Source organism: Lupinus angustifolius, chromosome LG08, assembly GCF_001865875.1.
Source record: "Lupinus angustifolius cultivar Tanjil chromosome LG08, LupAngTanjil_v1.0, whole genome shotgun sequence".
NCBI classification, from domain to species: Eukaryota; Viridiplantae; Streptophyta; class Magnoliopsida; order Fabales; family Fabaceae; genus Lupinus; species Lupinus angustifolius.
In genome coordinates, this window is record NC_032016.1 from 23,491,779 (window position 1) to 23,629,146 (window position 137,368).

The window sequence follows — 137,368 nt, forward strand, 5'->3', positions numbered from 1 at the left end:
TCACCTCCATAGGTACTTTACCTCTAGAGGAAATGATATTTCGGTTAATGCTTAAATTTATTATTATTGTTGTTAAACGATTAAAGTAGTGGGATTCCTAAGTTTTTTCAAAAATTAGAAAATATGTTGCAATATCTTCTTCAATATTCATGACAGTGATGGTTCAGTATATTGAAGATCTTATCATGGAAATTTGTGTGCCCCATCACTTTCTAACTCAGAGGTAACCAACTCAGGTTTTGGTTGCAGGTGTTGATTTAAGAGAATTGTCTTCTGATTTGGCAACTCTATCTCTAGCTTCTGGTTCATATAGATCTTTTGTAAGTACTCATTAAACACATATTTGGATGCATTCCTTATACACACATTTCATTTCAACCATATAAACTGCATTAGTTAATTTATGATTTTGTAGATGTAAAATGAAGACTTACACATCATTTTCATTTTATCTCTAACAATTTATGAATGTACCATATTATATTGAACAATATTTTTTTAGTACAATATCAAACATTAGTTTTCAGTGCTGCCATGAAGGAGATGTTACAAGCCAATTGCAGTGTCTTACTGAAGCATCACTGAGGGAAAGTAATTCCTGTTTTGAATGGTTGTTAATGCAAGGGGCTCATGGTAATAGCAATTATTCCAGGGGTGTTTTGTGCTTAAGATTGTAGCTTTTTTCCTCATATCTTTACTTTTCTAATGCATAAAAAAACTAGTATGTGATGATTGGGAAAAACATTAGTTTTCATTACACATCACATATGTTTTTTATTTATATCTGCTCGTACCTGAGGTATTTATGGCAGCAGAATAAAAGTGTAAATATTTATAAATATAATGTAGTAAAAACTATTTCTAAATTTTCAGTCACAAGTATCACACCAAGATAAGCTTCAAAATGGACATGATCACATGCCAATGCCACCATGTACTACGTACGTACGTTGCTTCCATCATCCAATGTACGGTTTTATTTTCTTTAGCAACACATAAACTCTTTCAGCATTCTAAACTATTATCAATTGTCTTAACTCTTAACTCTTAAGTAGCTAGGAATACATTAGTAGCTCACTCTTTTGTTTGACTTAAGTTCTATTTTCGTGATTCGTACAAAACATTGTGATGATATTCCCAAATCATTTCATGGAGGGATGATGAGGTACACATTTATTTCAATATTTCATAAAGCCTCATAGTCATGTTCCATCTGTAACAACTAGATTTTCAGATGAATATTGGCTATATATATATATATATAATATATATATAAGTAACTCAATTTTCAGATGAATATTAATTATATAATAAGGAATAACTCACTGATCTATCTGAATTGAGATCTTCTTTATTAATGAAGAGACGAGTGATTCAAAAAACAAAGAGAAATACAATTTTTAATGACACGTTTATTTATTTGATTACAACAAAATAATACTTTTGTCATTAAAAACAATGAGAGAAACATTGTTATGATTTAAGCATATGAGGAAAGTCTCACCCAAAAGATTAGTCTATTAGGTAGGAAAGCCTCATGACTTAAGTAACACATTGAATTTGATCTACTCAATTTGGGCTAACAAATATGCGTTTGCCTCTCTATTAATGTAGAAGACCTCTATTCATCCTATCATATTGCTTTTACTATATCCAGCTTCAATGATATGCTGTAACTCCCAGAGTCGAAGTATATATAGATATTTTGCTCCATATATATTCAAAGTTCAAATTCCTTATGAAGGGAAACTCTGAATTGATCATAGAGGCAAGAAATGAAATTTCATTTTTACCTCAATATTGGGTAGCTATCATTGAAACGGTAACCAGTGATTACAATTACAGTGTCACATTTGGATATAATATCTTATCACAGATTCTGAGTTTCTGCTCCAGTTTTTATTATAAGATTGTCTTTGGACTGGTATTATTTAACTATTTATTTAAGGAAAATGTTTCATGCACATTAAAATTTGGACATTATTAAAGCGTTCAATGTGATGCTCAATATTTTTTTAAATGTACCCTAGGAGGACATGCATGAATAAAGAAAAGATAAAAAAAATAGAGTTTATGAGAGATAGAAATAAATATATGTATGTATATGACATTAAATATGGTGTGAAAATTTTAATGTACTAATAATGGATTCAATCGTTTATATAAATTGTGTTGCAATATCTTCATATGTGATTAATTCAGGGGCTAATGTTTAAAATCATAGATTTAATTATTTTTATATTATTAAGTACATAGAGTAGGGATGGCAAAAAACCCGCCCCTGGGTACCTGTGGAAATACCCGCAACGGATACCCACAATAATAAATTATAGACGAGAGTGTGTTTTGTAATACCCACGGGGCGGGTACCCGCAAATTTATATATTTAGTTTTTAGTTAAATTTTTATATATATTTATTATTATCTTAGGATTATATATCATATACTTTGTTATTATTTCATTAAATTACACATATTTGACTATAATACTAAACTTATCATATAAATATCATATTATTCATGTAACAATTATTTTTACATATTGATTATTACAAATTATATAAATGTATAATTACAATTAAAAACTCGTTGGGTACCCGTAAATATTCACTACCCATACAGGTACTCACAAATATTGCAGGTTTGGGTATGGGAAAATACTACCCGTGCTTGTTATCATCCCTACATAGAATAAATAAGATGGGGTTATTAACCTAAGAATTGATATTTGATATGTCAGATGTCTCCATTTTTTGTATTACAGACCGGATTTTTTTAAATTGTATCAGATACAATTTAAATCTTGATAACTTTGTCAAAGAAAATTGGTTTTATTAAAAATTGAATTTACTGAAATTCATTAGGGGATATCCTTATTCTGAAAAAATGGTAATAATTCACATTAAACTCAGCCACCCAGGCCCGTGTGACATTGAATAAGCACAGGCCTGCTATTAACGTCACAAAACAAAAAATGCGTGCATTTACGTTTACGAGTTTTTTACATTATAATTGTATTATTTATCATTCATTTTTAATTATTATTAAAAATTTAAACATGTAAAATAAATAAATAATAAATTATACAGATGATATAAATAGTTACTCTTATAGTATATAGGTATTACACTCCACTCCACAATTGCATATCAATGAATATAATTTAACTAAAATAAAACTATTAAACTTTCATATTTTTACATAATTATTTTTTCTCCATAAATTTGATCTCAATTTCAATAACTGAGGAAAATAATTTAAAATAAAATTCATTAAAAGAATAATTACTAAGAGAGAACAATACGTTGAAAATAAAAAGAGGGTAGTTTCATTTTAATCCCACCTGCATATTGAGAAAATTACTAAGAAAGAATAATACATTAAAAAGTGAAGAAAAAAAATGGAAGAGAAGTTAAGAGTAATTATTAGTTAGGTGAGAAAAGGTATTTAAATAAATAATGATAGATATGAAAAAGATTCATATGATTATCCCGAATTTTATAAAACAGAGATACAAAATATGATAAAAAACAAAAACATCAACAACAAAAAACTGTAAGAATAGTAAGTAATAAATGATAGTGGAGTTATTCTACTACTTTTTTTCTAAATATCGGAACTAACTGTGTGGTTGCTATTTCCATCACTTGACCATCTCGGATATCATAACTTATCTATATGGGATAAATATCTAATAACTATACTTAATTAATATTATTATTTTGAAACATGGTATTGTTTATTTTTTATGGAAAGTATTGTTTATTTTTAGCTGTCGTTAACTCATTATGCAATCGCCTGAATTTAAGCAATAATAATAATCTCCATGATTAAAAACTGATTTATGCCTTAATTCGAAAAGTGTGATTTGCATGATTTTAAAAATTGCCATGTTATCGTAGTGTTCACTTTATTTTTATTCGTCATTATACACACGGCTAAATTTAAGCAATAATGATTATCTGAACGATTGAAAATAAATTTACAGAGCAAACTTATTTTCGTAATTAAGTAGGTTGAGTAAAATTAAAACACCATTAGGAAAAACACTTAAATAAGTACCAGCTAACCTAGCATAAGCAACTGCAATTAAGTAGGTTGTTGGTGAAGTAAAATAAAATAAAAATATTGGTGATAGTAAATGCATAATAATTATATATAGAGAGGAAAAGTTCAAATGATTGTCTTACTTCCAATCTAGTAGGATCCAATTGTTAGTACTTCCCTCTTACCTTACAGATTCAGATCATAAACATGTCTAAGATTACAAATGCATAATTTTCAATCCAACTTACAGTGGAATACTCAATTACTCATGCTCTATAAATCAATTTTCTACACAAAACTGTTGTCTAAAAATCAAACAGTAAGGCCTTGTGGCTCACCAGCCACAGGTGCCCTAGGCTTAGGCTTTTCCACCACAATGGCCTGAGTGGTCAAGACCATTCCAGCAACTGAAGCAGCATTCTGCAAAGCACACCTTGTTACCTTGGCAGGGTCAATTACTCCAGCCTCCACTAAATTCTCATACTTGTCTGTCATGGCATTGTAACCAAATTCCCATTCACCATTCCTTATTTTCTCTACAACAACTTCACCTTCAATTCCAGCATTTTGAGCAATCAATGATGCAGGTGCTACCAATGCCTACAAGTAGAAAAAATCAGCATTTGAAATATTATTCTGCAATCTCATTCAATCAAGTTATGAGAAAATTGCAGCTTTAAGGGATACTCAATATGCAGGGGTAAAATCGACAAGATCGAGATCTTATGTAAGATCAGAAGGGGTAGATGAAAACGTAAAATGTGTGATCGTAACACGGATATCCTACCAAATATTGATTTTTTTTTTATATATACATACACACAAGATAATAAAAACTTCAGCTTTCTCTATTGCTATAAATAACAAAATTAACAAGTAGCACTTGATAAACCTTAAACTTCAACATCAAAATATATTCATATTAAAGTATTGGGTCTCATATAATTGCAATACTAACATGTCAACACAATCAACTAAAGTGTTTGCTGCAAAAAATACCAACAAGTAGTATTAGAACCTAATATCTAAATCAATAAATCAAATCACTTAAGGGCATATCAAGATAATCATCTTCATTGACTTCTTCATCTTCATTAATGGTTTTTGTTCAAATAAGAGAAATAAATTATAATATTTTCACAAAGAACACAGTAAGTATGTTGCAGATGGAGAAGGAAAACTTACATGAGAGAAACTTTTGGACTTCTTTCACATGGAAATTAATTTCTGGTATGGTATATTTTTTATGTTGCTTTAGGGTTTAAAATAATTTTGGGTGGGTCAAATGATTTTGGGTCATGGGTTTTCCTTCTATTCGGGTTTAGAAGATTAGGATTTTACAATTCAGTAACTCGTAAGATCTTTCCGATTTCACGATCCTATGGTCTTCCCCGGCGATCTCACCAACAGTGGTGACATCGCATTCAAAGTGGGCACGTGACTCGCTAACTCTTGAAAACTCGTAAGATCTACCGATCCTACGAGTTAACTCGCGAGTTTAACTACTATGGGTAAAATTGCTTCCACCCCAAAAAATTTCTCATTCACACTGGTTAAATGATATTATAGTGTTGCCCTAGTTGGTGATTCTTAATATTACCTGGGCATATATTGTTAATGTAAAGTGGTATTAATATTATACCCTGGAATAGGTGATGCATACTTGGAATTGGTGTATTATTTATCTGTAGGGCATTGTATTTTAATTATGGAACATTATCTGAGAAAACAATGATTATACCATGCTAATTAAAATATGTGCAGCACACTGATCAGAATTCTCACCTTTTGCACAATGTCGGCTCCTAGCCTCTCTTCTGGATCTTCAATCGTTTCCTTGATTGCTGGGACATAAGCAGACAGATGAACCAATGCAGTACCTCCACCAGGAACAATGCCTTCCTCAATGGCAGCAAATGTTGCATTCTTAGCATCCTCAATACGGAGCTTACGATCCTCAAGTTCGGTCTCTGTAGCAGCACCCACCTTGATGACTGCAACTCCACCAGATAACTTAGCAATCCTCTCAGCCAGTTTCTCTGAATCATAAACTGAGTCTGTCTCTGACAACTCCTTCTTTAACTGTGCAACCCGGGCTTGCAATTCATCCTTTGACGCAGCATCAGCAATGATAGTGGTTGAATCCTTGGAGATGGTCAATTTCCGAGCAAAACCAAGCTGTTCAACTGAAGTGTTTTCCACAAGTAGGCCCAGATCACTAGCTTGGAACTCAGCACCTAGTAGTAACAGGTACAATGTTGTCAACCAAGGCACATCACGATGATATAGATTATGGAATGTTATTACTAAAACATATGCATGCTTAGAAAGAGGTAATCATATTCAAAACAGATATGCCATTTCATCCTATAGCCTAAACAAAATTTGGGAATTACTTGACAAATGACTCAACCCTTGCTTCAAATAGATTATATTGAAGGTTTAACCTACTTTTGACATTCCTGATACTGCAAAATATTTTCATTCAAACTTCACCCAAAATATTACCTGTCAATATAGCAATGTCTTGAAGGAGGGCCTTTCGGCGCTCACCAAATCCAGGAGCTTTGATGGCAGCAACATTAAGAATACCCCGCAGCTTATTCACAACAAGGGTAGCCAAAGCCTCACCAGTGATATCTTCAGCAATGATCAGCAAGGGGGCTCTCAATTGAGTGGTTTTCTCCAACAGAGGAATTATATCTTTTATTGCTGAAATCTTCTGATCTGTTATCAAGACTCTTGCATTCTCAAATTCAACAATTGACTTCTCGGGGTTTGTAACAAATTGAGGGGAGATATAGCCTCTGTCAATCTGCCAGTCACAAAGAAAAGAGCAAAAATGCAATGCTATATAATTAGTTAACTCATTTAATCTCGGCATTACCAATTCAACATTTCATAAATAAGAGAAATTATAGTGCCAACCAGCCTAACAGAGAAGTCATACCTCCATTCCTTCTTCTACTTCAACTGTAGTCTCAAAAGACGAGGATGATTCAATGGATAACACTCCATCCGGTCCTACCTTGTCAATTGCATCAGCAATCATTTTTCCAATCAACTCATCATTTCCAGCAGAAATAGTAGCCACAGCTGTTACAGTAACATAACAGTTTATAAGCATAATATAATAGAATTCACAATACAAGAAAAAACAAACAATCTAGATAAATAGCAGAGTGTGGTAATACCTTTGATATCATCTCCTCCTTTGACAGGCCTGGCTTTCTTCTCGAGCTCCGCCACCAAACCCTGTACAGTTTTATCAATTCCTTTCTTAATGGATACAGGATTAGCACCAGAGGTCACATTGAGAAGTCCAAGTTTAATTATTTCTCGAGCAAGAACCGAAGCAGTTGTTGTTCCATCCCCCGCAGAGTCATTAGTTTTGCTAGCAACCTAAATTTTAACATTGTTACAATCCATCATCAGTACACAAACAATAAAATTACTAAACAGTTAAGCAAGTTTCAAAAATCCAAATCGGTTGATTAAATTACCAAAAGACCAAAAAAAAGATAAGAATAAGATACCTCCCTAATGAGAGCAGCACCAGCATTTTCCATGGGATCAGGTAGCTCAATTGCTCGGGCAATAGTAACTCCATCATTAACAACTCTCGGATTTCCAAACTCATCCAACACAACATTCCTCCCTTCACATATTCAAATTACTTACATATTAGTATTACTCCGACTTCACCTAATGAGATTAAGACTCGGTCGTAGTCAATAAAGTACAACATATATAGTAAAACTTCATGTATGTTATAATCAGTCTTACCTCCTTAAAAATGTTACACTGAAATTACACTAACCCCTTTCAGTTTAAGTTTGGATTAAACAGTATAATAAAATAGAATGAAACTAGGTTTCATTGTTTGAATTAAGAATAGTAAGTTACCCCTTGGGCCAAGAGTGAGACCAACAGCATCAGCAAGTTTGTCAATTCCAGCTTGAAGAGCTGCACGAGAACGCTGGTCAAACGCAATATCTTTAGCAGAAGCTTTTACACAGAATCGATTATTTTGTTGTCTATAATTAACCCTTCCATTTCCACTTTGGTTCACTTTTCTGCTCAAACTCTGCACAAAACAAAACAAATTAATTCAAAATTCGAATTATGAATTGAGAGAAGTTAGTTAGTTAGTTAGTTAATTAGTTGTAAGTATGAATGAATGTACCTGTTGTTTGGGAGAGCGAAGAATTGAAGCAGAGGAAAGAGCGTTGGCTGAAGCCATTTTTGGTTGGGAAAGAGGATAGTGGATAAGATGAAAGAAATGAATAAGATTGTAGTATTGTAGTATTGTATTGAGTTTAGGGTTTGGGCTTTATCGAGAATAACCCGTAGTCTAGAACCTTCTACAACGTTCTACCTTTTTTCTCTCGGTTTCAGGCCTATGATACTCTATCCGATTATTACATCCTCTTCAATTTTATTTTGTTTTTTCACTACATTTTTTAATTTTTATTGTTTATAAAAGAAATTAAGATTTTTTTTGTTTTAAGATGACTCGTGTGAGTGTTGCGTACCACATTAGTTTGTCTAGGATATTATTTTGTAGTTATATTTCTATCCAATACTTCTTAAGATATATTATATGTTAATAATCAATGATGTTAACACCTAAAAGAAGAAAAATTGGTAAATATTCTTGAAAATTACCTTCTAAGTATCCTCAAGGGAAATATTAGTTCTTGTTTCAAATGTTATTTAAAATAAAGTACGAATAACGGTTGATTTTTTGGTATATAGTTGACTTTTTCTATAGGGTGGAAAAGGAAGAAAAAACAAGAAAGAAATTAATCCATGACAACACATTATGGCCATGTCATCATCTAGCAAGAACAAGCCTAAAATCTTTTGGGGTAGGGGAACAGAGTTATCAAACCTAATGGCAATCATCCTCACAAATGTACACATCCATTAGGTGAAGGTGATGTTTTATTAAGAGAGATATATCTCTAAGATTATATCTCACATGCTGTCTTATCTTATGTTAATATTAATAAAACAAAACAATAATAATAATAATATATTTTTAATTGATATGATATGTTTTTTGTAACACCCCAGTAATGTCATGCGACCTTCTTGACCCATGACGACACTGCGCATGCGCGACTCATGTGCATAATGACCATTTATCCTTGAGGTCATGGGTACGAATCGTGAGAGGCTCCCCTTTGTGAGGAATAAAATACTGCTGCAGGGAGTATTTAAGCTGGTGAGTGGCACGTGCAGTGTCGTTATGGGTCGGGGAGGTCGCATGACATTTCTGCGGTGTTACCGATGACATGCTCAGTGTTGTCATGGGCCGAGGAGGTCGCATGACATTTCTGCGGTATTACCGGTGACATGCTCAGTATCGTCATGGGCCGCGAAGGTCGCATGACATTACTGGGGTGTGTGAAATATAATATAAGAAAACAAATTTTTATTCATGTTTTATAAGACATTATATCTTTTGATATATGTGTGAGTACTTATAAGCATTCATTGTCTGTTCATACTTATATTTGACTATAATTTTTGTTTTGCAATACTAAACCTATTTTTAAAAATGTATATAAATTTTGATCCAAATAGATGTAGTTTTAAATGCCTAACTTACAATCTTTATAAGTTAATTATCACTTGTTCCCATAGATGGTAAAACGGACCGCCCAATCCGTTTAGCCCGCGCCCGCAAAAGTTTAAGCGAGTACGGGCATGTCCGCATTAGTTAACGGACAAAATTCAATGCTCTGCCCGTTTTAAAACGGGCTAACGAGCTTGCAGGCGGCGCGCGGACATTGTTAAATAATTTAAAAAAAAAACATTCATATAATTAATTAAATTAAATTAAGTAGTTGAAGATAAAAAATTAACAAATTTTTTGATATTTTATATAAAGTTTAACAAATCATATTAGATTACAATTTTATTAGGGATTAAAAATCACATTACATCATAACTTATTTAAAGTTTACTTATTTTTTTCTAAAATTATGTTTATGGGCCGCCCGCATGCCAAACGGAAATGCCCCAAACTTAGCGGGTAGGGTCGGGCAAAACAGGCAAATGGGCAAAATTTCTATGCCCTACCTGCAAAAAAATGCAAACTATGTGGGCGTGCCCGCAGACAATACTCGTTTTGTCATCTCTACTTGTTCATCTCCCTAATATATAAACATTAATAACAATTATATTATAGTCCCTTATAATTAACTTATTTGATTAAGTGGTGAGGTCAGTGATGATTCTAGGATTTAGAGGCATGGTGTGTAACATAGGTTAAAATTAAAATAATAAATATTATCAATTAAAAAATGAAATATTGATGTCATAATTACAAAATTTAAATATATTTAATCAAATAAAATATATATTTCATAACTAATCTCTATGTGATTTCACATTTTGAAATTGCTGAAATATATTTACTTCGTTGTCAATATTGTTGAACACTTCTAATAGATAGTTATTCATTCATGCATCTTCCATTCGATTATACAATCTATCTTTTACAATTTTCATAGTTGAAAAAACTCTTTTTAAAATTGTATTGTTAACTTCAAAAGAAGATAAATTGATGAGAAACTATGTGTCTTCCACCTCCAATCAACTTATCTTAAGATTATTTATTAATTTCAAAGAAGCAAATTTCATAGTATTATGCATATCAATGATATACGTCTCAAGTTGATTATCAAACATCATAAAATCAGTTGAACAAAAAATCCCGTGGATAAAACTTTACAAATTCAACTGAGTATCATGTCATTTACAAAAGAATAAATATTGGGCTTGTAAAATTTTAAGTAAGAGTGTAATATATATGCAATGCTTAAATATTTATAGTCATTAGATAATCTATCATTTATTTGAATTACTTTTATTTTAAGAGTAAATGATGATTAAATATGAATAATGCAATAACAATGTATAAAACTCTTACACTCTCAATATATATATTTTTTCTCTATAAATAATATAGATTTTTTCCCAAAAAAATTGCAGGATGAGCATTACTGTATTTGCACACCCTCATTATTACATAGCATCCTCACTGGGTGAGCTATTAGGTATAAAATGTTAGGATATAACTATTTGGAAGTGTGCTATAACCTTCCCCAAAAAAGAGAAAAAAGTTTGACAATAAAATTATAATTATATTTGTGAGTTTAATTGAGATGTGGAATTTTTTTAAGAAAAATAACAATTTTAAAAAAATATTTATAGATGACAGAAGACACATATAAATGGACAATTTAGAAGTCTCCGAATCTGAGATGTCATGTAATGTGAAAACTAAGAAGGATGGTTGAGAAACTGAAGTGTTGAATTCAAGTTCTTTTCTTAAGTATTGGCTGTCATACCTTTTTGTACTTGCATTTTCTATAATCAATTACCTTCCAAATATGGACAATACAATGTATGAAACATTGCAATATTGAAGCCTTAGTGGACAAGTTTTAAACTATTAGCGCCCAAGATGGTATTAATATAAGAAAGTAATATATGTAATTTATAATTTATAAATAGAGTTACATATGTTATAAAAAAATATATCATTTTTCATTGAATATACTAAAACCTTAATTCTGGCCCACAGTCTCATACTCTCTGACTTTGAAAAGTTGAAGACAAAAATTCATATAGTGAACTGTAACATTAAATATTAGTAATTTAATATTTCCAAAATGTGAGTTTAAATTGTTGGTGCCTAGTTCATATTGATCAGAATACAGAAAGAGCATCACAAAAAAACATAGAGTGTTCTGTTCTCAATCTCACAATGTCTTCTTTTTCAACCAAACCCATGAAAACAAAAGTACCTTATTCTAAAGGCACAAAGGACCGTCACACCAAGGTTGATGGAAGAGAAAGCCGTGTTCTATTGCCACCACTCTGTGCTGCTCGTGTCTTTCAACTCACCCGAGAGCTTGGTTACAAGACTCATGGTGAAACCATTGAGTGGCTTTTGCGCAAGGCAGAGCCATCCATTGTTGCTGCCACCACCAGAATATCATCATCTTCAGTGAATAAGTCAGGATCATTGGACTCTGTTGTTGTTGATGAGAACAAAAATAGTGGTCAACAAACGTTTCAATCATTGGAGTTTGATTGGTTTTCAAATAGGGGTGTGGAATTTTCAGCTAATGAGATAGCAGTTTTCCAATCCATGATGACCAAGTTCACTTGAAGAGGCAAAATGAGAAGAACAAAGATTTTATCACTTAGGTGTTTGTCTTCATTATATATTTTGCATTTTATCAGTAATTAGGCACAGTAAGGTATCTTATATATATATATATATACCTGGACTTATAGGAGTAGAAAACAAACCATTAGTGTCCATGGCATTAGTTAATGTATACCTTGTTAAGGAGGTACCCTTTACAATTTTTGGGTCTTATTTGTATGCCAAAAAGCAAAGGAACCATGAATGAACATGTTTTGTTTCTAGAAAATCTCTATTCTTTTTAAAATTGATACTAATTATCAGATTCATACTCACTTGATTCTTCTAAAATAATATTTCATATTTACATCTTTAAGCTAGTCTTTCAACTTGACTTAAAGTAATATATGATTATATATTTAGATACAAGGGTTAGGAATGACAAAAAAAAATAACATGTAAATATTTGTAAAAATATCCATAATTAGTATCCGTAATTATAATTTATGGGTAGGAGCGGGTTTATTCTACTCATCCTATGGGTACCCACATATTTATAAACTCATTTTTATATATATTATAACTTTTTATTTATAGATTATATATTATATAGTTTATTATTATTTTATAATAAATTACTCTAATTTGATTATAATCTTAAATTTATCACATATAATAATAGCTTATTATTTTTACATATTAACTATTATAAAGTATATACATATATAAATAAAATTTAAAACTCGTTGAATACTTGCAAATATTCATTACTCGTACAAGTACATGCAGATAATGTAAATTTGGGAATAGAAAAACACTCAAGTGACCGGCAGGCTGGTTGTAATCCCTACTAACGATATTGATAAAAAAGTATCACATATTTTTTCTCATTCATCTTCTTGTTATGATGCTGAAGTTTTTTTCCCTTCATAATAAATGCTACTAAAACTGGCAGATTAGTCTCATTGCAAGAACTATTGTTGTATTGAAACAAAAGTCATAGTAGCTTTTTGGATAACTTCAGTCGGATAAAGTCAAAATCACCCTGAAGTTGATAAATGTTTATAAATTATTTTCCTTTTGGTGATTATTTTTTCAAATAAAATTGCATAGATGGAGCTTCATCCTAATTATTGAAACCACTCATTATGAGCCACTTGAAGTGACATGCACGTACTAATAGTAAAAAAATAATACACTATTGTTGTGTACGAGGTTGCATTTTGTGAGACCATATATAAGGTGTGACACTTGTCTTAATTTCAGCATAATCTTATTAGGACATAACATTTTCTTATGTTTGATTGGATTTAACACAAGCAAATGTTGCTCCCCCATACATTGCCAAATCTTCACATGAAAATGCGAATACCCAGCTTTTGCATTCTCTCTCTTTCTGTAACCAACCCTGTCATTCTATGTTCCTTATCAACCCATATTCACCATGAATCTACCCTTTCAATTTCACCCTTTGTTTTGTGATCAATAATTAACTACTTTTCTCAGATTGTAAATACATACATAAAAGAATATAAAAAACAAATCTTTTGTGATGTGAAGATGATCAATAGAGATATAAGGAAGGTGGTTGCTTTTGTTGAAATTGTTGTTATATTGAGCTGCATTGTGGGGCTATTGCAAGTTTCATGTCAGAACAACAATGATGATGGTGGTGGTGGTGGTGGCGGTGCTGGGATTCAGATTTTGGCCCAGGAATTATACCGTGCTAGCATGGCCAACATCACCAAGGTCTTGAAAGCCACAATAAAAGAAGAGTTGGGTTTTTGCATAGTTGATGTGTGAGTCTTGATTTACCAATATCATTTTTTCTTGTCTTGATGATAACATAACATATTATTATACACACCTATCACTTTATATTTACACATCTTGTTACAATTAAACTCACATATTTAATCTATAGACAATGTGAAAGAAGATGTTTAATAAAATGAGTAATTACTATTGCTGTTTTTTTACCCTTCAGGGACGCAGATTGGGATGGGGCGTTCAATTTCACCAAAGATCTGAGTTTTTTGACCATGTGTTCCCAGAAATTAAAGGGTACTGTACTCACTTGCAAAGTCTAATTCAGTTTGCTTGCCCTGAAATTTCACCAAAGATCTGAGTTTTTTAAGCAATGAAGATTGAACTCTAAATCATTTATTTATAGAAATTCTGATAGCATGCCAAAATTTAACTCTCCTACAAACTTAAACTATAAAATATCAGTATACAAAACTATAAAATGAATGACTTTATTATTTATCTAGCATAATGTCTATTAGAGCAGCCCCTTCCAAATCACATATCAACAAGAAATTTGAGATATGTGTACTGAAAAATGATAAACATACAAAATAGAATAGACACCAAAGTATAGAAAGTACATTTTAACTAAATAGATATGATCCTGTGTATACATGTGTGTGAGTACGCATCAGGAAAAGATAAAGTTGATCGTTTAAAATCTATAGGTAGGGACTCTTAGTATCTTGGGTTTCGAGCATGAACATCGGTGTTGATTTTGATGAGTTTTTCAGGTGATATCACACAGCGTATTTGCACGGCAGCAGAAATAGAAGCCTATGCTCGAAGTTTTACAACCGAAACCAAATCCGCCTTTCTGAAGCCTAACATAAACTGTAATATGAGTTCGTGGCTGAACGGATGTGAGCCCGGGTGGGCCTGTAAAGCTAATCAGAAAGTAGAGGTAAACAATAACAAGAAGGAGATACCTGTTAGATCTATTGATTGCCAACCTTGTTGTGAAGGTTTCTTCTGCCCTCATGGTATCACCTGCATGATACGTAAGTATTTATGTATTTGCTTACACAAGAGTCACCACAACACGAAATTGGTTTCATTTTACATTTAGCCAAAGACTTATGGGAATATATACATCTTGTTATTAGATGGAATTTATGTGTGACCTACTGAATATAGTGGATCTCACATGAACTCTACCCGATAACAAAAAGTATCTTGAACACAAATGCGTTGCTGACATTTATTGTCTTGGTCATGCTCTATAAACTCTTAATATGTTCTCAATTTGGTTGAATGTTCTAACTTTATTCTTTTGTTGTCATTTTTGTGTGTACTATTGAAGCCTGCCCATTAGGCTCTTACTGTCCACGTGCCGAACTCAATAAAACTAGTGGAGTATGTGAACCGTAAGTCCTTCCCTTTTCGCTCTACTTCTTTTAAATTGTTATATATGACATACTTCAGCATTTATCAGCAGAATCAATGTGCAGATATCGGTATCAGATACCTCCTGGAAAGTTTAACCATACTTGTGGAGGAGCAGATATTTGGGCAGACATTACTAGTAGTGCAGATGTATTCTGTTCATCAGGATCATTCTGCCCATCAACTATAATAAAAAATCCTTGCAATAAAGGGTATTGATAATCACCCCTGAACTTTTAGTTTTAGCATTTGTTCTTAAATTTACAAGTAGCCTGCTTAGTTTCCCACTGCCTATGTTTTTGAACTTCTGAAAACTTTGCATATTTATTCTGGTTATTGTCTGTGCTAAAGTGTAATTGCCACCTTTTATATATTATCCTAAGCTACTTTTATGTACACATTGCAGGTTTTACTGCAGAACAGGTTCTACTGCCCAAGAGCGTAAGTACTCCGAATTTGTTATTTGATCTCTTGAGTGAATTGAACTTACCAGTAGTCATTTTCTTCTATGCCATTCTCACTCTCTTTGTTCTGAAGTCTCGGAAATTTATGTAATGTGATTAAGGGGGGAGTTGTTAAGTGTCCATCAAATATTGAGTAATATGATATGAAGGCTTTGATGTTGATAGACATGTTAATGTGTTACACTTAAAAAAAGCCTTCTTTTGACACAATTTAATAATGTATTGAACTATGTATTACTAATTTGGGAGTGTATATGTTAATGTAAATATAACACATCTTTATATCTGTTGGGAATAAACTTTTGGCATGGATGTGAATGCTGATTAATGTAGTCTGTGACCCTTTTTTCTTGATATTTTGTCTTGCCCAGGATGTTTCAGATTGGCTAGCTGTGAGCCTAAATCAGCAAATCAGAATATTACTGCATATGGTGTCCTGGTTTTTGTGAGTAATCTTCAGAATTTTCATTGTATATGAAGTATTACTTATATATAAATTCCATGACTATTACATATATACAGGAAAAAACTAATGTCAAATATGTGAATCATGTTTTTGTTTTCAATTTTCTTTTAAGATGACCTCTAAGTTGGAATCTTTCATTTTGGGTTGTATGCTATACCCTTTTTCTAAGGTTACCTCTTTTTTTTAGCACCTGTCAGTTGCAAAGATGGTAGACTTTTCTTTTCTTTTTAAACTTTTATGTGTTCATGTCATTTTTCAACAGTTGATGAATAATATAATTGTAGAACTCAGCTTGTTTTAGATAAATTTGTTCACTGTGGTCTTGTAGTACTAACCCTTCCTTCAATTGTCAATGCAGGCTGGCTTGTGTTTCATGCTTATTATCATATATAACTGTTCGGATCAAGTACTTGCAACTCGAGAAAGAAGACAAGCAAAATCAAGAGAAAGGGCTGCTCAAAGTGTTCGAGAAACACAAGCACGTGAAAAATGGAAATCTGCAAAAGATATTGCTAAGAAACATGCTACTGAACTTCAGTCACAATTGTCGCGTACTTTTTCTCGCAAAAAATCTACAAAGACCCCAGAATTCAAAGGTGTCTTACCACCAATGGTTGGTACGTCAAAAGCAAAGAAAAAGGATAAAAACGACCTCTCAAAAATAATAAATGAAATCGAGGAAAACCCTGATAGTCAAGAAGGGTTTAATGTTCAGATAGGAGATAAAAATATGAAAAAAGCACCAAGGGGTAAACAATTGCATACTCAAAGCCAAATGTTCAGGTATGCATATGGTCAGATTGAAAAAGAAAAGGCCTTACAGGAACAAAATAAGAACTTGACCTTCTCTGGAGTTATTTCTATGGCTAGTGATATTGAGATAAGGAAGAGGCCTACAATTGAGGTTGCTTTTAAGGACTTAACTCTCACTTTGAAAGGTAAAAACAAACATCTATTAAGAAGTGTGACAGGGAAATTATATCCTGGAAGAGTTTCGGCAGTCATGGGTCCTTCCGGGGCTGGTAAGACAACATTTCTTTCTGCCTTAACCGGAAAAGCAACTGGATGTCACACAACTGGCCAAGTTCTTGTAAATGGCCAGGAATCATCTATTACATCATACAAGAAGATCATTGGTTTTGTTCCACAAGATGATATTGTGCATGGAAATTTGACTGTGGAGGAGAATCTGTGGTTCAGTGCTAGATGCAGGTGTGTTGCATTATTATGCAGATAAGAGGTTTATGCCTATTTCGCGCACTTTCTTGCAACTGAGTATTCTCCTCTAACTTTTATTACATTTTCATGTCATTGTAGACTCTCTGCTGATTTACCAAAAGAAGAGAAGGTTTTGGTGGTTGAAAGAGTCATTGAGGCCTTGGGTTTGCAGGCAATAAGGGATTCTCTGGTTGGGACAGTGGAGAGGCGAGGAATATCGGGAGGTCAAAGGAAGAGAGTAAATGTTGGACTTGAAATGGTTATGGAACCTTCACTTTTAATTTTAGATGAACCTACATCTGGTTTGGATAGCTCATCTTCTCAGTTACTTCTTAGAGCACTTAGACGTGAAGCTCTTGAAGGAGTAAACATATGTATGGTCCTTCATCAACCAAGGTAAATATGTGCATTCTTATTTATACAACTCAATCGAACAACAATTCACGACAACTCCTAAAGTACAAGGAAAGCATCTATACTTTGCGAAAGAAAATAGCTTTTGTACGATCGGGATTGTTGTTCAAAATAGTTGTTCAATGAAACTTTTTCTATTTTAAAATAGTTAACAGGATTTGCATAGTGAATACCAAATTTCTTACACACCAGTTAATGGTGCTTTAAAGATTGTGGTTAATGAGTTTATAGCAACTAGCCAACTCTTTAAGAACATGCTACTATTTCATTAATCAATAATCAGATAACAAAGGTGATTTTTTTGATGTCAATGATCTATTTCGTTATTAGAATATGAAGAGTTTTGCTAGAGACTAGAATGCATCCTACTACACAATAGTGTGTCCATCATTATGATTGTATGAGATGCATAACCAAATGGATTAAACTAACATTTTTTTATTCTATTCTTAATTTTGGTCCTTCCTTCAATTGTCAATGCAGGCTGGCTTGTGTTTCATGCTTATTATCATATATAACTGTTCGGATCAAGTACTTGCAACTCGAGAAAGAAGACAAGCAAAATCAAGAGAAAGGGCTGCTCAAAGTGTTCGAGAAACACAAGCACGTGAAAAATGGAAATCTGCAAAAGATATTGCTAAGAAACATGCTACTGAACTTCAGTCACAATTGTCGCGTACTTTTTCTCGCAAAAAATCTACAAAGACCCCAGAATTCAAAGGTGTCTTACCACCAATGGTTGGTACGTCAAAAGCAAAGAAAAAGGATAAAAACGACCTCTCAAAAATAATAAATGAAATCGAGGAAAACCCTGATAGTCAAGAAGGGTTTAATGTTCAGATAGGAGATAAAAATATGAAAAAAGCACCAAGGGGTAAACAATTGCATACTCAAAGCCAAATGTTCAGGTATGCATATGGTCAGATTGAAAAAGAAAAGGCCTTACAGGAACAAAATAAGAACTTGACCTTCTCTGGAGTTATTTCTATGGCTAGTGATATTGAGATAAGGAAGAGGCCTACAATTGAGGTTGCTTTTAAGGACTTAACTCTCACTTTGAAAGGTAAAAACAAACATCTATTAAGAAGTGTGACAGGGAAATTATATCCTGGAAGAGTTTCGGCAGTCATGGGTCCTTCCGGGGCTGGTAAGACAACATTTCTTTCTGCCTTAACCGGAAAAGCAACTGGATGTCACACAACTGGCCAAGTTCTTGTAAATGGCCAGGAATCATCTATTACATCATACAAGAAGATCATTGGTTTTGTTCCACAAGATGATATTGTGCATGGAAATTTGACTGTGGAGGAGAATCTGTGGTTCAGTGCTAGATGCAGGTGTGTTGCATTATTATGCAGATAAGAGGTTTATGCCTATTTCGCGCACTTTCTTGCAACTGAGTATTCTCCTCTAACTTTTATTACATTTTCATGTCATTGTAGACTCTCTGCTGATTTACCAAAAGAAGAGAAGGTTTTGGTGGTTGAAAGAGTCATTGAGGCCTTGGGTTTGCAGGCAATAAGGGATTCTCTGGTTGGGACAGTGGAGAGGCGAGGAATATCGGGAGGTCAAAGGAAGAGAGTAAATGTTGGACTTGAAATGGTTATGGAACCTTCACTTTTAATTTTAGATGAACCTACATCTGGTTTGGATAGCTCATCTTCTCAGTTACTTCTTAGAGCACTTAGACGTGAAGCTCTTGAAGGAGTAAACATATGTATGGTCCTTCATCAACCAAGGTAAATATGTGCATTCTTATTTATACAACTCAATCGAACAACAATTCACGACAACTCCTAAAGTACAAGGAAAGCATCTATACTTTGCGAAAGAAAATAGCTTTTGTACGATCGGGATTGTTGTTCAAAATAGTTGTTCAATGAAACTTTTTCTATTTTAAAATAGTTAACAGGATTTGCATAGTGAATACCAAATTTCTTACACACCAGTTAATGGTGCTTTAAAGATTGTGGTTAATGAGTTTATAGCAACTAGCCAACTCTTTAAGAACATGCTACTATTTCATTAATCAATAATCAGATAACAAAGGTGATTTTTTTGATGTCAATGATCTATTTCGTTATTAGAATATGAAGAGTTTTGCTAGAGACTAGAATGCATCCTACTACACAATAGTGTGTCCATCATTATGATTGTATGAGATGCATAACCAAATGGATTAAACTAACATTTTTTTATTCTATTCTTAATTTTGGTGAACTCCAGTTACACCTTGTTCAGGATGTTTGATGATTTTATACTACTAGCTAAAGGAGGTCTTACAGTGTATCATGGACCAGTGAACAAAGTGGAAGAGTACTTTTCCAGTATAGGAATTGTTGTCCCTGACAGAGTGAACCCTCCAGATTACTACATTGACATTTTAGAAGGAATAGTAAAACTACCAGAAAGTTCAGGAGTGAACTATAAACAACTACCTGTTAGATGGATGCTTCATAACGGGTACCCCGTGCCGATGGATATGCTAGCAACTGTTGAAGGAATGGCAACCCCTGGTGAAGGTTCTGCACATGGAGCTGCTGCTACAACAGGGAATGCTGATGACACTTCCTTTGCTGGAGAGCTTTGGCAGGATGTGAAGTGCAATGTTGAGCTCAAGAAGGACAATCTTCAACACAACTTTTTAAATTATTCGCGTGATTTGTCTAATCGGGAAACGCCTGGAACATTCACACAGTACAAATACTTCCTTGGAAGGTAAGTAAGTAAGTAGTTTTATATAACCTGCAATTTTCAGTAGAGTTTCAAGTGCAGATGAAATAAAGTGGTAGAGACTACACACACTTCTAAATGTCAAAAAAGTAGACCATCTCATTTGGACAACTTTCTTGACAAATTTGATTTTATAATGCAATACTATTTGTACATGAAACATTAGCTGAAATAAGATAGACTAGTCAAGAATAGATAAACATGAAACATTTTCGCAAAGCAAATTATAACTATCTACTATTTTTCAAGGTTTGTTACTAGAGGGAGTATATTTCAGCTAATTTTAAGACCTTGGTTTTCTTGTGCTCCTGGTTCCCTGCAGAGTCGGAAAGCAAAGGTTAAGAGAAGCTAGAACACAAGCTGTAGATTTTCTAATTTTGCTACTAGCTGGCCTCTGCTTAGGAACACTTGCCAAAGTGAGTGATGAATCGTTCGGATCAACCGGTTATACATACACTGTAATAGCAGTATGTAAGTTTCCTATAATTTCTTGGCTATTGTTATTTGTTACCCTGTTACCTACTACCTCTTTGTCATATTTTCTTTTTGTTTCACTGATAATATATTACCCTTCAGCACTCCTTTCAAAGATTGCTGCTTTGAGATCCTTCTCATTGGATAAGTTGCACTATTGGAGGGAGAGTGCTTCAGGCATGAGTAGTTTGGCTTACTTTCTTTCGAAGGATACGGTCGATCATTTCAGTACAATTATCAAACCTCTGGTTTATCTATCTATGTTCTATTTCTTCAACAATCCAAGATCATCAGTCACAGATAATTACATGGTTCTGCTGTGTTTGGTGTATTGTGTCACCGGCGTAGCTTATGTATTAGCAATCTTCCTTCAACCTGGTCCTGCGCAATTGGTGAGCATTTATATCTTTCATGAGAAACTAATGTGTATCACACCAACTATTAGATCTATTGGTGTCTCTCTTGCAAACATTTTTAATGTTATATGTGATGATAGACATCAAATGTTACATATCTAGAACACCTTAGGTAACATTTGAAAACGGATAAGATGTTTCATTCTGTTTCTATTTGATTTCACTCGAACCGAAATATTCGACTTTTTAGTCTCTTGTTTTGTTCTATTTTATATAATACACCAAATATACAGAACATAACTCATGTTCTATTTTGACATGTCTACAAAACAATACATATGATGTGGCTATTTTTCTTAGTAACAAGGCATTTTCTGTGTTATGCAGTGGTCAGTGTTACTTCCTGTAGTTTTGACTCTAGTAGCAACCTATGATAATCAAGAAGATAGCAAATATGTGCGGTTTCTATCCGACTTGTGCTACACGAAATGGGCTCTCGAGGCATTCGTAATATCAAATGCGAAAAGGTATGAATGAGTTCTGATATGTTGATGTTGATGCTGATTTATCCCTCAGTTTTTCACTGCTACTGATTTGCATAGTAAATTTTGTGCCATGTAGATATGCTGGAGTTTGGTTAATAAGCAGATGTGGTGCACTCTATGCAAGTGGCTATGATCTGAACCATTGGTATCAATGTTTAGGCCTTCTTATATTAACAGGAATTATTAGCCGCATGCTTGCATTCTTTTGTATGATAACATTCCAAAAGAAATAGGTTCAACTCTTTATCCCTTCTGATTAATTCTTTTTGCACAAATCAAAGATGGTAAGTCCAAAACTTGTGTTGTATGAGATTGATTTTGACAAGTGTTAGGTGTGGATAAGGTAGCATTAGATTTACAGAAAAGATACCCTTGCTTAATTATCACTAACTGCAGTTTTCAACTCAGTTACTAGTTTTCAATATGTATCAAAAGCAAGTTCAGCATAAGACTAAGCTTCAACAGTTTTAAGTTTCATATAGAGTAAGTTTCGGAAGTTTTAAGTTTCATGCTATCATTCATAACTCTATGGTGGTGATAGTAGCCAGATTGTATGATATAACACTACAAACTGATTTGTAGATTTATAGATTTTTCTATTCTTTCAATAAATCTTTTGCATGAATGGTACAGTGTGTGAATACACTAATAATCTTTAACAAAATGTAATATAAATAAATAGTAAATAATTAGTAATCGTATATAAGGTATTTCACTCATAAACAAATTTCACTTAATTGAAATACAATATAATTTACGTGACTAATCCACTCTTGTCTATATAACATTAAATACTGGTATTCAATTAAATGAATGTAGGCACCTTTTAACACAATGAATGTATCAAAGTGCATAAATGGACATTTCTATTTAGCCTTTATTTAAGGATTCACCAAAATCAAACTAAAAAATAGAGCTATGTATTTCTAAGTTGTTTTTTATTTTATTTTTTATTCCATGACCCTCCCACTTGATATTTAGAAATTAACATCACATTCAGATACATATACGAGGTTCCTTAAATATTATTTTTTAAATACATGTGAATTCAGAAATCAAACTAGATAATCAAGAAGGTGTTACTTTATAATGTAAGATCTTACTGGATTACTCATATTCGATAATTTGATTCTTGAACAGTCATTTCAAATCCTAAAAGGGATTAGTTATTTGCCAAAAGATGTGAGAAAATAACATTTGTTGTCCCACAGTTTGTATTCCATGTGTCATAGACTTGTGATTCGTCTGAAAAACATTTAATAATTAAATTTTAACTTAAATATATTTTTCTGACCAATCACAAGCTCATGACACATGAAGTGACACAAACTTAGGCAGTGCATTTTGACCAGAAATTTACCATAGTAGTGTAAGTTTTGTACTTATTACAAAAGTAGTGCATTTTTTTTGTAAATCGACAACCCCATGACCATTTCCCTTCTTTTTTTCTCTTGGACCCACATAAATCGGCAACACTGATGGAATTTTTTTTTTTAATATTTGCTTATAAATCGTGACGGAAGATGGAGTTTTCCATGTCAAGTTTTTTTTATAGAAATCATCACTCCAAGATGGAGTTTTTCATTGTTTTTTTTAATATATTAGTGTAAATTGTCAATGGTGGTGGAGGTTTAGTATTTTATTTTCTTAATATATATATGTAAATCGGCAATAGACTAGGAGTTTTATTTTTTTCTTTGCACGAGTTTTACGTATTATTTTATTTTATTCCTGTATCCCTAACAAGAATAGGTTGAGTTCTATGTTTAAATTTTTATATAATTTTTGTTCATTCCAACCTATTACTATATTTTGCAACACTAATATTATTAAGAAAAAAATATTACAATATTAAAATCTTAATACATTAAATCTGAAACAACTTTAAAGACGTCTGTGTGATGAAGTGGCACATGGATATGGTTTTCTCTTTCTTAATAATACTAGTGTTGCAAAATATAGTAATAGGTTAGAATGAACAAAAATTAGACTAAAAATTTAAACATACAACTCAATGTATTCTTGTTAGGGATACATGAATAAAATAAAATAATAAATAAAACTCATACAAAGAAAAAAATAAAACTCCTACTCTATTTATATATATATATTAAGAAAATAAAATACTAAACCTCTAATTTATTCTATAAAAAAACTTAATGGAAAACTCATCTCCAGTCACAATTTATAAGCAAATATTGAGGGGGGAAAATCTATCAGTATTGCAGATTTATGTGGGTCAAAGAGAAAAAAGAAGAAAAATGGTCATGTGGTTGCCGATTTACAAAAAATGTATTACTTTTATAACAAATACAAAACTTACATTACCATGGTAAATTTCTGGTCAAAATGCACTACCTAAGTAAATTTGCCTACAAAAGAACAGTATTTATTAAATTCTATATTATACTCAGATAAATATTTTCCCGCTAAAAGATAAAAGAATATTTGGCAGACATGATTTTCCTTCCTCATGCCATATCAGTTTCATCGTTACTTTGGATTTTCATTTATTTTCTATTACTTTTCTTCCTTATTTGAATTTTCTGTTTGAATCACAAATCATTCTTATTTTACATGAACAAATGCAGAGAGGGAAGAACAAGGAATTCAAAAAAATCATTTATCCTTCCCTCTTATTTGTTTTTATTCTTCTTCAAAAGGGTGGTCAAAGATTGGTTGTAAAATTTGAAGCACCTGAAATCAAAATTTAACCTTTCGGTGAGTGAATACTCTATTATTCTATTTCTCATTTTCTTTATAAAATCAGGTTCTTTTTTTTGGAACTCATTGTATAATTTATATTGGGATGAGTTCTTAAGAACTACAAAGTATGTGGAGCTTTCAGTATGAGAATCAAGCACATAAGATAATGACCCAGTGCAATCCTTAACTTTAGGTGAATGAGATAGTAATGCTTCACTCATGAGTGATGACTATACTAATGGAGTTGATGCAATTTTGGAATTTGCCAATAATAATTGATTCTTTTATTGTCTTCGTGTGAATTTCAATCGGCTAAGGGTAAGACAATAAAGAGAGGATTATGTTGATGATCCAATTGTGGAGGATCAACTAGAGGACATACTAGTGATATTAGCCAAGAATCTTTTCATGATATATATATATATATATATATATATATATGATGGAGATTGATTTATATTATTTTTTTATCCTCTTTGATTTATATGCACTTTTTCAGATTTTTACTTTATGATAATTTATCATTCTAGGGATTATGTTATAGTTTTTCAATTTGCTACATTTCATGTTTTGATTTGGATTTTCTTTTGCAGTTGTATTGCAGGTAAAAATGTTAGCAAGGAATAAAGTCTTCAAGTTTGAGAGGCTACGTAGATCATAAGGTCCTGCTTCTAAAATAGATTTGCAGAATCTTTGCGAAGTGATATTGTGTAAGATTATCCTTCTACTTATGTCACCAAAGTTCTTAAATTTATACATCATTCATAGCTATAGAATGGAAGCAACGGAAAGGGGGTGCTGAAAGAGAAATTGAAAATTTGAAAGTCACGAAATAATATATTTTTTAGATGACTCTCATTACATATACCATTATCGGTAAAAAATAAATCGAGTTTTTGAGTACGTAAACAATATAATGAATTATCCTCATATCATTATATCCCATTTCCTTGTAGAAGAAGAACCTTGACATAAAACGGAAACCATAACACACCAGAACAAATATATGAAGGTCATAGGAAAATCAAGACCATAGAAAATACTTCATGTGACATGCATGGATTATCTGAAATGTAGATTATTTGCTGCCATAAATTATAACTTTAATATACAAAAAATATAAATCCTTTTTGTTCCCTAACTTTGATCTTCTCACTAATAAATGTTTTCTTTGGGTCCTCTAATTTGTAAAAGTTAGGGCATGCTTGTCTTCTTCATGGTATCAACTCTAGGTGGTATGATGGTGAAGAAGGTGGTCGTAAGAAATGAAGTGTAGGAGGTTGTGGATTCGAGTCCCACCATCAACAAAAAAAATAAAAGTTATAAAGTGGTTTGATGGTAAGGTGTAAAAGGTTGAGGGTTGAGTCCCACTCATAACTTTCTTAAATTGTTAGAATAAGGTGGCTGAAAATTGGGATACCCCACCCTCACTCATTTTCTTCCATGTCTCTCTCTACTCAATCATACGATCACCACACAGTATAACCCCACCATTCCTCTAACATTTTCATCACAAAAACCAAAGCCCCATACATAATAAACGCCATACCTACCTATCATCTACAAATAGAAGCTTCATCAACAATAACATACCCAAAAATCATAAAAAAGCTCCCATCAAAATTTACCAACACATATTTAATCTCATTCTACTTAAAACCCACAGATTTATTTTCCAAACCCACCAATAAAAACATACATGTTTTCCCAATTAAACCTAAAATTGAAACTTAACTCATAATGTTGGTCTAGTAGCAAGTATAAGTTTTGAGATATTTATAAGATGATCAAAATGTCAATGCTTGATTCTTGTAACGATACTTGTTGAGATGAGTAACCATACATTCAAAAAAATTAGTTTCTTACAAAAAAGGTTAAATGATAGTACCAAAAAATACTTACAATAAAAAAACTTTTTAAATCTGTTCATATATAGTTGAAAATTTTAGTCAACGCCACTCACGGTGAAATGGTTGATAACAATGGTTGAATGTTTGTTTGATTCTCTGGTTGTGGAGACGAAGGGTTTTGGAGGTGAAAGATGTTATTTTGGGTCCTACCATCTTGGTCACAAAGCTCCAAAGATTTGTTGTCCCATGGAATGATTGAAATTTGAAGGTTTTCACTTTTCAGGTCGTACCATCTTCATACACCTGAATGATTAAGGCTTTCAGGTTTCAACAAAACCCATGGAACAAATGCACCTTACTCCACCTTAGTTCAACTTCAAATGTTATTTTACTCATGGGTTTCTTGGTCATTCCAATATTCCTCCAACGCTTCAATGATTAATCCTACACCTAGAGGTAAGGAAACTGATCAGACAGCCTATAATATGTTAGATGAGGTTAGATTTTTTTCATAAACATGTTTGACTTAAAACGAGCCAAGTCTAAAAGGCCGACATATTTAGGTATGTTATATAATAATGTTGATACTATATAATTTTAATATAAGAAATATTATTCTATATGCAATTTTAATATAAAAATGTATACGCAAATATAATTTAATTATTAGGGTTATAAGAATCTAGTTAAAAGTATACTAACTATTAACCTATTTAAATATAGATATGATAACATATTCTATGATAATATAGTATAATAGTTATTTAAACAGATTAACATGTCAAACTATATTTTTAAACAAATCAACATAAGCTTTGAATTTTTTTTAAACATTTATAGTTCAGACTCCTATATACTATATCAGCTCAACTTGTTTAAGACAAAGTCTGACCTAACCTGTTTTCATCTAGATTTAGCCAGCATTGCGTAAATGTTGTGACATGAAACTATATAGAGCTAGCAAATAGGAAGCATGGTCCATATGAGAGTAGAAAAAATGTCACACCAAAGCATGGGCATTAAGGGTTCTTAACTTCTTATGTACGAATAAATGAGATCTCCCTTTGTGAACCAACAAAGGCAATAACAAAGAATATGATTTTATGTGTATACTCATGGATGACAGTAATTATATAAGTATTGACATTTTTCTTATAAAGAAAAAAATGAAGAAGTGTGTACAGATGTATAGTACATAAGTGTTTAATGTTGTTATTTCATCTTTTCTTTTCCTTAATGTCAAAGTTAAATGTCAACTTCGAATGTATAGGTAGACATTGGAAGATTTATCAAAGTTTATTTACCCATTAACAATTTGTCGCTTGTTAATTTGCTTACGAGGACAAAATCATATTTACCTAATAAAGCTAGAGTTTTATGGGATGATATTCAATTTCTTAACCATGGGAATTTTTTCTAGAATGACAAATGCATTAAATTAATATTATAAGTATATGTATACTTTTTATATTCATAATATAATATATACTTGAACATATTTTTTTATTGAATGTACTATACTACATGCATCTTGCTTATAATTTTATTGAATTTGTTTTGAATTGCAGCATAATCCAAGCAAATGAGAAAGGAAGAAGGGATGGGGCTACCTTTACTTAAGGGTCATATAATTGAAAAACAATGATGAACCAAACATATATCTATCAAACGTAACTCACTTAAAAAATACATATATACCAGGATTGCAAGCTAAGCCAAGATACCAAAACCCACCACACCACACTTCATTCTAGATTCTCATGGTGCATGATGTCCCACTCACACCAACACTCACAACCACAACATAAACTACATAAACTGTTCTCATCTGAGTCATTCCTCAACAACAATAAACTTCATGATAGCTATCTCTCATCTTCTCATAAATCTGACAAAACAACTTCAACATCAACCCTCAAAAGCCGCTCTAATTTCTTTGGCCTTAAGCTTGTGTCAGCATCACAATCATCCTCCTCTCACCAACATTACTTGAATCAAGATGAACCTCATAGCTCCCTTTGCCCAAGTTGTTTTAATGTTTCTTCTACACGTTGTGGTGGCTTCAAGCTTGGATGCTGTGAAGTTTCAACCATGGCCGGTCAAGTAGATATCTCTTCACTTCACCCTCCCTCTCACAACATTGTAAGTCTGCACTTTCATTACCATCATTCATCTTCATTTTATTCTTCCACATGATTAATTATTATCAGTATACAAGCTTATGTATAATATCAGAAAATATAATATATTTGTACAATGAGATGTGACAACTTTAGGTTTATAGAGTAGAGTTCATTACCAATACTTAGCTTTAAAAAGCCAAGTATTGTGTTGTTATTTGTTAGCTTTATAAAGCTGATTTTACTTATAAAACTGTTGTATTGTGTTGTGAGGCATGCATCAATAGCAATTGTTGTTTTACTCTCTCTATGTATTATTATCCAGTATAAGACAATCCAACTAGTATATGCATGGCACATAATGAAATATATTAAGTTTTTAGATAGGGATGGTTTGTTGTTATTTGTTTTCTTTTTTTCCCTTTCTTAGTTTTTGGTTGTTTAGTGAAGGGGAACACTTTCGATTATTATTTTATGACATGCTTTGTTTTTATTCTCAGATTAAGCAATGTACTTGTTTGTATTCAGTTCCTTGTTTTCAGACAACCTGAAAAATATGTTATTTTCTGAAACACCTTTCCCCATCTTTTTCTTTTTTTGCAGAGGAAAAAGAAAGTTTCTGGACAGAAGCAAAAGAGAGAAGAGCTTGAAAGAGAGGTATTTGGATTCACCACATGTACTACATAGTTTGATTACAGCTTCTAAATAGTTACTATATATAGAATGTTAGATTAGAAGAAAAATGAATGTTTGTAAACATGAGATAAGCTAGCTCATAAGTTGGCTTAATTTCTGTTAACACAAAATTGAAAAATATTCAAAATTGAATCATTCATGTTCATCCAACATGGGTGCATGATGACCCAATTTGAGGATCTTGACACTGAAAATAGTTGAGTTTTTTCCTCATGAAACAAAGTAGAGGTGATGTCATGTCACCACTAATTTAATGTTAAGACTTGATGAGAGTAAAAAGTGTCACTGTCCTTTTGAAAAAGCTACGATTGAATTTCTTGATCATGTGAAATTACAGCAATATAAATAGTACAAACTTTGGAACTAGAAGTTTGCTATTTTTGCCAGTGGAGAGGACGAGCAGTGAATGAGAACCATACCCCTCAACTACATAGCTTTAGATTGGAAAATTTATATGTATAGTCTTATTCTAGTGGAGATCCTGAAATTTATATATATATATTTATAATGAGGACAAATTTGAGAAATGCATAGTCATTTCATGGATATATATAAGACATGTGACATTTTCAACTGAATGACAAAATTATATGACTTTTTGATGTAATAAACAGGTATCTATGCTTCAAAGGTTGTTGGACCAAGAAAAAAAGATTCATAAAATTTTGGAGATGGTGCATAATAGACCAAACGGTTCAGCCATTTCTATTCCTAATTTTCTTCCTCCTGAGGTAATAATATAATACTCACCCCACAATTTGCTATTATTTAAAAAAATTATATTGAAAATTGATGCATTTAATACTTCAACACTTATATTAATTATGGCAATATTTGTGCAGATGAAAGAACTCTTATCGGAGCTAGTTGTAGTTGAGGATGAGATAAGTCAACTTGAGAGGAAAATAAAACAACTTCAAGTTAGCTCAAAAAATGAAGAAAAAACCACCAAGGAATCAAAGTCAAAATCATGGAATCAAGGGAATTTAAGTAATTCTAATAATCAATTATCAACTGCAACAATTCCAAGTCCTAGTCCTATCCACAGAAGTGTTCATGAAAGGATGGCATTTGAAGCCAAATCATTGCATTTCATACGCAAAGCTATAAAGGGTGATTATAATCTCAATGACTTCAGTCTGAATGACAAAACTGATTTTTTGAAAAATTCTGCTGAACATAAAGAAGATAAATTTAATTTCCAAGATGTGAAATTTCAAGAAAGAGTTACAAGAAAAAATGGGATTGTAAAGCCTCTCTCACCTATGAGGGACCCCCGCCATCCATCACCTAAGGTATATGTACCCTTATTTTCCTTAAAAATAATGTTTCTGAATATCAAAATAGTGACAAATTCACTAGATCATCCTAAACAAGCATAAGGGCCTTATATACATGTACATGCCATAACATGAAATAATAGATATTGTTGCCAACTATGTGATTAAGCTAATTTGCAATAACTCTATTATTTTCAGGTGAGGGAACGTAATCCAGAGATGTACTTAGACTTACCAACTAGGTCATTGCTGGATCCACTTCTGTCAGAAGAGAATGACCTGAAATGGCAACCCAACAAACTATCTGAGAGCATCATGAAGTGTTTGAATTTCATATATGTTAGACTACTAAGAACATCAAGAGCAATGGAATTGGAGAAGTCAGGTTCAGTTTCAAGGTCTATGCATTCTTCTTTAAGCTCAAGAAGTTTCAGGGTGGATACATTGTCAAATAATCCAAAATCAAGCCTTGTAATGCAAAGAGAATCATCAAGGCAACAAGACCCATATGGTATATTTGATACTGAAGAATCCATTCCAAGGGATATTGGTCCTTATAAGAACCTTGTTATATTCACCTCTAGCTCTATGGATCCCAAGTTTATCTCAAGTCCTTCCTCTATTCCATTACTAAGAAAGTTAAGGTATGGAATGAATGATGAGAACTAAGTAAGTTTTTACTTAACAATTAATGAAGTGGTAAAAGGATAAAATTCATGATAATTTTGATTTGTTTCTTGTGGAGTACAGGATTTTGATGAGCAATCTTCAGAAAGTTGATTTGAAAAGCCTTACTTACCCACAGAAATTAGCATTCTGGATCAACCTTTACAATGCTTGTATCATGCATGTATGTAAAAAACAATAATCTCCTTTTGTTATGTTTAATTTATATATGAACTTTAGTTCTTTACATTAAAATAAGACGAATAGTTTTTGAAGAATACAATTTATATATGACCAATCTGGTGAATGAGAATTCTAAAACATGGATCTGGACTATAATTAATTTAGTGTTTGTTTCAGGGATTTATCCAATATGGAGTGCCATCTACCACTGAGAAGCGACCAACCTTGTTGAACAAGGTACATTCAAAAAATAATATACCTATTAGCTGTCCTGTTTGGAGCATCTTAAACTCGCCGAAAAATAATAAAAAATATGGACCTCAATTTTATTTTGTTTGTGTCAGAATCTGGGACCAATACTGGAGAGGATCTCGATCTCTCTACCAAATATCGTGACAAGTGCCATGACTAAAATAAAAAAAGTTGTATCAAGTTCTAAAATTAATGTTGTAATGAATTTCTTCTGTGCAGGCAACCCTCAATGTAGGAGGCCACATGATAAATGCTCAAGCAATAGAGCATCTCATTTTAAGAAAACAAGTTACTTATAATATGAAAGAGGTAACATGATCAGCCAGTTTCTTCTTCTAGTTCTTTCATATGCATAAAACAATAAACAAATAAGCTGAATTGGTTGTAGTTAATTATGTTATTATTGTATGATATATATAAGATATGCCTCTAATACTAAAACCATGTGTCATAATTTAGGTACAGAAGAAGGGTGAGTGGGAAGAAAAAGACTCAGTTGTCCGTGAACTTTATGGACTTGAATCTATGGATCCTAATGTCACATTTGCATTATGCTGTGGAACTCGTTCTTCACCAGCTGTAATATCCCAACCTTCATATATATTATGCAAATGTTTAAGCTATATATAATGTATATATATAAATGTGTATTTTATGCAGGTGAGAATATACACAGGTGATGGTGTTACATCTGAATTGGAGAAATCAAAACTAGATTATTTGCAGGCTTCAATTTTGGCTACTAGCACCAAAAGGGTTGCATTCCCAGAACTCTTGTTGAGAAACATGTTTGATTTTGCAATGGACACAGATTCATTGGTGGAATGGGTATGCAACCAGTTACCTACATCTGGGACTCTAAGGAAATCAATGGTGGATTGCTTCAGAAACCATAGCAATGTGAAGCCTTCTACCATTGTTGAAAAGATACCCTATGATCATGATTTTCAGTACCTGTTGGCAATGTAAATAAACACGTTACCCTCACTTGTTTTAAGACTTGGAGTATTTGAAATATATAAGGATTCTTAAGAATTAGAGGCTTCTTTATAGTATTATTTCCATATTAAATCTGAGAATAGTATTTTGGTTGAAATGCATGCAGTTCTGAATATGCTTCTCTGATTAAAAGATGAATGATTACTTAACATCCAAGAAAGCTTTGACCCATTTATCTTTTCTATGTTGAAAGCATTGAATAAAAATTGAATTTTAATAGTTTAGATTAACTTTTTTTAGATCAGGATTCAAGACAGTAGCTACATAAATTGCTATCAAACCATGTTGCAAACTTCAAAATATATTCATTCAATTATCGGACATGATAATCACTACAAATATTAAGGAAATGATTGGAACACTGACAAATATTGAAGCAAACAGTCTCAGATCTTCATTATTTACTAACACAACTATCACATATGGATTAGTTGTATAATACCACACACTCGTTCTAACATGTATTACAGTATCTCACATATATATATATACCCTACAACGATAATCAATTTTAGAAGTCACATCCCAAACTGTATATCATTTCATGTAGTACTTATTTTAATTAGTCAGAAAAGTGACACATACCATAAGATAATTCATCGCATGTCTAACTTACACTCAAACTAACCATTCATTACTTATCAAACATTCTTGCAAGACTTGTATATATATAATGCATAAGCATTAATTTCCTTGGTTAGTAGGAATAGGGTGTGAACTATAATCTCTGCGAGGGATGTAATGGTGATCACTATCATCAGTCACTGTAGGTTGGCCTAAGCCTGCAGGTAATTTTCCATAGTCCTTTCTTGGTATTTCATGGTGATCATTAATATCATCACTATAATTCAGTTTTTCATCTTCCTTCACTAGCTTATTATGCTGCTCTTTATCATATTCTTCAAGCAATTTGAATTTGTTCATCATCATCATGCTCTTCTTCCTATGTGTAGCAATACAACATCTTGCCACCACCAACACTAGGAGTGCAATTACTACAACCCTCATTCTGGCTCTTCAACACAATAGTATAACTGGATTTGCTTCAGCCAGAAAAAAGAACAAAGTTCATTAGATTAGATAGATGATGAAATGATATCATAATTTCTGATGAGAATATGCAGATATAATAATATAAGCAATATATATGGCATAAGATATGTGTATGCATAATTTCAAACACTAAAAATGAAACAGAAGAAGGAACCTCATATACATGCACATAAAATTAAGACAAAAAGATATACACACTTGACAATGTAAGAGTTTTTGACATTATCACTACATTAACTTTTAACTATATGTAAAACAAGTGAGCGATAGATAATGTATTGGCTATGTATAAATCGTTACCTAATAAAAAATAACTAGCATTTGATTAAGTTAACACACTAGATAGAGCTAGGATGTTATGTGCCTATGGAGAAGAAATGAGCTTCAAGCACCTTATATAGAGCATGGGGAATGATATATAAGATATGGATCCGAATATAATGGTGGGGTTGTCACCAAAGAGGCAAGATTAAGTGCCATGCCCATTAAAATTGTTAATCAAACAACTCAAATGATGATAATGTCTTGTCAGTATTTCTATATGGACTTAATAGGAAAATCCACCACATATTGGCATTAGTTGTGTTGCATGGTGCAAGTACTTTGGGATTGTTAATAATTTCTTCCATTAGTTTTAAATTAACTACAAAAATTAAAAAAGTAATTTAGTTGGAAAACACTAATACAGAGGAAGTATCCTTTAAGCTTGTATGCTTAAAATAGATGTCAGATATGAAAAAGGAAGAGAAGATTGGAGAACAATTGATAACAAAACTTAATACATCTTAGAAATCCAACTAAAATGTTATTATAGAAAATATTATTTCTCTTCAAAGTGACTTGCTTAGGACCATCATAAGACTATGTTGTTCAAATTGTGTCTCAAACTATGTCTCAAACTAAAGATATTGAAGGAAAAATAGAAAAAGTAATCAATATTTTCTTTTATTTGACACAACATATTTTTATTGGTCCGGAATACAATTTATATATCAGAAATGATGTTTTTGAGATATATTTATCAAGTCTTGTTTATAAATGGACTAAAAATCGGAAATGTCCACCAGATTCAACCTTACTGGTTGGTATAGATTGGTTCAGCAAAGTTCCTGCACAAAAACTTGATTACTTGAGTTGACTAATGCCAAACAAAAAGGGTGAGTTAGACTTTTCTCCATTATTTGGAGAGAGCAGTTCAAGTTTATGGAAAGGAGTCTAGCTCCATTTGGTACTACAGTTTTTTTTAATCTTCTTGTGATGAGTCTGGCTTCTTTCCATTACTGAGAGGACAATAACGTTTCAATGGTTCAAATTTTTGTTTTTTTTAAATTAAATATTCTTCGAATCCATTCTCCTTATGACATTGGATAACGTATCTGCTCTTGTGTGGAGATGAGTTATACAACTTCTTAGAAGCAATTATTTGAAAGAGTTGCCGCATAATAATGGGAATTAGTCCTATCAACAACAGAAGCAGTAATGAATTAATGGAGAACAATAGATACTTCCTCATCATGATAGTAATGAAGAAAGTATACATCCATAAACAACTACTCATTTTGATGAATTATAGATGTTAAACACAGACACACACACTCTCACGGACTAAAGAACCCACTTTTAGACAGATTTGGATCTTCGCCAAAAAACCTAAACATGAACAAAGTGATCATCAAATTTAGAAACACGAACAAACTGTGTTGTTAACCATGGCTGCGTTCTGGAGATAAGGTAAGTAGGTATAACTTGGCAGATAATCTTGTTTTGTACTAACAAGAGTATCTTCAGAAAATGTAAGGAATTAATATCTTTTAAGGTATAATCTCACAATAAATATGTTATAAAAATTGAATTTTTGATTTTTTAGTCGTTTTAGAATCTAGTCATGTCTAGCACGACTAGATCACAACTTATTGGTATGAGTTTATGGGTTTCATATCTTTTCACCCAAACAATACTTTTAGGTTTAGCTTAGAGAGAAGTTCTCGTCCCTTTTATTCTTTAAGGAATGATGACTTTCTTCTCCTTATCCTTGTTTTCTCTTTTAAACATGAGTGATTTTTGGGATTATGCTATGCACTTTTCATGTTGAGCATTTTCATTTAAAAAAAGGTAATGAGCCCATTAAAAAACACAATAGAAGAATGTTTGTATTGAAAAAATAAGTCTAATCGTTTTTTTGTGTTACTATGAGTAAGGAAGTAATTTCTTTCAAAATGTGCGGTTATTCATTCCAACAAGTACTGCTCTAAACAATTAAACTCATGACCTTGCACTGCTAAACTAAGTAACTAATGTCTTGTTGGTATAAGACAAAAATAATGTCGTCATAATGAATGTGCATTTTTAAAGAAAAAAAGTATTTCTTTTACTTGTAAAGGACACTAGTTAACGTTTTCTTACAAAAAATTATATACATGAAAAAAATCATATAATTTAAGAATAGGTAAGTCTGTTAACTGTATTGATTAAAAAATCAATCACTTATATACAGCAATGAAATTCAAGACTTATGTTTTTCCTTAAAATTATTTAGGATTTTTTATTAAAGAATCAAAATATATATCAAGTATTAAATTCGGATCGGTCATTTTAATTTCAAATATAAAAAAATATGATATATTTGATTAAATCATTAAACAATCAATTCAGACGATTTTACTATAACAAAATGTCATAAGTAAATTGAAATTAGCATAATTTGTTTTATGCTTTAATTGCAATAAAAACGTGCATTAATAAGTTTTAAACTCAATTATATAACAAAACTTTTTTTCCAATTAATAAATAACAACTATAATTACATGGAAAAAAAATTAATAGAAGTTAACAGATAATAAATGGTAGACACAATTATAAATAAGTTGAAAGAACTAGATTTGAGAGAAGAAAGTGGGAAAAGAGAAATATGTGAGAAAGAGAATGAAAATAGAGAAAAGGATGAAAAATAGGGTAGATTTTTGTGTTGTTTAGTTGAATAGAAAAATGAGAGAAATAAGTGTTTTTTATTTATTACTCTTCCACTTTCTCCTCACTTGATAGGGGAGAAAAAAATATGTTGGGTCCGACTCATTTTTTATTGAAAAACGATATATTCTCATATTAAATTTTCCATTTTTTATTGAAAAAAATGATATATGTCACAATGTGGTACTTTATTTATTAGTGATTAGTTTATAAGTGACATATGTCACTTTCTTGTGAGGATGAAGATTAATATGAGGATTTAATAGGAGAATATAACAATACTCTTTTTCATTTTCTCTTTTTAAACTCTCTCCCAAACCAAATGAGAGAAAAGTGTTATTTTTCTTCAACTTCTTTCATCTTATTCTCTTTTACCTTTTTTTCCTACTCTACCAAAGGAATGCTAAATGATGTCGCTTTCATATTTTTTAAAACTAGTTGAACACACTGAGTTGATCTGGTCTAAAACGGACCGATTTACCAATTTTATGTTCAAATTCATTGAGTCGAACCAGTTCATACCGATTTAGGTGTATAACTAATCAGATGAATGATCAAATTAGTCAAGTGTCTCATTCTCAGTCGTATTGGTCAGCCCATGTCTATTACCTATATAACAAAAAAAGTCAATCATGACATGTGTCAATCTCTTAAGCCCTCATGACATGTGTCAATCTCTCATCAAAACTAAAGGTCTCTCATGACATGTGTCAATCTCTCAATCAAACCTTTCCTCCAAAACATGTCAATCTTCCATTTTTGTTCATTGTACAATTTAATTCTAATGATTAATGTGACCATTTGTTTTTATTCTATGAATAAATTACATCTCACAATAAAGGGGTTTGAATCTTTTTTCACATGTGAATTACTTATCCACCATTATCATTTCATATCTCCATATTCTTCTCCCCTTTCATTTCATATTTCTCTTTTCTTCTCTCACATGTCTACAATCCAATATTTCATTCGTCAATCTGCATTTCATTTAAACTTAATATGATGGCTTTTTTTATAAATATGTTGTTTAAAGTGTATTTTTACTGATTTTTTCATTCATTAACCTAATATGATGGTTTTTTTTATCCCGCTACTCAATCTTCATTATTCTTCTTTTGTAAATATGTTGTTTAAAGTGCATTCTTATTGATTTTTTCATTTATTTGTTTACATTTAGATATGCTATTATTTTTAGATATGTTATTATTTTCTAGATATTTTAATTGATTTTTTGTTTGTTATGTATGTGTATTCTTATTTTTTTTCTTTGATTTGTTTATATTGTATATAAGGTACGATTGAGTTCATTATTTTGTAGATTTGTTCTTCCAATAATCATACTCCTTAATGTCTGATTTATAAGGATTTCATCCTTAACAATGACCAAACTCTCAATAACTATGTTATGTACTTGATCTCCATTTATATATATACACACACATTTAGTTACAAGATACAATATTGTATTTGTTTCTTTGTTGTTATAAATTTATTTATCTTGTCATCTAGTCTCACTTTTATAATCTTATCTCTTCATTTGTAGTTTGACTCTCCCTTAAAGCATATCTACGGGTTAGTGTTATGTCCATGTGTCCCTATCTTACTAAAATCTTAAATTTTATTCTCCTTTGCACAACAAATGAATTTGATTATTTTATTTCACATGATATTTGTTAAAATATTTTTTCATGTGTGATTATTTTGCTAAAGCAGAAAATACGAATTGGCCATATTCTTTGTTTCGACATTTGTAGAAAAGAAACCTCACATCCTATGATACAACATTAGAGGTTATATTCATTATCTGAGTGTACAATAATAGTTCGTTAATTTTATTATGTGTTTTTTCTTTTTCATTCAAAGTTATTTTTTTCACCATCAGAATGTGTCAACCCTATATTAGTTTGAATAATCTTTAAATTTTTTTATTTTCATCATAAATAATTTGACATGTTTAATTGTTGAATATGTGTAATTTATTTAATTAATCATAGTAAATGTGATCATCATATCAGTCATAACCACTGAAGACAACTTAATTTCATTTATATTATACTATATAAGTAATAAATTTATGGAATATTAATATTTATTTTCATTTATATTCTGTTTTGTTTGAATTTATGGATGAGTTACAAAAATATAATATAAATTTGCATAGTTATAGCTAATAAATTTGTGGAATGTTAATTGCGTAATAATTACTCATTAATGTCTTTGAATGTATTAATTGAGTAATATTAATTGGTAGTTATACTTTAGAAACCGAAATTACTATGCATGATTATATTTGAATGTATTTTTCTCTATTATCTAAAAACTAAATAATTGTCATCTACAATTATTTTTGTTATTTGATTTTTTATTGTGTTTCTTGATTGAGTTTCTCTTTAATAGGATGTGATAATGAAAATATTAAAGAAATTTCATTTGATTATGATAATTAATTGATTTGATTTATATTTTGATTAAATTATTTATGATTCGCTAATTTTAAGCAATGCTCATTATGGATATAAATTTGCATAATTGTAAATAATAAATTTGCGAAATATATTTATATTCAATTCCATTTATATTCTATTTTGTTTGAATTTATAAATCAATTACAAAAATTGTATTAATGGATCAATTTGTGTTTATATGTAATTTGTCATGATTCATTGAACTCCATGACGAGTGTGATTAATTGAGCAATTACATGATTAGTTTAACATTGGAAATTTAATGCATATTTATAATTATTTTGATAAAGAAATAATTAAATAATAATGTCATAAAGAAACATAAAAGTTCAACATTTTCTAGTCAGTTACAAAAATGATATTGTACACAATTAATCAATTGTTAGTTACATTTTAGATGTCAAAATTATTAGGCATGATTGTCTTTGAATTTTTTTTATTCCATTATCTAAAAATTAAATAATTGTTCTCAAAATTAGTTTTGTGATTTGATTTTTTATTGCGTTTTTAGATTAATTTCTATTTAATAAGATGTGGCAATCAAAATATTAAAGCAATTTGATTTGATTGTGATAATTAATTTGTTTGATTTATATTTTGATTAAATTATTTATAATTCCCTAATTTTAAGCAATGTTTATTATTGATATAAATTTGCCGAATCGTATATAATAAATTTTTGGAATATTAATATTTAATTCAATTTGTTGTTTGAATTTATGGATCAGTTACAAAAATGAAATATAAATTTGCAGTATTATAATTAATGAATTTATGGAATATTAATTGAGTAATATCTACTCATTAATATTTTACATCATTTCCGATAATTTGATTATATTTGGATTCATTAATCTATTATTTATTCTGATTTATTGAATTGCATGATTAATTGAGCATATTACACAATTATTTAACATTAGAAACTTAATGTACAATTATAATTATATTGATAAATATATATATATATATATATATATATATATATTTTTAATGTCATAAATAAATATAAAAATTCAAATTTTATGGATCAATTACAAAAATGACATAATACATAATTAATCAATTAAGTTAAACTATCAAATATAATAAGATGATGATACAACAAATTAACTCTGTAATGTATGTGATTTATTTAAAAATAAAAGAAATATGATTACCTATGCAATATTAAAATATAATGTTACTATAACAATATTAAAATAATAATAATATGAATCATAACATATTGTTTGTAATTATTTTAGAGTCAAATAATAATATTTATTTTTATACTAATCTTATTTTAGAATCAAATAATAATGAAATAATAATTTTATTGTTGATTTTTTTATTAATAGGATACTACTAACTATATCATGTTATGTATGTGTAAAAAACAATGTTGGAATAGTCGAGCAAGATGTTAAACTATAAGAGATCTCGTATTAAGTTTATCCGATTTAAATAGTTAAACTGTATGATCTGACCATATGATTTTATATATAATTAATAATTTTTAACAATATTAATGCACTTGTAACATATATGGTTTTAACCATGTGGATGCACGAGCAACATATATATTCTTAATCATAAATGGACATGTTATGTATGTTCTTAATCATGTGGAAAAAATATCGTCCCGTGCAAATGCACGAGTAACTTGCTAATTTAATAACTATGATTGGGGCATTGAAAATTAATAAGTTGTGATTTTCAATATAAGTTTTTAATTTTTTCATATTGTAATCAGTGCTATCAACATATATTTTAATCGACACTAACTTATCCAATTCATTAATATGGCACTGAAAATTAATAAGTTGTGATTTTCAATATATCCAATTAGTCTAATCGACTAAGTCACCAATTTTATGCTCAATTTAGTGTATAATTAGTCGGAAGAGTGACTCAAACTAGTCAAGTATTTGATTCTCAATCAGATTGACTAGTCTGATTTTAATAACTTTGATCGAGACATTGAAAATTAATAAGTTATGATTTTCAATTTAAGTTTTTAATTCTACCTAACTTATTTCTTAACAGATATTGAAAATTAATAAGTTATGATTTTTAATATGTCAAATTAGTCTAATTGATTGAGTCATTGATTTTAGGCATAATTTATTGCATAACTAATCAAAGAGTGGTTCACACTAATCAAGTATTTGATTTTCGGTTAGACTGTTCGATCAAAGTTGAATAATTATGATTGAGACACTAAAAACCAATAAGATGTGATTTTCAATATAAATTTTTTAATTCTTTCATATTGTAATCAATACTATCAACATATATTTTAATCAATGCTAACTTATCCAATTGATTAACATGACATTGAAAATTGATAAGTTGTAATTTTCAATATGTCCAATTAGTCTAATCGACCAAATCATCGATTTTATGATCAATTTGGTGCATAATTTATCGGAAGAGCGACTCAAACTAGTCAAGTATCTAATCTCGTTGAGATTGACCAATCTAAGTTTAATAACTATGATCAAGAATTGAAAATTAATGAGTTATGATTTTTAAATATCGAAACAATTTAACTGAGTCACTAATTTTATGCTTAATTTATTGCATAATTAGTCAGAAGAATGACTCAGACTAATCAAGTATCTGATTCCTGATCAGACCGTCTGATCTAATTTAAATAACTATGAGCGAGACACTAAAAATTAATAAAGTGTGATTTTCAATATAAGTTTTTAGTTCTTTCATATTATAATCAACACCAACTTATTCATTAATAATACATTGAAAATTAATAAGGTGTCATTTTCAATATATGTTTTTTATATTTTTTTTCTTATTCAGCTATCAATATTGATTAACTAGACCTATTTATAACCTTTAATGATTTTATACTAGTTTTATGAAAAGTTTATTATTGATTTGAAAAATAATACTCCTCTCATACAATTTCCAAAACAATTATTTAACTTCCATAAAAGCATTGACTAACATTATCATCTTATATAAAAAATATGCTATAGGGAATTCAATTGTTTCAATTAAATTTTCTATCATTTCAAAAGCTTGAAAACAGTAAAAATGAAATAAAATAAAAACTCTACCCCAACCTAAAGTATATTAAGTAAGAATTTAATGAATAAAAAAACAAAACCAACTATACACATGCTATTCTATTTCTTTCAGCTCTTTCTTTCTTTTTTGGTTTTTGATTCAACTTTTTTTCTCTGCATTTCTTTCACAACAGTGTTTTCCGATCCTTCACCACTGTGAAGTTACCACCTGAAGTTAGTTACTATTTATGCTGAATTAGGGTTTCAAATAATCGACATTGTCGAAGACGATGGATTCAAATTGTCGCAATCGCGAATCTGAGCGAAGTTTGAAGAGAAAGGAACCAGCTTCACCTGTGACATTTACAAGTAAATCTTCACTCCCAACAACTCCAATCATTCTCAGGAGATCTGAGAGAACTAAGAACCTTTTTTCTTCTACTTCTTCGCCATCTCAGAAGCAGAAGAAGCCAAAACAACATTTGGAAGCTTCTTCTGAGGTTCAAATCAAGAGAAAATTGGATTCCCGTAACTACAGAGCTGTTTTTGTAAAACCCGAAATAGATAATGTATCAGGTTACTTTTTTCTCTTTCTTGTGAGAAATAAATGTTACTTCTTTCTTGTTATCATTGCTCCCAAAACTACTGATTTTAAGTTAGAGGGCCAATTTAGTAGTTTTCGCTATTATCATTGTTGGTTTAGTTTTGTTCCCCTTTTGCTTACCCCTTTGATGTCGTTTGCGAGTTAGTTTTTTTGGAGCGTAAGGGAGGGAAGAGAAAGGTTTCGGAACCATGAAATACACATATGAGATGCTTTACAGGCTTTTGCCTCCCCTCCATTACTCTCCATAAATCAACTCACAAACAGACCGTCGGGTTTAAAGTCGAAGCATTTTAAACTTCGGTTTATTCCAGTTACGAGCTAATCAAAATGCTGATAATTGGAAATGTGGCTAAGTGAGGTGTGGAAATTAATTGTTACTATATTGTGATTACTAGTATTCTTGATTTAATTATTTTTAATTTATTGTTTGTTAGATTGTAAAGAGGAGCAGAATAAGATGGAAAAGTTAACTTCAGAAGGTGGTAACAGTGGTGAAGGGAAGGTTGGTGAGGGTTATGAAGGGAATCCTATAGATAGTAAAGAAGTTTCCAAGGATGGTATAATGCTGTCTGAAGATGACAAGGCCAAAGAGGTGAGAGCTGAATCTAGGTTGAATGAGCCCTTGGAGGAGCAATTGGAAAATAGTGTCACTCATGAGGCTAGTGGGGAGACTGAAAGGATTCAGTCTGATTGCCATGAAGAGGATACATTAGAGATGCTAGAGTCGAGAAGTTCCATATCGAATATAAATTTGATTAAGAACTGTGTTGAGTTTGGCAAGGGTGAAAAAATGTTATCTTCCAAGAGAAAAGGAACTATGGTGGACATACATTTAGATGATTCTTCTATGTTGGTTAATGATGAAAGCGGCAACTTGATTGCTGATGCTGACCCTTCAAGGCTATGTGGCAATACTGTGGGGACCAGCGAATCATGTACCAAAAGGATAAGGTAACTATTATTGTTAGCAAATGATAGGGAATCAATCTAAGGTACACCTGAATTAATATGAAGAGTTTTTTCCACTCCTTCTTACTTAGGCCTTTTGGTATATTATATTACTTTTCCAGGTTTGTCTTTCCTGTAGTTTTTCTCTGTTATATATATTGGGTAAGATGGTTCGGCTTTTGTTGTCACCCTTCCCCAAAATGTGGGTTTTCTTGCTTATTTTGAAGTCCATGATCGTACCACATTTTTATCTGCAACTGAACTTTATCCTTCCATGTGAGGTCAGGGACATGGGTTAATCAACACCATTTGTTTCTATCAAAAACCAAAATTTCAATAAAACAATTTAGAGCAAGGTCTTTATAAAAGGTTTCTCTTGATCATTTTCATAGATCTTCAACTACTTCTTTTAATTGAATGATCTTCCATTTGACCTTTTTTTCTATATTTGTCTTCATCTCACATGGTTATGCGTCATTTGATGACTTTGATCCATGTAGCTGACCCCACATAGTGGGACAAGTCTTGGTTCTTTTTGTCGCCCCTTCTCACATGACCAAACCATCTCCAGTCATCCTTTTATTGCTGTGAACTTGTCATGCATGTTGGTTTTGGGCAACATCGTATCAATGTTTCATAAAAGCAACAGAAAGGGTGAAAGAAGGGAAAGGCAGTGAAGTTTAAGTGTGTGCTTGTAAAAGTTGGGATTTTCATTATCTAGTTAATGGTAGAGCTTAAATTTTCACTGCATTTGATGATTATTATGTCACACGGAATGTAGTTGCAACTACTACCTTGCTGTTATATTCACTTACTTATTTTGATCAGAAACAAATCAACAATCTGGATGTTATGTTATAACCATCTTAGGTTCACTTTCTCAGTGTTGACTGCTACATGACAAATTTAATACCACTAGTAAGATGATTTGCTTACAAAATTTTGAGTGGATTTATAGTAATGCTGATATCTAAAATGAAGAAAAAACCTTTCCTACATTGCTTCACATATAGGATAAGCTTATTTTTAGAGCTTCTAATGGGTTTGGGATGGTATTTTAGGCCGATTTCTGTATCGGACGTGCAGAGGAATCAGACGAAATTGATCAATAACATTGATCAGCCTTCTTCAAAACCTGAAGGTGAAAAGTTATCCACTGGAAACGAGGAAGGTTAGTGGTCTCCATTGTCATTAAGTTTCAGTTTACAATGGCCATTCACAATTCAATGAAGTTGGCGAATAGCATGAATTATTGTAGCATTTGATGTTTCCCATTGTACCTTCTGAAACCATTACATACTTTTGCAGGAAAATCTGGAGATCCAGTAGGTAATGCCACTTAATTCTTGCGTACTTCAGTATGGTTGTGTTTTTAACATTTTTCTTGGAAATCAAGAGATCCTTTGAGGCAAGAGGGGTGTTTGGGATAGCTTCTCATCACCTAAGGACTAGTTAGAGCAATTAGTTATTATAGGGAATCAATAAGATGAATAGAGAATAAGGATAGAAAGGGGGCATTCAGAGAATTAGAGTTTTTTTGTGGAGGTGAAACCTTTGGAGGAGGAGAGTTCTTCCTTCTATTCTCAGTCATTCAATATTCTTTCTCAATCTCTATCAATTTCCCAGTTCCACTTCGTCAGTTAACGGTTCCAAACTGCCACATAATGACACCTTTCTTTTTTGTACACTGGATGTGCTAGCACTTGGATAGGGGAGGGGCACAAGTGGTCAACTGGAGGTTTGAAGCTCTGGCATCACTTGATCTATGGTCTTACATACTGCGGAGAATGGCAGTTGAGCTGCAAGGTGCAAGCTCATTGGTAATTAAATAGCCCTTACTTAATCGCCCTTATTCTACTAAGCATTTAATAAGAACTAAGAAATGACAGAGTATTCAATCTGGACTATCTTGGGGAAAATGAAGGAAGATGGAAAAATAACCTCCTTCAGACAGTGCTGTGGGAATAATTGTGGGTTCTCACATCTTTGGTGAGGTTTTTCACTCATCATACCTGAGATACATTCTGCCCCCTTTTCCACCTTCAAACTGAAGAAAATCTATACCAACTTAGCCTCTTTTCGCAAACAAAACTCATACTAACACCATATTTTCATCATTTAATTCATCCTACCTTCTATGATTTTAGTTAGTTTCCCGTCACAGGCCCGTAGAATTAATTTGCTCCAGTTCAAATTTTTTAAATTTTCCGCTTCACTTTCATGAGGTATCCACCCTGCCTCACTGCTTCATAGTGAGACGGTTTGCAGGGCTGCTCCCCCAACCTTTCTTTTGCCTCATGTCGATACTGATTAGTCATTTATTCCATGTGAATTGCTTTTCTTACTCAAATTGTTTGTTTGATCAAATGTAGAGAGGTCTCAAAGTAGCAATGATGAAGTAAGGAAGCAACAGCAGAGCTTACATCTTTTACTAAAGCCGGGGATAGCAAAGCTTTGTGAAGTTCTTTGTCTCCCTGTATGCAGATCATTTTATCTTTCCTAAGTTTTATTTACTGTTAGTTTTTCTTACCCTTGTCCTTTATCATTGACATTGTGCAATTTATATACCAGATTGTTTTGTTGTTGATGAATTGAGACTTCTGAGATTGTATAAAAACCTAGCTAGTTCAGTAATATTAATGTAAAAAGTATTCAGAATTCAATTGAATTGGCATTTTCTCGATGTGCTCTGGATTTTGGGGTAGATAACTTAACCTATAATAATTGTGCAGATGTTTTAGGTTGAAATTTGTAATTTTAGGCTTATAATGGGTTGAAATAGGAAAAATAGAGTTGTTTTAAATAGGATAAGTAGTTTTTAACATTAAAAGGGTGGATATTGCTTAGAACAGTTATTGGACAGAGGATAATGGATTGGAAATGGCTGCTCCGAGCAGGGAATGAAAGAACATAATTAACGAGATTAATAAGTTCTAGAATGTAATTATTGGTGGAGACTTATATTACTTGTTTTATACTTATCTGGTCCTTTCTTTGCACAACAATCAATATAATATGAAGCATTAAATGGAAAAGAAAAATCAGAAAGTAACTAATGAGAGCATTGATCTGATACTCAGCTGTGCAGGTTTATACAAGAGGTTGTTGTTGACGTTTTCTTTTGTAGATTGTGTTTGTGTCATTGAACAATTAATTTTGTTGAAATAGACCAATGGATAATGGTGTTACCTGTTATGAATAAATTTTGGAATCAAGATCATGTATGCCCTTTAGATTATGGAAATATTGCATACCTCTTTAAGTAGTTCCATTTTTCATGAGATTTGAATCTCTTTGATTTTCCCCTTAGAAATTAATATTGCTGTCAACTCTTCTAGTCTAACACTGCACAGGGAATGGTCTTTAGAACGTCATGAATTTCATGATAGTTTGTTTGGAAAATTTGATTTAGAATGTTAATTGAGATCTATTATCGTTTTGAGCTTGATGTTATATTGACTTATCTTTTTTTAATGCAGGACGATGTCAAGAGAATGGTTGATAACTGTCTTGAGTATATTATGAACAATCGCCAGATCTGCACAGAACCAGTGTCATTACTACAGGCTTTTCAATTATCTCTGGTCAGAATATTTTCTGGCATTTTCTTCTATTTCATCCTTATATTATTTGTTCTTCAGTTTCTTACTTCCTCTCTGATTTGTGAGACAACTTCTTATTATTTGAAGAAAACAGAAAACTGGTATTGCATTTTTTCTTCTTGTTTATATATCCATCTTATTATCCGAATCAAAGCTATACCTCCTAGCCTATTCTGTCGGTGAAAAGTGCTAAACATGTGTAATGAGAGATGGCTCTATCTTTTCTACTTGTTGTAGAGCATGTCATTACTGGTCTTTCTTTGGATTTAGCTATTTAGGAAGATTCACCAGTTTATAATTTGCCATTTTACTAGATCGAGATGCTTAGGAACTCGAAATATAGGACTTTCTCTCTTCTACTTTGTCTAAACCCTGTGCTGACTGTGTTGCTACTGCAAGGGAGAAATGCTCATAATCTAGTGAGAGTATGAGAGTTTTTTACCTATAAAGTAAGGAAAGGTATGATATACAAAATTGTGCGTGGTTGTTTAATAAGATTGAGACCGTTAGACGCCCCAATAAGGAGAATAGATCAAATGAAGGTTAGTCTATTTCTAGAGGCAGACGAAGACCAAAAAAAACCATAGACGGAAAGAATAGGAAAGATTTATGATATAATATTATGGCGTCTTTCGATCCATGCAGCCGACCCCACCTACTGAGATTAAATCTTGATTGTTGTTGTTGTTGTTGTTGTTTATATACGATTGTTGTTAATCCAAGGTCAAATGCATGGTTATAGATGATGGTTTTTGCAGTCATTACTTAATTGTTTCATGTCATATTTAATTTTTCTCCAATGTTTCATCTCTTGTGATTTGTCTGTTGGTGCAACACAACGTAAAGAACAAATCTTCTTTTACTTTGCACTTGATGTTGCTGGTCAACTTAAAAGCCATTTCTTATGTTGGAATGCGTTGGAGTTTTGCATGAGAGATTCTATTTTTTTGGGTAGCTTAGTTATTCAGATCATAATGTGACTAAATTCAAGCCTCGGTGTATGTAGGGATAAGGTAGTCAAAATCACGATTTTCACCATGAAATTGTTCATTCTTACGTGTTTTGGATGTTCCTAGCGAGTTAAGATCACACCAGAGTTTCGATTCTGCCGGTACCAATGAAATTGCCGGGCAAGAGCGTAGAATCGTTGAATCACCGCGATTTTGACGATTCCAAAGATGCCATTGGGGAAAAGAAAATCTGGGTGAAGCAAGCATGCTGGCTGGGTCCAATAGAAAACTACACCCAGAAAACCCTAAAGTATAAAATGCCCCACTGGGCACCCACATTCCAAATACTCACTTTTGCCTCAATTTAAATTGATGGTGTGTTGGTGTGCGTTTCCTTGCTGCAACTTTGATCGGTGGGTGTCGGCATAATTCAGTGACACATTGAGGCACAACTGCACAAGTGGTTGTGAGTGCAATTATGCATAAATTTTACATGTATTCTGGTTAATGATGCATCAGATAATCTTGTCTACTTTACAGGATTTCCAACTCTTATAAATGCATGATATTATTTGATTGAATTTAGTACATATAACTGACAAGTTTTTCTTGTTTTTCTCATACTGTGAAAATTTCAGTGTTGGACTGCTGCTGCTTTGCTAAAGCACAAACTTGGTCGTGAAGATTCCCTAGTGCTTGCAAAACGGCATTTGAATTTCAATTGCAAGATAGAAGAAGTGAATGAAATTCGTAGAGTCATGCGGAAACTGAAGAAAGACTTCTTATACCACACAGGAAACTGTAATATCCCTGGCTCTTCAAAAGCTTCTGAATCATCAAATGGAGTTTATTCCAATACAGAAGTAACACCAAAAGTGAAATTCACCGGCACAGATATTTCCAGAAGTATTAATGTGAAGCAACTTTTGATGCAACAAGAAGAAGACAAGAAAAAGCTGACAGCAGATATTGAGAGGGAAAAGGTGGATTTTGATATTAGGTACAGAGTAGAGTGGGCTGCTTATCTAGCCTGTTCACCCAATGATGTGAGGAGAACAGAAAAGCTCAAGGTTTTCATTAGTGAACATTCTAAAAGAATTGGAGAATTGAAAAGGCAACATGAAAAACATCTCAAGGATCTTGAGGCCAAGCAATTAGAAGAAAGGTGGAAGTTTCAAGAGTCCTTGCCACCACATGCTTTGCAAAATCTACCTGCTTCAATGAAACACAGGATTGAGGTTGAATACTTGCAGACTTGTGATCAAGAACAGCCCTGTAATGATCTTGTGTCTGATCTTGGTGAAGGAAAGAGTTTGAACAACATAGTTGAAGCCATGACAAGGTCTGGAACTTGGTTTGGATTATCTGAAGGTTCTGACACTAATTCCCCTGTAGTTGTTTCGTGCAGTAGTCCAGATGAACTGCATACTCCTCTGGTCAAGCATGCTGGTTCTAATGAAATGGACATTATGTCTTCAGAAGATGAACCAGTATCTAGAAATAAGTGCCATGATATGGTGGAGGACGAACATGTCAGCCAACAAAATACTATCCCTACACATTCCGACTGCAGAGAACAATGTTCTAGTGGAGCCACAAGCATGGAATATGAAGATGAAGGGCGTGATAAATTAAGTCATGAGTCCAATCAAGATATATGTTATAGTGAAACATCAATTAATCCCAGTGGAGAGGTGGCTCGTGCAGTGCATAAATCCAGCAATTCAAATGATCAGGATGAAGTTCCTACTTCCAGGCAAGAAAAATTGGATGGGACTTTGTTGAGCAAGCCTGTTTTTGACTGCTCAGTAGAAAACAGGCTTAATCATTTCAGTGATAGTTCGAAGAATATGGCTTCCTTGAATTTACGATCACCTGAAGAGCATATCCCAAGTGCAATTGCCATTTTATTGCCAAATTGTCAGAATGCTGCACAAATCCTTGACAACGACATTGCTTCAAATACTCCAAATATTGCTGCCACTCTAAATTCACCTTCAACTGATGAGAGAACTGCTGATGTGGCCATGGTAAATTTATTAGATAAAGTGGTATCTGTGGAAATGCCTGGTATTGTTAGTTTTACTGATTCTCCAGAAAATGTTATCTGTATGAATCCTCCTTTGTCCATGGAGCAATTGTCTGGGGGCATAGTAAATGTCTCTATTTCAGATCGAGACTTGTCAAGGCCATGTGGAACTGCTTATCCAAGTAACGGTCCTGATGCTAATAATACCACTCTTTTGAATCAACTTTCTTTAGAGGAACAACATACTGATGGAGACCCATTAAGCATATCTGCTGAACAAATCACTGATGAAGTGCCAGAGATTAGTCATGAAGGGGTGACGGTTAGTGTAGTAGATAGGGAAGCACCTGTGGGAATGCTAGGCACAGTCAATTGTACTGATCATCCAGAGAATGCAACCCCTTTTAATTCTTCGTCCATGGGTCAAATATCTGATGGAATTTTATCATCAAGGCCTTCCCAGGCTTCTAGTCTGTGCGACAGTCCAGCTACAGTTTCCCTTTTCAATCCACCCTCTTTAGAGCAACAAATTCCTGATAAAGGCTCGTTTAGCATACCTGATGGGCAAATTACAGTTATTGTTCCAGAAACTAACCATGAAGTGGCTGAGTGTCATTTAACAGGCAGTGCTGTGGCGGATAAAAATACTACATTAGACCATCAGGAAGGAGCACAACCTTTATCATCTGTTGAGCCCGCACCTGAACAGGATATAGATATACAAATGCTGAACTCTTTGGTACCCAGTCCAGTTGATACTGTACCAGCTAATCAATCCAATCATGTTTCATCCGTCATAGAGTCTCCAGATGTGATGCAGCAGCAATCACCTTCGACAGAGTTCCTTTCTTCCAACCAGAGTCTATCTAACTTAACCATAGCAACTGGATTTGAACATCAGCAAACCATTGATGATGCATTCTCCAACCCCCTTCCTGAGACATCAATTGAGGCGCCAAATCAAGCTATCGAGCAACCTGCCTCAAATTTGGAGCTTAATTCACATATGCCTGGTGGAGTCAGAATACAGTCTTCAGACAGAAGGAATTTCTCAACTCCCTCAGAGATGAATAATCATCCTATACAAACTGTAACCCAAGCAGCTTCCATGATTTTTCCGTCTTTGTGTGATGATCCACTTGTAAACGAAATGGAAAGAATACGTAAACTGACAGAGCAAAATATGAAAAACCATGAACATATGGTTAGCTTCTGGTTTATACATTGCTGTGTTGTTACTTATTTTCAGTTTTATATATTTCATATTTTCTTTACTTTTATAACAATTAGCAACTATATTTTTCCTGTCGGAGCAGAAATTGCAGATGAAATATGATTTTGATAAGGAATTCGAGGATCTTCGCAGGAAGTATGAAATTAAATTTCAGGAGATGGATATTGGATTTCAGCAAACAAGGAAGAAACTTGATACAGATCATAAAACTGTAATTTTAAATAAGATCTTGGCTGATGCTTTTAGGTTTAAATGCGAGGAGGTTAGAGCATCTGGTGCACCTGGAGTGCAGCAAGGTATATGGCTTTCTTAGTCCTGACTGCATATGAATGATAAAAACCTAACCCCACTTCAGTTCCCTTCCAATTATGCTGACAGTAGTAGTGGTGGTAATTTCCATGCCATGTATTTTTTTTCTTTTTGTCTGAACAAGTTTCTTATGAAGCAGTAATCCTGCCCTTGAGTCTGTGATTATATTTGCTGCTTGTAAATATATCTAAGTGCCTGATGACATTAGGATCTTTGTTAAGATTTAACAGAATTAATACTCTGCTTCTATTGTTTATGTACTTCCATATTTTATCCCCTAAAACTGGACAAAATGAATATGCATCAAAACAAAATTGTAGACCATTTGTGGAGGGCATTAGAAATCAAGCACTGAAGTAAACATTGCATAGTAGTAACTCAGTTAGCAATGCTTTTGCTGTTGCAATTGCTTTTGTGCATGCATTCATATCACCCTTTTCATATTCTTCTCAGCCTTTTTTGTTTGTCTTGACTAATCACTATCTTTATCTTAGGTGCATGTTCTGCACAGCTATCATGTCAGCTTTCAAGACCACAAATTACTACTCGTCCCTCTCTTGTTTCATGTTCATCTTCCTGTGCGCCTCCTGCAGCTAGCTTGCTAAGCTCCTACACTACAACTAGCTCTCAGAATATGGTACGACAACCTATACATGCCACTCAAAATACATCAGGAATCTTCTCCTGCGTTTCTCCGAGACTACCAAATATCAACTCCATCTCTTCACCCTCAGGAAATCCTCAAGCCAACAGGGAGATGCGCGCCCCTGCACCACATCTGCAGCCTTATAGACCCTCAACAGCTGTGCCATCCCCCAGTCTCGGTACTATCCCACATGGGATGTCAAGTCACCATGCACCTGGTAACATACCTGTTACTTCCACATTCTCTCACCGGCCAGCAACCTATCAGTCTGATCCTTACAGTGGGCATCGGCCTGTGAATTTAGCCATGTTACCCACGACTAACTTACCTGCCATGGATTGGCGTATGTGTGCTAACAGTCAATCTGGTATAAATATGCAAAATGTTATTCAATGTATGTCGAACATGGCTTCATGGAACAAATCCAGATTTGTCACCAATAGCATGCTGGCTAACCCATCGCCACATCAAACTACATCATCAGATGTAGTCTGTTTATCAGATGATGACTAACCAGAGCTCTTAACATATTTTTTTTGGTAGTTGCTTAACACTAGGCCACACAGTAGCTTCCCTTCTCCCCTAGTTGAGGGGCATCTGACATAAATTTAGAGGGTAGATATTGCTGTGATAGTGGTGCTACGTTCACCTCTTCTTATTATTCATTTTAAAATGTACATACATACACATATATGTGTAATATATTGATTGCGGTAACAATGCTGTGATAGTGGTTCAACCAATTGCTGTAGCTTGAAATGAAGATTCATCCTTTTCATATATAATTTTTAAAATATTTTAAAACTTTAATTTTAAGACAAAAGTTTTATATTCTTTGGCGGATAAAAAGAGAATCAAGTATAATAATTACATAATATATGACTTATTAAATAACTATTATAAAAACTATTTTAATAGTAATTTATGATATTATTACAATTATTTAATTTTGAGTTCTAAATAATTAATAGCATCATATAATATTATTATACAAATTTGATATATAGAAATTTTATATTTGAGGGCACATTTTTTTACCATTAATAAATAATGTTGTATAGATTGATTACATTAAACTAGAAATTATTATATCTAATATTTTTATCATGTACTCACAATTTCAAATAATATGAATATGGGTTGATAGTTACCTTTGAGAATGTAAACAGGAAAAAAGTGAGTAATGAGTTAAGCTAAAAATAATATAAAGAGAAACATGTATGTGTCAATAATATAAGAGTTTTTATATAGTGTCATTGCATTATCCATTATTCATATTTAATTATTATTTGCTATTTTGAATGTAAGTAATACGAATGAATGATGAATGACACCCAATATAGATCTTTATATTCAAAGTGATTAAATATTATACTCAAAATAATAATAAGGTAGTAAGTTAAGCTAAAAAATAAATGTAGTAGTATATAGTAGGCTCATACAAATGTGTGTGGAGAGTGTTGAAAACGTATTTGATGGTAACTGGGTTGAATGAATGCAATGCATGTTACGTGTATAACATAAAGTACGCAGGCTCTGGTTGTGGCTCTTGCATGTGATGCCACTTGTTTCCATACACCATTTATTCTCTTTTTTGATTTTGTCTTCAAATCTCTCTTCTCTTCTCACACTTCACTCATTTATATTTACCTACCTCCTTTTCATTCTACTCAACTTAATAACCAGATTCATCTGACCCTCTATTTCTTCATCCATATATAACACACTCTTTTGTATATTCAATTTACTCTACCCACTTATCTACCATCTCTATGTTCATGAATCATGACTTTATGTTAGTCTTTCAAGCTAAGCAAAATCTATAATGTAGTTGTTGTTAAAATCTACCTCCACTTTGTTTCTTTATTCTTTTGTCTCACATCTTTTCACTCAAGAAATGACAAACCATGCCTTTATCTTTTTAGCTGTTACCTATTACCATATTCTATTCTTTTGAACTAAGTAAATTTTGTTGCTTTATACTTGATACAAAACTTATTCCACTCATTCATTCATTCATTATTATATATTTTTAATCAAATGATATGTTATATTAATATACTAATAGTCACACACTAAAAATTGTTATATATGAAGAAATAATAGAAGCTGAGCTATGAGGTGTTAATTTTGAATGTAGATAAGGGAAGTTGAAGAGGTATTTTCAGTTAGAGAAGGGGTTATTTTCAGAGTGATGTTGTACAATGTGGTTTCTTTTTTAAGCTTCATTTGATCTTATGTATAAGCATGGCTTTTATGGAATAGACCCATTGGAATGAGTCTCAAGTCTTAACTTTTATACTCATTATATTTTCCCTTTGCTCTTTCTACATTCTCCTCAATAAAACTTCCAAGTTGGGTGAACATGGGTTCTCATTGCTCTAGTTTACTGCATTGTTTTTAGTTATGTAAAACTGTTCTTTCCCTCTTAGCTATATTTATTAATTAGTTCATGCTTTCTCAGATGCTTATCAATTCTTCTTTTTCCTAGCTTTGAATTTCCTGTTACATGCTCTTATAATTTGTTATGCTTATGCTGATACAAACTTCAATATGCTTTTACTGTAGCTGCTCATTGTCAAGGGAGTTATACCAGTTCACTGATTATATTTATTGTCTGATATAACAATAATGTCACTTTAATTGAGCATTTATGCAAATCGATTGTGAACTAGTAATTTATGAGTCCTTGACACTCTCACTCAATGCTTCCAAATACTCTATAGCTACTAGCTATTCTATTAATGTTGAAGCTTTGAATGCATATACAATGCTCTCTACTTTCTAGTCAATATACTATCTACTCTTATGACTTAATCTTTGTTTTACTACTTGGTAGTTGGTAGTTAGGGTGGAATGCCTTGACACTGTTGTTTGTTGGCCAACCGTGCATTTGTTCATTCCTACCTATTTTACCTTATTTATATAGACCGGCATGAGATCCTCTCCAGTACTGGACCTTTCGGTAGTGAAATATGAGAAGAGAATAATGCTTTAATTTAAAAGTAATAAAAAATCTGGACTCTTAGATTTTTTTGGGTACCATGCGTTACAATCTAGGCCTAGTACTGGAGAGGATCCGAGCCGATAAAACTTAGGCCTGAGAAAGAAATTTCCTTTGCCTCTATTAAGCATGAAATGATTGGCATTTATTTTCTTGCTGCAGAATAGGTAGAAAGTTAGAAAATGAGAATGCTGTTGGATTTTTATGATCTACAGGTTGTATTTTTTGGATTAGTTTATCTTGTGGCTGACTTTATCAATTTTGTTTCCACAAATAATGGTAGGATTAGGACCCAGGATTCTTGAAGACCAAGCCAGTTCTTCTTGATACAGGTTCACCAATTGATGTTGCTTTCATTTTTTGTCCAATTATGATCTCTACAATGGCAAAGTAAATTCTCATACAGATAATTAAGTCCTGAACAATTTTTTTAGTGGCATGTTGCAGCTTCATATATACTTCTGGAAGTTATTCACACACTGACACGCACATCTGAATAGCTTGATAATCTTACACATCGCTTAAATTTTTATGGATTCGTCGAATATGTAAAATCTTTTTCTCTCTCTCACTCACACACATTGTCTTTGGAAGGATTCATCTGCTAAGGATTTTTTTCTGCCTTGTTTCATAACATGAGAATATTCTTTCTGGAGGATATGTATAGAGCACTAAATAGTTTCTTTTCTTTTACTTGTAGTGTATGGGTTCGGATAAATGAAGTTGCAGCTTAAAGTTGTTTTTGCTTTTGTTATTAGCTTGCTGTGGATTCAGTACTCACTGTGTGGTAAGTATCATAATTTAGGAAACACTTTGTGATTGGCCCAGCCCTCCTAGCTATAGCAGTAGCAGTAGCAGCTTACCTTGCGTACCGTGTTCCATGTTTTACAAGTTCCGCATTGGCAGGAGTCTAACTGAATCAAAAATCTCTTTTTTCGGCTGCCATTGTTTATTGGCAGATGAACCTTCTGATACATCTGTCCTAAGCAAATGGAAATGTAGATGTTCTTCCTTCCAAGGGAACCAAAGATACTTGCTTGCTAATTGTTCGAAGTCATGTGATTGCCATTCAGGTATGCTGTTAACATTTTATTACAATGGAGACGACGAGTTCAACTGATAACTTTCTTTTAATTTTTTCCTTTGTTATATCCCTCACTTGATTAATTAGCTTCGGCTTGAGCTTCGTGTATGTTTAATGGATATATTTTTGCAAATGTTGCGAAGTAACTAGAACATATGTAAATTCATAAAAGTTGCTTTTATTATAAAATTTTCAAGTTATATGGTTCAGTGGTGAAAAGTAATTGCATGTATGTAGATATGGCTCAAGTTTGATCATCCAAATGTTTTGTTGTAGAATTCAAATTCAAACATTGATATAACACGAAACTTTTACATTTGTTGAGATGTTAAGGTGTATATATTGTGGTTACTAACCAATATGATTATGGTATAAGTGCAACATATTTTATCCATTTTAGGTGAAATGGTTAGACAGTGATCACTGCCTGAACATTATCCGGTAATTGCTTTGCCTGCCATGCAGATGCAGAACAGAGCGCGTCCGTATGGACATGCATATGTGATCCTGATGGATTTCCCCAAGTGGAAGCTGATGGTCATAACCGTAAATGCTTTAGTGCTTGCAACTGCAATTGGGGTATCTTTCTCTATCTATTTCGCTCTAATCATTAATTTCCTTCTCCGAAATTTCACTACTTGTTGCTTCCGAAGCTGATTAAGATGGACTAATGTTAAACCAGTTCTTATGTTTTACACCGAACCTAAATGCATATTTACATACTAGGATTACCTTATGCGTACAAGTTTTACTTATGGAGATTTAAACAAATTTTCCATAACAAATCTAACTGTGGAGGTTGTTATTTTTTTTAAGTTCCGATGTATTTGTGTGTTATTGATGATGATATAACCTAGTACCTTCTTATGCATAATCATTAGCTTGTTCCAAGATCAAGGTACTCAGACTAAATTTATGATTTTTTGAGTATTGCAGGCGATGTCAGCACGTCACTAGGTTCAAAGAAACACATTTCGAGCAGGATTGTTGTAATTATTCTATTAATATGTGTTTTGTGCACAACCCTTGCGTTTCTGGCCTCGCTTACATTTTATGTCTACCGAAGAGACATTCAATCACTACTATTCTCATCAGATAAGGAAACAAGTAGTAAAGCCAACCTAATTAGTCTTAGGACATGGACTTCTTCAGTGCCAGAAACAAATTTAACTACAAATTCTCCTATTTGCCATATTACTGGTAAGGTCATTTTTTTATTCACAGTTCCTTGATTCTAATTTCTTTTAAGTGTTTATTATTTTTTACAACATGTCTGATTGTATTATGCAAACTGTAAATGATTATTTATGTAGGATGCTTTCCGAATGCCTCTTTTATGTTTGGGAGCCGTAAAGAAACTTTTCGTGGAAATATTATTCAATTTTCGTTTGATGAACTAGAGAATGCCACTGAAAACTTTTCAGCTTCCAACCTAATTGGACTAGGTGGAAGTAGTTATGTATACCGTGGTTGGCTGAAAGATGGTAGTAATGTGGCAGTTAAGCGACTAAAAGATCAAGGAGGAGCAGAAGCAGACTCGGCATTTTTCAAAGAGGTTGTTCCTAATGTCATAATGTTTCAGTGTCTAGAAGCAAGATTAACCTTAAACCTTCCTTATCGCTGTACAGCATCCATAGTAGTTAATAATGTTTTGTTTGTGCAGATTGAACTATTATCTAGACTTCATCATTTTCATTTGGTGCCTTTACTTGGATACTGCTCAGAATTGAAAGGAAAACTTGTTCAGAGATTACTAGTGTTTGAGTACATGATTAATGGAAATTTGAGAGACTGTTTGGACGGAGTTTGTGGAGAAAATATGGGTTGGGCTACTCGTGTTACAATTGCGATAGGAGCTGCAAGAGGCTTGGAATATCTCCATGAAGCAGCTGCTCCAAGAATTCTTCACAGAGATGTCAAATCGTCAAACATTCTTCTGGATGAAAATTGGCAAGCAAAAGTATGAGTCTTTAAAATGAGGAATCAGTTTAGAGTAGATAATAGAACTGGATTTGCATAGGAATCTATCTGAGCTTGGCTTATGATATGAGGCCAATAAGATACATAAATAAAATGCTACTAAGTGGTGGTTTTGAACTAAAATTCTTTTAACATCTAAGTTTCATTTAGAAATCTGATGAAGCCTATGTTTATTGAAGAAACAGAGTTAATTAGTATACCATAGGGTTGCCACTTATTATAAGGTATACTTTATATAATGTTTTCAAAATATTAACTTGCAGATAACTGATCTTGGTATGGCTAAAAGCTTGAGATCTGATGACCTCCCCAGCTGTTCAAATTCTCCAGCTAGAATGCAGGGAACCTTCGGCTACTTTGCACCCGAGTATGCTATTGTTGGGAGAGCCTCTCTTGAGTCTGATGTATTCAGTTTTGGGGTGGTTCTTCTTGAGCTTATCAGTGGCCGACACCCCATCCACAAATCTACAGGCAAAGAAGAAAGCCTTGTTATATGGGTATTGTAAACTATCCTCATAACATTGAACCTGAATTTACATTTGTTCATACAAGGAAGATCTTCAATGTGCTTATATACTATAACATAATTTTGCATGTGGATCTTGGCTTGTAATAGCTAAGACTTGTTTTTTAATGTCCTGTTTTTCACATTCTTATTATGTATCTCAGGTTCCATATACAATTCTGAATTAGGATAATCGGGTTTATTTGATAAAGTTACCTGCTTCAGTATGAAATTGTTGCATAGCTTAATGAATTCAACTAAGAAAGAGTATTGACACTCAAATACTGACATTGTTTACCTAAATTTCTGTTTTAGGCGGTTCCGCGCTTACAGGATAGTAGGCGAGTCATAACGGAGTTGGTTGATCCAAAATTGAAAGGAAATTTCCCAGAAGAAGAGGTGCAAATAATGGCATACTTAGCTAAGGACTGTTTGCTGTTGGATCCTGACAATCGACCAACCATGACCGAGGTTGTTCAAATTCTTTCTAGTATCTCCCCGGGAAAATCTAGGAAAAGAAGAAACATTTCTGCGAGCCTGTTTCAGGTGAACACTTTCACTGTCATAACCTCATGTCTTCAGTTCGAAACATATTTGTTTCTACTTGAATCAGATTTCCTTTCTTATTTTATGAAGTTTGATGTATATTTTGCTTGTGGTGATTGTTACATCAGCTACCATTATAGATCATTCTCTTATAGTATGAAAATACAAACCAAATTCTGATCTTGTTCTTTGTGGTCATATAAAGGAACAAGAGGACACAACTAAACAAAGACAAGCTCCATCTCATAGTTCACTGACACTAGATATTGATCACAAAAATAAAGAAGTAGATGATAATGAAGAAAATTTTATCCACATGACTTCAAAAACTGAGGGATGGCATGCATCAGAAGAGGAAATGGTAGACCTAACTGAGCCTCGGTTTGAATCATTTTGCATGACAAGTGTCCATTCCTCTTGAAAACATACTCGGCGTTACGATCACACGTTTTACGTGTTGTCCTCCTCCTCCCAATCTTATGTAAGATCTCGATCTTGTCAACTATGCATACTCGTACATGAGAAGAAAAGTTGAAGGCAGAAGTCTCAGAAATATTTATACTACTTGCAATCTGTTTTTGAGAATAAGTTTATCTAATTTCTTGTTAGATTAGCACAGAAATATATTGGTTTTAATCTTGTACAGAAAAGCCTAGGATGATAGGTTATTCTAGTTCTACTTTATTTGAAGATAAATCAGATGAGATACACACATTAAAGGTTTTTTGTCATAGAAATAATTCCTATGCAATTTATTTGGTACTGGTTTTTCTGAGTTCTGACTTATGTGTATGCAGTTGAATTGAACTTACTTTCCTATTACATATGCCATTGACCCATTGTCCTTTGAATTACTCTATGTTCTAATGAATATAAATACAGAACTTATTACCAAAGAAAAATAAATAAGATGTTCTAAATGATGAAAATTAAAGGTGCAATGTTTGATTTGGAAAATATTAGCATAAGTTTGTTATGCAATGTAACAGTTTGTAGGGAAAGTATTACTTATACTTCATCCTCCCTTAGCACTTTTCATTCATTCATTTGTTTATATATTAATTGACATGACCTCTATTCTATCTCTACCCAACTGTGTTCAAATACTACTCCCTCTTTGTTTCCCCTTGCTTAATTGGAGTATACATCTGTCCCACAAGTTGTGTTATTGCATGTGGTATCAATTATGATTGGTCAGAAAAATAGTTAATTATTAATTTTTTAACTTAAATATATTTTATTAACCAATCACATGCTAATGATACATCTAGTAACACAATTTGTGGGACAGCAGATTAGCTTCCACTTATTCACAGTGTATATTTCCTAGTAATAAGTAAAGTTCCATGATTTCTATTGACATTGGTTTATCCAAATTAGTTTTATATAAGTCAAACATATAATAAGCATAAGAAAACCAATCATTAGACAAATAAAATCAAATAAAAATTAAGAATAAACCTGTGTTTTTCAAGTGCTATTAACTAGTTGAATATATTTGTTTAATAAGACTGTTTAATTGAATCAAACCACTTATTTAGCTAGTTATATGGAATTGTATAATTCATGAATCAAACTATTAACAAAAAAAAATGAGCTCATTGTATGGTATTAGATTCATAAGATAAATCAATCATATATGAATAATCCTTAAATTTATACATATTAACAATATATGTACACACATATTACATGTATTACAAATATTTATAATATTATATATAATTTTAATATTAATATATGAACATACATATATTAAATGAATATAATATATATTATATATTAAAATTAAAGTTCATTAATTTACTCAAAAATTCTGAATTTTAATGAAATAAAAAAATAATTTACATTGAACCTAAAATGATTGTGAATAAAAGTGTTTGGTTCGAATTAATAACATGGGTTCTAAGTTTTAGAATAGAGATCATTTATCTCAACATTTATTGTTCTATTGTGTATTAATCCAATTAAGAAATCATAAAACAAAAAATAATTTATTTTTTAGTACTTAATGAAATATAATTAAGTTGGGAAATAACGACATTAATTTTTTTTGTTGGAAAATGGGATGAAGTTCCAACACAATCAAACGTGTGATCTAAACAAATTGAGAATCGAAGTTAGTTGAGGGTAGTTTGGTCACATATAAAAGCAGCTGAACATTTGAGTATGAGAGAAACAATAATTTGATTAATTTCCCTCTGTGTCGTGTTGTTATTCCATGAATGAAGAAGCCAACGCTGAACCCTCACTTTTCTCTCTTCCGTTCCATTCTCTAACTTCTTCTTCTCATTCTTCTTTTTCTGCGATTCCTCTATTCTCCGATATCTTCCTTCATTTTAATCACGTTCCATCATTCGTAAGTCTTTTCTTCCCAATCTTACGTGATCCATTCCATTTTCACTTTCCTTGTTTTACTTGCTTTTCTCTTTTCGTCTTCTTCACTACGATAAATCACATTGTTGTCAATGTCTCTCACGTGTTAACTTCACCGCTAACCCTAAATTTTGTATCCACACAAAAGAAAAGGGTGATTAATTGGATTGGACATTTACGTGCATGCATGTTCACATGATATGCATGCATCCATGGTTTCCAGCTTTACTTGGATTGAAAGAGAATTATAGACATATATGTGCACACTAACTCACTTTGTCTACTATTTCTGACGTATCCTGTAGGTCACACTTTTGTTTATTGAGGGATGATTTATTTCCTTCAGATTTTGCATAACGATTTCTACATTTTCTGGGTGATAAGTCTCTTCACTTGATTTTGGGAGACCGTGATTCTGATTGGACGCAAATAATGACTCGCAGGTGTGAATGATATTGTATCAGTTTTGTAGCTTAATTTGAACTTTGATTTCTGTAACCTATTATATTAATAAAGTGTTGTTGAGTATAAGCACAGCAATAATAAGCTAGTTTTCTTTCTTGCTGTCTTAGTCAACTAAAGTGCCTGGATTCAGTTTAAGAATATTTCTTCTGCAGTGTGCATAAAATATCAAATGATAGTGCCAGGGCAATGATGGCGATAATTATGGCGGGTGCCGTTGGATTTTTTGTTGGTATTTCAATTCCATCTTTGCATTTAAACAAGGTAATATTTCCTACTACCTTAATTCTTCAGTGTTGCATCAGGCATTTAACAAATTTTTAATTTGTTTATGCCTAAAATTTTGCAGATCAACTTCTCTTCATCTAGCTTAAGACATTCTTTTAATGTGCCTAAAGCTGAAATAGATAGATATTCAGCTGATGTAGACAAAGCTCTAGCTGTTAGTAATGACTCTTCTGGAACCAAGCATACTGAATTACTTGGGTCAATTAGATTGCCAAAGGTAATTAGTACCAGGTTTAGGTTTGCAGCAATTAGAAATGCAATTATCAATTTGCATTTAAAATTGTTATTTGCAGATACATGTCCCAACAAATCCTCTTGGAGCAGAAACTCTACCCCCAGGAATTGTTGTATCAAAATCTGATTTTTATTTGCGCAGACTATGGGGTGAACCTAGTGAGGTATGATATGTAACAGATATATGCAAGAAAATATATGTAGCTCAAGTTACATGCGTACGGGCATGAGTATTCGATACAATATGATATCTTGTTCATGAGTCTTGTAATGACACCCTGAATTCAACAGGATCTGAAGAAAAAGCCAAAGTATTTAGTAACATTCACTGTTGGCTATGATCAGAGAAAAAATATAGATGCTGCAGTCAAAAAGGTTATAGAGATGTACCATGTTTAAATATGTCCACTTACTTATTTACCTTTCCGAATTGTCCTGAAAGTACTGATTATCATATTGTTCTGCAGTTTTCTGATGATTTTGCAATTTTGCTCTTTCATTATGATGGTCGGACTAATGAATGGGATCAATTTGAGTGGTCGGAGAATGTAATCCATGTTAGTGCAAGAAAACAAACGAAATGGTGTTTTTCCTCCTATCCTTTTTTCCATTCCCCCTAGCTTATGATTGTCGATTATTATGTTTATCTTAAAACTTCAATAATTCATGAAATAGTTTATTGTCTGACAAATTTTATTCTTCTGTCAACAATGAAATAAAATAGCTGATTATCATTTGGATTCTTGAACTTATTACTTCCCTCCTTGAGTTTTTACAATTTTTCTTATTATGCAGGTGGTATGCTAAACGGTTTTTGCATCCTGATATTGTATCAGCGTATGAGTATATTTTTATATGGGATGAAGATCTTGGATTGGAAAACTTCAATGGAGACAAGTATTTTTATTCCACCTGTCTATTCTTTTGTCATTGTATGCAACTTTTAGTTTTATTAACTGTAAACTATTTATTAGGTATATTAAATTGGTCAAAGAACATGGTTTGGAGATCTCTCAACCTGGTCTTCTGCCCAATAGCAGATTGACATGGGAGATTACAAAAAGGAGGATTGGCAACAAAGTTCACAAGTATTCCCTTGGCCTTTCTTTATTTCTAACTTCTATCATTACCTGAATAAGATGCTCTTTGTCATGCCTTCAAAGTTGTTAACACAAGTTTATGTATCTATTGGTTAAAAAGGGCAACAAAAGAGGAACCAGGCTGGTGTAGTGATCCACATTTGCCTCCTTGTGCTGCGTATGCTCTATTCCTACTTCTTGCCAAGTCGAATTGTAACTTAGCTAAAATATTGTTTATATAGACTTTATTTTCATTTTATTTAGTTGATATGAAAGTTATTTCTGCTCTTTTAGATTTGTGGAAATTATGGCCCCTGTCTTTTCTAGGGAAGCATGGCGTTGTGTGTGGCATATGATTCAGGTATATGTTAATTTTAAAACCATGTATTGGTCATGGACCTTGTGGTAACCAAATAAATAGATGATTTTCCTTTTGCATGATACACCTCAACTTTTTAATTACATTGATTGATTTGCCAACATATGATTGCAGAATGATTTGGTGCATGGATGGGGATTAGACTTCAATCTCAGAAGATGTGTAGAGGTCAGAAGATCCTCTCTTTTTTCTTCACTTCCTCACGCAAGACTTTGTATCATTACATTTTCCTTATAGATTTTTGTGCTTCAATTGATTATGCCTGCCTACATATTTTATCAATTAACTGATAAAGTTTGCCAGTTGTTACAGTTATAAGTTAATTAATAAACTTTTCAGATAAACCTACAGTTATATTTCACCCCTTCCTTTTCTTACAGTCAAGGAGGAATGAAGTTGAAACTGCATAGTTTTTTTTCCTCTAGTGAAGGATGTGTCTCTGCCTCCCACACCCTTTTTAGGTCTTTTGGCTGCATCATAGCAGACCTTGTGGAGTTGCATTTATTGGGAAGTAGTGTATGTATTATGTAATATAGTAAAAGGTTGACCTTTTAGTTTTTCAAAGAAGATATGATGGGGTGAAATTCTTGAAATGAGATCTATGGTTTTATTTAGGATCTTGAATAGATTCCTCAGTCAATGCTTTTCAATAGTTAAAACCTTTTTTCTTGTCGTGTTTATCAATGTTTGAAGGGATTATTTTGTGGGTAAAAAACCTGCATTTTTGTGTTGATTATCTCATCACTTCAATAAAATCTTGCCAGAACAATGAAGTTATTTGAAGTACTATAACATTAATTGGGTTTAACTCCCCCTACACATTAACGAATATGGAGAGTAATGTCAAAGTTATTATAAGTGACTCCGAGCTCATATACTTTGCTGAACAAGTAGTGCATAGTGAGGACGCTTCCCTCACTATGATTGGAATTTCTTTTTATTATATGAGAATTATTTGTTTATTGTGTACCTATAATTTTGTATTTCTAAATGCAAATATTTATAATTTTATGTTATTTTTGTTGTCACTATCTAAATACTTATATTTGCATGTTATCTCTGTCCTCACTAAAAAATTCAACCTAAAAAATTTGCTCATAGGGGATGAATGCTCAAGTTATTATAAACTTCTCTTGACTCATATTATGAATTTGAGCCTTTCATATACTTACCAAGTAGGTTTCTAATCTGAATCCTTTTTGTTTGGTTTTGGCAGCCAGCACATGAAAAAATTGGTGTTGTTGATTCACAGTGGATTGTTCATCAATTCATTCCTACTCTTGAGAGCCAGGTTAGTCATCATTAACTGCTAAATTGTTCAAGTTGATTCAATAGAGAAATTCATACTAGCATTTATTCTCAGTTTAGCAGCCACGATAATTTATCACAATAAAAATTTGTAATGATGATTGTAGTGTTATGATAAGCAGAGAAGTTTCTTCGCATGCATAAGAGGTTTGATTTGAGTTTCCTTGTAGAATAATTAGATTTTTCTCACTTATTCCTTCTAGATTGGTAGATTTTGGTTTTGGTTTGCAAATAATAGCTTTTCCTTTATTGACCGGATCTAAAAATATTTAGTGTGATGAAAGGAAAGAGAAAAGATAAATGTAAAGGATGGGTACTCAGTAATATGCCCATCTTGTTTTCCTATGCATGTCTTTTGGCATATATTATAGAAAAAAAGCTTATATATTGTCATAGCCAAACATATATTATATCCTAGGGAACAAGACATAGTCGCATTACTCATCATAACAGTGCATTAATTTGCAAAGAGTAGAGTGTTCATTACTTTTGCTTTTGTTGCGGCCAATTTACTAATTTTTAAGCTAATTTTTCTGAGTATCTCTTCAATTTTTAGGGAGAAGCTGTTGATGATGGGAAACAACCATTGGATAGGGTATGTATATTTAACATGGAAAATAGCTACTTATACAATTGTGTGCATTTTGTTCATTTAGATGGAACTAGATGTATGGACACATAGACTAATGATGGTGAACTCACGCTGAGTTGTATAAGAGCAACCACAATAGTTGTTCTTATCATTTTAAGAAAGTATTCTTATTTCTTAGTGGGGCTACAACTTGCAAAAATGAGGAGAGCTGAAAATAAATTATGGTGTAGAGTAGATTGTGGTATCCAAATAAAAGTAAACCTAATAAATTATATAATATCTGAGATTAATAAGAATTGTGTTTTTGTTGTGTTGCTAATTTACTATCGAACATTAACTTTCCATTGTACTACCATTTCCTTTCAATTTGTGTGATGTCTTGCAGTTAAAGTGTTGCATGGAGCTCATTGTGGTGAGGAAACTGATTAACATTTTCTTGACACAGAGTTTATGCTTTTGTCTTTGTAACTATCAGGTCAAAATGAGATGCAGAAGTGAGTGGGAAGAATTCCAAAATCGCCTCATCAATGCTGACAAATCTTATCTTACAGGACTTAGACGTATTGTGAAGGCTTAATAATTAATATATGTGGCCCCTTCCCTTCTCTGCCAATTGTACATGTTTTGGTGAGTTAATATATATGGTTATATACTCAAGGGGTTTTGTTGAGTATTGCCTCCTTCCATTGGTGCCAGAGGAAGCATAAAGTGTCATGCATTATGAAAGGAAAGAATTAGAATTCATGCAAGACTAAGATTCAAGCTTCTTGCCTCTAAACAGCTTGTCTTTTGCACTCATTTTGGAAGCAAAACTGGCAAATACTGAAAGTTTTGGATACATAAGGTATTATAGTTGAATGTACTTTCATCTAAAATAGAACTATTTCAGGTTTGAATAGTCACCAGTGTTTTGCATAAGGGAATAAAGTGAACTATACATTCAATTCAATAAGGGCTAAGAGGTGAAATTTGATTTTCAGACGGGTTCTGATATTTGTATACTTGAGATTCTACACTTTCTATAGACATGTTACCAATGAGCAAATTATTGATTAACAATGTGATTAATATCTGACTTGGAGTATGGATAACCATAATATGATTAATATCTGATTTGTTTATTACCTGTCATGAGCATTTTATTCTGATGTCCTTAACTGTTTTTGTTATTTATTTTCTAAGCTGGTATTTCTTATTTTTACATTATTACTCCAATCCTTATGAACAAGGATCTTCTTCCCTCATTCCAGGTAGATATCTCGTGAGTCAAACAACAACAACCAAATCTTTATTCCACTAGTCATGATAATATAAAAGATTAATGCCATACCAAGGTGACATTGCATTAAGCATACAATTTACAAGTTAACAACCACATGATCAGAATCACATGCAGAAAGTGAGATATTCTAAGGAAGGAGCAAATAATAAGCACTATAGTGATTAGTGAGACTATGAAAGTCTTATTTAGCAGGGTATGCTAGACAATCATGTAAAACATAAAATACAATAGAGTAAAAGAAAACGAAAAAAACAGACAAAAAACACAAACTCTTGGTTTCACAAGCACAACACCTAACTATAAAAAATGAACATAAAGAAGACTAAGAATCCAGAGATGAGGAAGAGGATGAACCACTCAATCAGGACAAAATATTCTGGCAAGTATGTTATCAGGATTAGATTCCACAAGGTCTTTGCAGAAGAAAAAAATTATATATGGCATACATGTCAATATCAACTTTGACACTAGAACCTAACAGGTTACATATAACCACACTTTTTTTGTTTTTTCCTTTAAGAACATATATATCATTCAACAAATGGAAGAAAGATGTGAACATGAAATACTTATTTTGGAATCAGGAGTGTAGTTGAATTGGGTTGGAGCATGTTGCTTGAAATGGCAGACACTTCCCCTAAAAATATATGTTAATGGTTTGGCTCACCTTCCTGACTTGTGACCCAAGACACATTTATGAAAGCTGTGGGACACAAGTGTTTGTTAATGTAATTCTGCTGCATCCAACTCCTGATTTTAACATCTCATCTGTGTCCTGTCCTCTGCATTATATTCTCACTTATTTATTTGTTATTTACTTTTTTCCTCAATTATCAATATAGTTAAAGAACTTTGGTTTCATAATGAAAAGGATGTTTGAAATTCCTCTATTACTTATTTTTTGAAACTGCACCATGAAAAAATTGGACTTTAGGCTACAAAACTAACAAAAACTTAACTTATAATATACCCATTTAAAAAACTTGAACTAATTAGAAAATAAACTTATAGGAGAGTTATGAGTCATATGAGTTCTCTCAAACAAGTTTCCCATCATAAACAAGAGCAATATGCTGAATAACCATGCTTGCTTTCTTTTGCTTCAAATGGCCGTTAACTTGGTTAAGTAAGCCACCCGCCACTTCACACCAAACCAGACACAAACTCAACCAACATCTTCTCTCATCAAAAATAAAATACCCACTAAAGATGCATCCTCAAACAATCTACCTATCTCTTTAGTCTCTAGATTAGGAATTTAGAGCTCTGTGTGCTTACAATACACAATCCCTGTTGTTTTCAACTCTTGCTCACAAGTTACAACTTGAGGTGTGATCTTCTGGAGTTGTAGGAGCACTTACACACTTAGAGAAAGCTATTTCTTCATTCTTCAAATTAAGGTATGTCATGTTAACAACTCAGTTCTAGTTCCATATGGGCCATGCCCTTGTGCTCAACTTGGTTTTCTAGTACTTTGTTATCACTTTCTGGGTTACCAGCACAAACTGCATGGACCATAAGTACATAGCATTATTGGTTGTAGCCTCACCTTAAGTTAATTAGATTATCATTTAATAAAGAGTGCCTTTCTCATAAACAAGGACTTAATTGCATGAACCGTAATCTTTAGACAAATTGAGATGCATTTAAAACAAAAGAAAAATGCACAAAACCCTTTTGAGCCGAGTGCAAAGCTAGAAATGGACAAATATTTCTAAACCATTTACTTGGAAAGTTTTGTAGTTATCTGAACACTTAGATACCTCACTCACATTTATACACAGTAAATTCTCATTTTAGTTATTTTAAGACAATACATGGTTACACTCATAGTTATGTGGTTCGCGGTACCAGTTTCAATGTACCATACCCGATTATATATAGTTCATCACTTTTTACATTAATATTTCTCTAATGGTGTTTATTTTGATGTACTTAATATTAATTCTGGTTTCAGTTTTTGTTCCTTTTCCTTTTCTAAATCCTAGAAAATAACACTGCAGAAATTTTTCTGTCCATGAAAAGCGATTAATTAATGCCTTTGCACCCTTGAACTCACTAATGATCATAGCCACTAATTCTCCACATTATGTATGTTTATGATAAAATACTTGGAGTCCTGCACTAAGAAAAACTATGAAAAATAAATTTTCAGAAAAAATGGGAGAGATGCCAAGTATCCAAGTGGGAGTTATTAGTGCACTGTTTCTCTCTGTGGCTTCCTCTGTCTCTATAGTCATCTGCAATAAAGCTTTGATGAGCAATCTTGGTTTCCCTTTTGGTAAGTTTTCATTTTGCCACCTCTATAAAATTGTGTACTCTTAATGATAAAGTAAAAGCCAATTCTTAACCATTTCTTTTTGTTCCATTTTGGCCAGCCACAACACTTACAAGTTGGCATTTGATGGTTACATTTTGCACTCTTCATGTGGCTCAACGCTTCAATCTGTTCGAGGCTAAGCCTGTTGACATGAAGACGGTCATGTTTTTCGGGGTTCTAAATGGTGTATCCATTGGATTTCTTAACTTGAGCCTTGGCTTCAATTCCATTGGATTCTACCAGGTTTACTTCAATATACCACAACTTATATGTAAAATATGTTGTGTTGTCTGCTGAACTATTTTGCATATGTATTGATTTTGGTGCTCATTTTGTTGCAGATGACAAAACTTGCAATCATACCATTCACGGTAATGCTAGAAACTCTTTTTCTCAAGAAGCAGTTCAGGTCAGTATTTTAAATTGCAGTCATTGCAGCCATTGCGATGCGAATTGTTGCCGTTGCTCATAATATTAATATTGAAATTATACATAACATTAATCATGCATGCTAACTTTTGGTAAATTTCTTTGCAACTATATGTGCAGCTCAAAAATAAAGTTGTCCCTTTTCCTCCTACTTGTTGGAGTTGGCATTGCCTCTATCACAGACCTTCAGCTCAATTTCCTTGGAACCATTCTTTCCCTTCTAGCTATCATAACCACATGTGTTGGCCAAATTGTAAACATTACTACTCCTTCTTCATGTTCTAGCATGTATTTATTGTTATTAACTAATGATAATGGCTTAGAAACTTACTAGATTTAAAGCTGAAGAGGTTGTTAATTCTTAACCTTGTTGCACAATTCAGCTTACCAACACAATACAGAAGAAGCTTAATGTCTCTTCCACACAGCTGCTCTACCAATCTGCCCCATTCCAAGCAGCAATTCTTTTTGTTTCGGGTCCTCTCGTGGATCAGATGCTAACGAAACAAAATGTATTTGCCTACAAATATTCTCCTATAGTCTTGGTAAGTATATCAAATATCACTCCTTACTATATGTTAGGCTAAGTTTTTGGATTTTGGAAGAGCTTATTTTAGCTTAAACAGCTTAAGAAAATAACTTATGACCTTCTTATAAGTCTTGTTAACTTATTTCAACAAGCTTATTAGAGAAGCTTATGAAAACAATTGCTCAAATGTTTATTGTTTCTCTTATTTTCTTCAGGGATTCATCATCTTGTCCTGTTTGATAGCTGTTTCTGTGAATTTCAGCACATTTCTAGTTATAGGCAAAACATCTCCTGTAACTTATCAAGTATTAGGCCACCTAAAGACATGTCTTGTTCTAGCATTTGGATTCACATTACTTCATGACCCTTTTACTGAGAGGAACCTTATTGGAATACTTGTTGCTATTTTTGGAATGGGCTTGTATTCTTATTTCTGTACTCAGGACAACAAAAAGAAACACTCCATTGATCCACCATTGGCATCTCAGGTACTATATCATTATCTCTCTACCCCTTTGTTTCTTTTGTTTATTAACGGTCTGTTTGCGAGTTGAGTTTAGAAATTGAAAGCTTCGTAGCCATGAAATATACTTGTGATACGGCTCTGGAGCCTTCATTTTCCCTTCCTTCCCCTCCAAAACACAACTCGTTGCGAATTGAGCTTTGGAAGGGAATGCCATGAAATACACTTCTGATGGCTCTGAAGCCTTCTATTTTCCTTCAAAACTCTACTCGTAAACAGCCCTTAAAGTTTCCTTTGTAGTTTCTGCTCACCATGATGCTTATCTATCTAGATGTTTGTAAGAACTTGGTTATTTATCCATGATTATTTACAGGTTAAGGATAAAGATAACCCACCATTTTTAGCTGGGAAAAACATAGGCATTCAAGAAAATGAGAGTCATGAGGCTAAGAAATTAAGCAAGGAGTCTCTTGTTTAAAACAACATGCCAAGGGTTGTTTCAATGTTTAGGCACCTTGATGTGTGTAAATCAAGTTTTGTTTAATAAAGATTATTACTATATGTAATTGTAAGTCAGTGAATTTCTTTTACTATATACCAACATTGCATGTTATATAGTCCAGGCAATATAGTTTTTTGTTGAAATTGTAATATTTTTTCTTCTGTTAATTAAAATGACAGACTACATCAATTATTGTGGTTCATAACAAAACTGTGGTCAATAACACACAGACACCTTTAAATTTCACTTTTTGATTGAATATAACTAGTGTAATTTAAAATTAAAATTAAATATAATTAGTGTAATTTAATTTGGTAGGTGTAAACTAATCCCCTCCTGCATATATATATATAGTAGTGGAGCCACTTGTCTCCTAAAATTAGTCTCCGAATTGAAATAAAAATAAACAAAGAGCAAAAGATATATACACTGATTTTTATACTGTTACTACATTTTTTATTTTTTTATCATTATTAACTTTTAAATAAAAGTAATACAAATAAATGATAGATGATGCATTGACCGTATATAAATCTTTACACCTTAGTATATAGATTTTACCCTCATAAATAAAACTTGTTAACACTTAAGGGTAGCATAATTTGTTTTCTTAGATCATAAGGTTGTCTAGTTCTAGTAACTACTTCAATTTTAAGGGAAAGTTATTATTAGAAAATATAAGCTGAAGATATTTGTTTTTATAAACTCTCATTTGCAACTTCAGATTATTTTTTGCAATATTATTTTCACTTTCAATTCTATTTTCTTATTAAATCGTTCTCAAATAAACTAACAAACAAATATTATTAATAAGATCATTTTATTTAAAAATAATTCTTTTTACATGTTCCAAAACTTTCAACTACTATATCAACAACTTTTTCTTCCATTTTCGATCTACCTTCACTTTTCCTTTTATCTTTAATATGATGTGGAATATAATATATACTCGTTACTTTATCTAAATAAGTATCTATTATATTCCACTACTATATAATTAGATATACTTTATCTTATAATTTTTGTATGTATTATAAAATCAAATTTATGTATTAATTAATAGTTATCTAGGATTATATAATTTTACTTTAGGAAAAAAATATTAAAAGCAAAATAAGAAAACAAAATCAAGGTAATAATTATTTCAAGTTTTGGCTTTATATATAACATAGAAGTATAAATATAGATATCTTTAGCTAAAAAGCCAGATTAAAAAATAAACACATTAAATGTGCATGATCACTAAAATAAAAAAACAAATATGCTAAAAGTTTAAAAAACAAATTTTTTTACATAATAGTTAAGTGGAGAAGAGAATCTTATCTAATGATTTTTAAGTTTTGTAAATAGAAAATGTACAATTTAAGTAACTAAATAAAAAAGAGAATAAAATATCTTTTTATATTATAAGATAATTTTTTCTTTATCTACTAGTAAAACTGTAAAAGTATGACATATATATTATTTTGCTTAATTTTAAAATATTTTTATAAAAAATAATTAAATATGATAAATGTCATAATTTTAATGGCTAAATGATAACTTATTTTCTTATACTAGAAAATACATTATTTAGTAAAAAAATGCACAATTCATTTTCACCTATCTAATCATGGATGGGGTAATAATTACTTTACTTGTAATGTTAAAAAACGACTTAATTATAGTCTTAGTCAAATCCATGTTTGTTTTGTTATTTCCATTTTTTATTTTTCAAATGGTTATTTATTTATTATTACTTTTTTGGACTTCAAAACAAACTGAATCCCTTGTTTTACCATTTTGCCCTTTCAGTTGAATGAAGGTACACTTCATTCTTCACTCTTTCAACGCTTCGTGTATGGATCATAGTACTCTCAAATTCTGCGTGTTACTGATTCTTGTTGGATTCTTAGGTAGAATGCTGCATCATCCTTTTCCTTCTATTTATTGGTTTTTTAGTTTTATTTTGATTTGAAATGTTATTTGATATTTGCTTTGTTATATTTGGTACTATAGTGAATGTTTCTTTCGCGAAAAATGATTTTGAAAATTGCAAAAGAATTGTGAAGGTTTGGGCAGATTCTTCACTTGATCAAGAAATCGGAGAAGATAAGCATAAACTGAGAGATTTGCTGTTTTTCCTCCATGTTCCTAGAACGGGAGGGCGCACATATTTTCACTGGTAATGATTCGATAATTGTGCAGTTAAAGCATCTGAAAAAAGTTTAAGTACTTTTATTCACTAATTCATTAACCTATGTTTCTGGTTGTATGTGTTATTTCTGCAGTTTTTTGAAGAAATTGTATCCTAGCTATCTAGAATGCCCTCGCTCATATGATAAGTTGCGCTTTGATCCAAGGTGCTGCCTCAATTCTTTCTATCATCTACTGAAGCATACTTCATTGTTTTAATATTTTCCTTCAATTATTATACACGTATGTGAGGGTGAGAATCAGCGCAATGGTAAGGTTGCTGCTAAGTGACCAAGAGATCATGAGTTTAAACCCTGGAAACAGTTTCTCCACTCGCGGAAATAAAACTGCGTACATGTACCATCTCCGGACTAGGTAGGAGACTCATGTACTGGACCGCCCTTTTATTATATCAACTCGTGGATGTTTTCTACTACATTATTGCCAAATGGCAAAAAGTTATGTACAATAATTGACTTTGTTTCCAAAATACCCTTATTTACTCAAACAATTTGAGTGAAAAGAGAAAATGATTTAGTTTCATTAATGAATTGTAGCTTTGGTAAATGTGAAACAATTATTGACAAATGTAATGATGTTTTCACCTTTCTTAATCCCCTGAAGTTGTACTTGTGTTTATTTGTAAAATTTGGTAGCTATTCTATTGTAAGCGGCTCTGTCTAGCAGAGCTGTGGGTTTGTTGATTTGATGCTAATGCTTTTTGACAATAAAGTCACAAGATTTAGGAGTGCTCTAGGTAGCCTTTTTAAGCTGCTAAGACCATTAACTGTGATACATGGCTTCAAATTCAGAATGAGTGTGGGTGGATGGGTAGGGGCATTGAATTTTCAAAAACTTTAAGCAGGAACTAAAGAAAAGAGAATCAATTCAAAAAGAATCATATAAACGGTTTGTATTGAGGTCAGGCCACAGCAAGATAGAAACTAAGCGATTATGTAATTAAAGCAACTCTTAAATATGTTTTGTGAATGAAAACAACAAGATTTGCAGAATGTGTTGATAAACAAAACAAATAAGAGAGATGGGTAGAAGAGCAAGCACACTGATATTTATCCTGGTTCAGTCACCAACCACTTGCAACTTGCGTATAATACCCAAGGAAATTAGCTTGGGATTTTGCACTAACCAAACAAGCTTTTAAAGCTTGTAACCTTACACCAAGGATCACTCTTAACCTCTAGGAGTACATCATTGTAAGACCTATGGTAGAGATATCTACTTCAAAGAGCTCCGTGGTCTGGAGATGTAACTTGCCGTGAGTTGTTATCATCAAAATCAATTCCTGAATTGTAAGCATTCACATTAAAAAATGTATAATTCCTAAAAAGGTCTTCAGCATTAATAAGTTCTGACATTCTTTTCTCTCCGAGTTTAGAACCTTGTAACTTAACATTATATTCCATCTCTGTAAATATAGATGCTCTCAGCAGCTTTGCAATTATTCTACCACACTAATTTACATATAATGCAAAGTGTTATAATATTTTTACCCAAGAAAACAACAAATGGTATTCACAACTGTTTTTTTTATTCAAATCTAAAGAAAACAACGTCGATTGTGTCACATTATTCTCACCAGTAGTCCTAGTCCATTGTTGAAAAGCCACATTCCACATGCAAAACTCCATTATAAAATCCAACGCATATTGCTTATTTATTGTTTTATATTACTTTCCTGAATTTGCAGGGAGAAAAATTGCAGGCTGTTAGTTACACATGATGACTATAGCATGATACCCAAACTTCCAAGGCAGAAAACTTCTGTTGTTACCATACTTAGGGATCCAATTGATCGCGTCTTTAGCACTTATGAATTTTCAATAGAGGTTGCAGCTAGATTTTTGGTGCATCCAAACTTGACATCTGCGACACAGATGACTAAACGCTTGCGCTCTAAGAGTAAAGGAGTAAGTACGCTGGATATCTGGCCATGGAAGTATCTGGTTCCATGGATGAGGGAAGACCTATTTGCTAGGGTAAATTTTACTTCACCTATTTCCAATATTGCCAGTTGTTGAATACTTTTTCCATACTTCTAAGTTTATGTAAGGTTGTCAAAGAGTCATATTGCTGATATGCTGTAACTTGTATTGAAGAGCATGTAGCCTGATTCTTGCATGTAAAAGTGATCTAGGAAAAGTTGTCTACTTTCAAGTTGATAACTTGCTTCCTATGTTATGGTTTTGGATGTAGATGTGTTTAAATATGCCATTGTAGCCAGTCTTCTATTTTTTTTTAACATGGATGTACCACCATACCAGTCACTAAAGTTGTCAAAAAGGAAGTGAATTCTTCACTTTATGGTGCCTTTCTGTTTGCTTATTTGTTAATACGGCCATTACTTTTTAAATAAGTTGTTTCATATTTTGGCAAAATGGGCATATTAGTCATTATCTTTATATTTCTTTTTTCAAGTTGGTTCCCTGTCTTTCATTTTTGCCAATTTAGTCTCATAAGTTTCAAATCATCAACCTTTGTGCCACTCCAGAACGATTTGGATACAAATCCTAATGGAAGTGATGACTTGTTATTGACATTGATGACATGGTTATGATGTAGTTATGCCATGTTGATGATGTGGTATCACTAGTTAATAAATAATAACACATAACACATCATTGCTTCTTTTAGTGGGGTTGATAGAAGTATGATCAATGACCAGAGTAATTGAAAGTTTGAAACAAAAATAAAAAACTGGGAACAAAATTGTAAATGGAATTAAAGATAAGGGATCAAAATGCCTATTTTGCCTCCATATTTCTATTGGTGTATATATGACTGGTGTAGACCTTAAATGGACAGAGAGATGCTAGGTATAGTAGGGGACTGAATACCACGGAGAGCAATGATTCCTATGACATGGAAGACTTTGCGATGCCATTAAAAGAATACATCAATCATCCCGCGGCTGGGGATGTTGTGCATAACGGAGCAACATTCCAGGTACTTCACCTTATGTATCTTGTACAGTTTGGAGATTCTCATGCTTCATCAATTTCTGTAAATGATATGTTTTACTGTTTTCAGAAATCTTAATTCTAGTAGAATATGTTCCCAATATCCATGTTTTGTTCTTAGGCTATTAATGATTGCCACAAAATTCAGATGCATATATTTTGTATAGCTGCAAGACCCATTTTAATTACCGGTTTATTGTTGGACAACCCACTCTCAGCTTATGTCTCACCATAGTTTTCTGTTGTATACTACTTGGCAAGCATGGTGCACATGGGGAGTGCTTAATTTTAGTTGTATATCCTGCAAAATTAAGTCCTCTAATGCAATTAAAAAGCCCAAATCTTGTATTTACAGAATTTCTTGGTAATAATGTATAATATACGTAACAAGATTTGATGGACTGTTACATTTTTAGGTTGCTGGTTTGACAAACAATTCTTATATAGCAGAAGCACATGAAGTGCGCCATTGTGTACAGAAGTATAAGATTCTTGGCAAGTTTGTGCTACAGGTTGCGAAGGTAATAGATAAATTTTTGAAGTTGTGATAATTATATGAATGTAGTTTGCTTCTCCTGCTGTTCCCTTTCTCAACACAGTTATGGCATGTGCTTGTACATCTTGCAGAAGAGACTGGATGATATGTTATATGTTGGTCTTACTGAGGAGCACAGAGAATCTGCTACAATGTTTGCAAATGTAGTTGGTGCTCAGGTGATATCACAGCTTAATGCACCAAACTCTAGCCTGGATATTGGTGATAAGATAGGTTAGTGTTGCATAAACACTTCATATTTCATCCGAACTTTTTCTTAAGTTACAAAGGCAGAGCAGACATTTAAAATGGTACAGAATTTTGAGCATGATGCTAGTGCTCATATTCTTGCTTGCAAATGTGTTTTTAGATGCTACGGCCTATGGGTGGGTGTGTCAAGTATCATATTTTGAACTGAACTTTTGTGTTGACCTAAAGTATTTTGGTGTTAACCTTTTATCATCTTCGCCAGAGATTGGGTTTTATTTTCATGACATATGGCATTGATCATATATTTTTACTACAGAGCAGAGATCATTTTCGGATTCTGATCCTCATAGCAGTGAACATCAGGTAAGAAGCATCTTTTTCAAGGAGGAACTTAGTTATTGAAATTGGAATATGGGTAGCATTCTTACAACATTTCTCACTGCAAGACAGAATAGCACATCAGATAGGGGAGCAAGTAAAGTTACTTCAAGTGACAGTGGAGAAGCAACAGAATTAAATGTAAGCTTGTTTCCTTAGCAAGTATGGTGGTTTTATGGACTTATCAGACATTATCTGATTCTCATCTTTAACAGTATGCTGGTGTTTCTTTGATCTTAGATGACAGTTGGAGAGCTCATGAATTCTTATGAAGGCTGTACTTCTAATTTACGGAAGTCTTATTCAGGCCGACGCATCGCTTCTTTAAAGAGGATTTCTCCGGTCAATTTTTCAAGGGAGGTGGGCTTAACAGATCTAATGCTAACATAATATTCTCTTAACATCATTATATTAATACCAATTTTTTATGTTTGCATTATGCACGCTTTCAATATGCAAACTTTTATATCATTAGATTCCTGCACAGGCTTTGAAAACTGCATGGTTGGTTTAACATTGACTTTTGCTTACATTTTAGCTGGAGATATCATGATTTTGTGCTAGAGCTTCTTGACAAGAGTAAACCATACCATACACCTGTAATTAATCTTGGTGTCCATACTTTGGTTATATTTCTGAAACTCAAGACAAGATAATTTGCCATGTATACCACATCCTTTTTCATACTCGTATTTGTGGCGCAGAGTCGTAAATGCAAATCATATTTCATGTGTAAATATTGGAACTTATGAATATGGGACAGGTTATATGAATTGTATGGTTGTTGTCTCTTTTTGTAGACTTACCAGTTTCCAATGACCTTGAGTACATAATGTTATTAATGCTACTGTTTGACTTGGGTGTTAGAGAATTCTACAGCCTTTTGTTAGTCTGTACTCAGTGTTATCCTTTTTTGATGACTTTTATATTTTACAGGCACGTCTTGAGGTTTCTGAAGAGGTTCTCCAGGAGATACGGTCTCTTAATGACCTTGACATAGAACTGTACGAGTATGCGCGAGCCATTTTTTATAGGCAACATAAAACTACATTGCAGACATTTACTGAGGTATGACTATTGAAGATTTGACATACTCTCTCTTCAGATGTTTTGGTATAGAATATTTTTTACATATAAGTAGCTAATAATGCTTGCAAAATCATGGTCACATCTGTAACTTCCAGAGTTGATGCCTCTCATTATTTATGGATGCAAATTTTATCGTAATACAACAAATTGCTGTAAACGATTTACTCAAAATAATCATATGGTTTCAAAATTAACACAATTTTTGGCTTCACCTGTTTTAGATTTTAATAAAACCATGTCTTTGAATCCAGATGACTTGATTGATATCTTTCATTGTAAAAAAAATTTGTGTAACTTTTTAATGTGTATTTGTTGTAATGAGATAAAGTTTATGGATTTATTATATTCATAAAATAGAAAAGAAATGATTGAGATATTAGGCTCTGTAAAATTGGCTTCTTTCACAACCACAATTGGCAATTTTTAGATCTCTGCATGTTGAAGGGGGTGCAGATGCTGGAAAACTTCTGTAACTTGCATCAAGTTCTTCTGTGTCAAGAATTCTGACTATGTTAAATTGCAGGAGAGATGGAACAATATACAGAGCATCGCCTATGGCATCACCCTGTGGAAGGTCCTTCCATTAGCAATTACTTCTGTTTTCCTCCTTTTCTTATTCCTGGTAATTGTAAATGTGAGAAGAAGAACGTTGAAGACTAAGATGAAAGTAATGAAATCATAAATCTCCTGATCATAGGCTCTAAAATATTTTAAAGAACAATATCAGTAGACAGAATTCACATTCTTCCTTTTCCTTGGTTTAAGTTATTGATACTGTCATCCCAGTCTTAGATCTTAAACTGGTTTTGTTCCAAGTTTTGTCCCTTGAAGGAAGGTCTTTCATTTTTGTTTGTAATTTTCATTATGTTGGAAGCTTATTCCCTTTTACTTGGTGACAAAAAGTTGAGTACTTGTACTTCATCATCTGTGTTGGTGTTGCTTATCAAATGCACTATTAAAATGAAGATTAAGTAATTAATGACCTTCACCACAATATATTTCTCTTGATACATCTTCACCTAAAATTTCAGTGAAATAATTAAATAACACCTATTAAAAGTGTTAACAATGTTTTATTGTTTTCAGATTTTATAAATAAAAATGAAAATTCTTGAAATCATTTCTCTATGAAGATTATTAAAAACGGTGAATTCATTTCTATTTTGTAATATTTTAATAAAATGGGAATTTATCCTCTTAAGTTAGAATGTATATATTTTCTGGCTGGATACCTTTGAGTGAATTGAATGTCATCCACCATTTCTGGTCCCACGTGAAATATCACCGCCAACCAATTATTAATCGCGTGAAGAAGAAGAAAAGATGAATCAACTTTAGACCGTGATTTCAATAGTCGGTGATCCACTTAACTTAATTTCTCTACAAAAAAATGATGAATCAAATCTGTGTAACACTCAATCACAAATAATCATCAATTATTAAGTTCATCAGATCCATCTATTTATTTGTTAATTCTGCTTAAAAAACTTCCATTATTTTAGATATGTTGTCATGTGTAACGTTTTTTCTTTATGTTTTGAATCGGTGGATTAAGAAACATATCACATGGGAATATGGAATGCAAGGAAACAACAATTATTTATATTTATATAATTATTATTATCATTACTACTATTCATATAGAACATTATTATTTATTTAACAGTTAAAGAGTTTTAGACAGCACAAAAACACGGAACAAAGATGAGGGCTTCCACATGGTAGCGCCGCCGCTTACGGTGTACTAAAACAAAACAGAAACTTTCTAAACAAACTTGTTCACTTTCACATATCTCATCTTCTCTCACTGTGAGTGTCTCAAAATATCTAAACTTTTTATTACACTTAACAAAACCCATATTTCTATAACTACTTTTTTTTTGCTTCGCCGCTTTTTTTTTAAAAAAATAAATAAATAAATTTAGTTATGTCTTGCTAGTTCAACTTAATACAATGTTATGATTATGGGTTTTGAATTTTGAGCATCTTATTCTGAATTTCTAGGGCAATGTTATATGCAGTAGGTAAGGTAACCATTATAGCTGCATTTATTAATATGTGGCCTATTGCACGTGGCTCACTTTAGTTTGTTTCCGGGATTTGAACTCGTGAACTTGAGGCTCACTTTATTTTGTTTCCGGGATTTGAACTCGTGAACTTGAGGCTTACTCGATTTTATTGCTTCATGTGCGTATAATCTCAGTGTCGCTAGCTAATTGCCCAATGACCCATTGTCAGACAACATATCTTTTTCATTAAATTTCTTCACTTTTTTCCTCCTTTGGTAGGTGTATATTCTAGGTTATTGTTTGTCCCCGTTTTTCTAATAATTGCTGTAATTGTTTTGGAATAGGATATATCGCTGATATGAAGGATTGTTGGTTTTTGGACAACAATTTTAATGGTCTTTCAGATGGAATTTTTGATGATGTTGTGGAGTTTTTTGATTTTCCTATAGAAGATGCAGAGACTGATGTTGTAGAAGAAGATTGGGCTGCTCAATTTAAACACCTTGAAGAACCATCTGTTGGTGTTTTTTCGATATCTTCGTTTGGGCTATGTGATACAACTCAAAATGTGACTCCAAAACTCGGGGCTGGGAGCACTTCCTCTGCTTCTGTCAGTACCCTGCACTCATTTTTGCGAAATCGATGTCTTTTGTTTGCTTAACTTCTTTTTTGATATGTTGTCCCTCGCATGATATACCGTGAAACTCGGAATTTTGCTTTAGTTCAGTTCAATTATATTTTGTGGATTAATTATGTATATACTGTTATCATGTGATACTGAGACAGCATGAATATAGCAACGTTGAAGGGCATTTTTTGATGATTTTGGCCATCGGGACCTGTTCTGAGAGTTCATTTACTTGGAATGGCCATGTCATCTGATAAAATCTATATTTTTTTAATGAATATAACTTTAAATTTTTAACCGTAGACCTTTTAGTTGAAAATGTTAATATAGTTACTTATACAAGAGAAATTTCCGCAGTCGGAATTTTTAGCAGGAATTGTGATTACTACAGTGGTGTTATGGAACTTTGTTGGATTGACAAAACTCAAAAGAGATATTGGTAACTCAATCCTAAAAGATTGGCAAACAATGATGAGTGATAGGAGAAATGAACTTTTTTTTTCTTCTTCTGAGCAATGAGAATGACCAGGAGCTGCTTATCAGAGAAGGGTAACTCCATATCTGTGGTTAAATATTTTGTGGATATTCTCTGAACTGTCAGAACATTATAGTCTTCAATCTATAAGTAGGGGAATGGCAAACATAACCCCTCCCCCTCATTGGAGTTACTACCATTATCTACAAATAGGGGAATGGCAAATATAAACTGCTAGTAACATTAGTAAACAGAAGTAAGCAATGTTGTCTTTTCTTTAGCCGGTTCTCACTTAATGTCATCTTCGGCTTTGGGCCTTCTTAGACTTTGGGTATTCTTGGCTTTGGGCCCTTTTCAGTCCAGGGAGTAAGAATCTTAATGTCTTAATATCCTTTAACTCATCTCTTTTTGCTGAAGTGTCCTTGGACTCTTTCAGATTAGAGCATTAGAGGTGTTATCAAACATCTTTGTAGCCTTTTGGCTAAGAGAAAAGATTGTTGAACGACGTTGTTCTAGTTTAGGAGGAAAACTCGATGGAGATTCAAATGCTAGAGTTCAGTTTTCATGCATTTGCTTGGCAAGCAGGATTATTGGGAAACTGTAATTGCATTACTTGCTTAAATGCCTTGATTTGTTTGAGATAAATGTACGCTTGAAACTTCTAGTAACTATTATTGGTTTGTTTATTGGATCCTTAAGAAGTAGATGGAAAGATGTGTGTTTGTGTGCTTGAACTTGGTATATGGCTGGAGACTACAGTAATGAATACCCTCCCCTTTCCCAAAGCCTTTCTTGTCTCTTGGATTTAAATTCGGGAATTTTTTAGCATCAGTGAGGTGGCTGGCTGTTACGACTATGCCTTAGCTGATCAGTGATCACAGATCTTGTGTTCATCTTTGCGGAAACTGTCATGCGGAAAGGATTAATGTTGATTAAGCTGGATTGTACAGATTGTGTAACTACACATGGTTAATAAGCAAGACTCTGCTGAATCACAACTCAAAATTGCAAGAAAACGCAAGTAGTTAACTGACAGTCTGTTTGATTCCTAATATTATTGATCTTATAGCATCTAATAATTGAAAAGTATACATGTTTTATCACGGTAACATTCCTTTCATATGATTAACTCTGGAGTATGCATGTAAATGTTGAAAGAAATTACCTGCATCCCCTCTTTCTCTTATTACTTAAAATATTATGTGCTATTGAAGATTTACCAACTTTTTTTCCACATATATAAGCATAACTATCATTATTGCATCTGATTGTTTTATATTTTGTGTCTTCCCCAATATAACAGCTGGAAAAGACTGCAGGACCAACATATGACAAAACTACGCCGAACCAGAATGTCCCTTTTAACAGCAAAGATGTGCACAAATTTCGAACATACAGCCCCGTTTCTGTTTTTGAAAGCAGTAGTTCTTCCTCAGTTGAGAACTCCAACTTTGACTTACCTGTCATCCCATTGAAGCGCCCACGAGGCAAACGTTTGCGTCTCTCGAGCTTCAATCAACTATTATCACTGCCTTTCATCTCCCCTTCGCCGGATTTTGAAACACAGGCTTCGGGTAAATTGAAAACCAGAGTAAAAAGGCAGAGGAAAAAGGATCTCTTACTACTCCCTGATCATTGTGAGATGAAGAGATTGTTGTCACAAGAGTCAGATGTCTTCGGAAAATGCACACATTGCGAGGTGACAGAGACACCACAATGGAGAGAGGGACCTATGGGTCCAAAAACCCTATGCAATGCTTGCGGGGTTCGGTACAGGTCTGGCCGGCTCTTTCCGGAGTACCGGCCTGCAGCTAGCCCCACTTTCGTAGCATCATTGCACTCAAACTCTCACAAGAAGGTCATAGAAATGAGAAGTGGAGCTATCAAAAAGACTATTAGGGGTTCTGTGTTCTCTTTGTAGTTAAACCTTCCCAGAAATTCTCTAGGATAACATTGTGTTTAGAATGATGATGAAGCAGTAGTCCTAGGAAGGATTCAATTTTTTATTGCTCTTGTATACTCTTCTGTTTAATCTTATATCGCTTAGCTTCATTTATTTTATGAAAATGGATTAGAAGAAACTAGTAACAAAGTCACTCTTTCACTGTATGGTGATAGCCATTCAGGAAATAAGGTGTTGGAATTTGTAGAGGAAGAGGATTAAATGCCACTGTTTTCTAACTCTAGAGATCATGCACTCTGGGGTAGGGCTCACAATGAATTGAATTACTCCATAATCGTTCAAAATTTAATTCGTTATTTATTTTGATAAATTTGAGTTTATGAACCAAATAAGTTGAACTTGAGTTAAAAAATTAAGCTTGTTAAATAAATTAGTTAAACTTGAGTCAAATACAATTTGTCTACCAACGGACATTGGTTCAAGTGGTACATATTTGATTCTCCTTAAGCAAAGTCTCGGGTTCGAATCTTGTGGATGGAAATAATGTCCGTGAGGAGAGTTAGACTCATATATTTGTGGATGTTCCCGGTTCAGATAGGATTGCATCCAGTGAGAAATAAAAGAAAAATACAATTTGTCTTGTTAAATTCATGAGTTAGCTCGATTATATATATACATATATATATATATATATATATATATAAATATAATCATTTGAGATGTTGAACTAAATAAATTGAGTTAATAAGTTGAATAAATAGTTCGCAAACTCATAACGAACCAAACTAATTTAAGCTGACTAGTTAAATCGGATAGTTTGTGAACTTTAATCGAACTGAATTTGAGTCAGAAACATAATTTATATTGAACTCGAGTCGAGTTTGGCATTCACAGCTAAATTGAATTATGCTATGGTTTGAATTTAGGATTTGAATTTAGGATCCTTGAAATGGTTTGGATGGTATGATACGGGGACATTGAAATCAAGGATGGATAATATCACATGTTTATGGAGAGTGAGTAGGACACAATTTATTATTGTATAACAACATCATGCATTGTTGACCCTTCAGCTTCCATCTCAATATAACAATTAATAACGTTGCTTAAGCAAAGTTTTTTTGGACGAATTTGACATGCCAACATATCAAAAGTAAAAACCATATTAGAATGTGTGTCGGTGGCAATAATCCATGTGAAAGGTGGACTTTTCATTATCAATTGGATACTAGTTCATGTGATTTTCTGCCAAATTTACCTTTATTCCTCTTCCCCTACCTTGCCAAAATAATATATTGTAATGAACCTGCTGTGACCTCAAAGTTTGACTTAATTTCATTTCAAATGTCTATTTTATGGGTAAAGACTCCATTTCATTTATTTCTGAAGACAATTTGGTCTATGAAAGGAAAATAATCCTTAAAGATGTGTATGATAGGATAATTTCATCTCTCGAAAAAATTGTGGGACAATTTAATACCTAGTAAATTGAATTGCTTCTTAGGGTGTCGTTTTTTTTCTTAATTTTTTTTAGAATTTTTCTGTGCAAAACAATGTCCTTTTGCTTAATGTATTAAACATATGCAAAACGACATCATTTTGAGCCGGAAAAAATTTAAAAAATAACAGATTGCTGACATGGCAAATTGTACACGTAGAATTGTTTATCATGATCCATGTCAACATTTAACATGTCACGCCAGTAACTCTATGACATTTAACAATGCCCACATGACGGAGGGACTAATGTGACTCAATGTTGAATTTGTAGGGGTCTAAAGTATCACTTAAATTTTCCAAGGACTAAATTGATAACGTGACTCAACATTGAATTTGAGGGACTAAATGAGTAATTACTCTTGAAATAAATTAGGTGAAGTTGAAATTTTCAAGGGCAATTATTTCTCTTAAAAAACTTTAGGTGCTATTCATTATTTTAATTTTACAAGAAACAAATTGTTCAATATGGGGAAAAAAATTAGGACTCTTGGATAATTATTTTTCTTCCTTTTTCAGGTGCTAAATTTGATGTGGTAATTTCCAGGGAATAATAAATTACTTGTTTACTCTTATTTAAAAGCCACTGTAATTTCAGGCATCACAAATCACGCATAATGGGCCATGAGCTGCATAGGGTGTAAATGAAGAGGTACACTTTTAGGCCTCATTTTTTCATTTTGGACTATAGGCTGCATCTTTTATGCTTACATAAGAAATTGTTACTGTAGGAGCTCATGCTGTTTTGACCTTCAACTTTAAGAGCATGTATTAAGCTATCTATAATACTATATATACCCTATGGCCTAAGGTCTAATCTAATGGAATTAAGTGTAAGTACACGAGTTAATCCCAAGGTACGTGCATGAATAGGATTCTTTATTTTACATAATAGTTCATACCATAACTTTCTATTTTGTTCCTACACTTCCATTACCATGACCAAATGCATTCATATCCCAGTAGAGCGTAGATTCCAAATCTTTTGCCTTTCATCTTCTGCTTATGTTTTTGTTTTAGTCATTTCTTGTATCAGAATTTTTGGATGGTGAATTCAATTCAAGCAAAAAATTCTACTTACTTTGTATTTATAGTTTGTTAATTCAAGTAAACAACAACTTTATCCTCCTAAGTTTCAACCTCCAAAGATGAAAATACCGTCCATACTTAAATATATATATATATGTCACCAAATAAATCTATAAAACTTTTAGAGCATGACATTTAAAATTTTACATCGGTTTAATTTTATATTAGGTGCTGACATTTTATGATTTTTAAAGACTCATAACACAAGTCTTTCAAGACTCGATTAATGAAATTTTTATAAGAAGACTGAATTGAAAGTTTAGTTTATTAATTACACTCTTATATTTATTATAAAGTATTCTGACCCGAATTATATATAACAAAACAAAGTAACTAGTTTTATTGTTTTAAAATACTATAATATTGACCAACGGACGTTAATTCAAGTGGTACATGCTTGATTTCCTTAAGCAATCGGATTCGAGTCTTGTGGATGGAAAAAATGTCCGCTGGGAGAGTTAACCTCACGTACCTGTGGATTTCCCGGCTCGGACAAGATTGCCTCCAGTGCGAGGATAGACGTTGGAAACCAAAAAAAATACTATAACATTGAGAAGAACATGTATTTTAGCCAAAGGAACATTGAGCTGTTCCAGGATTGGCTTTAGCATGACTTAGCCATAGTGAACCCCTTGGTAACAACCCTCTCAAACCTGATTCAGCACCATCTTAATATATGTACTGAAACATTAGCATTGGATGCGCCCTTCCAATTACTATACTCCTGTTATATGAAAGTAACAAATTAAAGCATTATCCCATTAATTAGGTAAGGTCAACTACAAAATTAATCCACACCATTAAGTTCTAGTAAAGATGAATATATATGTGTGTGTCTGTGTGTGTAACATAGTGTGAGATAACGTGTTAGATTATATCAAAAACAAAGAAAAGTATAACGAAGTGGGTGTGAGACAAGTCAGAACATGAGCATGTGGTAAGTATTAAGAGTTAATATATGAACTTGAATCAACAATGAAATTAAGAATGAAATTAAGTGAATGACTAAAGTATTAGACGCTTGTTTATGTTAGGAATAAAGATGATTTTTGTTAAGGGTTGTTAACATGGATAACTTGTATTGTAATTTTGATAATATTATTAGGAAGGAAAATGAGGTGTAAAAGAAAAGATGAGCACATGGGTAGGGGTAGAATGATAGAAGAAGAAGTAAGGAACCTAGCACACTTTTGTTCTGACTGGACATTGTAACTCTTGAGAGAATGACAAGAAGACAAGAACAAGAAATTCACGTTCTAACGTCTCTTGCATGAAAAGACATGTGTGACAAGTAGCTAGGTAGTAGTGTATTGGACAAATCAGGACTATCATATCAGTCCCACATACATTCATTCACAACACAGATTTTAGGTCTGGAATTGCTGGTGGGCTTCACCCTTTTCGTAACTTTGATTTTCATTACATTAGATGTATTACCTACCAATTCCACATTTAGAAAACAACATTATAATTGGTCTGAGATAAGAAATGAGATAATCGATCTTCTGAACGGATGATATTTGCTCATCAAAAACCTTATTTCACGCGTCTTGTGTATGACTTAGCTTCTTCTTCAATACTTAGATTTGCAAAACACAGCCTCGTTGACTTTGATTGTAATAAAATGACTATTTAATTTGCTTAGGGAAAATGTATTTCTCCTAATATAATGTACAAATATTAACAGGTTTTTTGTCTTGTCTCCCACTAAAGTTAATAAATAGGTGAATTTCTCAAATGTAGATGTTTAACCCAAAACAAAAAACTGTGTCCTTGAATGTTTATTATTAGGTGTCAAATTCAATCATATTTGAATTGTCGGTCGAGTAATATCCTTGTTGTCTTGTGGTGTATGAATTTTACAAGTTACTATTAGATTTACCCCAGTTATTGTCGGTAGTAGTGTCCTGTGAATAGAAGATGAGGACAGTATAGTACTATAGTGTATAGGGTAGGGTGTGAACTGTGATATGCATTATTTAGTATCTAATATTAACGTGTGTCTCAGTAGCTATCTACCTCACTCACCCGTGACTGAGAGAACACAACGACACAGATTCCTCATTTCTTCAAAGGTATATAGAGAGAGAGTATGTGTGTCTCATTCAAATGCAGTGGGGCCCTCACATTACGTAAGCATGTCCCCCTCCATTACCCTTTTTCTTAGTGACAAGTGTCCCACAACTACCCTTCCTAATAGAATGGGGTTGTCTCTAGCTGTTATGTTCTATTTATTAGGTTAGGGTTAGAATGGAGTTGCATCTAGCTATTATGTTCTATTCTATAGGTTAGGATTTGGGTTGTCTCTAGCTTCAGCCCTCTTATGTTTTTTACCCTTTTTAAGTGTATTTTTAACTTATGCTATCTAAAATATATATTGTACAAAATGTTATGAAAAATTAACCATCATTTTTTTTACATATTTAAAGGTGAAGTTATGTGAAAATCTACTTAAAACTATCTATTTTCTGTGTTGCATATACTATCCAATGCTTATGGGTTATATCCAGTGGTATTTTCTTCCTCATTCTCTCTTTCTGCCAGCGCCATGAAATAAGAGAAAAGGACATCTTTGCATTGTAGTCGGATTTGATTAATTGGGTTATAGCGATTATTAAGTAACTAATTCATTTCGGGGTTGTAACGAGTTTTAACAATTATTAATTGGTGCTGGTAGAATATAGTCCTTATTTTTCACAACAAAAAGCTTGTAAGATTAAATACAATTTTGGAAGGGACGTTTTTTTGGAAGAAAATAGGTACCTCATGCAACTATCTCCATTAATAAACAATAGCAAAGTTAATAAAATAAGTGATCTGCACTTGTCATGAATATTAGAAGATTAAATACACATTTTTAAACGTTATAGCTAAGTTACATATGACTCAAACCTTAAAGGTAATACACAAATTTTTGCAGTACATTTTACCATAATCTTTTTTATTTTCAACACTTCAAAGCCCATTATGAATTGTGATCAGACTCAGATTCAGACACTCACAGTAGAAGAAAGCGACCCTCTTTTTTGGTTTTGGTTTCCCTTTCTTTTCAGTTGTTGTTGTTGTTCATGGTGGCCTGTTGTTTTGGGCAACCACCAGTCACAGACAAACACAAAGGCCGAAACTTCAGTTCATTTGTCATTTTCTTTGGATCCAATTCCTGCACACTCAACTTATTTACCCATTTTGGTCAACTAAAGTTTAATTTTTTTTTACCTTTTCACATTCATAAAGAAAAGTACATATTTAGCACAGTATTTCTATTTGTTTTTTTTTTTACTTTAGCTTATTTAATCAGAACAAATTCTGTGAGAAAAAAAAGTTACTAAAAGGAGGACAGTAATTGTGTGTCTGGTTAAAGGGACCACGTACGTGAATTATAAAGGAGCAAGGCTAAAGACAAGGCAGCCAGCAAATTCCCAACTCACAGATAAAAAGAAAAGGACTAGTACTATTATTACCCTTATTATATATGAATCGATAGTATAAAGATTTTATATATTATTATTGTATAATTTATCATTATCAATATTTACTATTTTTAATTTTATATTATTTTGACTTTTTTATTAGTTTTTTTTGTATAAATCCATTTATTTCAGTAACAAACTTATTTTATGGAGAGAGAAAAGTTATCAACCAAAAAACAAAAAATAACATGTTTAATTGATTGATTTTTTTCAGTTTATAATTTCAGTGTTTCTTCACTACCACATTCCTGCAGTCCGGGTCTAAGGGACGGACAAAAATCATATAGTCTTAAACATGTTCCGAATTAATTAAGGTGAATTAAAAATAGAAAAAAAAAATATTATTTTTTTATTTTTTTAATTGATATGTCATATTTTTATTGCTAGAATAAGTTCGGAGACATAGAACAGATCCTTCCAGAGGGCTACATTAAGATTGGTCCATTCTTATAACATTCAATTATTTATTACCCCACATTTTTTCTACATGGATTATTTTTATCCATCAGTCTTTGATCTTCTTTTCTTAATTGTCTCGATAATGTGTGTCGGTGACAGTGCTGATTCTTAACCAACTGATTCTATTCTTTTTTCAAACTACATCTTTTGGCCAATTTGTCAACTATTTTCCCATTTAATCAGTTATTTAATTTTGTAAGTGCGGTAAATTATATAATGACTCTTAATTTTTATTCTCCAAAGTCCAAATCTTAAACAAATATGCTCCTTAATTTACTAATATCTTAGAATATGGTGAGAGGGTAATTGAGAATTTTCAAAATAATGTTTTTGACACACATGAATTATAACTTATCTGATAAAAATATTAGGTTTATAATGAAATGAGGTTAATTAAGTTTGGTTGAAGTCAAGTTCCTCAAAACTTGTGCCCTTTTGATGAAATGAGTTTTCGTACGTTTAATGTTCGACAAAATATATAATTATTAAATGTGTATAAATTTTTATATATAATAATGCGTAAATATTATGCTATTAATGTTTAATCTAAACTTGTAGATTGTTAGTTTCTCCATTTATCATTATGCATGAGACCCATCCAACTATTATTATTGTTATAATTTTACTTATATTTCGTTTTAATAAGGATTATTGTTTAAGGATTTAAGAAAAAAATAAAAATCATTTATTGAAAATCATAACTTAAATTTGTAAGATATTGGAAACATTATTTTGAATTCTTAAATAATGCTTTTAGATTGCTTATTAATATTGTCCTTTTATTTATTAGCACACCGACCAGCATGTCACTTGGATGCCGGTTGAAGTTCCTTAACCACATAAACAACTTTTATAAATTCATTAATTGAATGACTAATTGTATGAAAAGTTGAAAAACCGAAAATCTTAAAAATTGAATGAACAAAATCGCGTCATAAAAAAGATAGATGACCAAAAGTGTTTACTTAGAAAGAAAGAAAGAAAAATGTATATTTAAGACTTCCTTTATGTAGGTTTATGCACTTTTTATATTAAGAAAAAAAAAATTAGACACTCATATGCTTGTACTGTTAACCAACAAGATGTTGTTCTAATAGTATAAGACCATACTGAATCTTCAACGTTGAATATTCGATTCCTGGGAGTGACACTTGTTTGGAGGGATAATCAAAAACCCAAAAAAAAATTAGTTTTTTGCTGAAAAAAGTGAGAGATATCTTTGTACTATGAAAAAATATACTTGTATGGTTGGACTATGATTCATATGTTTGTTTGATCGGGTATTTACCAAAATATTTGAAGTGGGGAAAAATCGAAATTCAACATTTTGGGAAGATGTTTTGGCCCAAAATCATTTTTGGAAATCATCTTTTAACATAAATAAATGAGCCTTAAGGAGTAAGATATAAGAAAACCAAACTAAGTTTTATATTTCACAAGACAGCTCATGAATTAATGCTATGAAAGTTGAAACTCGACTCATTTATTATAAACTCCAAAATTTAAACTAAAATACCATTCATGAATAAATGGATATAACTTATTGAGCTTACTAACAAACAAAACATGCAATAACTAGCAATGCACCTAACAGCCCTGAATATAATAAATTGATGGTTAATTCAAGCTGATGGTTAATTCTTAAGCTTTTGCTGTAGCAAAGTCAGAAATCAAAAAGTTATACCTATATGCTATATATAATGCTTGATAAAATTCAGCCATATATGCACTAGCTGGTAGTTACCCTTTTGTGCCTAGTACTTTTGGCACCTTCTACCAAATTATTGCTTCCCATATGGACCTAGCTAGTTTATGTGGACCTTGTACCAAGTTATTCAAATATTCACATTAATTGGACATTATTACTGATTTTTTTCCAGTGCATATACTACATTATACCCACACAAAAAAAGATATTGTTTATATTTATTAGATGGGTTGAGATTTTCTCATACTAGACACTCCAATATTGAAATATGAAAAAAATGAGTTTGATAATTTTATATATTATTTTATTAAAAATTAAAATCTGAACTATTAAAAAATTATTCATGTGTCAGCATATGGATCCAGGAGAACAACTTAATCTCTTGAACCACATGGTGCAACAAATTACCAAGTAACTTACTATAGGGATGCATGGTTGGTTTGTCATAGTTTTCATGGAAAAGAAAACATATATATATATATAAGAACTAATAAGCTTCTTAATCAATTAGTTCAATCTCAATGAACTTTCTTTGAGGCTTGAGAAAGAAAAATGAATTTACTCTCACTATCAATTAGGCCCTAAAGAAATTTGGTAGCCTGCAGTCTCCAAGAAAAGAACAAGATAAATAAAGTTTTGGTGTCCCCTCCCTTATCATATACCTATTCAAGGTTATTGAAAGCCAAATATTATATTGGAATGAGGTTGCCGTTTTATATTAGAACAATAGCTAAATAGACAAAAGCTAACTTCAACATCTAGACATACCCATCTTTCTTTGATTGTTCCCATCAATGTCCTTTATAAAGTGACATGATTGTCAATCATCACCAAAAGGAAAAATCAAAACATCATGGTTATATTAATTAATATGTCATACCAACATTCCTCTAATTGCAATTGCAATACAACTACAAAGGTTAATTAATTGTGTTGTGCTATGAGTATCTATGTCTTGTTTTGTTGACAATTTTCATAATTAATTCTAGACTCATAACATAATTTGATGTCGGTGCTATTGAGCAAGGTGAAGTAACCAAAAACAAAATCAATGCAATAAAGGTGAAAGAAGCAAGTGGCATTCATGTTTAGAATCTGAACATTATTCATTTTAATGGCTAAATAGCATTATGTTTGTTAGCTTTCAATTAGGCATATTAGATAAAAATAAATGTCTCTTCTAAATATAATAACATTCCATTTTTTAGATATTAAATATTATGAAGGTTTGCAGGTAAAAAACTAAATGTCATTATCATTTTATTTCTCATTTTAAAAAATTGTGCTGAAAAATAATAAAATAGGGTCATTCGATCATATCTTATCTCAAAAAAGTGAAAATATTGAAATCTTTGTAATGAGTCTCATTTTCTAATTTAAATCATACATAAGAATTTAAGATATCTAAAATTAAAATATTTTACGATATGTTTGATTTAAAGTGTGATAGTGATTTTAACAAAAGAAAATGACTTTGATTCGATTAATCAGGAGATGATGGGAATAACATTTATTAATGTTGGATTCAAGATGAGAAAGGGAAGAAAAAATTTAAAATGTTTTTTTTTTATAACTTTTCTCCTATCCAATCTTTCCATTAATTGCTTCACCTCATTATTTCCTCTTATTCTTCTTTTAAATTTTGAACCAAACACAAATTTTAATTTCTCATCTTACATTCCCTTTTCTTGTTCCTCGAACCAAACATTGTCAGTCAAAGTTGCCACTTTAGAACCCCTTAATTCAATTTTAATAATATTTTCTGACATCAACCGAATTACCCTTATCTTTATTATTACATCACATTATTCACACAAACTTAATTAATTAATTATAATAAAAAATAAAGTCACATTCTGGAAAAGAAATAGTAATAATAATAATAATAACTTACATTCTTATTTATTTATTTAAAGGCATGTGTTTGTTTGGCATAGCACTTGGTTAAGGTTTGGTTGTAGTTTGTGCGTAAGAGATATAGAGAAGTTGTCTCTTTCTTCCTTTCTCTTAGAAGTGAAAGAAAGCAGAACAAAACAAAATCAGGTGGCAAAAAAGTTGAATGAAAGTGCTTTTTTGCGTAGCTTATTATCCTTTAGGAGTGAGTATACATGATCATTTCACTTTGACTTATATTTCTCATTTCTCATTCAAGTTTTATCCTTTTTAATTCATTATTCAAAATCCAACCTTCTATTTTTTTTCTTCAGATTCTTCAAAGTACAAACCTTACCTTTTGATCGAGTAAAGTTGAAGAAAATACATTATTTCAGAGTACTATCTAATATCTGAACTCGCTTCTTTATTTCAATGGGAGGAACGTGAATCTCACTGTTTCTAGAAAAGGGTTGGTTAAAGTTCTTCTCTTTCCTTCGTGGGGTTTTGAGATTCAAACCAGTGGAAGCAAGTAACCCAGCCTTTTGTTCACAATTTCACTCTCTTTATTCAACAACCAAAAGTAGTAATAATAAAACATAAGCATTCTTCATTTCATTGTTTACTCACTGAAACACTGTTTGATTTGATCAATTTTCGTTTCAGGTTTCAAAGTGAAATATTTCAATGAAGGAAGGTGTTATTGAGAAGAGTTTGGATCCGCAGCTATGGCACGCGTGTGCAGGGAGTATGATTCAGATGCCTCAGTTAAACTCCAAAGTTTTCTACTTTCCACAAGGTCATGCTGAACACGCTCAAACAACTCTTGATCTCACACCCTCTTTGAGGATTCCACCACTCATTCTATGCACACTTGCCTCAGTGAAATTCATGGCAGACACTGAAACTGATGAAGTCTTTGCTAAGATGTGGTTGGTTCCTCTCAGAAATTCCAACCTTGATGACCTCAATGATGGTGATGTGGTTGAAAATTCAGAAAAGCCTGCATCTTTTGCCAAAACTTTAACCCAATCTGATGCTAATAATGGTGGGGGATTTTCTGTTCCAAGGTATTGTGCAGAAACTATTTTTCCTCGGCTTGATTACTCGGCTGAACCGCCGGTTCAGACCGTGGTTGCCAAGGATGTTCATGGTGAGCTTTGGAAGTTTAGGCATATTTATAGAGGCACGCCTCGGCGCCATTTGCTTACAACTGGTTGGAGCACTTTTGTGAACCAGAAGAAACTAGTTGCTGGTGATTCTGTGGTATTTTTAAGGGCTGAAAATGGGGATCTTTGTATCGGAATCCGTAGGGCAAAGAAGGGAATTGGTGGTAGTGCTGGTTCTGAGGTTTTATCTGGGTGGACCTCAGCTTCTGGACATGGAAATTGTGGTGTTGGACCTTATGGTGCATTCTCTTTTTTCTTAAAAGAGGAGAATAAGTTTTTGAGAAATGGTTGTGGTGGTAATGGTGGTGGTTTGGGTGGAAGAGTGAAGGTGAGGCCTGAAGCTGTTATGGAAGCTATGACATTGGCTTCAAGGAACCAGCCATTTGAGGTTCTTTATTATCCAAGAGCTAGCACTCCCGAGTTTTGCATTAAGGCTTCTGCTGTTAGGGATGCTATGAGAGTTCAATGGGACTCTGGAATGAGGTTTAAGATGCCCTTCGAAACCGAGGATTCTTCTAGGATAAGCTGGTTCATGGGGACTATAGCTTCTGTTCAAGTTGTCGATCCTATCAGATGGCCAAACTCCCCATGGCGACTCCTTCAGGTACTCTCCCTTTGTCTATTGCTGTGACTGTACAGAACTTGACAGTCTTGTATTTTTAGTAATTTGTCATGTTTGTTGATGATGTATAACAGGTTCAATTGTTATGCATATGCTTTTGTATTGATCTAGTCATAATGCTTTGTCAATGCTAAGTAAAGAATCCCATGGTTATGATGTATTCTCTGCAATTTCTTTGTAAATACTCTTATTCCCGAGTTAATAATATCTGTTGATTGGGGAATGTTTTTGATTTTGTATAGCTGATTGCATTCAATGGTTTGTTAAGGAAACCATTTATGATGGAACATTATCATGTTTTGATCCATGGACTGACTCCACTTAATTGGAAAAGGGCTTGGTTGTTGTCCTTTTTATACTTGATTGTATTCACACCATAGTTCTAATCAACTCAATTTTGTAGAAAACTTTATTACATAATCTTGATTGATCTTGCTGTTATCCCTACAGGTTACTTGGGATGAGCCGGATTTACTACAAAATGTGAAGCGTGTAAGCCCATGGTTGGTTGAATTGGTATCAAACATGCCAGTCATCAATCTCACACCCTTTTCTCCACCAAGGAAGAAGCCGAGGTTTCCACAACACCCTGATTTCCCCCTTGACGTTCAATTTCCGATACCAATGTTTTCAGGCATCCAGCATGGGTATAACAACCCCTTGTGTGGTTTATCTGATAACGCTCCTGCAGGCATACAGGGAGCCAGGCATGCTCACTATGGAATATCTCTTTCAGATATCCACCATAACAATAATAAACTGCAGTTGGGGTTGTTTCCAGCAAATATGCAGCAGCTTAATGTGATTTCAAATGCTAACTTGTCCAACCGTGTTAAAAGCAAAGAAAGCTTGTCATGCTTGCTTACCATAGGAAAATCTGATAAGACTTTGGAGAAATCTAACAATGTTGAGACAAAACAGTTTTTGCTTTTCGGTCAACCAATACTCACCGAGCAACAAATCTCTAGAAACTGTTCTAGGGATATGTTCTCTCATGATTTTGCTGGAAAAAAATCAATAGATGAGGTTAAGGACAAGGAAAGGTCCTTTTTTGGTGGTGCCAATCCTACACTTACACAACAGTTTCTACCTGGAAAAGCTTCTGCCGAGTTTACTTGGCAACTCGGCTTGGATACCGGTCATTGCAAGGTTTTCTTGGAGTCAGAAGATGTCGGACGGACCTTAGACCTATCAAGTCTCAGTTCTTATGAAGAGTTATACAGGAGACTTTCCAACATGTTTGGTATTCAAAGGTCTGAGATATTGAACCATGTGCTTTACCGGGATGCAACCGGTGCTGTTAAGAATATTGGAGAAGAACCCTTCAGGTTTGTTTCCCCCCATCTTATGCTAATCATCATTTTATTTGTCACTAAGGTACTTTTAAATCTGCCATCACTGCCATAACTTCTAGCTTATATTTTTCAAATGCATATTTCAACCCGAGTCATATATTTATTGAGGTTTTTTTTGTCTATGTGATCTCATTTCAGTGAGTTCATGAAGACAGCAAAAAGATTGACAATTCTGATGGATTCAGGCAGCAAAAATATAAGAGGGTAAGAGAGAAAATAAGCTCAGTTTTGTTACACATTTATCTGTGTTGATCTGGCTTCTAAATTATGTATAACATTCCTCTAAATCTGTTATGCAGGACCTGGATTACAGGAACTCGAAATGGTGAACATGGGTTGGATGCATCAAATAAAACTGGTCCACTGAGCATATTTGCATAATATGGTGTAGCATATGAATATCAATATATCATTTACCACTGCTAGAACTAAATGTGAACTAAACCTTTTATTAAGGTTGTCATTGTTTCTTTTTTCATGATTTATGCATCATGGTCAACTATTATTGTAATAGTATCTAAGATTTGGACCCAATTTGGTGATTTTGTTTTCTCTAGTGTGATGTTATCTATGAGTAGTTTCTAAAATTGACACTTAAGTATGATAATGACTGAGAAGAAATCTTAAAAAATTTCATAGCTAGAGTGTCTAAATATAAAATTATAATGAAGTTATAAAAACACTCTTGTTTTGTTGTAACGTATGAAATTGGTTCTTCAAAATTCTAGAAGTGTTATTTTGTGCAAGGAGAGGATTGTTTTGAAAACACGAGGATTATTTCTTTTATCAAAACTCTGTTATGTGCTATTAGTAGCTGGATCCAGTTCCATCGTAACTAGTAATTGAAATTATGACTTCAAAATTTGTCTTCTGCTTCAAAGTTCTAAGTTTTCTGCCTTTGTTGCCTTCTAAAATTAGGACTTGTTGCTGAAATATAAAGTTGTTTACTAATAATTCCAACTATATTTGTTCATATAAATATATAAGTTTACTAGTAATTGCTTAATATGCCTTAAAAAACCAATTCCCAACGAAGCTAACAATACTGATAATATTGTGATAGTTATTCTAAAACTTCTAGCTTATGAGTTGTGAGTTATGACAATGACATTGATAATTAATAGAGTAAATTACATTGAAAGTGAAATTACGTAAATTATTCATCTTTTTTTAAATCTGTATAAATTATCATCTATGTAAGAGAGACAAGTGTAGTTTTCTAAATAAAAATGGTGACAAATATAATTAGATTAAAAATAGTATAAGATTAAATATCTATTTATTATTTCGGTTAGCTATATATATATATAACATAATAGTGATTCACATATCTCTTTGATGCACTTTGTAACGAACCAAAAATAATTAATATACATTGACTCTTATAATATTTGGATTGCTCTTGATATACAAATTTTGTGTGACTTAATTGCATTCGTCAGTATTTTTTGTATATAAAACATTACACTTATTTCTCGTTTTTCCTATAGGGATGGTGAGTATAATATATATATATATATATGTTTATGGCTGACTTGCATAGTTTTAGAAAAATGGAAAAATAATTTGTATAATTTTACTAAAATTTAGAGTTTTCAATACTCTAATTAATAACAAGGAAAACTAAAATGTAAAAAGAAGAACTTGTCCGTTATTCAAGCAGAGTAGAAAAAAGCATGGGAGAAATGAGAATGAACAGTATATACTTTGGAAAAAAATAATTGAATTTTTGATTGAGGTAGACGGGCTAATGAGCAAAGCTTTTGCATACATGAATCTGAGGACAGAGGTTGGGATCTGAAAAACCATAATATAAAACGTAGTGCACTTGTTTTTACTTCCTACATGGCCTTGATATTTGATATGTGATGTCATAATGTGAGACAATTTCATCCTAATCTCAACATAAACTACCTTAATATCAGTGTTTTTGTTGATTCTTAAGTCATAAGGACACATACCCTTATTTTAATACACATGAGAATTGAATTCCACTATTCTACTTCCACGTGCAACACAACTTGCCCCACTTCTCTCGCCTTTTGCAATTTCACTCCACTTCCTCCTTTTATACAAACTGCTACTTGTTATTAAGATAAAAATATATATTCATTATCAGTTTTATTCAATCATTTATCATTCATATTTAATTATCATTTATCATTCATATTTAATTATTATTTTCTTTAAAAAAAGTAATACAAATAAATGATAGATCATGTATGATATATTCAATATACATACTAATAGTGTGTAAATCTTACACTAATTCATTAATGATTGGTTTAAGAATGTCATTTTCCTGTAATATGACATTGGAGGATTTGTAAGAAGATTTGGTAGAAATATAATATTAGTCTCTTTTAAATGTTATAATCACTATTTGACAACACAAATTTATAATTTTTGAAGTTACTTATAGATTTTTAACTCAATTAATAAGTTATTACAACTACAAGCTCACATCTCTACGCTAGAATTTCATAACTACAAATTAGTTTACTCAAACAACATTGTTTTGGATTTTAAGAGTTTTTTTAGCATCTAAGACATGTTTCATATATCAAAGATTACTTATTATTCATAGATGAGGTTATCATGTTGGCAAATTCAAACTTACATTCTTATAAAATATGATTTGAATTCTTATCTATCATGTTAAAATGTGGTTTAATTTGAGTTATGGATAAAGCTTTTTGATGAATCAAGAAATATATGAAAGAAAACTTAAATAAGCTTAAAGAAAAAAGAATAAGAAACAAAGAGTAATCATATTCTCATTAATGAATTGAATTCTCATTACAAAATTGAATGAATTGAGATATAAAGATTAGGAGAATACTCATTTATATGCAACAACTAGAAAACAGAATTTGTTAACCAGATAATCGATTATCAAACATAAACTAACTGAAACAAATTGAAAAACTACTCAGTTAATCGGTTAACTACAATGTTTATTAATTAAATTTTACACTATTAATTCATTAACTCTCATTTAACTCTAATAGAATCTCACATATTCTAATAATCCAAAAAAAGATTCCTCAATTTATGGTTATTATTTTCACTAAAATTGATAATATTTACTAGTAGCTGACAATTACACTATATAACCTAGATTTAGCCATTTTTGTAGTGGAGGTCAAAGTATATATAGTTTGATGGTAATTTGCAAGCATGAGTATTATTATTATTGTTGCAGAAAAATATAGTAGATGAAAAATTAGGTGCTACGTACTATGCAAGTCAAATGGTCAAATATGTAATGCATTGGAAGTTTGTGTAAAAATAAGAAAGAGAAAACACCAATTCACAAATTGCAAAGAAAGAGAAAACACCTTCCAACGACTTCAAATCCTTTTTTTCTCGTTTGAGTTCCAATGCCCGTTGTTTCTGGACTTTGTTTATTTTGCATTGGGATGGGAAGAAGGTATCTTCTTACTTCATCATTAACTCATCTTTCACTTATTAACGCTCTCGAGTTTCTTTAGGAACTTATCCTTAAAACCCACTTTTTATTTTATTAGTAGGTTTCATAATTTAGTTTTGAATAAATCAATGGAATTAAAGGAGATACAAAAAACACAATACATGAAAAATAAATGTGACAAAAGTGTAACTATGTGTTAAGGTTTTATCTCAAAATTAATTGACAATATATATCTAAACAATGACAATTGGATAGAAGTTGGGTTGTAGCTCTGATAATGAGGTAATCCAACATATATTTAAACATTTCCGAGATAATGAGGTAAGTAATGTGAGACTTAATTTCCAACATTATTATGTTTAACTGTGTTGGGTTGTTGCTCAATATTCATTTACTTTTGATACTATAGAATACTAGAATTGAGCCATTGTAATTAAACACCATGGTCATTCTACCAAATGAGTTCAACCAAATTAGACTTCATTCCAAACTCGACCAGTTAATCAAGTGACTCATACCAAATGAATTCAACTTTAACTAAAAATTAAACTAGTTAAATAAATGTAGGTATAATTAATTCGCCATGTTTATAAGATGACTCCGTAACATATATTAAATAAGCATTCAAAATTATTTTTACATGTATATGTTACGATTACTAATTTTTTATATCTTTTAAAGATTCTTTTAATTTCTAATAAAAAATGTTTATGTTGAAAATGAAGAACTAGTGATAATTCCTGTATTGTAACTGTCCACGTTGGGTGTCTATTCAACAATAGTTAAAAAGTAGTGATTGAACATTAAATATAAACATGTTGTTAGCAATAATGGATTGCAATAAAAAATGGATTATAATTATTAGATGAGAAGAATGGGTTAGAGTGCGGAACATAATAATATTGCACACCATGCTCTCTTCAGTTTTATTCTTTTTAAGTAAAGTTTCAGGTTCGAATCTTGTGGATGGAAAAAATATTTGCTGGTAGAGTTAGCCTTACATACTGCGAATATTTCCGGCTCGAAAAGGATTACCTTCAGTACAAGAATACCTATGGGAAATCAAAAAAATATACTCACCTAAGCTGTCACTGCAAGTGATGGGAGTTGTGTTAGTCAACTGTGTTGTTATGGGCAACGTCAAAATCCTAAATTTCAAAATCCTGACGAGTGTTTCTAGAATTGCTAACTTGAATAGATAGATATCTTTATTGTGTAAGGAATTGATTGAAGTATTACCATTAATAAAAATACATTTATTTTCTTGTAAAAGGTGACCAATAAAAGGCTTTACAGAATAGGAAAATAAATTTAAACATGTACTCACGATCTATATCACACAACTTAACTAATTCACCTGATTTTAAGAAAGGATTAGTAACAATATTTATAGGTCCAAGCATATAACCTGCCTATCATTCAATCTCTACCAAGGATGATATCTAATTATAAGTTGGTAATAGTTAGCATTATTTTTCATAGCAAGTAGGGAATGAGTGCAAAAATGAATTTGTTGTTGCTTATCATCATTAATGTTCCCTAAATAAGATGTCATATATTTGGATCACTAACCTGATCTTTATAATCTTTAATCTCTGCAAGTACCAAGGTTGATAACTCATATCCTTGTACATATAATAAGTCATCAACTAATTTTTTTTGATATCATATTAAAGCAACATGAAATACAGATTTTAAACTCCTATCGTATGAACCATCTGACATGTTTAAGAAAAGTGTGTACGTACAAAGTAAAAATCATTTGTCAACATTTGTTATGATGATTATGATAGACAGATTAAGCAACATGAAAAGTTCAAGGATCCAGAGAAATGTAGAAATAAGCAAAAGCTAACTTCATTAAAAATTAATATCAGCGTGGAGAAAACCCCATAATGAAGACCAAAATAAATATTCAAAACGTTGGAAGAGACAAAACTTCAAATTAGTAAACAATCTTAATATCTATTATGCAGAAGCATCAGAAACAGAACATAATTGAAACAAAAAATATGCTGTACATTAGATTTGTAGCATAGGCTTTGCGAACCGAAAATGGGGTCCACGGGTTAGTCCAAATTTTCATGCAAACTAAGATAGCAGGAAGCAAGATTTACCACCATATCATTACTCCAGAACAGCAACCTCTTGATCAACCCTCCAGTAATTTACATCATTGAACTCCTTCAGTCCAGAACTGTCCTCTTCAGAATTTTCCATTTCTGCAACTTTTGGGGCTAAGTCTCTTTTCAATGGTCCTGCTTCTCCAACTGTCCCTTCTTTGAGAGCCTGTTCCATCGCTTTCTCAGTACCTTCTAATTCTACACCTACAAATTCAACATCCTCTTCAAATAATGAGGGAACTGGTACCGACCTTTGACTTGAGTCACCATCCTTCTCGATCGAATCACTAGTAGTCGGAAATCCATTAGAAGATATCAATTCCTCATTTGAAGGAGAACTCGGATTGGGGCTGCTGACTTGAAGACTACTAGACAAATTACTAGCAGGTTCATCATGATCCAAAAAGGGATTCAAGCTTGACCCAGCAACTTGTATATCTGATGGTCCACCACATCCCACACAATCAGGTGAAGGCCTATCCCCAAACAAGGGCCCATTGTCTGGTGCCTCAAAGCCGAAGAATCCCTTATCATGTGAAGTGCTTGCCTCATCACTTTCAAAGTCTAAAGCACCTCCTCCATTCATAGAATTGCTTAATCCACTCAAGAAGTTTGTGCTTTGGCTAGATGTACCATTCACAGTATTTTTGCTGGCAATCAATTCCTCTTCCACCACTACCCCATTGTCACTACTATCACCAGTTGCAGTTCCGTTCAAGTTAATGTCATCCATCATCTCTGAGGATGATGTGTTGTCCCTAGGTGCATCACCAATTATATTATCTTGGAATGCAAACCAGTTGGAATTTGTAAACAGATTACTGCATAAAAGAAATTATGTTTAATTACATAAACAAAAAGGGGGAGAAAAATCACAAAGCAATGGACCTTAACCAAGTTGTCAGGTTGAAGGGCAAGTAACTACAAATGATTGCTAAATTCCCATAAGCACTATTTTTGAAGTTCTAGGATTTAGATATGAAAGGAGAAAAATGAATGCTCAAAATAGTAAATTATATTGACAACATTATGAATGATGGTGTAATAATATTGTAATAAAAAAGACATAATACTAAGCATATTTATATTAAATATTAGAATTCTAATTAAATAAGGAAACAAATCATAAAAGATAAAATGAAGTAATCTCAATCTTAAGAGATCTTCTTAGATACCCTCTCAATCCTAAGAGATTAGATACTCTGAATAAATCTATGATATAACATTCTCTCTATATTTAAGTATCATCTAGATATCATCTAATAAGATATTCTAAGATACTTTCATAGTTTCATATATTTTAATAACTATAACCAAAAAGAGTTGAACACAACCATGTAAATCCTGCGTCATGCAGTCATTAAATAGTTGGGGAAAATGAAATTTTCAAAGAACTTGTACAAGGAAAAATAAAACACTAAAAATAAAAACATAAAACATCACCTTATGGAGATTTTAACATAATTTATCACTTCAGCTTAAGCATCGCCCATGTCTTTTCCTTTGGTTTATCTTAATCAATTATCGACAATAATTTTAAAGTATAAATCTACCAAATCCAAGAATTATATCTAATCATAATATTCAAATTAACTAAGAAGCAGTAATTTCCTGAACGTGGTCCAAACTCCTAATGCTACTTAACCTCTTTATCATATCCACTTTTAGTCTCCCCTCTGTATATGAGGGAGGAAATTAGCAGAGTCAAAGAGACAAATCACACCACAGTCCATGGAGCACAAAACCAAAACTGAGAAATATCTTCAAAGGGACAAGACAATGAAAAGGCACAGTCATATGTCAGATGTGAACATTTGTAATCAATTACTGCAGCAGGTTGTTACAACAGCCAAGAAAACAAATCTGCCAGAAAGGACAAAATACCCTAATAGTGGATCAACTATAAGCATTTCACTAAGTAAAGAATGCTGATAGAACATGGCTATAGGCTCTTTCCTCTATACCCATCCACATTTAATTTTTCCAAGGTTATGTTCAAACGGTATTTCTCTCTCTATCCTGTGACTATATTTACACTATTCTGTCATCCCCACATTAAGGGAAGAATGGGTACCACGAGGAACAGGAAGATAGACAGGAAATCTGGAAAGATATATGCTGAGCACGGTAGGATAATACACAACACATACATGGATGTATGAATGGAGACATATCATGTGAGTTGCTTATGAGAAGAAGCATTAGTACACAAGATGGAATCCTAAAATAGTTACCAGCTATAGGGCAAAATAAATACTTACCTCCCTTGATCATCACTGAGTCTCAGGGACGATATGACTACTTCAGCAGAATCATCATTAAAGTAGGCATCCTGCATTTGATCCAACAGATAAACTTCATATCAAATTTGTTAATAAAAAATTCAAAACTACATGTTCAGTTGATGTTTATGACGAATCGACTTGGTCACTGGGAGACAGGCACTACGAAAGTAAATCAATAAATGCTTAAATAGTAAAACAACAAATTACATGCTATAGAACATGTCAAATTGTGCTTCAAATATGTATAAATGAGAGGGACGTAATGAGCATGAGATAGTCAGCCAATATACAAATGACACAGAAACAGAACCAAAGTGGTTATCAAAATCCCTGAAATGAACCAAATAAAATTACTTTAGTCACCAGAAATGAACAAAAGTATTACCTCTTCATCTTGATCAATACTGTCATGTGTCTGCAATCAAGACCATCAAAGCATTAGTCCAGCATTTAGGTTGCGGTGCCTAACCCAAAAGGCAAAAATAACAAATACAAACCTCTTCATTGTCCTCGTTCCCATAAATTTTATATCCAAAAGCCTGGCTCAAATTATTTGCTAAAGCTGTGACATCATAGTCTCTGTCATGACGGTCATCATCATCACTATCCCTCATCCTGTCTTGTAATGCAGTTGGACGTCTGCACATAACAAAGAAAAATAAGGGGGACCAAATGATTAAGGACTCGCACAATCCACTCCCTTATATTTTAAATTTCATACACAAAATTAACCTGCTCAACCCTTATTGCTCAAGCTACCCACTGAAGGCATGGCCTTGCCAACTTATAATTACAAAACAAATTAACTAAAAACAGACATTAGCCAAACAAAAAATATATAGACCCTCCCAGTGATGTCTCTGCAAAGCATTTAGAGCTAGATAAATGAAATTGGAGCTTACCCACATGACCACCGGTGAACATTCTCAACCACATTACGTTCCTGAAGAACCGTCGCTTGCCATTCATTCCACTCATTTTTTTCCTGCCAATTTTAAGCAAATCAAATTGTAGTATTTAAAGAAAGTTCATAACAATATGAATTCAAACAAAGTTCAACCCATGCATTTAGGCACACGGGAACTATTCACCATAGAAGAATCGGAAGTCTTAGGAGAACAAGGCAGCCATGATAAGTATTAATTTTCACATAGACAACCCATACAAAACAAAGGCAGTACTTTACAAGAAAGCCTTGCTCTGGGGACTAAAGTCTAACCATAGGTAATGGCATTGTTATCCAAGCAAATATTACAAGTGAATTAGGCACATCAAGGACTCATCTTCCATACAACAACAACCAAGCCTTAATACCACTAGATGGGGTCAACTACATGGATTGAATGACACGATAATATTCTCCCATACATCGTGTCAATTGAAAAAGCATTGATCTCTAAATCTTACTTCTTCCCTATTTGTTTCGCATATGGTTTTTCTTGGTCTCCCTCTACCTCTAGAAATTAGACTAACCTTCATTTGATCTACTCTTCTTATTGGAGCTTCTAACGGTCCCTTCCACAAATGCACAGATCACCTAAGGTGAGATTCTAACATCTTTTGTACAATAGGAGCTACCCCAACTTTCTCCCTAATGCATTAATTCCTAATCCTATTTTGTCTAGTGTGTTCACTCGTTCAATGCAACATTCTCATCTCTGCGACCCATATCTTCCATGCCCAAATAAAAGGACTTTATTAGGAAGACTACAAACAAGAGACCAAATTTCCTGCCGATGAGATTTTAAGCAAATTTGCCAAAGATATAAAAATTCAACACATATCACAGATCTTTCAACTACTCATACAAGCCATTTTATTGAAGACATGTGCAACTAACCTGAAGACATGCCAGTATGTGGCTTCGATTATGAGAAAGGTGAACAAGTTTATTGACAATTTGAGTAATATGTCCAACGTTTCCTGCTCGTGGTGCCCGTTTTCCAGCAGCAGCTAATGTTGGCTGCAATATCATTCAAATTCAATTAAAAGGCGTTCAGACAGACTTAATTGTGGCATGTTGATTAAGTATTCACGTATGATGTTCTCTTTCTTTTCCCTTTTCAAGTCAATAAAAAAAGAGGTTTAAAATCAATATAACTGAATTCTCACATACTATATAAATTTCTCATGTTTCTTTTCATCATAGTTTTAAGAGTTTTACTTTTGCTACTCAAAAAATACACAAATGAAAAAGTGGTTACAGACACATGATCTCCCATCTATCAGTTCACCTGATTGCTTTCAGCGTGAAGAAGACAATTCTTATCTGCTTGGAGAAACCTCCCAATTAAATCACACTCTTGAAGAAGATGATCGACAATGGCTTCAGTGTTGCTCTCTAAACATGATAATAGGATACTTTCTACATGATGGTGCAATGCGTTATTGTATGGATACCTGTATTAGTATAGAATGTGTCACCAAAAGATATGAGAAATATACATCAGGGTTTATCTAGACATCTACGACAACCCTGCCAGACTGAAACTTAAAATCACTTACTCGAAGAAAAGATCAATGACTCGTCGAATGGTCCCTGAGTTAACCAATTCTTTTTCTGCCACTTCATTTCCGGTTTGTATAAGTACTGCAATGAACTCCACGATCTGTAATAAATTGCAATTACGTCAAAGAAAGAAAATGAATTCAAAGATGACATTAGAGTTATAGCCTTGTAGGAATATAAGATTTTGGACTTTTGGAAGTACACAGTCAAGTTATCTATGGAACAAAAGTTCAATCTCGCCAAAGTGTGAAGTAGTTATGAAGTGGACAGTAATACATGTCAAATTTACGATTAAATGCAGCAACTAACCTTTAACCGATGCCTTCCAAGTGGAGGTCTTAATTCACCATATGTTGTAGGCAATACTTTTTCATCGGATGACACATCCAAAAGGGCAATCAACTCACCTGCAGACACAAATGCATTCTTACTATTAGAGATCATTAAGTTTTCTGTAATGTACTAGTTATAAAATTCTGTTTTAGTGGTTGTAACAAACTGTGCCACGTGTGTATCTTCCATCTCTTTAAATAAAGATTCTCTCTCTTGTAATAATTCAAGCTTTCATAATACAAATTCAGTAAAGTTTCCTTTTTCTCTCTTTCTTTCTCGCTTCTTCTTTTCATTTCTTTGTTACATTTACACTTACTCATTTGATAAGGCTGCAAATTTTATATCACACAGAAGAAACAAGTGGTTGTATCATTCTTGAAGCCTCCCTTTCTGGGATAATCATAAGATACAGCACAGGGCACACAACTACTCCCAAAACCTCCCCCCACCCTCACCCAAGTAAGACCCTGACAGGACTAGAGCACGTCTTAACCAAGCGTACTTAGATAATAATTAATGAAGACTAGAATAATCAGGAAGAGAAAAATTATAAGAAGAGGGTTATGGAAAAGAAAATCTTACTAAAGGGCAGAGTAGTGCACATTGGAAAGTAAATCTTACTACTCATTAAAATCAAAATTATTATGCATCACACAACATTATTGAAAAACCTTGACCTTTTTGAGATAACACTAATTTCCTCATCTCTGTTTGTATTTCATATCAATCAAATATGTAGTATAGCAAAATGAAAATTCCACATATTGAGCATAGAAACTCTTGCTTATATAGGAGTACCACAAAATTACTTACCAAGTTTAGGGAGCATTGCACCAATAGTATCAGGGCTTACAGGAATTGGTGGGTCATACATGTTTTGACTTCGGTATGAATGAAAAAATGAAGATGAAACAGCTGATCTTTTGGGATCCAACATAGAAATACACACTGAAAGTGAATTCACAAGGGTAGACTTTGATTGTGAATCTTCCACTGCATAACCCAAAATTTTTGCAACAAAACTGCATAGTAACAAAAATTTATTAATTAATTTAGTATGTTAATTTATTACCAAAAAAAACATAAGAAAGCCTTGCAATACAACCTTGGACTTGAAAGTTTAATTGCTAGAGTAGATGATGCAACCCTAGTTATTGTACATAATGTTTCCGCTACATTAGCGTGAACTTCAGGAGGACTCTGGTTCAAAAGGAAAAGTAAGAGGTATCAGATAATTTTAAACAAAAGACAAGGCAGCAAAGAGACCATGGTTGCCAAACACGCGATTCAGGTCGTAGAATCATACAAGTTTGAGTCCAGGTAAGGAAATTGAGCTGACTCGCTTAAAACTAATCTCCTGATAGGGTGGCCTCATACCAAATTACTCAAACTTGTGAGATTATGGGCAAGTTCATGAGTTTGCTTCAGAATGTGATTTTTAGCCCTAAAAGACCAAAAAGGATTACATTTTGTGCTGCTACTGAACGGCACTGTTTTGTTAGTTAATAAGTTTGGTTTCTCTTCTCATCTAGGGTTCAGGTCATGTCAATTCACTGATAGACCTTTTCTTCTTTTACCATGAATGAAGATTCACTCAACTATAGTGACTACAGTGAATCACTTATGAACTGAACCTCATCACTCCACTACTTCTGCACGGCAGACCTGGTCCAGTTTGGGAACTCGGGCCAGTTTCTTTACTTCAATATTTTACTTTACGCACAACGAGAAATTTCATTTGGTAATGGTATTAACAGTATAGTATTGGTTTTTTACTTTGGTAGTGTTATTTTGGTTCTTTACTTTATGTATAATCTGCCGATGTGACATATGATCCCCACAATCTCATATACCCTGAATCGTCTATCATAAACATACTCCAGATTCTGGAGTTGATACTTGGTTCTTTTTTTGGGTTACCCTTCGTTCTCCTTTTAGAAGAAAAAAGGTTGTTAATTGCTACTATTGGCTCTATATTTTAACGTTATGTACATATGATTTGGTAATTAACTACGGAAGTCATTTATATATCATGCTGTTACTTATGTTCCGTAAATTGTGGAGTTGGAATTTCAAATATTACTTATGGATGTGATAAGACTGTGTTTAGGTACTACAATATGTTTTTAAAAAATATGTTTTTGGTAATCTTTTACAAGTTTATCAATTGAGTCAACAAGTTAAGTTTACAGAAGCTCCGTTAGAACATGTAAACTCATGAGTTTGAAAACCTTGAATGAGCCTATAAAATCCAAAAACCTGGGTAAAACCAAACTGGGGTATTTCAGTTACTGGAAAAGAATCATTTACTTGTCTTCTTTCCATTTATAGCTCAGACTTAATTCATGTGAGCCTATGAGGACAAACTGAAAACACCCCAACCAAGCATTAGTTGTAACAGCATCCCTAACAAAATTGTGTTGTCAAATGTCAAGTAGACAATTCTTACAGCTGTTTAATGTCACACATGCTTGTGGAAATTAAATTAAAGAGCATGACTTCATGTAAGCTCAATGAATAAGCCTGGAATCACTTAATACTGGTTAAGTCAGAATGGATAGGTGGGATATATTACAGAATATCCCATGATCACCTACCAATCAACAAATAAACTAGCCTCCTAAAAAATGTGGTGAAGACCGAGATGTTTAGCTTATGGCTAGGTGCATACACAACATACGAGTAATAGCAAAACCTGGCTAAATGACTATAAACCCAGAATATAGATGAACCACTTACAGATGGACTTAGTTTATCAACAATCATCTCTAGCAGGTTGCTCTCAGCCAACCATTGCATTACATCTATAAAATTGGGATATACATGGTCATCAGCACCTACTAATCGAACCAAAACCTGTGCAAAGAACATATCTCAGAACCCATTCTGGTATATCATCAAGATCTCAATAATAACATAACCTAAGATTAAAAGTTTACCTCCATAATGGATGTAATTCCTATCAAGTCAACTAGTTGGCAAAAAACATGTGGATGGGCCTGCAATAAGTGTGGCAGGGCATGAATAACAGATGGTTTCAGAAGGAAGACGACATACCATATAGCTTAATTGTAAATTGGACTGGAAACTGCTTCACATGAAGGTACTAAGAACAAAAGAAGTAGTATACCCAGTAGTGCTTTGTGGTATCCTTAAATTTAAAATAGAAAATTCCATAGTAGTCTATCACGGATAGGCGGATAGCAGCATGAAGAAGCCGCACTAACCAAAATCACAGGGACAACATAAATAATTTCAAATACCCATAATATATCCTCGCTACTTAAAAACTACTCAAAACCTGAGATGTATTCATCATTAAAAAAGGAATTCCATTTTTAAAAAAAAAACAGAGATTTCAATCTATGCAAAAGTGATGCAGTCGCGGCTTCCTCTAATTGGCCGAAAGCCCAATTGTCATGCCTAAAAAATGCAGTGTGATAGAAGGCTTGTAGCAAACATTTGCTGCAACACTCCATGGCCTATTGACTGCCCTGGTAAATTCTACTACAAAAGCACCTTGCTGTACTTACTTGAACATAATTCATGAGTGGTACTGTCTTTCGCATCATTAGGCAAACAACAACCTGCAAAATAGAATACAAATTAGCATGGAGTAAGGATTATAATATAACCATGTAGCTAATCTTAACAAAATGTCGTACAAAGTAAAGTTTCAACATTATCAAGCATATACCTTGCTGAAGTACCCAGCCAACAAGGAACCATGAGATCGGTCAGGCTCCAAGAAGGAGAATAATAAGTTCATGAGCTGCAATAGGAAGATTGATAAGTGGAAGTAAATACAAGCAAAGCCTTAACATACAAATTCAAACAAAAATCAAACTGTGTTTTCAAGTTGAATTATAAACCTCTTCTTCATCAACCAAAGTCTTCAAAATGACATCAATTTCACATGTAAAGATCTCACAGGAAATGAATGGAAACCTGAGTTATACACCAAGTATTAGAAGATACAATGGGGGAACAAAATATAAATTTCTTTGGCAACAATTTTTCTAGTACAGAAGCATACTTGAAGACCCGTTTGTGTTCAGCATCTTCTGGTGGTTCTTCGATGACGTAGCGTAGCAATTGCTCAACCTGGGCTCTATCTCTCAGACTGAAAGTAAAAAACAAGACAAAAGCACACAATTATTACTTACCTTTTGTTGAATCATCATTGCATATAAAGCTTGTGCTTTTATGTAAATAATGGAATTACACTTACTCCCACTTGTTACAAATTAAAAATGGGCAGATATGGAAAATATGCAAAAGAAGAATAATAACAGACAATCTTATTTCCCACTAGGAAGGGATAACTACATGGATCAATTGACGCCATTGAACTCTACCAAAAACCAGAAATAAAAAAGCACAAGACTTGAAAATGAAAATAAAAATGTTCAGCGACGAAAAATTCCAATAATTCAAAGTGATCAGAAACATACAAGTTGATAAGACGGCTGTTTAAGGCCTTGCATTCTTGGATTATTTCGTCTTCGTCGAGAAGCTCTTCCAAGGAAAAGTTCTCATTGTCTAATATAGCCTCAACCTGTAGCATACAAGTCACACAAAATGATACATTAAGCGTGTAATAAGTTAGGCAAAGCTTTAACTTTGGATTTAAATCAAGAATTCATTTGAACTTTTTTACAATCATATGAGGCCTATGATTACAAAAAAACACTCTGAATGTGCAACATTACAATAGAGCATAAAAACCAGGGCGAATCGTAGCCACGGGAATTACGATAATAGTAACAGTGTTAGGTAGTTAAGCTAAGCATATTGTAAGAACAATTAATGAATGAAAATTAAATTGGTAATAAAAAGTTGTAAGTGTAAATAAACGAGGATTTGAAAGAGTAAGGTAAAAATAAGTGAGGGTAGAAGTAATGAGAAAATAGGAGTGAAATATAGAAGAATTAAGGAACAAACAGGAGAGGATGCAGAGATAGAAGCGAGCTTCCAAAACATGATGGGAGAAGAAGAAGAAGGTGAGTGGATCTGGGTGAAGGAAGATGGAGTGAAGAGGACAAAACCCTAATTTGGAGATGGATGTGAATCAATAGGGAGAATAGGGTAGTAGCTACGGCAGTGTGAGGGAAAGGAGAGGAAGAGAACAAGAGATGTACTCTCTAGTTTCTTTTTGTAGTACTAACAAATGTCATCGGAAAGAATCGAACTATTGACCTTGACAATTAAGTAGGTATTATATTGCAAATATTGACCTTCTTGAATTTACTCCTCTATAGATGCACATGCATCTTTTATTATTATTATTTTTTATTTTAGGTAGTATTTTGAGATGTATTTATCTATTTATACTATACTCATAATATACCATTCTCCTCTTCTCTCCTGTTTTTGTGAAGATACTCTTCTTATTTGATAATCATACAAACTATGACTTGGATCACTTTTTATTGAATTAGGGTAAGGTTTGAATTGTTTTGAATAGATTTTGGTGAGTTGGGATCAAACTCTACGTGAAACTCAAGGCTAGAGTGTGATATGTTAGCTTAAAATTTTATGTGATGTCCTTTTTCAAATTATAGTATAAATAGAGTGATTTCATGTATATGGGTGTGCCATGTTGGTTACTCAAATTGGTAGCTTGATTACCAACTTTGAAGGAGTGTTTTGGAATCATGAGGCTAATGGTGTAGAATATGAGTTGGCTAAATATGGTTTAGATCTATATTTGCGATTTACTATTTTTGTTCTAATTTCTACCTTTTGCTCGTGCCTCTATTGTTTAGGTTACTTGTCCTTATCGTTTATTCCAGGCTTTTAGCTCGTTTACTTCATGAAAAAAAAATATAAATAGGGCAATAAAGTTATATTGATTAATTGGCTAGTGGGCCTTTACTCCTTAATATAAAAATATAAATTATAAAAAAATATATTTCAATACAACGTGATTTGATTTGAATATCTAATAACTTCATAATTTTCTAAACCAATTAAGTGAAATGTTACAATGAGTTGTCATTTCAATTTCACTTTTTTCCGTTTATGCTTGACCTTTACATTCTTAGAATATCACTTCCAACTTAGTAGAATGATACTTTTTTTGGTTTCCCATGGAGGCAATCAATCAATTTTCGAGCCACAGGTATATGGTGTTAACTCTCACCGTGTGCAATTTTTTCATTCACAAAACTCGAACCTGAGACCTTACTTAAGGGGAATCAAACATATATCACTTGATCCAACACCCATTGATGTTCAAGAATACTTAAATACATCAGATTAAAGTTTGCACAAATAAGAAAGACTAAAAACCATCGTGGTTTGGTCAAATAAGTTGAATTTGCTTTAATCACGGTTCAGATAAATAAAAAAAGGTAAGATAGCTCCTCCAACAAAATAAAAAACATGATGGTTCACACATGTACGAAACTATTGGAAGATAATACTACATACCAAATTAAATACTTTCACATCTAAGATTCATGTCTCAGCAAATAACAATTCCACTTGGTCATTGCACTAAGCAAGAAATAAATTAAATCTAATTAAATGCAAACCTGATCTAACAGTACATGAACAAAAATTTCTGATCCTTTTCACCCTTTCATGTTTAAGTTCAAGTTGGGGAAGTGGGTCATTCAGCACATGAATTGGATTTTCATACAAATGACCAGTTTATGAAGGAAAAAGCCAAGCAATGAACATCGTTATCTTCGGCATTAAACACTTTCCATGCTATGGCTTGTTCATATGAAACATGTCGGCCCATCGTCGACATGCAGATCCCAGCTGGCAAATAAGCAGACCCCTGATGGAACAAACAAATGTAGTTTGTAACTTGAAAATACAGCATGGTAGAAGTAATATATAAGCATTTTAAATGTCATTGGGTTAAGGAATATTACTTGCTGCATTAACTTGGCAAAGTCTGCACACAATGTCTTGCGTCCAGACTCGTCAAATATTTTATCCAATGTGATGTCTTGTAAAGCTACTAGAGTTGTTTCTAGCATGTCAAGGCCAGCTTGATTTGCAAAGATGAACACCGGCAGCGACTGCAATACCGAATATATGATAAATCACATACACCTCACATGATAAGCATTAAAGATACACCTTCCTAATCCCATTATCAATATAAGGATCAGCTATTGCACTATGAGATGAAATGAAATCAAAACCATACCTTCACTGAACAGCACAAAATGGCATCCTGATGATGCCACAGATGTTTCAGCATCAAGTCACCAACAAGAGAATCTGATCTCAGTAAATCTGCTCCCAAATGGTAACTAATTTTGGCAAGAGTAGGCATGTTAGACATTTTGTTGAAAAAGAAATATCAACTAGAAAGCTTAACAAGATAGTAAAATGAACCATTTAACACGAATAAAAACATTACAGAAGGGAAAAAAATATCTGAACTATGTAAGTCACAATGCACTCAGGACTGACACTTGTTGGGAGGAGCAGCCACGAACCCCGAAAGGGATTAGTTCCTTACCCAAAAAGGTGAGCAGATACCCTTGGTAGTACAAAAAAAACATGCTTTATTAACCTTTAGTCAGTTAGAAATATTAAGCAAACTTGCCTGTAACTCTGGCAGATCCATTGAGCTAGTGTAAGAGCTTCTGGAGTACTAGGAGAAAATTTTGGTCCAACACCTGGGCTTATACCAGATGGGGAAATAGCCATGGCAACCCTCTGCACAGAGGAAATTACACTGCGAACATATTGACGTGCCATGATAGCAACATTATCTTGCAAATTGCTGTCGAAAGGAAACTGGAAGGCAATAGTCAACACTGATCGAGTGTTTTGACTAGATGATGCATCTGCACCATGAGCTGTCATTGGGCCCACTTCAAGACCAGATGTCAAATCCAGAGTCCGATTAGTAGATATTGTATCCTTTTTATCACCCTGAAAGACAATAACACAGTAATATTCAGTAACGAAAGAAGACAAGAAGTGATAAAGATAGCTCACTGCGGAAGTAAAATACAGAAAACAAAAACACAACTGGTTTTGAAGCCAATGGAATGACGCGAAATCCAGAAGGCACCAACAAAGCATCATCAGGAAACATTTCATCGATTGGAGCAAATATGAGCTCAGAACAAGCCCCAGTGTCATTCTCATCAATTCCACTACATATCTGCAATATGACAAAAAAAACATCTTAGTACCTGTATATATTTGTCATTTTCTTTCATGCATAAACTGTAAAGGTTCACAGCAATGAGCTACAAATGAAGTAAAAACTTGGAAGGAAAAAATATGCCCAAAACCCCCTCTGATAGTATAATTACAAAGTTAGAAGGATTTCAAGTAGCACTTTCTTATCTGGAGTTGTAATGTAAAAATATTAACCTAGTAACACAAGCTCTCCCTGCATAGTAATGTTCATTCAGTTTGAATTTCGAACCAGCTAGGTACTCATATGCTAGACATCTTGGGAATTATGAGTAAAGGGTAGAAGTGGTTATAACAAATATTGCCATCTGACAAGGAGTGTGGGTGATCAAATCAAGGAGTAAGGCTTAAAAGATAGAACAAAAGAGAAGATGAGGGGCATAGGGGCATAACAGAATTTTGGAGTGGTTTTGAGGGGCATAGCTTCTCTGAATTATTCTTTTCTTTTCAATCTTGCCACTACTATTTTTCTCTACTTCCATTAATGTATTGATTATTGCTCTACACTTTTTCCTACTATACCAGTGTGAATACCAGGATCCATCAGAGAATGTTGGGTAGAGATATTTATACTAAAAATAATTGCACCCTTACAAAAAACAATTTGAAGAAAAGAAAATACATCCACATTTGATCTGAATCAGATTACGTAAAAATAATTGAATACATAAAACATTTCTACAAGACTCGGCATCACCTGTAAGAGATGAATGTCCCTAGAAACAAAAGTGTCTTCCTGAGCAAGGGAGTGACCTTCAAGCCGAATAACTTCAAGCATCTGAAATGAAAACATGGCATTATAAGGAATGTTGCATGAAAATACAATTGTATAAAGTGATAGGACCAAAGCTGCTGATTGACATCAATCTATTGGGTACCAAAACATGCACATATAGGTTTACCAAAGTAGGCCCAGAACTAAAACGAGCATGCATGTGAGACAAAAGACAAATAACTCAAGGACATGCTAGCCAAAATCTGAGGGTTCCCTTGACATAGTGAAGAAATTTTGATCTGGCTTGTCCCTGAGCAAGAGAAAGTAAAAATACCTCTTCATGTTCAATTGTATGGCCAAGGGGCATGATTATTTGACTGCCAGTGAATCTAGTAGGTCTCATTCCTGGATGCGCATAGGTGCCAGATTTCAGTGATGCGGCAGCATAAGCATCAACATTGAAATCAGCCCACTCTGAGCGGTGCTCCCTCAGAAAGCGAACCAAAACTGCAGGAGGGACATTCTGCAAGTAAAACGTAAAACTACAGTCATATGATATTTCAAAGTGTGAAGGTCGGTCATCTATGATTTTAAGAGGCATTTATCCATTTCAAGCAAGGATCAAGTTCCGTATTGATGAACATATCAATGAAATTGTGTGCCTCGCAAATTGTATTCAGAGGTCAAACTTATGAAGTGACAGTTTTACATGTGATGCAAACAACATATTCAGGCGTAAGTTACAAGACATGAAAGCAGCAGTTACAAAAGTTTTCTACATAGATGCCCTTCTCACCTTTCAATGCATTAAAATTAACATTTAAAAACTATACTAGAATATCATGTCATTGGATGCTCAGACTCACTTGGATCAACATAGAAGCTTTTGCACAGAGAACTCCTCCAAGGAATGTAACGGAACTTGACGGATTAGAAGTGCCATTCAGATTCTTGGCTGAATTAACTGCAATAATTACATCTTCAGCACCATCACAGTTCACTACAGTCCATCCATCATCATTGAATCCATTTACAGCATCATTGAAGCCTCTGCAAGTGAAATGCATCAATTTTCAGTCAAAAACAAGTACAGAGGATTGCAGATGATATAGTAAAAACCAACAATCTATAACTGCTGACTGAAATAGCCTTCGAGCAAACAAATTATATAGCGTGGCTACCTGCTTAATCTTTGGCTGAAAGTTCGCAAAACAGCTGGCTGCCTACCCAATCCATATACCACTTCACCACTTGTTTCCTGAGCTATTTGCCTGATATACCGAAGTGCCTAATACAAAGGCGACCAAATCAATACTTGTGTTAGAGGGAGGCAGAGGAGATGGAAATCACATAAAGTGAATGTGAGTTCAGAAAGCAAGTGAAAAAATTATTGAACTTGAAATGAAGAATAACAAACGAAACAAGAATGAAAAAAGTATGAAATTTTTTAATGCCATAACCTTACTATCAATTTCTAGGGGATATATCTGCTGCACAGTGTAACAGCTGTATGCAGAGACTAGCACTAATAATCAAATGGTATAAAACAGGATTGCTCAAAAGGTTGTGTTTCAGTTGGCACATTGTTCACAATAATATTAGTCAACGAAATTTCAAAATAATTCTTTCTCGTATGAATTAACAAATGTGAACTTACTGCAATGGTCATTTTCTGAGCTACCACTTTTGATGATTCATAAAGAGGTCGTAGCACTTCTGGTACATTCCATGCCTATTTGAAAACAACAAGTGAATTAATGTACATGAAGTAGAAGTAGGTGTGCAGAATATACATTAGCTCATTGTTAAGAAGCCAGACCTCAAGATTTAGGTGGTCCACAATGTGGATGATTGACCCTCCACCCTCACACGGTCGAATCAAGTAGCCACTAGGAAGCATTTCGGCTCTCACAAACTGAGTAGCGGCAGCTGGGTTAGGGCCAGTGCCAGAACCAGACAGTGATCTCTCGCAAACCTTCAAAAGTGGAATCAGAAAGCATGTGAGTGCAAATTACATCTAATCATCTCCCTTTAACATAGAATCTAAAGAAAGGACAACGAGGTGCAGTTTTATATATTAATTATATAATATATATGACTTTAGTTATGCTTAGACAACATAATGCACTGACCACAAAACTGCCATTTTCCAAAGTTGTAGTGTATCTCAGAGTCCAGAAATCCCGGGCAGGAGCCAGAGTTGTTGGAGCATATGTCTGTAGCAGTTTCCAAGGTTACTAACAGGGATGAATAAAATGAGAAAGATCTATTGAATCTTCTATTGAATATTAACCTGTGTGTAAAGAAGTTCAATGGTCCCACCATTTCCAGCAGGGAACATTGTGAAAACTTCTAGGCTCCGACAGTCCCGAAACCAAGATAAACGATCTTTTAGGATCTCCACAATCTATTCAAGAATTTAGGGAATAAGATTCAATATTCAAATAGCTTATGGACATTAGCTTGCATATCAAGAAATTACAGAAGAATTGCAAACCATATTTTTACTTCATATTTAGAAAGGATGAACTTACCTTCATAGGTTCTAAACTAACAAGACCGCAGGCTCTAGCTGCTACTCCACTGCAACTTTGTGAAATAGCAAAGATCCCAACCGAATCCGGACCAGGCTGACAAAATGATTTTTGCATTATAAGAAAATGGTATAGATGACTTCATATTCAAAATCAGCACAGTATCATGATAAAATTCACAACAATAATCTCCTAGACGTCACACTAATTTATTTGTTAATTTTATTGCAGGGAACACACAAAAAACCTTCATCCCAGGCATCTGGACCCAATCAACAGCCGTTCCTGTAGCCTTGGAAAGGAACTCTGTCAAGGTCTCCTCTGCAATTGATAGGAGCCTGAAGGATCATAATAGAAAATGAAAATTAGTGCAAGCTTCATGATCAAAACAGCATAAAGTAAGTTCATTTCATAAGTCACCAAATTACCCAGCAGGGTTATTAGCATCTCTCATAGAATGCTGAGTAGTAGTAACCACCGAATCAGAACTAGCATCTGTAGTTGCTGCCGTTGTCTGCGTAAATCAGAGAATAACAGTTCAAACAAAAAAATAAGTGGTAGATATTATTATCACATGTTTATATAGAAGATAATTAAAGATACAAGACAATTGGCATTTATAACAACTTAAGGCCTTAACCATGACTTGAGCATATCACATGAACAACAATGGATCAATTCTTTCTTTTCTTTAAGACTGACAACAAAGTAAGAAAAATGACAATTAGACAAAGCAACCAATTTGAGAGAACCATGTTCATGGACTTACAGTATGCAATTGCTGCCTCATAAAACCATTCTCACCAACAAGCTGTGAAACCTGCTTCTGCAACCGATCATTTTCTTCCATCAACAACTTGTTCATTGCTGAAAGTTTCCGATTCACTGTCTGAAGCCTTGAAGCTTCTTTTCTCTGCTTCTCTCTACACCTATTGAAAGTCAAGCAAACCATATAAAGCTCCAAAGTAATAAAACCTCAAATACTAATAAATCTAATTGCTGATTTGAGTGATTTCATAACCAAGACACTAAAACAGAATCTTGGTTTTGTTTACCTTCTATTCTGAAACCAAACCTTGATTTGCTTGGGCTCAATATTAGAAAGATTGGGGCAATCTCTGATTAACTGTTGCCTCCTAAGAGAGCTAGGTTTGGGGCACTCAGCATAAACCCTTTCCAAAGCTTCAACTTGTTCAGCAGTGTACCTTACATATTTCCCAGAAATTGAATCAAGGTGCTTATCAATGCTACCACTGTTGTTGCTGCTACTTTCTCTGTGATGAGCCACAGCCATAGCCATGCTTCTCCACCCTCCAACACAAAGTTATAATCAAAGGTAGAAGAAGACTATTGGTGCTAGTAAAGTTTGCAACTTGGCATGGATAAACTGAAAAGAAGATTTGGAAGAGGTTTATAAATAAGGCTAGTATTAGTAACTGAAGTAACTTGATTGAAAGGTGAGAGTATGGTAACTATACTAAGAAGAAAAAAAACTCTTTTTTTTTGTTTGAAAGAGTGTACTCCAGCGAATGGTTCCAGATACTAAACACGAAACTGTGGCTGCTCTTGTTTAAAAACGGCACAAACAAGAAATGAGAAGCAATACCCAGTTGTCATGTTAAGGTTAAAGTCTGAAAGAGAGGGTTTTTATTATCTAACTAGACAAGAAAACAAAAGGGTGTTCTTAGAATTTGAAGATAGTGTGATGTGTGTGTAGGTGGAGAGTTTTCAAGAAGGGAGAAACCCTAATCATGTTGAGAGAGAGAGAGAGAGAGAGAGATTTTCAGGGGAATAAGGTAAAGAGAAGAGAGGGGGAGAAGAAGCAGAAGGAGAGAGAGAGAGTGAGAGATGAAAGAGAAGAGAATGTCGAGAAACATGTGAGGGAGGCATGTATGTATGTATGTGTTCATAAATGTTCGGCGATTTGACGTTATTGTCCCTATTCCCACATTTCATTCCCCACGCGCGTGATGAGGCCAGCACTGTTTTTTAAGCAAGGTTACTACTTATATGAGTCTATAATATAATTTAGTATTAAGATATAATATTAATCTATTTTATGTAAAGATTTACCTTTAAAATAAAAAAGTGAAAATTATTTGATTTTCACAAAAATATTATTGTGAATGAAAGAACACAATAACACATTTATTTGTACTTTTAAAACATATTTTATTATCAAAATATATTGTTTTCATAAACTGTGTAAATAGAATAGAAGTATTTATAAAGAGCATTCTTTGTTAAATTTTCAATGTTAGTATGAGTAATATATTTATAATATACATAGTTCTAATTGATGAAATAAAATGAATATGTTGTAAAAAAAGTTATTTTAATTAATCTAATAGAAATATGCATGTACTTCCATTTAATGCATTGGCACATTTATTATTGTTATATTATTAGTGAGAGAAAAAAGATGTCTGACAATGTATGAGTTTTATACATTATTATTGCATCATGTATTATTGATATTTTATTATGATTAACTTTTAAAAAATGTAATCCAAATGAATGGTGTATATACATAAATCTTTATATCGTTAGTGTATAGATTTTACACTCTATTATTAAATGGTTTTAAAGTTCTATCTTACATATCTATAAATAAGTTGTTGAACCATAATAGCCCTGAAGTGTTTGATAAAAAAATATAAACGTATTTTTTTTAAAGAACCTTTTTATTCTAAATTTTGGAAAACATTCTTCTATATTCATGCGGCGCTGACAATATTACACTTGGTCGGTGAGATTTGGAATTCCTTAAAATTTGAAAATAACATCTAAAACAAAATTGAATCCCCCAACAAAAAAAAGTAAGAAAATAACACTTAAAAAATAAATAAGAAAATATAATAATTAATTTAGGACGTGGTGTTTCCATGTTTTGCCTGCTTTTGGCATGCGTCAAAAGTAGTGTCACGTGCTTCCCATCAACCCAATATCAAATAGTGACGCTTACAGCATGGACATATATTAATTTAACATTTTCTTTTTATTATTTTTAGTAACCTACTTTCCTCATTATTATACACAATAATTAATCCAACTTTTTCTATTATTGCATCACAAGCAACAACCAAGATATCATAAAGATTTTCCTTTTCAACACTTCAGGTTGAAATTAATCCTATTGGTACCATTATTTTATATATTAGGTGGCACCATTGAATATATTAGACATGTTATATTGGTTCAAACTCTTAGGAGATAATAAAAGAGAAATAATGTATACATTGACAATGTAAGAGTTCTTTACTCTGTCACTGTATTATCTAACATTCATTTTCAATCATTATTAATTTTTCAGAAAAGATAATCCAAATAAACAGTAGATAATACAATAATTGTGTATATATCTTTATACTATTTACCTTAAGAGTGTATAGATTTAATAATCATGAGAATGATACAAGGGTTAGTTTTGTGTATTCATGCACCTTGGTTTCATTGGTCCAATGATATATCTTCCACCTTCAGCACTAATGTCCGAATTAAGTTTTTTTAAGCATAAAAAAACGCCATTAATGTCATTGCAGTGGCCACCGTACGGAGTATTTGTTAGTACTATATAGTATATACAAATTCATGATATTTGTCAAAGGTTTATCCACAATTCAAATATGCAACGAACTCAATTTGTTAACATTATTAAACTATATGAAAATTACTAAATAAATTATTAAACTCTTTTTAGCTGCAATACATTAAGACCCATTTTGCATGGATTTAACTAGAATAAGAATGAAGTTTTTAAATAAAAGTTATAAAAAATCGCGTATAGTAAGTTATGCATTTAGAAAATATTAAAGTCGAATACAATATCAAATAACATGATGTATACATTCAAGCAATGGAAGAGATCAAATAGAGCATAAGAGAACAAATTTTCATTAATTTCAGCATAGCTTATTAAATTATTCACTAAAACTTGTACCCAAAAAAAAGATTCACTAAAACACACCCTAACTGATAAAACGAGTTGATTAGGATGAGAATAAAAACCGAACATGTGAGTACCCGCCCGAACCGAACCTGAATTTAATGGGGGAAAATTCTATGTGATTGAGTTCGGGTTCAGGTTTTACCCGGGTTTAAATTTCAGGTTCGGGTTTGGTATAGCAAAGACCCTAACCCGAACCCGCTCCGAAGTAAGGTAATTCAATTTAAAATTGAAATTTCTATCATTTGCCAATTGTTTTTAATTTCTAATTTTACTTTACATACTATTCGATCTTCAAACATAAAATAAATGAAATAATACAAGAGAAAATAGAAATGTTAGAGAAAAATTACACGAAAATAATATCATATTTTTCTTAATACTTTATCTTTTTCGGGTTCCCATTGAATTTGGGTTCGGGTTTTAAATTTTGGGTTCGGGTATGTGCAAACCCGATCCGACCCGCCTCGTTGCAATTCGTAGAGTTGATAAAGTGGATAAGTTGACCTGTTTTTGTTAGTTGGGTCTAAAGTAAATAACTAATTTTGTATGATGGTGCTAAAAATATCAAAAACAGTGAAGAGATACAATGAGAAGGAATTTTGCTTACAAGTCTTGTTCAATAGAATCTCTCACATACACGATTGTAGAAAGAGTTAAGCAACTATTTTTTTAAAAGCTTAAGCGTTTATTAAAGCTTTAAAAATAACAAGTTGATGAGTTAAATTAAAAATAAAAAAATAATAACAAAGGCAGATCCGGTGGATCAATGTTCTAAGTTGTGTCACAAAAGAAAAAGTTAATAGATGGATCAATCAACTCGATTCATTTTAACCCACAAAGTATATGAAGAAAAGTAAATTGGCCTACCTTAACAAAAATACATATAAACTAATTTTTTAAAAATGTATATAAAAAGATACACAAAATTTTACCCCTTAAAATTTGGTTTTTGTTTTTTTTTTTGGGCATAACTAGAAGAATTAAATTAGCATGATTCTACAGTTCTTTCTTATGATTTCTCTCTATCTTTCTTCATAGGAAAGTAGTACTTTTATGTACAAATAAGATTAAAATTGTCACTGTTTATATTATTAAAAAATATGCTATATGACTACATGACAACTTATAATTATGACAATTTTGATAGTCATATTAAGGCTCCAATTACAACCATATTGACCACTTTCTAAAATGTTCCACAACTACTTAAGCACAACATAACCTTTGTTCTACAAATTAAAAAAGTCAAAGCATCTTTCACAAAAATATATATTACAGAAAAGGCCCAAACAATGGTGGTAAAGTGAAAATACCATATGCATATATTGCAATACAAGGTGGTGGTGGTGAATGAATTGAGACCATAAAAATTGCTTTAGACCCATACACAAAACAACAAACATGAAAGCTAAAAAGGCCTTTGAAAATGCACAAAATGACAGAAACATAATTTGTTGACATATCTACCTAGTTATTAATAAACATATAAGAAAAAAAATAGTCAAAGATCTTTGTTTGGATATGATAAGGGAGGAGAATGTAGGTTGAACACCAAAGTTTCAAAAAAGAGAAGATTTTCCAATCTGTTGGATAGGACTTTACGTTAATTCCATACAATGCATGCCAATGAGAGATACACATGTTGAAAATAGGAAGCAAAAGGTACAACAAATTGACTTCCACATTGGAAAAATGTCTTTCATGCTTCTATTGTGTTGTCGGCATTATTTTGGTGCAATCAGTTCATACCACAAAACCATTCTTTCTTTCTTTTTTTCACTCTGTGAAAGGTTAAAGAATGTTACTATGTGGACAACACTTTGTGCATCATAATGTGCATACCTTAGGCTATATGGCAATGATTAACTATACACTATTCACCCAAATTAATTAGTCATGTAAATAAATTTTATTATCTTTATCCATGATATAAATGCTATTTATTTTGGACTATTGTTCACGATACGATTCTTTTCAGTAATAGAGAAACAAGTATGCACAAAATAAGAAAAAATAATATGGTTTGATGTTTTTATCCTTAAGATATAATGAGATAATATTTTTACTCTTATGTGTACAAATGTAAAAGTGATAATTTGTCTCTCCGTTATTGGATCAGAAATTATCATTTCACGCATATAGTGCAGCCAATTTCCCATTATATTTTTTCTTCATTTTGTAACCTTTTAGACCAAATACTAATAATAATTGAATTTATTCATGTTGAATTTAGTTTGCATAACTGAATGATTTTAATATTATTTTGCACCATGATTATAGAGTATACGTAGAAAATAATAGTAAAGTTGCTAGTGACAATTTTAAATTTTATCTCATGTCTTGATTTCTTAGACAATGGAATGTAGAGGGCGAAGATGAATTGATGGAATCTTTAATTGTGCTCACAAACATTTTTAAATTTTATTTATAAGTGAAAACAATTGAAATAAAAGAAAAGTAGTTAATTATAGTGAAAGTGGAATGTATTTTCAGATGAACTTTATGTACTCTCCCATATTAGATATTCTAGAAAATGAAATTCAGTAGGACTTTAGTTTATCCACCACTCGAATATAAAGGTTAGTCTCATAACTTGTTATGAAGATAATGGTCAAAGAGATGAAAAAAGAAGACTAATATCTCCACCCATTTTTTAATTATGAGTTATTCATTAAAATAGATGAGCTGAAATACTAGGCAGGGTTGAAAACTAGTCTTATTTTGTCAACTTAGAGAAGAAAATCAAAGGACATATAAGAATGAATAAAGTAAAATAAAAACCTAAACATATAGTACAATGAATGGTGCATGATGAGATATAACAAAGTCAAATGGGAATATTTTCTTTTCTAAACTTTACAATGATGAGATTAACATCCTTCCACTTTGTCCCCCTCCCCTTCTCTGATTGTTCCATCTTTTGTATTTTTCTTTGTTTATGATTTAATTGATGTTATCCTTCTTCTTTCTAATGGGTTATTGCTTTTACCTTTTTCCTTGAGTCATTGCTTTTCTCATAGGAAAGGAATATAACACTAGTGTCTCCCCCTTTAGGCCCCATCTAAGGTCCAATCATGTGGGTCCTTCTTGTCTGGGCCAGCTCTACACATACCTCTCATTGAAATTCTTCTTTATCAATTTTTTGTTGTTGAGTATAGGAATAGAATACTACTACAAATGTGTTGGTTCAGTGATGTAAAGTTTTGTTAGATTTCTAGTATGACCAAAAGGTTAAGGGTTCGATTCCTGTGAGCGACACTCGTTGGAAGGAGCAACCATGAACCTCGAAAGAGATTAATTCATTATCCAAAAGGGTAAGGGAATGCCCTTAGTAGTACCAAACAAATCATAGAATGTTGGGTAGCATTGCTTTGAGGGATTGGTGTTGTTGAAGTGGAGACTTGGTTTCATAGAAGTGAATCTCTACCTCTATGTATATGATGATATGATTTGTGTCTTTATTCTCATTTACCTTTGCTTGTTATACACACTTATTTATTGTCATTATCGTACCTTCTTTTATTTTTATTTGTTGTTTTTTTAACATCATTTACTATCCCATGCGTTGTGCTTTTTCACCATAAAGGTTGAACCCACAAATGGATAAAGATGGGAGTGCAGGGTTGTGGTGGTTAAGGGTGTTGCCTAAGCAAAACTATCCCCACCACCCTTCTCCACCCATTTGAATAATGGAGTGTACCTCCACACCCCTATAGGGTTATTCTCACCCTTATACTAACGGACAAATATCTACTATCTCAAATTATGTTTCCGATCAATTATATTGAAATAAAAACAAACAAAATATTTAATTTTTTAATTGATATAATATATTTTTATTAGTATAAAACATGGTTCGAGACTCAGATAACAAATTCTTGTCCCTAACAACATGTGGCATTTTCTTACCTCTCCCACTCCAGGACAAGCAAATAAGTGAAAACACACTCATACATATCATGTCACTTGCACAATTTTTCTGAAGAAGTTGTTTCTCCCATCTTCTTATTTTTTATCTTGGCATAGAAATTAGATATAATTAATGAAGTGACAAAAAGGAAATAATAAAATATAGTGTATATATATATAAAATAATTATAATGTGATGTATTAGGGAGAAAAAACAAAAGAAAATTAAATAGAAGAATTGTTTCTATTGTGGAAAATGTTGGCAAAATAGAAATAAGAAAAGAAAGAATAATAATGTTTCAAGAAAACAAAAGAGATATAGAAAATAAGATTAGGTACAAATGATGTATTTGTTTGGTGTGTATTAAGGTTGTATTAGTACACAATCAAATATCAATCATCTTAAGATCATTGACGTGAATATAACGTCTATCCACAAAATCTTCTCATACACTACTCAGAATTACTCTTTTGCTTAACGTGCTTTAAAAACACCACAATTCTCTTATTAATTATATTGTTTACATGAATGTTATTTTATATTATACATATCTAATTATGTTATAGTTCTACTCTACCAAATATCTTATAATCATAAAATGTTTATCAAAACCAAATGAAAAGAGTTACTAATAAATATTTAAACCTTGTGTAAGGTGATGTAATACTTAGTTCACAATCTAACTGTATGACAGACATGTGAACATGTAGGGATATGAGGGAGATTATATAAATACTACACTAGTTTGGTAATATTTATAAAATGTGTACCAAAACCGTAAACTTTTGATTAAGGTGTAGCATACAAGTAAATTTCCCGAGTTTTATACATATTATTTATTATTTATCTTTATTCATCAATGATTCTTCAATGTGTAAATCTTTAGGATGAATATATATTACACTCTACCTTTCATTTATTTTTTAAGAGTGGTGAGGATTATTTAGAAGGAAAAGTAGTTGTTGCTATTTCAAAAATGAAAAACATAATATGTGGAGTAACAAGAGTAGCAAGAAAAGGTTCCGAAGCAAAATGGCAACATTAATTATATAGAATGGTACCTTTGATATGAGATGTCTGTGGGACTATTGAAGGGATGGATAGACATTACACACATGAAAATTGAAAGCACTGACCCCTCAACACTTTTATCTATCAACAAATTCTCCTCTGACACACTGCTATCAATACATGTGATACTTAATTAACACCCTAAATTGACTTCTACCCATCTCACACATATGCCTCATATTTTATCTCATTTTCGTACAATCAAAGATATTCTCTCACCCTTTTATATAAGAAATTAATTTTTTCAGGATATATGGTTACTCCTACCAATAAACATTGCTTACAGGAATCGAACTTTTGGAGAAGACATATGTTAAGTATATTAAAATATAAAAAAATAGTTCATATTTTCATCTGTACTTATTTCTTTGTCATCTGCCTATGCATGTAAAAATGTAAAATAATCTCTTCCCCGTCATTTTCTAAACTGTTAAATATGCAACGTGGGATAACACCGTATAAGCCACTTAACAACCTTAACTTCTTTGTCTTAATGGAAACCAACCTAAGTTTGAGAAAGAATTTTCCCCATCTACATCTAAGTTCTAAATTAGAGATGGCAAAACGGGCCGCCCGGCCTGTTTAGCCCATCCCTGCAAATGCCCGCAAAAATTTAAGCGGGCGTGGGCATGCCTATGTTGGTTAACGAACAAAATTCAATGTCCTGCCTATTTTAAACGGACTAATTGGCGGTCCAGATACATTGTTAAATAATTAAAAAAATAAAAAAGAATCATATAATAAATGAAATTAAATTAAATAAAGTAGTTGGAGATAAAAAGTTAACAAAATTTTTGATATTTTATATGAAGTTTAACAAATTACATTAGATTACAATTTTTCTAGAGATTAAAAATCACATTACATCATAACTAATCTAAAATTTTCTTATTTTCTTAAATTATGTTTATTGGCCGCCCACTGGCCAACGGAAATGCCCGCAAACTTGGTGGACAAAACAGGCCAGACAAAACAGACAAATGGAAAAAAAAAAATTATACCCTACCTGTAAAAAAATACGTACTATGCGGATGCGCCCACGAGGAATGTCCGTTTTACCATCTCTATTCTAAAACCAAGCATTAAAATTTTGGGAGCCATTATTAACGTATTATATATCTCAATTATAATAACAAAGTCTGTACCCAAAAAAAAAAAAATAGGAATAAATGGAGAACTAGTTAGTTAGGTAACATTGTGTTCTTTAATTTGGACAACCAATGAATTTGATTTAATCTCTAGATTGTAGATTCTTGGGCCACAAGTCAAAAGATAGGAAGCAAATGTATCTATGATGGATTGAATTAGTTCTAATTTTGTTGAGATAAAAATAAAAGAAGGTTCCATCGCAATAAATGAGTTAGAATAACCTGTTATACATTTTGGGCATTTGTGGTACTCAATTATGACATATACTTTGTAGTTTCTGATTGTAATGTTTTAATAAAAGAGGACCTGCCTCATAATAATTACATAAACTTGGGAAGAATCGTGGTCAGCTTAAAATTCTGTCCAATTCAAATGAGCATTAATCAAACACCAACTACCACCCCATCACTTCTTCTGCACTTTCATTTAAGACTGCTTCTACACACATAAAGGATACATATTATTACATTATAGAAGCTTCAGTAGTTAGCACCTTATCTTTTGTCACTAATATCAATTTTGCATCATCAATAATGTTAATCACTCATTTTTTTGGGTCCAAGAGCCTTGATTTGATCCAAGTCGGCTACGAATACACATAAAATTGTTCTAGGAAAAGTGCATAAAACCCCCGAAATATTCTCTCACTTTTTGCAAGTAGTTATGATGAAACTGAAACTTTTTCATCCTAATTTTCTCTAAAACTTTACTTGTTAGTGAGCATATTAGCCTGCAAGGTTCAATGAAATGAGTGAGGCTTGTAAATGGTAATGAACTAACTAACATGGGCATTGTCCATATTTTCCATTCACAGGAGCAGAAATATTCTCAATGATATCCCAAAAGAAACATGCAAAGCACCAATAAGATCCTCAAAGTAAGAGTTATAGTTGTTTGTGTGTCACAACCGTGTGTCTTGCATTCTACTAATTGGTCAATTGATCTAACTATTAGATAATTAAGACTGAGACATATGATTATAGCAGATGTTATATCCGGAATAAGGTGGGTGGCAATGCTATAACCACACATGAGAGGAGTAATAAATCAAGCTAGCTGAATAAGTAAATATCACTTGTCCCGAACGATGTTTCATTCTCTGTCTCGGGCCAATCATATACTGTCACATGAATAAAAGAAAATCTTTAAAAATAAAAAGTAACATTCTGATTGACTCGAGACAGAGAATTAGACACCGTTTGGGAGAGGTGATCTCTATCCATAAGATATGACCAACAATCACAAATGTAAAAACATGAGCTAATTATATGCTAAACTGCTCTTGAATATCACAGATATTCAACTGTTGATGCTAACTGGCACCAACAACTATCGCATTTTAACTAGACAAAATGGGGGTACAAGAGGACAAAAGGGATGATATCACATTCTCAATATAACATGAGAAGCAAACTCTGGATCATCACAAAACCATGGCCACATTCCCATGCATGGATTCAGATCTCTACTCCAACGAACTTCGGATTTTTAGCTGTTCCAAGCTCTGCACTGTCTCAGATTCTGGTGGAATGTTCTGAGTTTTGCTGTCCATCTCCTGACTTTTACCTAGCAGTTTACCATCCTCGAAGGTGGCAGGCAGTTTATCTTCCTCGATGGTGGCAGGCAGTTTATCTTCCTCGACGGTGGCAGGCAGCTTATCTTCCTGGCTAGGCACAGTAATAGCTGCTGGTGGATCGTCTTCTCGGATGGGAACAGGTTCATCTTTTCGAACTGGTGGTGAAGCAGCATATACTGGAACAGCTTGGCGAATGTTGACCGAAGGAGCAACTCGTACAGGAGGCGCTCGCATTACTTGATGGGCCATCATGGCGGGAGGTGGTAGTGGTGGTGCAGAGAATACAGGTATTGCAGTCCTTATAGTAACCGGAGGTGCAATACCCTGGCAAGGTGAACGCATTTGTCTGATGGGAACATAAGGTGCTGCTCCTACTGCAGGGAACTTTGGGCGATTGGTCCCTCGGCTTTCTAGTGCACAAGAGAAAGGTGAGTTCATAGGATTGTCACTGGCAGCTGCTGCTGCTACTGGATGCCTGATTCGAGGACTTTCATTTGATGTTGTGAAAGAATGCCTGCTTCGAGGTACAGTCTTTGGGCAAATTAAGGGAAGTATCTTTGATGTAGCAGCAGGTGCGGGTTGGGGACTGGTAGGCCTGGAATTTTGAAACTGAAACCTCTTTGGAAATGGAATTGGAGCATTTGGATTTGACATGGCTATCTTTTCCTTCAAACGGTAGTTCAGTAAGGCCCTCGCTATTGTGATCTGTTCTAGCTCGTCATTGTTCTCTGGTTCAGTTGAAGAGCCTGCAGTTTCTTTTGCCACTGCAAAAAAGAAAACTAATGTTCATTCATATTTAATCATTTACATTTGTACATAAATCTTCAATCTCATTCAGATACAAAGGAGATAAAAAAAATTGTTTGAAGCCACTGAGGCAGATAAAAACTATCTAACAAGTAATGTCTTTTAAAGGGAAGTCACTTGGGACACAAAAATAAATACAAGGCATCTAGAAAGGTATGTTAACAATGTATAAAGATGACATCAACCTTAACCGCATGTAAATTGTGGAAGGACATGAAAACGGTGCATTGCTTTTGCTCCTGTTCTACGAGATAAAATTTTGAAACAGAACTGGATTGGTTTAGGTATTGCCACAACTACCAGCCACTGTTCCATTTTGTGATATATCTCTATGCTATATTCAGGGGGGACAAATTGATAAGAAGTTCCATATCTTTCTATGAAAGAAAATTATTCAGACAAAAGCTAGCAAGCCACTTACATTGTTTTAGATATGACCAAGCTGCCATAGCTGCATTTTTCTCTGCTTGTTTCTTATTCTTGGCAGGTTCACCAGTAAATGTGATTCCAGCCAATTCAACTGTCCCGGTAAAAACAGGTAGGTGTCCTAGGCCCGACCTGAATGTTGTGTACTGTGGCAGTGGAGCCCCTACCCTTTGTGCAATTTCCTGTAAGAGGTTCTTATAGACTCCTGTCTCATCCTGAAAATTTTAAGGTGATTAGTATATGAAAAGTAGAGGGTGAGTCACCAAGAAGTCACAGGTTCAAAAACTGGAAACGGCCTCTTCATTTGCGAGGGCAAGCTGTGTACTTCTACCCTCCTCATACCCCAATAAGCGGGAGTTTCATGCATTGGGCCACCCTTTTGAGTGTATGAACAGTAAAATTACCGAGGCTAAATGTAGGCATACAATGCAATGTGAATATATAAACACATTAACAATGATAACAAAAAAGAAGTTATTTTGAATAAAATGCTCCTAGAATGTGCAAAAAATATATATGAAGATGGCAGAAGAGAGGTAAGTGTAAACATGGGAGAAAACACAGAACCCTGCACCACATGCTGGGAACATTAATATTTCACTTTAGAAGACAAAAGGAAGGTGAACGGCTTAAAAGAGAACACAGAACTTTTAGATAATCATCTTGGTAAATTGGCAAATCAATAACTTGCAATTAATCTCTTATCTTTTTCTTTTGCAGAGGCTTTAACATCATAAAAAAGGTGTTGGGCAAGCATATAACCACTTGCACTAGAAATTACAACGGGCAAACTTCTTTCAATCCCTTTATTATAAATAAAGGTAATATCCTCTTTCATATTGGTTTCTAATAAAGACTAGCATGTGTTCAGGAATGATGACTTAGTATCAACTGCAAAACTTCACCAATAATCTTACGTTCAAATTATCATCTTTCTTTTAGAAACAGCAATGATCATTGGTATTACACCCACCTAAAAATGTTTGTGTATTAACTTTGAAGACATTTACATTAGCCAATAAGCAATGGATATTAACAAGTTGGATTAAGACAAACAATAATGAGGCATGCATAAGAAATACTATTATTTCCCTTGGATATTATGACTGCTGAATAGATTTTCTAGCTGCCAATTTTATCAAAAATATAGAACAGTTCAAAGCAAGGGCCCTCTTGATTCTCAGCATTTTTCAATCAAATTTTATCCGACGACAAACAGGTGCATCTTTAGCATTATCAAACCATTTAGAACATAACAACAGGATTAAAACATAGAAAAGGGATCACTGACATACAAAAAGAAAAAAACAACTGAATGCTTAGGTTAAACTTAACAAAATGATCACTGACATACAAGCATCAGATTGTGATTCAGACAAGTTTTTTATAACCACAATAATTGAGGTATTCACATAGAACATTATCAAAGGGTCAGCTCAGTTAATTACTAAAAGAGGAAACAGCAACATTACACATTAACAAAGGCCACCACATCATTGTGTATGTCAGCATCCAGATATAAATCCAAAATGACATGATTATAACCATGAAATTATAATATTCAGGCCATGTAAAACAACTACACACTATTCATATTCTACCCATTTAAACAAACAAAGTGACAGAGAAACTGTACAAAACAAAACAGAGTACATTTCACACAAAGCTTCACCAGAAGGTTCGGTTCCGAGTTCACACATTTCACACTAGAAGGTCAATGGCATTTCAGTCATTCCACCACAATAGAAACATTCAGGCACCGACACAGAACTGAAATCACGGAACCATAGTAAAAGAAGTTGCTAAACAAGGCGCATGATAGCAGAATAGAACAAGCTTCACCACCAAGCTCATGTTAGCAAGTACCATTTTTGAGCTCGACCCAAAATTTCACCCCACCCATACATCAAATCAAGCACAAAATCAATCTCGTAGAGTGAAGAGAGAGAGAGGAAGAAGGAGAGAGAAACTCACGAGGATTCTAGCGGCAAGGGAGTGAGAGGGTCCACGGTGGGAGAGGGAGTTGAGGGCAACCTCAGCGGCGGAGTGCTCCGCCTGGCGAAGCGTGGTGCAATAGTGAGGGCTCTCGAAGATCTCGGCGTTGAAGTTAACGGTGGCTTTGAACCTCGGCGCGTGATCGGGACCTTCCCGAATGCACGTGTAGGATGGGAGATTGAAACAGCTTCGCTGTGCCAGCTCCTGAAGCTGGTTCTTATACATTTTTTCTGAACAACCCTCACTTTCTATCTCTATCTTAAGAAAGTGGTGTAAGAAAAAAATGGCAGTGCCCGAAACTAGATCCGATCCGAAATGGTTCCGGGTCGGACCCAAAACGAAAAGGTTTCAGATTTGCGACTATAAGCTCCGGCGAAATCGTGGGTTGTAAAGGTTTTAGTGTTTATAGCTTTTGAAATGGACGAAGTTTTTAGAGAGAGGAAGTAAACTGTAGTAGTAGAAGAGAGGAGAGAGAAGGTGAAGAAGAAAAAAAGAAGATGAAGAAGAGAAAGAGAGAGAAACAGAAGAGTACTGGTTTTTTATTTTATTTTTTGGGGAAATAATAAATATTAGTAAATACTCGTATTACTATATTGGAAAAAATGAAAAAGTATTAATTACGTTGATGCTAGGAGTCAACTCAAAATAATATAGATAAATAATATGAAAAAATGAAAAAGTATTAATCACTTTCTATCTCTATTTTATATTTAATTATTATTATTTTTTTATAAAAATAATATAGATAAATAATAAATGATGTATTGATATATATAAATTTATATTTTAATTGTATATAGATATTATATTTTTAATTGATAATGTTGGTTGTTAATGTTACAAGTAGGTTCTTCTTAAAATTGATATTGAAAAAATTAAATTCACTAATTTCATGAGATTATAACATTAATTTTCAATATATAATTATTTTTCTAAAACAATTTCCTAGGAATAATTTATAACATTTCCATTATATTAGTAAAAATATTACCTTCCAAGACATTAAACATAACATATTTCAATATAACTTTACTTCATTAAATATAGTTAGCGTGTACCATAAAAGCATATATGTTTGAAAGAGTCTTATTAATAAATATGCTTGGATTACTTATTAATGAACCTAAAAGTGGATATAGAGATTCTATATTTGAATTTAGACTCTCAGTAACATTCCAATTAGAAATACTCTACTATTAATTATTTCCCACCTCTTTTACCTTTAATTTTTTTAATAAATGGAATGCTTATTTTGATAGTGAGAGACAATTAATGAAAGACGTAATTGAATTGAATTGCTTTTAAAGCATTTTAGGATGAGTCAGACCCCAAAATCATGACTACCATTCACTGGAAACTCTCTAACCACTCAAATTTGGGCTGGATCCCCTCATGCCCATTCCACACATTTAATGATTTAAGGATTCAAAATTTATCTCTATTATCATATTCAAATATTGAAGAGTTTAGAAGAGGAATTATATTCCTAAAATTTGTAATCTCATGAAAATTAATGGATAAAATTGAGTGTAATTGATGTAATATAAGTTAGATATAAATGAATCTCTCCTTTAGTTATAGTGCATGTTTGGCAGGGGAGAGTGTGCCACTCCATGTGACACTACTTATAATTGGTTGTAAAAAATGTATTTAAGTTAAAAAAATAATGATTAAGTATTTTTCTGACCAATCATAAATAATGGTACATTGAGTGGTACACTTTTATGGGATAGCTCACCCATTCGACAGACACCCATGAAGCATATTTGGATTCTCTCTAAAATGTGTTTGAATTTCTTTTGTATTATGTTTCATGAATAATTTCTTTTGTATCAGAATTTGTCCAAAAATTGCAAACACATTGTGGACTAAACAAGATGAGCGATCTATTTTGGCATCAATAATTAAGAGCTTGTAAGTCAATTGAGAGCTTATAACATAAATGTAGTTAGAAGTTTATAAGGTATGAGTGAAAATTAAAACACCTTATAAAATATGTCTATGTAAAATGAAATAGGATAATAAGCTATGATAAGCATTGCTTTGAAAAAAGTTTTTAGAGATTGGAGATACATTTTTTGCAGTACAAATGGAATGAGAGGGAAAGTGTAAAATAAATTCTAAACACATAACAGAGATTTTGGGAAGGCCAAACAATGTTTTCTCACCAAAATGGCCATTCTTGAACCCTTTTTTCAGGAATGGATCAGTAGCAATAAAGGAGTGGAAAAGTAAATGATAATCAATAGATATTGCTTGTTTGAAGTTTCATACTGCACCAGCTTTTTGTATATCGATTGCACCTTATAACCATTAAGGTGGGTGGCTGTAAATGGACCAAAGTGCATGATTTATAAGTATAAATTAATAGATAATGAAAAAGGCAGGTATTATACTTGTTAAACTCGACTCAGATCAAGCTGGTCCTATTGATTCCATTCGGAACTATCGAATTAGGTATATCTAACATGTTTAATTCAATTAGTTTAAATATAAGATCATTTATTTGACTGATTGACTGGTTTGACTCGACTCTTTCAAGAAAAAATAATATGATAGTTTCAACTTATTTATAATTAGTTATGTTTGTCATAATTATCTTTGCTTTTATTAGCTTATGTCATAAAAAGTCTTAATTATTTAATTGAATTTAAAATTTATTTAGTTTTGTTAGGATTAAAACATAAAATCTCAAATTGTTCAAATATTTTCTTTAATGGCCGCAAATCGAGATATATAT

The 137,368-nt window shown here is 32.8% G+C and overlaps 13 protein-coding genes and 1 long non-coding RNA gene across 29 annotated transcripts in view; 10 read left to right on the forward strand and 4 right to left on the reverse strand.

Moving 5' to 3' along the window:
- LOC109353652 overlaps nt 1-866 on the forward strand; it is a 2,086-nt gene extending 1,220 nt beyond the window's left edge. The window contains exons 2-3 of the long non-coding RNA XR_002108477.1: nt 250-610; nt 641-866. This is a non-coding gene — a long non-coding RNA (uncharacterized LOC109353652). The remainder of the gene's footprint in view (nt 1-249; nt 611-640) is intronic.
- On the reverse strand, nt 4,281-8,351 carry LOC109355312 (ruBisCO large subunit-binding protein subunit alpha). The gene is made up of 8 exons (XM_019598397.1): nt 8,234-8,351; nt 7,954-8,134; nt 7,584-7,705; nt 7,242-7,449; nt 6,998-7,143; nt 6,556-6,862; nt 5,833-6,284; nt 4,281-4,647 (listed from the first exon to the last, which is right to left on the reverse strand). The coding sequence occupies exons 1-8, from the start codon at nt 8,288-8,290 to the stop codon at nt 4,360-4,362; spliced, it is 1,761 nt and encodes a 586-aa protein (XP_019453942.1). The 5' UTR covers nt 8,291-8,351; the 3' UTR covers nt 4,281-4,359.
- Nucleotides 13,748-22,353, forward strand: LOC109355311 (ABC transporter G family member 28-like). 2 transcript variants are annotated; one of them, XM_019598396.1, is made up of 15 exons: nt 13,748-14,016; nt 14,205-14,281; nt 14,761-15,027; nt 15,330-15,393; nt 15,478-15,624; nt 15,819-15,853; nt 16,248-16,321; nt 16,701-16,938; nt 18,606-19,311; nt 19,417-19,713; nt 20,201-20,692; nt 21,030-21,178; nt 21,284-21,573; nt 21,925-22,064; nt 22,159-22,353. In XM_019598396.1, exons 1-15 carry the CDS (start codon nt 13,778-13,780, stop codon nt 22,313-22,315), a joined length of 3,372 nt encoding a protein of 1,123 aa, XP_019453941.1. In that variant the 5' UTR covers nt 13,748-13,777; the 3' UTR covers nt 22,316-22,353. The 2 variants fall into 2 exon arrangements, with proteins under 2 accessions (XP_019453941.1, XP_019453940.1); XM_019598395.1 differs by lacking the exons at nt 18,606-19,311; nt 19,417-19,713 and adding an exon at nt 17,660-17,956 and having other exon boundaries at nt 16,701-17,554.
- On the forward strand, nt 28,394-32,870 carry LOC109353523. The gene is made up of 10 exons (XM_019595837.1): nt 28,394-28,780; nt 29,362-29,415; nt 30,069-30,185; nt 30,297-30,749; nt 30,933-31,378; nt 31,485-31,584; nt 31,761-31,820; nt 32,055-32,144; nt 32,295-32,414; nt 32,496-32,870. Exons 1-10 carry the CDS (start codon nt 28,406-28,408, stop codon nt 32,802-32,804), a joined length of 2,124 nt encoding a protein of 707 aa, XP_019451382.1. The 5' UTR covers nt 28,394-28,405; the 3' UTR covers nt 32,805-32,870.
- LOC109354037 (helicase protein MOM1-like) lies at nt 42,478-53,437 on the forward strand. Its single transcript, XM_019596390.1, has 9 exons — nt 42,478-42,906; nt 43,369-43,885; nt 44,944-45,053; nt 45,191-45,211; nt 46,255-46,358; nt 47,362-47,466; nt 49,073-51,667; nt 51,780-51,993; nt 52,501-53,437. The coding sequence occupies exons 1-9, from the start codon at nt 42,621-42,623 to the stop codon at nt 53,163-53,165; spliced, it is 4,617 nt and encodes a 1,538-aa protein (XP_019451935.1). The 5' UTR covers nt 42,478-42,620; the 3' UTR covers nt 53,166-53,437.
- LOC109355314 (receptor-like serine/threonine-protein kinase NCRK) lies at nt 54,504-60,546 on the forward strand. Of its 2 annotated transcripts, XM_019598399.1 has the most exons (12): nt 54,504-54,891; nt 55,940-55,988; nt 56,357-56,443; nt 56,616-56,729; nt 57,206-57,319; nt 57,677-57,940; nt 58,054-58,295; nt 58,404-58,700; nt 58,984-59,217; nt 59,541-59,771; nt 59,977-60,195; nt 60,279-60,546. In XM_019598399.1, the coding sequence occupies exons 3-11, from the start codon at nt 56,374-56,376 to the stop codon at nt 60,190-60,192; spliced, it is 1,782 nt and encodes a 593-aa protein (XP_019453944.1). In that variant the 5' UTR covers nt 54,504-54,891; nt 55,940-55,988; nt 56,357-56,373; the 3' UTR covers nt 60,193-60,195; nt 60,279-60,546. The 2 variants fall into 2 exon arrangements, with proteins under 2 accessions (XP_019453944.1, XP_019453943.1); XM_019598398.1 differs by having other exon boundaries at nt 54,504-55,988.
- LOC109353757 lies at nt 62,097-67,574 on the forward strand. Its single transcript, XM_019596125.1, has 15 exons — nt 62,097-62,130; nt 62,453-62,590; nt 62,765-62,873; nt 62,959-63,114; nt 63,191-63,295; nt 63,423-63,506; nt 63,599-63,714; nt 63,927-64,028; nt 64,106-64,219; nt 64,332-64,388; nt 64,505-64,571; nt 64,704-64,757; nt 65,806-65,880; nt 66,454-66,492; nt 66,965-67,574. The coding sequence occupies exons 2-15, from the start codon at nt 62,580-62,582 to the stop codon at nt 67,064-67,066; spliced, it is 1,191 nt and encodes a 396-aa protein (XP_019451670.1). The 5' UTR covers nt 62,097-62,130; nt 62,453-62,579; the 3' UTR covers nt 67,067-67,574.
- Nucleotides 68,756-76,885, forward strand: LOC109355317 (uncharacterized membrane protein At1g06890-like). Of its 3 annotated transcripts, XR_002108649.1 has the most exons (9): nt 69,908-70,052; nt 70,150-70,334; nt 70,433-70,500; nt 70,641-70,773; nt 70,904-71,065; nt 71,265-71,537; nt 71,886-72,050; nt 73,187-73,188; nt 76,873-76,885. XR_002108649.1 is itself a non-coding variant. In XM_019598406.1 (8 exons), exons 2-8 carry the CDS (start codon nt 69,932-69,934, stop codon nt 71,988-71,990), a joined length of 1,047 nt encoding a protein of 348 aa, XP_019453951.1. In that variant the 5' UTR covers nt 68,756-69,171; nt 69,927-69,931; the 3' UTR covers nt 71,991-72,157. The 3 variants fall into 3 exon arrangements, 2 of the variants coding, with proteins under 2 accessions (XP_019453951.1, XP_019453950.1); XM_019598406.1 differs by lacking the exons at nt 73,187-73,188; nt 76,873-76,885 and adding an exon at nt 68,756-69,171 and having other exon boundaries at nt 69,927-70,052; nt 71,886-72,157; XM_019598405.1 differs by lacking the exons at nt 73,187-73,188; nt 76,873-76,885 and having other exon boundaries at nt 71,886-72,157.
- On the forward strand, nt 73,789-80,191 carry LOC109355316 (protein-tyrosine sulfotransferase-like). Of its 2 annotated transcripts, none has more exons than XM_019598403.1 (12): nt 73,789-73,909; nt 74,013-74,178; nt 74,285-74,356; nt 75,898-76,186; nt 76,998-77,153; nt 77,584-77,688; nt 77,795-77,936; nt 78,229-78,275; nt 78,363-78,431; nt 78,531-78,650; nt 79,227-79,358; nt 79,903-80,191. In XM_019598403.1, exons 1-12 carry the CDS (start codon nt 73,813-73,815, stop codon nt 80,059-80,061), a joined length of 1,554 nt encoding a protein of 517 aa, XP_019453948.1. In that variant the 5' UTR covers nt 73,789-73,812; the 3' UTR covers nt 80,062-80,191. The 2 variants fall into 2 exon arrangements, with proteins under 2 accessions (XP_019453948.1, XP_019453949.1); XM_019598404.1 differs by having other exon boundaries at nt 77,013-77,153.
- On the forward strand, nt 81,042-84,598 carry LOC109355318 (GATA transcription factor 11-like). 4 transcript variants are annotated; one of them, XM_019598409.1, is made up of 3 exons: nt 81,042-81,188; nt 81,733-81,998; nt 83,795-84,598. In XM_019598409.1, exons 2-3 carry the CDS (start codon nt 81,747-81,749, stop codon nt 84,410-84,412), a joined length of 870 nt encoding a protein of 289 aa, XP_019453954.1. In that variant the 5' UTR covers nt 81,042-81,188; nt 81,733-81,746; the 3' UTR covers nt 84,413-84,598. The 4 variants fall into 4 exon arrangements, with proteins under 4 accessions (XP_019453954.1, XP_019453955.1, XP_019453953.1 ...); XM_019598410.1 differs by having other exon boundaries at nt 81,100-81,118; XM_019598408.1 differs by lacking the exon at nt 81,042-81,188 and adding an exon at nt 81,317-81,403 and having other exon boundaries at nt 81,733-81,977.
- On the forward strand, nt 94,592-98,185 carry LOC109355320 (auxin response factor 10-like). Of its 7 annotated transcripts, none has more exons than XM_019598411.1 (5): nt 94,595-95,072; nt 95,156-96,262; nt 96,731-97,608; nt 97,774-97,839; nt 97,935-98,185. In XM_019598411.1, the coding sequence occupies exons 2-5, from the start codon at nt 95,177-95,179 to the stop codon at nt 98,014-98,016; spliced, it is 2,112 nt and encodes a 703-aa protein (XP_019453956.1). In that variant the 5' UTR covers nt 94,595-95,072; nt 95,156-95,176; the 3' UTR covers nt 98,017-98,185. The 7 variants fall into 7 exon arrangements, with proteins under 7 accessions (XP_019453963.1, XP_019453956.1, XP_019453959.1 ...); XM_019598414.1 differs by having other exon boundaries at nt 95,165-96,262; XM_019598416.1 differs by having other exon boundaries at nt 94,595-94,961.
- Nucleotides 102,956-113,467, reverse strand: LOC109355321 (serine/threonine-protein phosphatase 6 regulatory subunit 3-like). 2 transcript variants are annotated; one of them, XM_019598419.1, is made up of 20 exons: nt 113,363-113,381; nt 113,263-113,317; nt 112,773-112,876; nt 112,355-112,441; nt 112,191-112,266; nt 112,016-112,090; nt 111,852-111,905; nt 111,258-111,317; nt 111,058-111,174; nt 109,424-109,518; nt 109,132-109,340; nt 108,295-108,392; nt 107,982-108,085; nt 107,711-107,876; nt 107,317-107,439; nt 106,379-106,461; nt 105,974-106,115; nt 105,862-105,894; nt 105,453-105,523; nt 102,956-104,012 (listed from the first exon to the last, which is right to left on the reverse strand). In XM_019598419.1, the coding sequence occupies exons 2-20, from the start codon at nt 113,299-113,301 to the stop codon at nt 103,196-103,198; spliced, it is 2,553 nt and encodes an 850-aa protein (XP_019453964.1). In that variant the 5' UTR covers nt 113,302-113,317; nt 113,363-113,381; the 3' UTR covers nt 102,956-103,195. The 2 variants fall into 2 exon arrangements, with proteins under 2 accessions (XP_019453964.1, XP_019453965.1); XM_019598420.1 differs by having other exon boundaries at nt 105,862-105,891; nt 113,263-113,467.
- LOC109355322 (homeobox-leucine zipper protein REVOLUTA-like) lies at nt 114,744-121,514 on the reverse strand. The gene is made up of 18 exons (XM_019598421.1): nt 120,801-121,514; nt 120,515-120,674; nt 120,174-120,259; nt 119,993-120,083; nt 119,746-119,841; nt 119,505-119,618; nt 119,344-119,427; nt 119,031-119,186; nt 118,869-118,943; nt 118,393-118,499; nt 118,078-118,261; nt 117,546-117,734; nt 117,194-117,274; nt 116,324-116,458; nt 115,892-116,223; nt 115,487-115,592; nt 115,206-115,355; nt 114,744-115,108 (listed from the first exon to the last, which is right to left on the reverse strand). Exons 1-18 carry the CDS (start codon nt 121,043-121,045, stop codon nt 114,959-114,961), a joined length of 2,541 nt encoding a protein of 846 aa, XP_019453966.1. The 5' UTR covers nt 121,046-121,514; the 3' UTR covers nt 114,744-114,958.
- Nucleotides 131,069-135,145, reverse strand: LOC109355323 (double-stranded RNA-binding protein 2-like). The gene is made up of 3 exons (XM_019598422.1): nt 134,608-135,145; nt 132,629-132,848; nt 131,069-132,164 (listed from the first exon to the last, which is right to left on the reverse strand). The coding sequence occupies exons 1-3, from the start codon at nt 134,851-134,853 to the stop codon at nt 131,290-131,292; spliced, it is 1,341 nt and encodes a 446-aa protein (XP_019453967.1). The 5' UTR covers nt 134,854-135,145; the 3' UTR covers nt 131,069-131,289.

Bases quoted from the DNA above. Each gene is read 5' to 3' on its own strand.
- LOC109353523 (XM_019595837.1), top strand. From the start codon at position 28,406: ATGATGTCCCACTCACACCAACACTCACAACCACAACATAAACTACAT. The intron at 30,186-30,296 runs GTAATAATATAA...ATATTTGTGCAG, and splicing joins CTAATTTTCTTCCTCCTGAG to ATGAAAGAACTCTTATCGGA. The intron at 32,415-32,495 runs GTAATATCCCAA...TATTTTATGCAG, and splicing joins GAACTCGTTCTTCACCAGCT to GTGAGAATATACACAGGTGA.
- LOC109355322 (XM_019598421.1), bottom strand. From the start codon at position 121,045: ATGGCTATGGCTGTGGCTCATCACAGAGAAAGTAGCAGCAACAACAGT. The intron at 119,619-119,745 runs GTAAGTTCATCC...ATTCTTGAATAG, and splicing joins TTAGTTTAGAACCTATGAAG to ATTGTGGAGATCCTAAAAGA. The intron at 118,944-119,030 runs GTCTGGCTTCTT...GTTTTCAAATAG, and splicing joins TGGACCACCTAAATCTTGAG to GCATGGAATGTACCAGAAGT.
- LOC109355311 (XM_019598396.1), top strand. From the start codon at position 13,778: ATGATCAATAGAGATATAAGGAAGGTGGTTGCTTTTGTTGAAATTGTT. The intron at 16,322-16,700 runs GTGAGTAATCTT...TTGTCAATGCAG, and splicing joins CATATGGTGTCCTGGTTTTT to GCTGGCTTGTGTTTCATGCT. The intron at 21,574-21,924 runs GTGAGCATTTAT...TGTGTTATGCAG, and splicing joins AACCTGGTCCTGCGCAATTG to TGGTCAGTGTTACTTCCTGT.
- LOC109354037 (XM_019596390.1), top strand. From the start codon at position 42,621: ATGGATTCAAATTGTCGCAATCGCGAATCTGAGCGAAGTTTGAAGAGA. The intron at 42,907-43,368 runs GTTACTTTTTTC...ATTGTTTGTTAG, and splicing joins CGAAATAGATAATGTATCAG to ATTGTAAAGAGGAGCAGAAT. The intron at 45,054-45,190 runs GTTAGTGGTCTC...ATACTTTTGCAG, and splicing joins ATCCACTGGAAACGAGGAAG to GAAAATCTGGAGATCCAGTA.
- LOC109355320 (XM_019598411.1), top strand. From the start codon at position 95,177: ATGAAGGAAGGTGTTATTGAGAAGAGTTTGGATCCGCAGCTATGGCAC. The intron at 96,263-96,730 runs GTACTCTCCCTT...TTATCCCTACAG, and splicing joins CCCCATGGCGACTCCTTCAG to GTTACTTGGGATGAGCCGGA. The intron at 97,840-97,934 runs GTAAGAGAGAAA...TCTGTTATGCAG, and splicing joins GGCAGCAAAAATATAAGAGG to GACCTGGATTACAGGAACTC.
- LOC109355312 (XM_019598397.1), bottom strand. From the start codon at position 8,290: ATGGCTTCAGCCAACGCTCTTTCCTCTGCTTCAATTCTTCGCTCTCCC. The intron at 7,144-7,241 runs GTATTACCACAC...TTACTGTAACAG, and splicing joins AGGAGGAGATGATATCAAAG to CTGTGGCTACTATTTCTGCT. The intron at 6,285-6,555 runs GTAATATTTTGG...TGTTACTACTAG, and splicing joins AGACATTGCTATATTGACAG to GTGCTGAGTTCCAAGCTAGT.
- LOC109355323 (XM_019598422.1), bottom strand. From the start codon at position 134,853: ATGTATAAGAACCAGCTTCAGGAGCTGGCACAGCGAAGCTGTTTCAAT. The intron at 132,849-134,607 runs GTGAGTTTCTCT...TAAAATTTTCAG, and splicing joins CCCTTGCCGCTAGAATCCTC to GATGAGACAGGAGTCTATAA. The intron at 132,165-132,628 runs GTAAGTGGCTTG...TCTTTTTTGCAG, and splicing joins TTGGTCATATCTAAAACAAT to TGGCAAAAGAAACTGCAGGC.
- LOC109353757 (XM_019596125.1), top strand. The intron at 63,715-63,926 runs GTGTTTTTCCTC...CTTATTATGCAG, and splicing joins GCAAGAAAACAAACGAAATG to GTGGTATGCTAAACGGTTTT. The intron at 64,572-64,703 runs GTATATGTTAAT...ATATGATTGCAG, and splicing joins GTGTGTGGCATATGATTCAG to AATGATTTGGTGCATGGATG.
- LOC109355317 (XM_019598405.1), top strand. From the start codon at position 69,908: ATGAAAAATAAATTTTCAGAAAAAATGGGAGAGATGCCAAGTATCCAA. The intron at 70,774-70,903 runs GTAAACATTACT...TGCACAATTCAG, and splicing joins CCACATGTGTTGGCCAAATT to CTTACCAACACAATACAGAA. The intron at 71,538-71,885 runs GTACTATATCAT...GATTATTTACAG, and splicing joins ATCCACCATTGGCATCTCAG to GTTAAGGATAAAGATAACCC.
- LOC109355314 (XM_019598398.1), top strand. From the start codon at position 56,374: ATGAAGTTGCAGCTTAAAGTTGTTTTTGCTTTTGTTATTAGCTTGCTG. The intron at 57,941-58,053 runs GTAAGGTCATTT...TTATTTATGTAG, and splicing joins TCCTATTTGCCATATTACTG to GATGCTTTCCGAATGCCTCT. The intron at 59,772-59,976 runs GTGAACACTTTC...GGTCATATAAAG, and splicing joins TTTCTGCGAGCCTGTTTCAG to GAACAAGAGGACACAACTAA.
- LOC109355321 (XM_019598419.1), bottom strand. From the start codon at position 113,301: ATGTTTTGGAAGCTCGCTTCTATCTCTGCATCCTCTCCT. The intron at 112,442-112,772 runs GTATGTTTCTGA...TTTTACTTTCAG, and splicing joins AACAGCCGTCTTATCAACTT to TCTGAGAGATAGAGCCCAGG. The intron at 104,013-105,452 runs GTAAGTATTTAT...TCTTTTATGCAG, and splicing joins CTCAGTGATGATCAAGGGAG to TAATCTGTTTACAAATTCCA.
- LOC109355316 (XM_019598403.1), top strand. From the start codon at position 73,813: ATGAAGGTACACTTCATTCTTCACTCTTTCAACGCTTCGTGTATGGAT. The intron at 76,187-76,997 runs GTAAATTTTACT...TGACTGGTGTAG, and splicing joins GGGAAGACCTATTTGCTAGG to ACCTTAAATGGACAGAGAGA. The intron at 78,432-78,530 runs GTAAGCTTGTTT...CTTTGATCTTAG, and splicing joins GAGAAGCAACAGAATTAAAT to ATGACAGTTGGAGAGCTCAT.
- LOC109355318 (XM_019598407.1), top strand. The intron at 81,999-83,794 runs GTCAGTACCCTG...CCAATATAACAG, and splicing joins GGAGCACTTCCTCTGCTTCT to CTGGAAAAGACTGCAGGACC.